General features: G+C 40.6%; 10 protein-coding genes across 15 annotated transcripts in view; 5 read left to right on the forward strand and 5 right to left on the reverse strand.

Annotated features, from left to right (window-relative positions):
- Positions 1-4,488: 4,488 nt before the first annotated feature.
- LOC146571532 (olfactomedin-like) lies at positions 4,489-8,023 on the reverse strand. The gene is made up of 5 exons (XM_085281307.1): positions 7,902-8,023; positions 7,647-7,805; positions 6,929-7,141; positions 6,660-6,792; positions 4,489-5,437 (listed from the first exon to the last, which is right to left on the reverse strand). Exons 1-5 carry the CDS (start codon positions 7,938-7,940, stop codon positions 4,590-4,592), a joined length of 1,392 nt encoding a protein of 463 aa, XP_085137433.1. The 5' UTR covers positions 7,941-8,023; the 3' UTR covers positions 4,489-4,589.
- Positions 8,024-15,007: 6,984 nt separating this feature from the next.
- Positions 15,008-30,463, forward strand: LOC146571533 (olfactomedin-4-like). Its single transcript, XM_085281308.1, has 7 exons — positions 15,008-15,153; positions 15,277-15,399; positions 15,468-15,686; positions 19,682-19,835; positions 28,927-29,154; positions 29,576-29,744; positions 29,824-30,463. Exons 1-7 carry the CDS (start codon positions 15,100-15,102, stop codon positions 30,257-30,259), a joined length of 1,383 nt encoding a protein of 460 aa, XP_085137434.1. The 5' UTR covers positions 15,008-15,099; the 3' UTR covers positions 30,260-30,463.
- Positions 30,464-33,176: 2,713 nt separating this feature from the next.
- Positions 33,177-38,097, reverse strand: LOC146571534 (olfactomedin-like). Its single transcript, XM_085281309.1, has 5 exons — positions 37,925-38,097; positions 37,652-37,810; positions 36,845-37,057; positions 36,576-36,708; positions 33,177-35,192 (listed from the first exon to the last, which is right to left on the reverse strand). The coding sequence occupies exons 1-5, from the start codon at positions 37,961-37,963 to the stop codon at positions 34,330-34,332; spliced, it is 1,407 nt and encodes a 468-aa protein (XP_085137435.1). The 5' UTR covers positions 37,964-38,097; the 3' UTR covers positions 33,177-34,329.
- Positions 38,098-45,616: 7,519 nt separating this feature from the next.
- On the forward strand, positions 45,617-48,340 carry LOC146571535 (olfactomedin-4-like). The gene is made up of 7 exons (XM_085281310.1): positions 45,617-45,743; positions 45,867-45,989; positions 46,058-46,276; positions 46,373-46,526; positions 46,644-46,871; positions 47,419-47,587; positions 47,667-48,340. The coding sequence occupies exons 1-7, from the start codon at positions 45,690-45,692 to the stop codon at positions 48,100-48,102; spliced, it is 1,383 nt and encodes a 460-aa protein (XP_085137436.1). The 5' UTR covers positions 45,617-45,689; the 3' UTR covers positions 48,103-48,340.
- A 6,160-nt stretch (positions 48,341-54,500) lies between these two features.
- LOC146571536 (olfactomedin-like) lies at positions 54,501-58,735 on the reverse strand. Its single transcript, XM_085281311.1, has 5 exons — positions 58,627-58,735; positions 58,358-58,516; positions 57,491-57,703; positions 57,222-57,354; positions 54,501-56,578 (listed from the first exon to the last, which is right to left on the reverse strand). The coding sequence occupies exons 1-5, from the start codon at positions 58,663-58,665 to the stop codon at positions 55,731-55,733; spliced, it is 1,392 nt and encodes a 463-aa protein (XP_085137437.1). The 5' UTR covers positions 58,666-58,735; the 3' UTR covers positions 54,501-55,730.
- A 3,284-nt stretch (positions 58,736-62,019) lies between these two features.
- LOC146571537 (olfactomedin-4-like) lies at positions 62,020-65,331 on the forward strand. Its single transcript, XM_085281313.1, has 7 exons — positions 62,020-62,335; positions 62,421-62,537; positions 62,602-62,820; positions 63,064-63,217; positions 63,311-63,538; positions 64,141-64,309; positions 64,435-65,331. The coding sequence occupies exons 1-7, from the start codon at positions 62,237-62,239 to the stop codon at positions 64,868-64,870; spliced, it is 1,422 nt and encodes a 473-aa protein (XP_085137439.1). The 5' UTR covers positions 62,020-62,236; the 3' UTR covers positions 64,871-65,331.
- A 2,732-nt stretch (positions 65,332-68,063) lies between these two features.
- LOC146571538 (olfactomedin-4-like) lies at positions 68,064-72,354 on the forward strand. Its single transcript, XM_085281314.1, has 8 exons — positions 68,064-68,189; positions 68,309-68,431; positions 68,500-68,610; positions 68,738-68,875; positions 69,124-69,277; positions 69,883-70,110; positions 70,667-70,835; positions 70,915-72,354. Exons 1-8 carry the CDS (start codon positions 68,136-68,138, stop codon positions 71,348-71,350), a joined length of 1,413 nt encoding a protein of 470 aa, XP_085137440.1. The 5' UTR covers positions 68,064-68,135; the 3' UTR covers positions 71,351-72,354.
- Positions 72,355-75,279: 2,925 nt separating this feature from the next.
- LOC146571539 (olfactomedin) lies at positions 75,280-80,467 on the reverse strand. Its single transcript, XM_085280786.1, has 5 exons — positions 80,331-80,467; positions 80,061-80,219; positions 77,449-77,661; positions 77,084-77,216; positions 75,280-76,312 (listed from the first exon to the last, which is right to left on the reverse strand). The coding sequence occupies exons 1-5, from the start codon at positions 80,364-80,366 to the stop codon at positions 75,465-75,467; spliced, it is 1,389 nt and encodes a 462-aa protein (XP_085136912.1). The 5' UTR covers positions 80,367-80,467; the 3' UTR covers positions 75,280-75,464.
- Positions 80,468-98,433: 17,966 nt separating this feature from the next.
- On the forward strand, positions 98,434-105,034 carry LOC146571540 (olfactomedin-4-like). The gene is made up of 7 exons (XM_085280787.1): positions 98,434-98,564; positions 98,657-98,779; positions 98,872-99,090; positions 99,720-99,873; positions 101,962-102,189; positions 103,983-104,151; positions 104,409-105,034. The coding sequence occupies exons 1-7, from the start codon at positions 98,511-98,513 to the stop codon at positions 104,860-104,862; spliced, it is 1,401 nt and encodes a 466-aa protein (XP_085136913.1). The 5' UTR covers positions 98,434-98,510; the 3' UTR covers positions 104,863-105,034.
- Positions 105,035-109,654: 4,620 nt separating this feature from the next.
- The window catches only part of ndrg4 (NDRG family member 4), a 65,626-nt gene continuing 32,918 nt past the window's right edge, over positions 109,655-142,362 (reverse strand). For 2 of the 6 annotated variants that reach the window (XM_085280790.1, XM_085280788.1), the window contains 17 exons: positions 139,992-140,082; positions 137,502-137,660; positions 132,091-132,129; positions 122,660-122,765; positions 119,948-120,068; positions 119,246-119,308; positions 118,771-118,831; positions 118,593-118,679; positions 118,431-118,487; positions 117,763-117,866; positions 117,573-117,629; positions 117,148-117,199; positions 113,220-113,267; positions 112,559-112,594; positions 112,360-112,411; positions 112,137-112,175; positions 109,655-110,810 (listed from right to left, as the gene is read on the reverse strand). In XM_085280790.1, the coding sequence (XP_085136916.1) occupies positions 110,656-110,810; positions 112,137-112,175; positions 112,360-112,411; positions 112,559-112,594; positions 113,220-113,267; positions 117,148-117,199; positions 117,573-117,629; positions 117,763-117,866; positions 118,431-118,487; positions 118,593-118,679; positions 118,771-118,831; positions 119,246-119,308; positions 119,948-120,068; positions 122,660-122,765; positions 132,091-132,129; positions 137,502-137,660; positions 139,992-140,069 (1,314 nt within the window). In that variant the 5' untranslated portion in view covers positions 140,070-140,082 and the 3' untranslated portion in view covers positions 109,655-110,655. Of the gene's footprint in view, positions 110,811-112,136; positions 112,176-112,359; positions 112,412-112,558; positions 112,595-113,219; positions 113,268-117,147; positions 117,200-117,572; positions 117,630-117,762; positions 117,867-118,430; positions 118,488-118,592; positions 118,680-118,770; positions 118,832-119,245; positions 119,309-119,947; positions 120,069-122,659; positions 122,766-125,212; positions 125,421-132,090; positions 132,130-137,501; positions 137,661-139,991; positions 140,083-142,362 lie in introns of those variants that run through there. The other 4 variants (XM_085280792.1, XM_085280791.1, XM_085280789.1 and 1 more) reach the window with 3 other exon arrangements.

A 142,362-nucleotide genomic window follows, 5' to 3' on the forward strand; every position in this document is an offset into this window, starting at 1 on the left:
ATTGTTCCAGAAGTGTTGTGGTTTGTCCAGATGCAACTTTGCAAAACTAAGCCATGTTCCTTTTAGAGAGAAGTTTTTTTGATTGTTGTTTTATATTCTGGCAATCCTTCCAGACAAGCCACACTTGTTCAGTCATTTTCTAATTATGAACTTTAGCATTTAACATGTTAACTGAGGTCTGAGAGTCCGAGGATTGGCAACACGTCTGACCCTGGGATGAATTTTCAGGAACAAGCAAACTGCACAATGTCTGCTTTTATATGTCTGCTGACGATCACTAAATCAGATGCATTGGATTAACAGTACCTTAGTGGCTCTTACCTTCATATTTCCTATGTAAGTAGTAAACACGTTCTCAGTTTTTAATACAACTTTTTAATGCAGTTTGTAACACAGATGTTTCTAATTAATCTCCATTATGTGCTTATGTGACCTATGCATGATCACAAAAGGGCTCTCTAGGGTTTGCAAATTTATCAGCAATTTGCAAGTAAAAACAATCACTTGTGAAACGTGATACTGGCACCACAGTGCCTTTGTGGCCAGTGTTTGTTTGAAACAGAAACTGTTGAGTCGTGTCTACACACTTTTGAAAAGCTTTGTTGTGGCAGACTCAAGTAACAAAAGGTTAACATATTTCAAACCCAGTACCTCAAAGTTCTCCCAGACTCTGCCAGCAAACAGGACACAGCTCATGTTCACTAACCCAGTCTGTCTGCAAAGGAAGTCCAAAGGAAACCAAAAGGTGAAAAAGCAGCCATGCGTGGGCTGTATTTTGTACCAGCCTGTGATTTAAGCTGAAAACATTGCCTGGTGGTGCTGTAAGGAAGATCATCCGGTAGCTCAGGATCAGCCAAGGCAAGGCAAGGCAAGGCAAGGCAAGTTTATTTGTATAGCACAATTCAACAACAAGGTGATTCAAAGTGCTTTACAGAGACATTAGAAACAAGAACAAATAAAAAGCATGATTTAAAATTGATTAAAACAAGCAAATAAACTAACTAACTAATTAACAAACAAACAAACAAAACAGTATATAAAATCAAAACAGATAAAATCAGAACAGTAGATAAAATCAGTAGTTAAATGTAAGTTTTGAAATTTAAGCTTAAAGTGTGGATTTGGTGCTTTATTCAAATGCAGCTGAGAACAGGTGAGTCTTCAACCTGGATTTAAATAAACTGAGTGTTTCAGCTGATCTGAGGCTTTCTGGGAGTTTGTTCCAGATATAAGGAGCATAAAAGCTGAATGCAGCTTCTCCGTGTCTGGTTCTGACTCTGGGAACTGATAAAAGACCTGATCCAGATGACCTGAGGGATCTGGAAGGTTCATACTGGGTCAGGAGGTCATTGATGTATTTTGGTCCTAAACCATTCAGAGCTTTATAGGCCAGCATCAGAACTTTAAAGTCTATCCTCTGACGGACAGGCAGCCAGTGTAAAGACCTCAGAGCTGGACTGATGTGGTCCACTTTTTTGGTCTTAGTGAGGACTCGAGCAGCAGAGTTCTGAATGAGCTGTAGTTGTCTGACTGATTTTTTAGGTAGACCTGTAAAGATGCTGTTACAGTAATCAAGCCTACTAAAGATGAATGCATGGACTAGTTTTTCCAGGTCCTGTTGAGACATCAGATCTTTTATCCTTGATATATTCTTGAGGTGATAGTAAGCTGACTTTGTTATTGTCTTAATGTGTTTTTCTAAGTTTAGGTCTGCATCCATCACTACACCCAAATTTCTCGCCTGGTTTGTGGTTTTTAGATGTATAGATTGAAGTTCTCTGGTGACCTGTAATCGTTTTTCTTTGGCGCCAAAGACTATTACCTCAGTTTTGTTTTTGTTTAGCTGGAGAAAATTGTGGCACAACCAGTCATTGATTTCCTCAATGCATTTACCAAGAGCCTGTACAGGGCCTCGGTCTCCTGGTGACATTGTGATATATATTTGTGTGTCATCTGCATAGCTGTGATAGTTTATTTTGTTGTTGTTTATAATCTGTGCCAGTGGGAGCATGTAGATGTTAAACAGAAGGGGTCCCAAGATGGAACCTTGGGGAACTCCACATGTGATACTTGTCTGCTCAGATGTGAAGTTACCTATTGATACAAAGTATTTCCTGTTTTCTAAGTATGTTTTGAACCAGTTTAGTACAGTTCCTGAAAGACCTGTCCAGTTCTCCAGTCGTTTGAGTAATATGTTGTGGTCAACTGTATCAAATGCTGCACTGAGATCCAGTAAAACTAGGACTGACATTTTTCCACTGTCTGTATTCAGACATATGTCATTAAACACTTTGGTCAGAGCAGTTTCAGTGCTGTGGTTCTGTCTAAAACCTGACTGGAAGGCATCGTAGCAATTATTCTGTTTTAAGAAGTAACTGAGTGTTGTCAGTGCCAATGTCAGTGTTTGCTGGTAATCATCTGTACTTGATACCGGTAGCAAGTTATAATGGCTGTGCACATCAGATGGACTCTTTAATGCAACATTACATATTTATGAGTAATAATGCGATGATGACTTAAGGTGAAACTGACAGGCAATCATCGTGCCTTGTGGACACAATGAGAACTTCCTGGCATATAGATGAGCATGCTCTGTAAGTGATCAATTAAGCCTCAGCCCAAAACAATTAGTGACAATGTAATGAAACCAGGATTCAAGAACTTCAGCTTCACTTCCTGCTTCCACAAGATCTTCACCTTATTTGCTGGAATCGATTGAGTCAGTGTTTGCCTTTCTACAGGAAAAGCTGTGGTATGAATAGCCAAGCTGAAGGTAGTGACATTGGTGTATTCATGCAATCTGCAATGCTCATGCGACTGTTTCTCCAATTGGATTCTGCAGCTCTAAAGCCATGCCTGTTGCTCTGTGTTCAGAGGATTATAAGCGCCAATGTAAATGGTAACACGCTCATGTTTAGCATGGTAATTCGCAAAACTGAATCAAAAAGCTGTGAAAAAGGAGCAATGATTCATGACAGTTTGCTGTCTTTCAAATAAGAGACTGAGAGTAAAACTTTTAGCTTTATTTTAAGGTTGGTTTGGCTAAAGGTGTCTTAAAATATGCCTGTAAATTCTTATTAATACAATATCTGAAAGATGCTGTGTTATAGCTTTCGAATCTCTCTACTTCAGTTATCATTTTATAACAAGATCATTAAAGTAATATAACAAGAGAGGATTGTTTTTTACTGATTCACAAGTAACACTTACACTTTGCCTTAACAATAAAGTTAGTTTTAATGAAAACGTGGTCACCTGATTCTGGCAACAAATGGAAAACAAAATAATTTCATTTATATTTAAAACAACAACAAAAACAACCGCAACGGCAAAAAACACAGGCGTTAAAAAGCATAAAAATATACCAGCTTTAATGCCCACAGAAACTCAGAGGGCATCAAATAGCAAATTAAACAGTTGTGCCTGGACGCTTGGCTCCTGCATTCATTTGTAATTTTGAAAAATTATGCTTCACCACCTCAATTTCATTTTGATATTAATTATTATTAAGCACACTACTAGAACAAGGTAGTGTGAAATTGCTGTGCACTCCTACGCAAAATTGTAATTTTTATCTGATGCAGCGATTTTCCACAGATATACAAAAAAGGGAAAATTGTTGAAAGGGTTGGAGGCCTCCACTGTGATATATAGATATTAGCATTATGTGTGCAATTAGATCGTTTTTAGTCATTTATTATTTCCCATATGTGTGTGACAGTGTTAGTAGACCAACAATGAAAGGGTGGATTTCAGAAAGAAACACAAACTTAATCTGTAAAGGTTACCAAAATGTTCAGGATCCAGCATGTCATTACAGAACATGTAGATTCTGCCCAGCCTATTTTAACTGCACAGAAACATGAGCTCGGTCCCACCGCATACATGGTAAAAAGCAGACCGCAGAGTTTCGTCTTGAGCCAGCAGGCTGCTGTTTGGCTTCTGTCATTATGGGAGCAGAGCTTTGGGTGTGTCTAAGAGGCAGCCAGCCAGAAACTGGAAACCGTGGCTCAGCAGTGGAAACATCTGTCCTCATCCACTCCAGAGTGGGATCACACTGCCACCTACTGTAGACACCTGGTACAACTGCAATTTGTTCCCTTACTATGAGCCAATTTTTTTAAAATGATACATTTTCTTAGTTTAAGCTGTTGATTTGTTTTCTATGTTGTATTGGCAATCAAACCTGGGTTTATTTACATTTTACATAGTAACAGCACTCTAAGGGAATTTTTAAGATTTGGAAATGTTAACATGTCTTTTTGTCACCTGCTAAACATTAATACATTAACTAGCTGGTCACAGTCAACAAGAAAAACGTGCGTGTCTGTCTCTGTGTGTGTGTCTATGTGTGTGTGTTTTTTTGTGTGTTTTAAAAAAATACTAGTAAAGAGAGCAAAAAAGGGCATAAAGAGTTTTCATCTCATTGTTACTTAACTCTTTATTATGGTTGTTCTTTTGTACATCATACATGATTTATCTTCAGCATTTGCAAGACCGAATAAAATTGCTGCTGCACAAAACAGCCATTGCCTTTTTTGTTTTGTTTTGCTTGGTCATGTGACAATAACTGGCTACAAAGCTTCAGATCAGAAGTAAACCTGGTAGGCCAGCAAGTATCCATCGTTGTACATGTAGATCTGCTTGTTGGTGGGATTGTAGCTCAGACTAGCCACTGCTTTAGCTACCTTCTCCAGTGGTATTGCTAGTGAGTTGTCTTCTTTGCCTGTGGCTGTGTCGAAGGCATAGAACACCTCCTCCCGGTACTCATTAACGTAACGAGTCGCGTACATCACACCGCACACCATGAAGGCGTTACTTACTGCCTTCTTGAACAGCCTCGTTTCCCACGTCTGTGTCACGTTGAGACTCTTCACCTCGCTGTCCCAAACTAAGCGGCTGATCACGAGGTTACCATGGTTACCTAGAGTGGCATAGAGAGCCCACAGTCCTGTTTCATCTGCCTCTACATCAATATCACTATTGAGCCGGCAATCGTAGTAACAATAGGGGAACTTGTTGTTGAAACCCACACCGGTGCCTGGAAGAGTCACCCGTTTGACCTCGTTGGTCTCCAGGTCGTACCGGCAAACGTCTGCAGAGCGGTAGCAGTTATAGTACAGAGCCTTACCGTACAGCACAGCACTGGGACCCTCAATGGCATTGGGATGGCTGTACGATGAGGCAAATGTAAAGTCCCTGTGGTTTGTTGAGGCCATGAGGTCTTCATAGGTTTGGTAAAGGCGCACAGTGTTGCCCCAGATGTAGCTGCTGAGCAGAGGTTGAACCCAGTAACTGTTCTTCTGCCCATCGCTCTCTTTCTGGGCTTGTTTTCCCCACGAACCAGAGACACAGCTCTTACCAAAAGGGCTGACTTTAGCTGTGATAGGGTCACTGATGTTGGTGATCAGACCTTTGAGACAGTGCCTGTCCTGACCTGGAAAGACAGAAAGATCAGAAGATTTCTGAAGCATATTATAAGATACAGTCAGTCATTTATCAACATCAGCTGTTAATCATCCCCTGAGGGTGTGTGTTTGCTTTGAAAAGGGGAAGGAGCTCAAATCTGATTTCAGTCACGATCAGTGAAAATAAGCTTTTATTTCTAGAGTGGCATGGCTCTGTATTGGGTTCTCTCCACCCCTCCATGCGTAGTTAGAGCCAAAAATCCAAATCTGAATTCTGTGAGGATCGGTGAAAACATATTATTTATTCCACATGTTGAAAACCCAAGGCAGGTTCAGCAGAACAACATCAAGGCTCAGCACAGAACAGAACAGGAATAACTCATGACAGATATGACAATGATTAAACTCCTAGGACCTGGTGTCCACATATGTGGACATCACATTTTGGCTTGTCTAGACCACAATACAAAATTTTACACACATACAGTAGGTGTAAACATGTTTGAAGTAGCAGTTTGGGAGAGAAATGTTTTGTTTTTCATTCAGTGCTCAGAAATCTTTTACTTTTTTTGCTTTGTTACAGAAATTTTGCTAAAAGGGGCACAATTTTTGTTTCTCATTTTGTTTTTGTACTGAGGAAAAATACTGCTGTGTTCAGACACCAAATAAAGAGTTCGGGTCTTAGGAGGTTAAATCAGATAAGGTGGAGTTGCCATGGACGTATGTGGCAAAGGGTCTTGTAGATGCTATTCATGTTAAGGTACTTTGAAAAGTACCCCATTTATTTAACAACTGGGAGCATAAAAGGACATCAGTTGACTTATCAACTTAAGTTGGCTGGTACTGCCGTCATGGGAATGCAACTCAATTTGACTGAAAAACATTATGCTTCTTTTGGAATGTGGATATAACCTGACCATCAGCTCTTAATTGTTTTCTTTTCTGCCACAGAATTTTCTAAACTCCGTTTTTCTAACTGATGAATGCACACATAAATCTTAAAAACAAAAATTGTGTTTCTCATTAGTTTCAGTTTGTTAGAGCCAAAATACAAATACACTCCTGCCATCTCATTTAAGAATCACTGTCACAAGGGATCATTGATTGCAACATATTAACTGATAACTGATTTATTCCCTTGTCTCTCTATGTGTCACACACACACACACACACACACACACACACACACACACACACACACACACACACACACACACACACACACACACACACACACACACACACACATACCTCTGAAGTCTTTGGGGATTGACTTGCAGGTCTCCAACTTATTCTTTAGGTAGCGCAGTTTCTCCTTCACAGTCTTCATGTTAACCGTGTCTATTGTTTGCATCTTGTTTACATGTTTATGTAGTTTCTCAGCCTTTCAAAGACAGATATAATATTATTCTATTGATAATTCTGTTACATCACAACAGTTCACTTGTGACCTGACATAGTATAACATCAACTTATTTCTTTCTGTTGTATTTCGCTGCCATTTGCTATTTTAGCTCTACCTCTTTGGAGAGTTTCTGTGTCTCGGAGTTGTTAAGCTGGCTGTGGACCACATCGATGTCCACCTGTAACTGGCTGAGCACCTGGCCCAGCTGGTGCAGGGACAGTTCTGTATACAGGCCCTGGGAGTGCAGGTAGTTGTAGGGCTCCAGCCGGACTGTAAATTTGGTAAACTGATCCTGGATCAGAGGAAGACGTTGGCTGGAGAACGTCAGCTGCAAGAAATGCAGACAAAAAAAATCTTTGTTCAAAGACATGGCTTTTTTTTCCATAGGAACAATGTAAAAATAAACCCAAATTTTAAAAAGTTATTGTTTCGAGGGGAAAGAAAAAGTGGTTGGAGAAATGATATAAAAAATAAAGTAACTTTGATAAACTGTTCATCTTTAAATATTGAAACATTGATTGATTGATTCATCATCATCATCATTTATTTATTTAAAAACACACCTGGTAGACCAAAGTGCTGTACAATACTAATATGCACATAGTAATAAAACTAGACATAGCAATAAAATAAAAATAAAAAAAACAAATTGATTAATTGATTATACCCATACTCAGTATTCATTATGGTAATAATAATTAATGAATTATTAAATAATGTTTTATTGATTATTGATTGATTGCTTTTTAATTGTATTACAGTTTTTTTTATAATACAATGTTAGTTCCTGAGAGCTTACTTCAGTACAATAAAGCATATAGATGAGTTCTTACCTCTTCTTGTAGGTTATTCAGAGATTCTTCACAGGTGTGAACTTCCTCCAACACGTACTTAAACTTCTGAGCAGGGAACAGCCACATGGTGGAGTTTAGCTGGCACACACATGCATTTGCCTTCTTGTAGCCCGACACTTGCTGACTCTGGCTGTCAGCCTGATTTTGCAAATAGGAGCATAAATTCTTAAGACTTATATACATGGTAAACAAACACTAACAGAACAATACTACATATAATACTGTGTGACTTACTGTGGATGACAGCAGGAGCAATAGAAGCAGCTGCAGCATTTTTAGAGAAACTGAGATGGACCAACACTGACACACAGTCTTCTTCTGTTTTCTTTAGAAAAACTCACTCACAACAAACACAGAATTTGCCGGTTTGCTTCCTGTCACTGATGAGTTGCTCCACAGCCTTAAAACCACTTGGACAAATGACACAACTAAGAACATCAAACTGGTGGTTTGTAAGACCCCGCCCACTTTCTTTATGCATTGTTAGTTTATTGGCTCTCATTTTCACTTTTTTGTTCTAGAGGAGTATTGCATTTTTTTAAAATGTTGTTGTTTATTTCTCATTTATTTATCTATTTTTAACTATGTAAAGCAAGTCTAATGAACTGCTCACTGATTTTAAAGCTAAATTCACATGAAAAAAAAAACTATATCCAATAGCAATTGAGTTTTTATCATATGTTAGTATGAAAATCAGATTCCTGAAAAAGATGCTTGCAGAAGAAAATGATTCAAACAATTTACCTTGTAGTGTTGACGTTTGTAGTCATTAGCTGTTTTATGGTCAACATTTTTTTATGATTAATAAATAAAGTTAAGCTTTAAAAAATGGGCATCTGCAGAGAGGTATTACTTTGTATTGGTAGATGTTAAAGCTTATGTTTGTAAATAAAGTGATATATATATATGTATATATATATATATGTATACATACACATACACACACACATCTCACAATACAGAGCTTAGAATGCACAGTAAGGATGTAGTATTATTGCATTATCCAGCTCTGAAACATCACCAGCAGATTGTAGATGGCTGTAGCTTGTAATTACAACAGGTTTAGACTGCTATCGATAAACAAAATATAATAAAGAAACATCTAAGACATGTATTTATCAACATAATTTTAAAAAAAACTTTTGAAATAGACGGTACCAATTATTTTGAGTCACCTTTTTCACTAACTATGTATTTATACACCTCTCTGTATTTAATTATTAGTTATTATTGATATCTGGCTCTCCACAGCGTTTCTTCGTCCTGTCTTCCTCCCCTAACCCAAGCCGGTCACGGCAGAGGCCTCCCCTCCCCACCATGAGAATGGTTCTGCTGGAGGTTTCTTCCTGTTAAAAGGGAGTTTTTGTTCCCATCGTTGCCAAAGCTGGACTGTGTGCACTAGGCAGGAATGGAGGACCCAATGTGCAGACACCAGGAGGTAAAAAGTGCACTCAAAACAGTTTTATTGCTCAACACGAACGTAACTAAACTGAAAAGAAAGGGAGCTCATGACACAGACCAAGGAAAACATAAGGCTTCAATACACAGAGGGATAACGAAGGAATGACACACAAGAGGAGAGCACAGCTGGGAGTCATCAGACATAACGAGACCGAGGGGGAGCAAACCTGAAAACATTAACATGGGACACAGACTGTCAACGTAAAACAGGAAATATAACGCAGTAACGTGGACATGACACTGAGACAGACATGACAAAAGCATAACACTGAACACAGGGAAGGCATATAAACAAAACCTAAGACTGGAAATAAGGAGACACTAAAGAACTTGGGGAGCAAGAAATAAACAGAATATAACAGAATATAGATGAACAAAATCAAAACCACTGGATCACCAGACCCAGGTACCCTAACAAAAGCACTTTGCTCGTGGGGGTCCTATGATTGTAGGGTTTTCTCTATTATCTTTTCAATGTTGTAGGATCTTTACCTTACAATATTTAGTGCAAAAGTGATTTATAAATGAATGTGCTGTATAAATAAAATTGAATTGAAGTGAATGTAGTCTTGGTTAATATCACACATTATCCAATATTACCATTAGTATGTACTGTAAACTTAACATTTTTTAAAGTCATGAAGCTGTTTTTGAAGTGGTAGCAGAAAATGATTGGACTGCTTTTGTTGGAGAACAAAGAATCAACAGTTTTGTTTTAGTAACTGAAATTTGGCCTATGGTTAGTTTGTGATTTTTTTCATTTAATTTATTTTTCAACTGTCTAATTATTTGTTTGTCACTCAGGTGACAAACAAATAATTATTTGGAAACATCTAAAAACTTTTTACATTTTTTCCTATAAGGTCTTTTTTTGCTTATCAGAGCCAGGGTTTGGGTTGATGACGACTCAGGCCTCACAAGGTTAACTGCTTACTAATTCATGTTCAGTAGGAGGCTGGAGTTAAGCTAAGAGATGAGGTACTACTAGAGAAATAGACCCACATGCATATTTTTGGACTGTGGGAGGATGCTGGGTGTCCAGACAAAACCCACTCAGCATTTGCAGCATGTAAACCCAACAGAGAAAGACCCCAGCTGGGTGGCAGATTTCATATATACAATCATGTAATATATGTGTATTTAAACCAGAAAAAAATGCCTGTCAGTCTAGTTGAAGAAATTTTAGATGTAACTGTACAGAGCGATAGCAATATCGGAAAGAAGGAACACAGTTCCTCTTCTGTTTTCCCTCCTGTTGGGTTTCGTAGTTGTTGATTTCTAGTTGTTTTTCTCGGCTTCTCTGTATTTCTTAATTTTTGCCAATAATTAAGAAAGAGAATATGATAAAGGATATCCAATTTAGTACAGTTAATCAATCAATAAAAAAGTACAAATAAATTAAATAGCTTGAACCTTTTGGGGAACATATCAGTTTGTGTGGACAAGTAGATGTGAAGACTGCATTATTTTAACAAATCTTTACACATTATGAAAGTCACAAAGCTTACCATGCACAAAAATGTGGTAGTAGCTAACACACTGCACAGGTAGAAAACCCCAGAAATTAAAATCTATTTCAAATGGTTCAGTTGTACCACGTGGCTATTTTACACTCTCAGTGCAGAATGTTCACTTTCTGTTCCCAAAACCTGCATCGATTACTCTTAGAGTGATGAAAAACAATCAAATAAACATGTTTTTTTTCTTCTGGTGAAGATGTGGGTATTACTTTTTCTTTTTATTGCACAAGAAAACAAGAGCATGATGGGAAAGTGCAAACGGTGTCCAGGAAAGAAACAAAACTCTATTAACTAAGTTCCTTGTTCCTTTTCAAGCATCTGCACAAAGTTGTTTGTGTTGGCTGACCCGATCCAAGCTGTCGGAGCCTGATCTTCGACATGTAACCAAAGACATTCAGTATTGTAGTCTTGTAGTTCGATCTTGTAGTGGGATTTCTACCTGGACCAGGAATTTTTCTTCAACAAAAGAATTCCCGTAGCAAGTGGTTTAAAATGTCTTTCGGCTGGTTTACAGCTCTTTTTTTGTCTTATTGTCTTCATATACAAACACAAACACTAAAAGATAGGTCTTATCTATGTTCTCATTAGAACAAGAACTGTGTGAGTGTGTGGGACTGTCTGAGACAAAGATAAAGTCTGCACTGGACTATACATCTACATGTGATATGGTCAAAGAGCATGGTGTGTACCAAAATGTGATAACAAAAGCCAGATTTAAATATAAAATTCAAATGGTGCAATTGGTCACACTGTGGCTGTTTTGTGGCAATTCGTTGCATTCAGTGTACAAGAGTCACTTTTTGTTCCTGAAGGAATTTCATGATTTTTTTTAAATGAAAAAAGTAGATGTATTAGTCACTGTTCCCAGCTTTTGGATTGGTTTTGCATCTTCCGGTCACCACACACAGACCGTGGGTTTCACAGCCTAAAAAGCAACATTATGACATTATATCACATAGCATAAACTTTACAACATGTAGGATGTAATATCTTATATAAAGTGTATTCTTTTGTTGTCATCCAAATAGGCGGCACCATATGCAGCGTGTGGACACAGCACCTGGTCCATGAGGCGCTGGAAAGTATCAGGGGCTCAGAACAAGCCAAACGAAAGTGTGACAATTATTTTATAGTCAATTATTTTGAACAATTTGCCTCTTATGCTCAGGTAACCCCTAGGGCCGTCAATGCGCCATCACGCCAGGCCGCATATCAAAATGGTGCTCACCAGAGAAGTGGTTTCTGTCATGATCCAAGTGAGTGGTGGGTGTATCTTTGGGGCTTCCAGTGTTTTTTCCTGGGTCACCCTGGGTCTCCCAGCGGACATGTCCCAGTCACTCGCACCTCCAACATGCCTGCACTGGCGCTCGTGCGGGTCTCGGCTAGTAAGGCACAATGTCTGCAGTCGCTGAGACCTGTGGAGAAATGCAAATGGAAATGGGTTAATGTCTGCTCATGCCCTGGAGTCTCCCTCTCGTAGCTGGAACGGGCCAGCCCCCGAGCCTTGGCAAGCTGGCTGGAAGGTGCACTGGACCCACACTTGGGTCTGTGGGAAGCCACGCGATGATCTGCTCCAACCAACAACAGAAGAGAATTGTCTTCTGCAAACATAATAGGGAGTACATTTTTACAGACATTTTTTAAAGTCATTAATTTAAATTAAAAATAAGAGAGGGTCCAAAATGGAACCTTGGGGAACCCCACATACAAGTTTAAGTCTATTGGAATTCTGGTTATTAATAGAGACATATTGTTCTCTTTTAAAAAGGTAACTATGAAACCATTCAAGAACAATATTCCAATGTTATTAAATTTTATTAAGAGAATTTAAAAATTAACTGTGTCAAACGCCTTTGGCACATCTAGGAATATACCCAGAAAATATTTTTCGTCATCTAAATCTGTTGTAATTTTAACTACTGTAGACCTGTAGAAGAGCCATAGGCATTTTTTTCTCTGAATCCATACTGGTGATTATACAATATATTACTATCAGACAGATGTTTTGAAATTCTTGTGTGAACTAATTTTTCAAGTACTTTGAAGAGAACAGGTAACACGGAAATAGGCCGATAGTTACTAAAGAAACTAGTATATTCCAAGTTTGAATAAAGGAATTACTTTAACTACTTTTAAATCCCTTGGTACAATACCTATTTTTAAGAACAAAGAAAGAACGTGTGTAAAGGGTTCAACAATAAGAGGATCTACTTTCTTAATAAGACTAGCTCTTATCTCGATGTGGCCTGGAGCAACGTCTTTCATTTTAGTATTATTTGCAAAATCTTTTTAGGAGTTGGACGGTCAAACACACCTAAACAAGAATAGGTGTCATTGTCATGTGTCTGCAACCCAGTGTTTTGTGTTTCTAGTTTAAGTTTCATTCTGGGAATTGTGGTTTTCTGTCTTGTATTTCCTGTTTTACTTTGGAGAGTCCCACGTTCAGCTGTGTCTCCCTCCTGTGTGCCATTTCCTTCTTACCTTGTGTGTCTATTTAGTGCGTTGTTTCCTCTGTTCTTCGTCGGAGTGTCTGTGTATCATGCCTGTCTGTCATCCCCAGTGTTTCATGTGCCACATTCCCGGTTGTAAGGTTCTGTTTTCTATGTTCCCCATGTTGTTATACTTAGCTTTACCCAGTTTAGGTTTAGTTTGCTTCCTTCAGTTTTCCTCTGCTTTTGTTTCTGTAGTGTTTCATCAGGCAAAGTAAAGGCTTGTTTTCCGTTTGAGACACTCTCTCCTGCATCATTGTCTGCGCTTGGGTCCACACCTCTCATCTCCAAACCTTTACAATAATTGTGCTAAACTTTTTTGTAAATGGCATTGCGTGATATTACAATGTTTTTAGCTAATGAAGGGTCAACATTACCAAAAAAGTATCAAGCAAAATACTGAAATTCTTAATGCCATTGGATAGTTCAGATGGAATACTTCCAGAGTGTTCTTTATTTAGCATTTCATTAATGACATTCCATGTGTTTTGAACATTTTTACATGATTCCCCTGACTTTTCAGAACAAAAATTTTCTTGGCTAGTTTTAATTTTTTAGTAAACTGATTTTTATATTTTTTATAATATGAAATACTAAAGGAAGACATTTTAGAGTAAGGTGAATAGTAACATCCTTATTATCAACAAAATCAACGTTGTTATGAATAGAAATAGAAACACCTTCCACATTTTGTTTTCTCTACATAGATGTACATTATATTGAAGTAATGACAAAAACTGTGCAATGTCATCTTTAAGCCAAGTTTCATTCAGTTAAACTTTGCATAAAGTTGTTCACTTTCTGTTCCTAAAATCTGCACCTTCCATTACTCCTAGAGTGATGCAAAACAATCAAACAAACAAAAATGTTTTTTTCTTCTTGCACACCTGCCCTACCATCAGCTGATTTCAGTTTGTATGCTGAGAGGAATAAAATAGCACCGCTTTATTGCACAAGAAAACAAGAGCATGATAGGAAAGTACAAACTGTGTCCAGGAAAGAAACAAAACTCTACTATATTGCTAACACAACTTTGTTTCTTTTTCAGATCTGCACAAAGCTATTTGTGTTAGCTGACCCCAGCAAAGCTGCCAGAGCCTTACCTTCAACATGTAACCATAGACATTCAGCATTGTAGTCTTGTAGTCTAATCTTCCAGCCTAATTTCTAAATGGACCAGTTTTGACAGGAGAATGGCGCTGGCAGGTGGTTAAAAATGTCTTTGGGCTTGTTTCCAGCTCTTCTTAGAGCTCTTGTGTTATTGGCTTTATGTTCAAACACATGCACTAAAAGATATATCTTATCCGTGTCCTCATTAGGACAGTGACCGTGTCAGTGTCTGGGACTGTCTGAGACGAGAAGAAAGTCTGCACAAGACTGTACATTTATATGTGATACAGTTAAAAGAGCTTAGTGTGCACCAAAATGTGGTAGTGGCTAACATACTGTATGAATAACAAAACCCAGAATTAACTATAAAATTCAAATAGTTCATTTAGTGTATGACCATGACTTTCTTTTCCTGATAGAATTTCATGAAAAAATAACAAAAAAAAAAAAAAATGAATAAAATACATCCATTAGTCACTGTTCACAGCTTTTGGATTGGTTTGCATCTTCCTCTCATCACACATAGACCATAGGTTTAACAGTGACTCAGAGTTTGAATCCTTTAGCTGTTATTTGGTACTTTATTAAATGTGAGATATTTATTTTGTATAGCTGAAGATGCTTTTACTGTCATTTCCCATGCTTAAGTGCAAATTCTCTGTGTTGCTGTAATCCAAATCAGAAAATAGAGAAAACAAAGCGATGGATAAAAATGCAAACACACCCACATCCACTTCCTCATATCCACAGGATAGTGGGAGTGTTTGCAAGTTAGAAGGTGCTGCTGCAGTCCCAGTGCCACAATCAAACACTTTAGAGAGGGTTTTGTTCAGCTCTGCTCTCTGATTCACCATGAAGCTGTACATGATCATTCCACTGTGTGCTGTGCTCACATTCACCCAACAGGTAAGAAATACTGAAGACTTCATTTCAATGAAAAAATATCTATTTTCTATTAAGTAAAAAATGTAAAATACCACTAAATGTGATGTTCTGCTTATTTCACTTGCCAGTTAATCTATCTTTCAGGTGTCTCCACTAGAAACATGTGCATGTGAGCTGAATAACTCAGAGAAGGCATTCCCTCATGAAAAACTCAGGATAGTTGAAACCAATGTATCAGACTGCAACAGCAACATCACCCCAGAGAAGGTAACTAGTCTTTTAAAGCTCTCATACTGTTTGTCTCCATTCCTGGTTAATCACTGCTGCCTCTGCAGACTGTGGAGCTGGAGAGTCTGCTGCTGGGGTTGGAGCATCGCCTCTCCCAGCTGAACAAAGATGTGCTGATCCTGGAGAAGGAGGATGACAGAGAGCTGTATGGAGTTCTCAGCTTGTATGTTATAGAGAATGAAATGACTGAGATCAAGCAGCTGATTGACAAGCTCAACAGCACCACCCAGAAACACCAGATCCTCACTGCTAACGCCACTAAACAGGTAGATTCACAACCACATGCTGCAAAATGCTGACATCATTCTAAAGATTACTACATCACTGTATCTTTGTCCCAGCTGAGTGTTTTCATGAGAAAAGTGAAAAACACTCATATTATACGTTTTCACAATTTATTATTAGACGGTTGCAATTTCAAATTTGGCTTACATGGCACCATGGACCTGTGGCTCAAAGAGAAAAGCAGTAAACACTTTTATTGAATCTGGTAAAAAAAAATGCAGTAAAAACAATGTGGTAGTGCAGCTGCCTTCTCTTCTAAAACTCCACATCTGTCCACCATGAGTGAGGCTTGCATGGGTGGTTGCTCAAGAATTGTGCCTTGATATGGTGGAGGTGAGCTTGTCGGCAAAGGTGGACCAGAGTGGAGCCATCTAGAGCTGCTTTTCTGGCCTCAGTTACCTTGAGAATGAGGAATGTTCTTTGTTTGAGAGTGTTTGGGGAGGTATAAAATAGTTCAGGGCGGTGTCCTTCCTAAAAAACGTTTTCTGCAGTGTTTTTCTTTTTCTTTTGATAAATCTCACTTCAAAAGACGAGCTCAGCTGGTGGTTGCAATTTTATTTAAGATTTTACACAACACAATGTCTGTGAAGGTTCTCAGTCATCCAGGTCATCGTAGTCTAAGGAGCTTAGCTTCCCTTTAATCATCGTTTGACACATTGTTGTTATTGTCACCAGAAGATTCCAAGATTCTGCAGACCCCCCCTCCTTCCACCAGATGGAGCCAGATAGCACTTGAGCTCAGTCCTGCCACTAGTTGGCACTAATTTTTTTTACCTGTAATATCCTCTTTGCACAAACGGTGTCGCACTCTAATGAATAGACCATTTCTTACTACTTTGTCTTCACTTTTCCTCTGCGCTGTTCACTTCCAGTTTACCGGAGGTGTGCAATTCTCAGACAAAGACTTAAGGAGGAAAATCAGAAAGAAAGTGCAAGAACAACAATGAACAAAGACATACATTTAACCCAGGTTATTGTTTTTATGGGTAGTACAATATCTCAAACAGCTTTAAACACATGGGCTATCAAAGAATTATTCAAGATTTAAGAAGTTTATTGTCATATACACTGCAAAACACAAATGCTTACGCTGAGCAATGAAATTGTTATTTTGCAAGTTCCCTACAAACAACTAAATAAAAAAATAACTGAAATAAGTTAGAATAAACCCCAACTGACTCTAAGCATGGCAAGGGTACTCCGCAGATGAATTGCGCCATTTTAGAGACACGCTGGAGAGCCTTCCTTTCCTGAATGGTGTTATTTCCATTCCCGGAGTTTGTCAGAATACTCTCCACTGTGCGTCTGTAAAAGTTGCTGAGCAGTTTGGAGGGTAATCCAAATTTTTTCAGCTTTCTTAGATAAAAGAGTTGTTGTTGAACCTTCTTGATGATCTGCTGTGTGTTATGGGTCCAGGTGAGATCCTCACTGATGTGGGTACAAAGAGATTTGAATGTCTTCACCGTCTCTGAAAGAAATCTCCGTCCCGGGTTTCTCCGTGGATCGGGTTTCCTCCAAGGCGTGAGCACCGATAAGCAGAGTTTTGACCTTTCCTTATAAGATTCCTAATTATTCAAAGTAACACTCAGGTATGCCGTTCAGCAGGTTAGTTACGACGTCGGGAGCAGTTAGGAGAACAAAATGATACAGAGACTGTTCAGGTTGCTCTCCCACAATCAACTCAAAGGTTTATTCAGTATACAACAGTTTATATAGAGGAAAAAAAGGTTCGTGTGTCAGCAGGTTCTCAGTTCAAACCGGTACAGACCAAATAAGGAAACGTCTTCCTGCCTTCTGAGCAAAGAAGTATCCTTTGTGTAGTTTATCAGTTCAGCTACAATTTATGATCATTCCAGCAAAATACACTCCTAGACATAGAATACAGAGTTCTTTCATTAGTGAATTCTGAAACAAACCACCTGGCCTTTAACAAGCTCTTTTCTAAAGGATAAGGAAGGGAGGATGGGAGTAAGGAAGTGGTCTCGTCTCTGTGGTATTTTCGACCTTGGGGTACCAGCCTGTGAGTCTTACACATTAATTCTTGGGTCACAGAGAAAGAGAAAAACAACTAGTAAATGGGCCTTATTGAGTAACAGTTTTCCTGTATAATATCACTATAAAACAATATCCTGTAAATGCTACCATGGTATCAAAATATCACAACAGTTCCCTCCTTTTATCATGAAATGATAACATAGTATAAAGACAGAATGTAATAACATAATATAAAGACAAATCATAAATGTGAAACAAATCATAAATGTAACTAGTCCTTCGAGTAAGCTTAATATCAAAAAAAATTTTAAAAGAAGAAAAGAGAAAGAAGAAAACTTCATTCTCTTCTTGGACAATCGAGTAATTCACAACCTAATGCTCAATACATACATCAGGATCATCATTGATGACATCTGGCACATAATCTGGGTCAATTTGTGCCAATTGCAAATACATTGAAGTAGCTGTACTACTAGCTATACGGGTTATCATTGAGCGTACACAGGGTATCACACAACAGTCTCCACCTGAGTCCCGTTGATGTATAGTGAGGCGTGCTGGTCTCTCCTCATCCTCGGGTCAACAATCATCTCCTTAGTCATCATGATGATCATCTCCCATCAACAAAATTAATGATGGAGGTGTTGTACTGGGAAGAGACACAGTTCTGGGTGAAAAGGGTGTCCAGGAGTGGATTGACCACATAGCCTTGGGGGATCCCTGTGCTCACTATCTTTACACCATTGAGTATCTTAGTGAGGAAGTCCAGGACCCAGCGACAGAGGGAGGGTGTCAGTCCAAGAGTGGAGAGCTTTCCCAACGGTCTGTTTGGAATGATGGTGTTGAATGCAAAACTCTAGTCTGTAAACAGCATTTGAATGTAGGTGTCCTTATTTTGGAGGTCTGAAAGGGCTGTTTGGATGGTTGCATTAACGGCGTCTTCGGTAGAAAGGTTCTTACCATATGCAGAGGATTGCAGAGGATCTAGTGTGTCCGGGATGGTATCTTTGATATGGGACTATCCTCTCAAAACACTTCATTACAGGTTCAGACAGGTTATGTTGTTTTTCTTGGGGAGGTGGTTGACTTGAAGCATGTGGGCACAGCTGACTGGATGAGGGATAAATTAAAAATGTCTGTAAACACCTCACCGAAGAGCAGACCCTCAAAGCATGGCTTAGGATGTTGTCACGACCGGCTGCTTTTCGGGGGTTAGTCCTCCTCAGAACCTTGCATACTTCAGTCAAAGTCACAGTGAGTGAAGAGCTGCCTCTACTGGTAGAATCCCTCTGTGTTGGTTGGTGTTTAGGGTATTGAAACAAGCGTAGAACTCATTCAGCTCATCTGGTAGTGCATTGTGTTGTGTGGGGAGAACACCCTGTATCACATCAAGAACTCCACCGATTACACCGACAAGGCCCAGAAATTTACCCTGGATCCAGATGAAACCATGGTGTTCTTTGATGTAGTCTCTCGCTTCACATGCATACCCACCACGGAGGCAGTGGAGACTGTAGCCTCAGTAACCGCAATTGTGACTACCTTTCAATTAGGGCCACCAGTCCAGGTAGACCATCGCCCTCACACATTCCTCAGAAAAGAAGGCTTCACTCTGTTTATGTCTTAGTATCTGAGTGTAGCAGTCTAAATCCCAAATTACTCTGCAATGCATATCGGTTTGCGATGAAGGATACAACATAAATGCATGATACAAATTATGAGGTAATTGTGTAATATAAGATAATGGGTGTACATGAGCCTTAAAGATAAAACATTAATTCTACACCCCACAAATCTATATCTGATACATTTAAAAATTTTGGGATTAAATGCAAGCTAAACAGACATTCATTTGTTGTTGCATTTAGTAATTGTTTAAATAAATTGTACAAAAAAATTGTAAAATAGATATAGAAATAGATTTTTAACTGATGCCTGTTGCTCTTTTCATGATTTTGTAAACAATCCAAAATTGTCTCAGCTGGAGAACTTGAAAACAGAGATGCAAGAGCTGGAGAAGTTCGACACCATGCAGGTGATAAAGGGACAACAAGCCATTGCTGCTCTGAAGGTTGATCTACGCAAGTGCAGCGAAAAACTGAACACTACTGTCGCACCCACTGAGCCTCCACAGGGTGAGTCAATCAAGCAGTTTTTAAAAAAAAAAAAAGATTGTTTATTTGTTTCTCTTTTCCTGGTGGGGGTGGGAACCAATTATTGGGGGTTGGAGCAATTAATAATCTTTTCTTGTAAATTCATATTGCCTAGTAGCATGAAATCATTTGTGTCCATACCAACTTGACTGATCTTTACATTAAGCCAAGGTAAGCTTAACTAAGCTAATGTAAGATAAGATAAATATGGAGAAGATCACTGAAGAAAATAACTTCTAAAGATGTCTGTGAAGGTTCTCAGTCATCCAGGTCATCGTAGTCTAAGGAGCTTGGAAAGAAAAGCGTCTGGACTTCTTTGAGTTGCTTGAACACCCACTCCTCAGTCTGAATCTACACAACTCAGAGAAGAACACACACCTGAGGACAGTCAGGAAAAATGGGAGAAGAACTTTTCAGACCGGAATCTCACTGAACCTGAAAACAAAGTATTAGCCAAAGGACTCAATTTTGCCATTGTTCCGCAACAGTTGCCCATAGTGGACCTCATCACAGCCACAGAAACTGCCATACGGATTAACAAATCATCACAGACAGAAGCAGAGCAAATCAGAATGAAAGTCTCCGCCACCCTCTCCAGTGCCAAAGTCCCTCCGTCTAACCTCACATTACAAGAAAAGAAGGCCGTCACTTTCCTGAGCAAAGACCACAACATCACTATATCAGTGACAACAATACCTACGAAGCCTTAAAGCGAGACCCCACAAGCAGCTACAAAAAGAAAGTTTTCAAGACCTTGAAAGGGACAAAATCACTGACCGCGTTACATATCACCGCCTTTACCCGCCTTTTCTGGTTTTCCTGACCCCATGGATCCATCATCTTCGTCGAATAGGCCGCTGTTTGTGCTGGCCTCATCCAGCTCTGAGTCTAGGTGATGTCTGATGAAGTGGAGACCCGTGGAAAGATGTAACGTTTGCAAAAGAATTAGGTCGGGGCTTATTGTGCTGCCAAGCTGCAGATGTTTGTTTGGAGCTAGCCTCCAAAAGCTGGCCATACACTGTGCAATTCTTGGCCCATTTTGAACCGATTTTTCAGTCGCGCAACCGTTTTGGGGATCGGCCCGTGTTTTGCCTTTATCGTGTGTGCATCGTGTAGTATACATGGGGTAACGATAAGCAGTTAACACCTCACAACCAGCTCCCAATCATCAATCGTACGGTCGCATGATAATCAAACCTGTTTGAAATCCTGTCGCCCCTCAACACAGTCTGTCACACTGCGCACGCACAAACACAGAAATGAAAGAGAAAAGGTGGAGCAGCACGGCAGTGCAGCATGTGATCTGGACACAAGAGATGGAGGCACAACTTGTAGGATGAGGCAAGCTCATCCGAGTACCTAAGCGTAGAGCTGCCACCCAGGCAAAAGAAAAATAGAGCTATATCACGTTATAACGTGAAAAGTATATTGTTAGAACAATAAACGTTTCACGTTATAGCGTGATATAGCTCTATTGAACAATATAATATCACATTCATATTATATCTGTCACGGCGAGTGAGATGAGCCGTGTGGAAAATAAAGGAGGATCCAAACGCAGGCACTTGTATGGGTGTGAGGGTGGTTTATTAAACACAAAAAGGAAATGGACAAACGGCGAACGGAGCAATGACTAAACTAAACTGGAGACAACTAAACTACTGAATACAAACCGGAACTCAAACATGAAGCAAGGTGGACGACGGTACAAGATGGTGACGGCAGGGAAACACACAGATGACGCAGGGTGGAAACACAGACGGACCAGCAACAACGACGACTGAAGACATGACTTAAATACACAGAGAATCACAGAGGAATTACACACAGGTGGTGGACACAGCTGGGAATAATCAACAAGACGAGACAAAGGTAAAACTGAACACACTCACATGAGACGCAGACCTTCACAATAAAACAGGAAACAAAACACACTTTACTAAGACACAGACTAGACAGAGACAGACTTGAAATGACATACGAAACTAAACCCACATCTTAAACCCAGATAAACAGAACATGGAACTCTAATAATAGACATAAACATTACCATAACATGACAAGAAAACAAGAACACAATCCCTGATGCAAACTTAAATCAAAACACAATAAACTCAAAATACTGGGTCCAACGGACCCAGAACCGTGACAGTACCCCCCCTCTAAGGGCTGGCTCCCGACAGCCCTAAACAAAACAAAAAAAGCAGGAAGCACCAAGCCAGGGCGGGCGGAGGGGGTCCAGGAAGGAGGGTCCGAAACAAAAAACAAGGAGCACAGAGTCCAGAACCAAAACACGACTGTTCACTAGTCCATAACACAGTCAGGAGGCCAACTGTGCACACGGCAACGGCGGCGACGGGCAAACAGTTCAGGAGGCCGACCGTGCACACGGCAACGGTGGCGACGGGCAAACAGTTCCGGAGGCCGACCACGTGGAAGGCAGTGGCGGCCACCGAGCAGGTCCGGAGGACGGCCGCGATGCCAGCGGCGGCAACGAACACCTTCCGGAGGCCGTCCCCGAAGGCCATGACGCCATCTTAGAGGCCCGGAAAACGGCCGGCAGAGGCGAGGCGGAACGGGTCGAGCCGGCACCGACGGCGGCGTGGCAACCACAGGACCAGACGAGGCAAGACCAGACGAGGACGAAGCAGTGGCTGGACCAGACGAGGACGAAGCAGTGGCTGGACCAGACGAGGACGAAGCAGTGGCTGGACCAGACGAGGACGAAGCGGAGGCTGGACCAGGCGATGCTGAAGACACGGAGGCTGGACCAGGCGATGCTGAAGACACGGAGGCTGGACCAGGCGATGCTGAAGACACGGAGGCTGGACCAGGCGATGCTGAAGACACGGAGGCTGGACCAGGCGATGCTGAAGACACGGAGGCTGGACCAGGCGATGCTGAAGACACGGAGGCTGGACCAGGCGATGCTGAAGACACGGAGGCTGGACCAGGCGATGCTGAAGACTCTGATGACGCTGGACCAGGCGAGGATGAAGACCCTGATGAAGCTGGACCTGACGAGACAGAGGCTGAAGCGGAGGCTGGACCAGACGAGGCTGAAGCGGAGGCTGGACCAGGCGGCGGCGTGGGCAGAGCTGAGGCCGGACCAGACGTGGATGACGGCAGCAGGACGGCTGCGGAACCTGACGTCAGCGGGACGGTAGGCGGTGAAGTGGATGTTGATGATGATGTGAATGCTGTAGGCAGTAGCGTGGATGCTGCAGGCGGTGATGTGGATGGTGATGATGTAGGAGTCACAGGGGGTGATTCAGCAGATTGTAGCTGAGCAAACCTCCCCGGACCGCCAGCAGACGTGAGGGCATGCTGGCTGGGTCCTCCAGGACCCTCAGCTGGCGAGGCGTGGTGCTGGACGGGCTCCTCGGGCCCGCCAGCAGACGTGGCTTGAGGCTGGACGGGCTCCCCTGGCCCGCCAGCAGACGTGGCTTGAGGCTGGACGGGCTCCCCTGGCCCGCCAGCAGACGTGGCTTGAGGCTGGACGGGCTCCCCTGGCCCGCCAGCAGACGTGGCTTGAGGCTGGACGGGCTCCCCTGGCCCGCCAGCAGACGTGGCTTGAGGCTGGACGGGCTCCTCGGGCCCTCCAGCAGACGTGGCTTGAGGCTGGCTGGGTTCTCCTAAACCCCCAGCAGACGACACTTGAGGCTGGCTGGGTTCTCCTAAACCCCCAGCAGACGACACTTGAGGCTGGCCGGGCTCCTCAGGCCCTCCAGCCGACGAGGCAGGACGCTGGCTGGGTTCACCTGAACCCCCAGCTAACATGACTTGAGACTGGACGGGCTCCTCAGGCCCTCCAGTGAAAGCAGTCTCTGAAGCAGCAGGTACGGAGACCTCTGCCAGTGTGGACACTGGCTGGGACTGAGCAGCATCGTGGCTAGACTCAGGCAGCAACAGTGGGATACAGTCCTCAGAGGGCTGAAAGTGTTCCCCAATACACTCAGCAGAGGACTGAGGCGGACGGGTGAACTCACTTGAGCTCTCAGGGGGTGCTGAGAGCCAAGACTGTTCAGGTGAGATCTCCGGTGAGGCTGCTGGTGCTGGCGTCTTGACCTCTAGGGGTCCAGAGTTGGCTGGTGACTGACACCCAGCCTCTGGGGAGGCCCTAGAGGGAGCAACTGTCTCTGACATGGCCAGCTTAAGAGAACCAGCAGATATTGTGGTGAAGTGTGTTCCCTGCTTAGAACGAGACAGTGAGGATGGAGGCTGAATGAACGAGTGGGTAGGCTGCTGAACTGGTGGCAACTGAGCTACAGGTGGCTGAACTGAGGGCAGCTGGGCTGCTGGCTGAACTGAGGGCAGCTGGGCTGCTGGCTGAACTGAGGGCAGCTGGGCTGCTGGCTGAACTGAGGGCAGCTGGGCTGCTGGCTGAACTGAGGGCAGCTGGGCTGCTGGCTGAACTGAGGGCAGCTGGGCTGCTGGCTGAACTGATAACTGTACTGCAGACCCAACGTTAAACTGTGGTGAAAGTGTGGATGGGAGAACATTATCAGGAAAAACACAGAGCGTGGGCATAGGAGAAACAGTCTTTGAAGCAGTGGCCATGGGTGAGACAGAAAAATCATTGTCATCCTCAGTAGATACGCAAAAAATAGTCCCAGAAACAACAGTCACAGAAGCAACAGAGTCAACAAAAGTGTCCCTTTCACTCACCACAGCCGGCTGCTCTGACATTCTGAACTCCGGCTGTGGGGTGCCGCGCCGGCGGCGCAAACGTCGCTTCCTCCGTGGAGACGGCTCCGATGGGCCGGGTAACTCCTCATCCGGCGGTACGGACGGCACGTCCTCCGTTGAAGCGAGTGGGCAAGCAATAGCGGCGGGGGGTTGGAGGTGTAGTTCGTGGAGGATGAAGTTTTGCACGAGCGGGTGCAGTGAGTCCAATAGCCAGGGATAATCAGAAATAAGCTGTTGCAGCCTGACTTCCAGAACGTAGAGAAACGCTTCTCCCTCATGCTCGAGCCACAGGTTGATTAGTTTTGACACTGCGTCCGTTATGAGCTTTCGAAGCTCTGTGGGTGGGGTGAATGCCGCTGGATCCATATCTGGCTGGTCCGTACTGTCACGGCGAGTGAGATGAGCCGTGTGGAAAATAAAGGAGGATCCAAACGCAGGCACTTGTATGGGTGTGAGGGTGGTTTATTAAACACAAAAAGGAAATGGACAAACGGCGAACGGAGCAATGACTAAACTAAACTGGAGACAACTAAACTACTGAATACAAACCGGAACTCAAACATGAAGCAAGGTGGACGACGGTACAAGATGGTGACGGCAGGGAAACACACAGATGACGCAGGGTGGAAACACAGACGGACCAGCAACAACGACGACTGAAGACATGACTTAAATACACAGAGAATCACAGAGGAATTACACACAGGTGGTGGACACAGCTGGGAATAATCAACAAGACGAGACAAAGGTAAAACTGAACACACTCACATGAGACGCAGACCTTCACAATAAAACAGGAAACAAAACACACTTTACTAAGACACAGACTAGACAGAGACAGACTTGAAATGACATACGAAACTAAACCCACATCTTAAACCCAGATAAACAGAACATGGAACTCTAATAATAGACATAAACATTACCATAACATGACAAGAAAACAAGAACACAATCCCTGATGCAAACTTAAATCAAAACACAATAAACTCAAAATACTGGGTCCAACGGACCCAGAACCGTGACAATATCTGAACAATATAATATCACATAATATCACATTGGTTGTGAGGTTGTTAGAACAATATACTTTTCACGTTATAACGTGATATAGCTCTATTTTTCTTTTGCCTGGGTGGCAGCTCTACGCTTACGTATCTGAGGCTTTTCAATGTAGCCTCACAAAATTATCACGACTACAACAACCATGAAAAGAGTTGGATGGACATTGCTGCTCAATCACAGCTGCCTTGTCAATGTTTTTCATTAGTAATTTAGCAAAGTTGATGGTGTGTGTGTGTGTGTCTGTGTGAGTAAAAGACAGAGAGAGGGAGAGCGAGTGACAGGTTTTGTATGATAAGCTTCATGTTATGGACGCACAGTTTGAGCACTCAGGTCGCATCAGAGTATCAGGCCCTGCATCGTGACCTATGAACTTCTAACCCCTGAGATTCAATTGTACAGTTTGAGCAGGAGCTGAATAACGTGACTGAAAAAAATCGCACAGTGTTTGCCCAGCTTAATGTAGACCGTTTAAACTAAACAAGCTGCTGTTTCACATATTAAACCCTGTCAGCCGCAGTATTGCCTTCTGTTTTAACAGTTAAAGCAGTAGAGACGAGCTGTTTGCATGCGCATTGAACTCTAGCATCATTAACCAGGCTAGCTGTTAGCTTATAGGTCATGTTAGCTAACCAGCGAGCAGTTAACAGGACAGCCGAAGCTGCACAAAACACCCACAAACTTATCTCACTACAACATAGCGCCGAAAATATGACAGCTGCTGTAACATAAGACTGACGTCCAGCTAACCAGAGCTAAAAAGATATTTAGAGAAAACTTACCGTTTCCTCAGGTTACACGAGTTGAGTTGTTTCACGCTGAAAAGTTGGTTTGTTTTGGCTCTCACTGAAGACACCGACACTGAAGACATAGCTGTTCCTTTGTTCTGCTTTTAAGCAAAACATTCTTTGTATATGAGGCCAAGGGTGTTCTCTTCAGCTCTAGCGTAGACTCTGCCATGTTTTCATGTTTCTTCTTTCCGTGTGTCCGCTACTTTGAAACGCTTGGGCCGCTCTGCCCGCCACAGTTTCAAACTGGTCATGTGACTGCATGGCCACATCTCATTGGTAAAAACTCCACTGGCAGCATGTTATCTAATGTGTTAAACAAATTTTTATTTTTGTTTTAAAGTAACGACTCGAATTGTGCAAATGTACCGTTAATGTACCGAGTAAAAGTACCGTTTCTTCTTCACAAATGTACTCAAGTAAAAGTAAAAAGTACCGTGCAAAAAAGGTACTTTAAAAGTACATTTTTTTCAAAAACGTACTCAAGTAAATGTAACGGAGTAAATGTAACTCGTTACTACCCACCTCTGGAGAGTACCCAGCCTCTGGTACAGATATGTAGACGACACCTGCGTCAAAATCAAAAGACAAGTGGAATCCTTCACTGCGCACATTAACGCCGTGGATAAAAACATCAAGTTCACCAGGGAAGACACAAAGGATAACTGTTTGCCTTTCCTGGACTGCGCTGTGCACATTGAAGAGAATGGCAACCTCAACATTGAAGTTTACCGGAAGCTCACACACACGGACCAGTACTTCCTCTTTGACTCCCATCACCCTCTGCAACACAAACTTGGGGTAATCAGGACCCTACACCATCGGGCAGAACATGTTCCCTCTAAGCCTGAAGAGAAAAAGAAGGAACACACACATGTAAAGGAAGCACTTAAAACATGCGGTTATCCTAATTGGGCGTTTATAAAGTCAGCAAAGAGGCACAGGAAAGAAGATCAGACACCAGGGAGGGAGGATAAGAAAGACAGACGCAACAACATTGTCATCCCCTATGTAGCCGGTGTATCAGAGAAACTCAGGAGAGTTTTCTCCAAGCATGACATCCCGGTGTACTTCAGACCCAGCAACACACACAGACAGAAACTGGTTCACCCGAAAGACAAAACTCCTAAACAAAAACTTAACAATGTGGTGTTTGCTGTACAGTGCAGCGAGGAATACCCAGAGCTCTACATCGGAGAGACCAAACAGCCACTTCACAAGCTCATGGCACAACATAGAAGAGCCACCTCCACGGGACAAGACGCAGCAGTTCATCTGCATCTTAAGTACAAAGGTCACTCTTTTGAGGATGCCAATGTTCACATTTTGGACAGAGAGGACAGATGGTCTGAAAGAGGAGTGAAAGAAGCCATTTACGTCCACTGTGAACGACCATCTTTGAACAGAGGCGGTGGTTTACGACACCAACTCTCTGCCATCTATAATCCAGTTTTGAGATCCCTTCCCAGACGCCTTAACGCCCACTCACATCCTGGGCCATCTGACCTCAGGAAATCACATGATCAGGTGGGGCCAGGTTTCACAATGAGCTCACCCGAAACCCTGGCTGATTGTGACCCACACCTGCTTTCACACCTTGGCTCATGTGATTAAGTAGAGGATCATCAGGGGGTCCTTTGCCCCTCTGTGGGGGGAAACTCCCACTGGGTTTAAATCTGGGACTCTCCACCATTTAACCCTTAGAACTGAAGAAGCTTCTCGGATGAGAGGTGAAACGTCTTCAAGCAACTCAAAGAAGTCCAGACGCTTTTCTTTCCAAGCTCCTTAAACTTCTAAAGATGACAAAAATTAAGGACTCAGTTGAATTGAAAATACAAAATAGGTGAAGTTCTTAATAAGACCAAATCTTGATCTGTCATTGAGTCAGAAAAGCTGAAACAAATGTGAGAAAAAGTGCTCAGCTGCATGTGGTGAGGATCCATTAATTATCCATTGCCTTTCACTAGAGTAATCAATCATCTCGATCGCCTGTGTCAGCTGATGAAAGAATCCAATCAGTGCATTGAAATTGGATTCAAATAGCAACAAGGAATCACTTGCACTGATAAACATGGCTATCAATAAGCTTTAAAATTAGGTAAATACAACCTCAAATAAAAATATGTGAAGTAAAAGGCTAGGTCCCAACCTCAACCGAACTTAGATGCTTGGCTGGGTCCTTCAGAGAGCTTTGCAACATTGCAAAGAAGAAGTCGACAAGATGAAAGAAACACATAATGTCATACAGAAAATCATTAATTCAAGTTATTTGTTCAAAAGGTAGTTACACAAGCTATCATGAATTGAACCGAATTCATTTAATAAATAATATAATAATAACAATTATTACTTTAAAGTAGTTGCAGTAAAAGAAAGCTCAATCGTTATATGATGAATAAACCCCAGCATGCATTGATAAAAGAATTTCTAGTTTGTCATACAAATAAATTTAAAAGGCCTGTTATAATATGCATTTCCTCCATAAAAGTAGCCTCACGGAGAACAGCTAACACACACTATACATTTCCCCTCAGGTACCTGTGCACGCAGCCGGCTTGTTAATGTTACTGAGCCAAAGGTCTACACAAAAGGAGAATATCCTGGCTCGTATGCTTACGGAGCCTGGGGTCGTGATCCCAGACCAGAGAAAGGCAAAGAGAGCTGGTATTGGCTGGTGATGTTGACATTGAGTAACGTACATGCCAACTATGTTCGTCTTTACAGCAGTCTGAGTTCTCTCATCATTGGAGTGAGCGTCCCAGGTAAGGAACTGCTCGCTTCTCTTTGTTTATTCCCCTACGAAATGTAAAAAACCCTTACTGTTTATACTGGGATCACACTGAAGTTGGTAAATTAGTAGTTTATTGAATCATTTGAATTTCCAAGAAAGAAAGAAATTAACCTGGAGGTTTGTTGTACGTTGGGTTACTGAATGTGTATGGAAAGGACCGTTTAAAGTTTGCTAGGTAACTACAATACCTAACTGTACCTAAAATTGAATTATGCAGACCACAATAAAAGTGACTTTACTCTTTAATATTATAAGAGAACACTGACATTTTCCTTACTTAAAGTGGAATAAAGTAAAGTGCACGATTTTTTTTAATTACTGGCACATTTCTGTGAAGCAAATTATAGTTTTAAACTATTAACATACGTTTATTCCTCCTTTTTCTTCTTCAGGTAACGTCCAGATCCACTCCTCAAACCCAACTACCAACACTATCCAGGGTCCAAATAATGTTCTGTATGGAGGGGCTTTGTACTACAACTGTTACAACCAAGATTATGTTTGTCGATTTAATCTCACCACTAAAAGTGTCACAACCTTACAACTACCAAAAGGCACCAGGTTTGTTACTCAACTTTGAAAATGTTAGTTTAAAGAATAACTATGACAGAAACTTTCACTGCTATCCTCTGTTAACCAGGTACAACTCAAAAGGTAACTTCTGCCATCTTGAGGAATGCTACCCATACACTGACCTGGACCTGGCAACAGATGAGTCTGGTGTCTGGGTGGTCTACACCACCACTCAGGACTTTGGCAACTTGGTTCTCTCCAAGCTAGAGGAGGGTGAAACACCAACACTTAGGCGTACCTGGCGCACTTCAGTCTACAAGCGGGCAGTGACCAACACCTTCATGGCGTGTGGCGTTCTCTATGCGACACGTTACATTAACAGGGAGGTCGAGGAGATCTTTTACTCATTCAACACCGTGACGGGACAGGAGAAGTTCAACATTGGCATCTTCATGAACAAAATGTCTACCAACATTCAAAGCCTAAATTACAGCCCTGTGGACCAGATGCTGCATGCTTACTGTGACTCCAACATGGTTTCCTACAAGGTGTTGTTTGGGTAAATTGATGTTGTTTCATTTCTGCAAAATTGATTGATCTCTATAAAAGTCTGAATTCAAAACAATTTTTTCTCAAGATGTTTCATGTTTAATGCATCACATTTCATAAACAATGTATTTCTCCATTAATCTAATTCTACCAGTGTAAATAAATAGTTCATTGTTGCCTTGTACTCTCTTTATTCAATAAAATCAATATTTCCAGTGTAGTGGTTTTAATGTTCAGAGTCAGTCTAACTATGTTATTATATCTTTTTTTATGTAAACATACAAATGTCATATTCTCATAAAAGTTACACGATTGTTGTTCTGACATTTGTGGAGAAATCCTTGCAGTGACATTAGCGTAGCAGTTATCTAAATAAGTAAATTAAATTCAAACTGATTATCAACTCGTTAGTTGTTGTACCAGTGTATTACTCTAAGTACTGGCTCTTTCCATGCGTGACATAAAAATCCTCTTTTTTCTGAATGCAGAAAACTAATCTATGATTAATTTTACAGACAATTTTTTTTTAAATGGCCACATGAATAAAAACATTCCTACTTTCTAATGGTATCTACCATTTACATTGTTTATGGAGATATTTGTGAAATATTCTCCAGCATTTACACTGACTAACCTTAACATTGTGTAACATTTAAAAATTATCCTTCAAGTATCTGATATTACACATTTTATAGTTCATAATTCAAGCGCAGACCACCAAGGTGCAATGGCCTACACTCAACTGATATGCTGTTGTGTTTATATTGTAAAGTAAAAACCCTATAATAATATAAAAAAAACCCAGAGAAACCCCAACAATCATATCGCTCCCATGAGCAGGTGATTTGGCGACAGTGGAAAGGAAAAACTCCTTTTTAACAGGAAGGAACTTCCAGCAGAACCAGGACAGGAGAAGGATGTCCATGTGCAGCAATGGAAGCAGATATGGAAGGTAAAATCCAAAGTGGTCCCAATGGTATAGGGCAATGTATTTTGATTTCCACCAGTGATTCGATTCAATTTTGACTAGGGATGGGTATCGTTTAGGTTTTATCTGATACCGGTGCCAAATCGGTACTTTTGAAACGGTGCCGGTGCTCAAACGGTGCTCAAACCGGTGCTTAAAGAATGGAGAACACAAAATTGGTCCAAAAACCTCTCATATTCAGCTGGTTTTTTGTAAAAAGATAACAATGTTAGCCTTTTCTGCAGCTATGGGGCATATATGGTATCACTCTTGGCTGGAAGCAGTGCTTAATCAATGGAAAAAACACAAACTTTGTCCAAAAACCTCTCATGTTTAACTGTTTTCCAATTCTTCTTTGGTCATTTTAGCCTTTTTGGCCAGGGTGAAGAGAGTATCTGGCATCAAACAAGAAGACAGCCGCATGTAGCTATGATGATGTTTGCTAGTTCACCTTACATGCATTAATGTAATAACGTGGTTAGCCTACTCAACGTAAATTACACACAAACAACATTAAGCTACTCACGCAGAGTAGAACGGCTGCTGCTGCCATCAAATACGGCGCATTTCTCGGCTTTTAAAAAAAAAACGCTATGCGTCGCCAGGTGTTTCATCGGATTCGAGGTGTTACTTCCTTTGACAGTATCACAGTATCAGCTTAAAGCACTTGTTGCAGGCTGCTGAGTTTGCATATTTTGCTGTGAAGTACAGCCAGACTTTTGACCGCTTCGCCTTGGGCATTTTTAATCTGTAGCTCTGCATAAAAGAACGTACGTACCTGGACCCGCCTACTATCCTCGGAAACGTAAAATGATTGGCTAGAAGTGTATCACAGCTCAGGAAAAAAAAGCACCGAAATAAAGCACCGAAATGTGCGCTGCTTTTCGGTCTGGTTACTACCGTTTATGTCAGAACCGGTGGCACCGGACACCGGTACCCATCCCTAATTTTGACACAGTCAATATTCACGGAAATATTATAATTCTGATCATTTATCTACAGGAAAGGGCAGAGCAGGCTGTACCTACTGGGGAGACTCAGGTCTTTTGGAGTGAAGGGCCCACTCCTGAAGACCTATGACTCTGTGGTGGCCTCAGCCATCTTTTACTGTGAGGTCTGCCGAGGCGGCAGCATCTCTGCTGGGGACAGGAAGACACTGAACAGGCTGATCCGGAGAGCCAGCTCTGTTCTAGGATGCCCTCTGGACCCAGTGGCGGTGGTGAGTGACAGGAGAATGGTGGCTAAGCTGTCGTCCCTGTCGGACAACATTTCCCACCCCATTCAAGAGACTCTGACAGCATTGAGCAGCTCCTTCAGTGGCAGGCTGCGGCACCCAGGCTGGGATGGAGAGATTTCGCAGGACTTTCCTCCCAACTTAATGTCAGACTCTACAACATGGTCTCTGAAGATGGCCACACACATGCAGACAGACACACACACATCCCATACACAACTGTAACTGTCTCCCTGATGTGCAGTATTACCAAGTGCAATTCTTTCCTACCATAACAGAGCATTTTATTCTATTTTGTACAGTATTTTATTCTAATTCATCTTATCATATTCCATTGTGTTTATCTTAATTTTTACTGCTCTTAAATTTGTACTTTCTGCCGTGACCCAAATATTTCCCATTTGTGGGACTAATAAAGGTTTATCTTATCTTATCTTATCTTATCTTATCTTATCTTATCAGTACAAATCCATTATTTTATATCTATGTATATCTATATATAAAAATAAATCTAACACTTGTGAGACCTTAGAGGTCACATCTTGTAACTGGAAGGTTGCCGGTCCGATCCCCAGCTCTATCTGTCCTGGTCGTTGTGTCCTTGGGCAAGACGCTTCACCTACCGCCTACTGGTGTTGGCCAGAGGGGCCTGAGTGTCTAGAAAAGTGCTATATAAATGCAATCCATTATTGTACCTAAGAATAAAACACAAACAAATATGAAGGAGATTTTTCTGGCTGGCTTTTTATAGCAGATAAACACCTTAAAAATATTTTGCAGTACATCAAAAACTGAAGAAAACCATGAATCAGCATATAAACATTACCTAATGCTGAAGTGAAGCAGAGCAAAGTTAAGGAGGTTTTATTAGCGACTACAGCTAAGCGTTTTATAATTTGGCATAATTATTAAAGTTTAATTTTTTTTGGTATTGAACAGCAGAAATTGGCCCTTCTTTTCGGAAGTCTGTTTTGGAGAAAAAAGTAGCGGGCAGCAGCACTTTACACAACGGTAGACTGGTGCGTAATAAGCAAGTGAATAATGCAAAAAACAGAAATTTTAGTACATTCAGAGAGAGAAAGCTGTGCATGAAGTGTGATTTTCTCATGGTGGAAGCAAAACAGCAAGAGGAAGATAGAATTCGTGACAATCCTTTTCAAACGTGAAGCGTAGTCTTGATCTTCTTTTGCTGCTGGTTCAGTGAATTTTGGTTGGAGAGTGATGAAACCTGCAGCTTCAGAATCTGTGAGATGTTGCCTTTCAGCACCCAGTGGCATGTCCCCGTTGGGTGAATGGGGGGGGGGGTGCATGCTTTGCATTTACATCTTTTTGCAAAATCCGTTTACATCATTAGCTGTTTGATGATTGAAACAGTTTTGTGAGCTTTAACCTCAGACTCTGCCGTTTCTAGCAAAATACATTTACATTTAAAAATCGATTTTGGGTATCAATATCACATTATTCAAACTAAAATCAATTTCTATGATAAAATCAATTTTTTAAACCTACCCCTACAGTGTTAGCAGTAATGTTAGAAGCTGTAAACCCAAAATAGTTAAAATCTTGATGTTTTTGGTACTGAAGACTTTATTATGGTTCTAACCGGTGTTTGCATTCAGTTTAACCAAATGACATTATTAGTATAAGAACAGTTTTTACAGCATACATGACATATCTGTGGTATTTGTAGCTAACATCACTGTTGCATAAAATAGTCCTTAAACTGCACTTTTTAAATCATTGCTTTTTTTTCTTGCAGCATGCATGCAGCATACATGATATATCTTCAGCATTTGCAACATCTGCTAAGATTGCTGTTGCACAGAAAAAGCCATTGCCTTTTTTTTTGGAGGGGGGGGGCTTGGTCATGTGACAATAACTAGCTACAAAGCTTCAGATCTGAAGTGGGCCTGGTAGGCCAGCAAGTATCCATCGTTGTACATGTAGATCTGCTTGTTGGTGGGATTGTAGCTCAGACTAGCCACTGCTTTAGCTACCTTCTCCAGTGGTATTGCTAGTGAGTTGTCTTCTTTGCCTGTGGCTGTGTCGAAGGCGTAGAACACCTCCTCCCGGTACTCATTAACGTAACGAGTTGCGTACATCACACCGCACACCATGAAGGCGTTGCTCGTTGCCTTCTTGAACAACCTCGTTTCCCACGTCTGTGTCACGTTGAGACTCTTCACCTCGCTGTCCCAAACTAACCGGCTGATCACAAGGTTACCATGGTTACCTATAGTGGCATAGAGAGCCCACAGTCCTGTTTCATCTGCCTCTACATCAACATCACTATTGAGCCGGCAATCGTAATAACAATAGGGGAACTTGTTGTTGAAACCCACACCAGTGCCTGGAAGAGTCACCCGTTTGACCTCGTTGGCCTCAAGGTCGTACCGGCAAATGTCTGCAGAGCGGTAGCAGTGATAATACAGAGCCTCGCCATACAGGACGGCGTTCGGACCTTCATTTGTGCTGGGATGACTGTAAGATGAAGCAAAGGTAAATTCTCTGTGGTTTGTTGAGGCCATGAAGTCTTCGTAGGTTTGGTAAAGGCGCACAGTGTTGCCCCAGATGTGGCTGCTGAGCAGAGGTTGAACCCAGTAACTGTTCTTCTGCCCCTCGCTCTCGTTCTGGGCTTGTTTTCCCCACGAACCAGAGATATAGCTCTTACCATGAGGACTGACTTTGGTCGTGATAGGGTCACTGATGTTGGTGATCAGACCTCTGACGCAGTGCTTGTCCTGAACTGGAAAGATAGAAAGATCAGAAGGTTTTTGAAGCAGATGATGATATAGATACAGTCAATTGTTGTCATTTATCATCATTACTTATCATCCCCTTAAGGTGTATCCTTGCTTTAAAAAGGGGAAGCTTTTTATTTCTAGACTGGGATGGCTCTGCACTGGGTCTGACAGAGGGCTGGGTCGGTGACCCAGCATTTTGAGTTATTTTGTATTTTTTCTTATTTATGAAATAATATAAAGTTCTCGGGTTATTATTAGTTGGTATTAGTTGAAGTTGAGTCTAGTATATTAGACTCGTTATCGTCCATGTCTCCTTGCTTATAAGCCTTTTTCTGTTTAAAATGTGTAATCTCCTTGTCTGTGTAGGTTCCCCTTGTGTCTTTGTCCTCTTTCACTTTCTGGGAATTCTGTTACTATAGACAATGTAGAGACTGGATTTTCAGCTCTAATGCCAGCTAGAACTGTTTGTTGTGAGACAGGTTGCTGTGAGACCAAACTAGACTCCTGTGGGTCTAAAATATGGGCCGGGTCGGATCCAGAGGCAGAGTCGAAGGACTCAGTGTGCTCTGGGTCCCCAGAAGTACTTGTTTCTACTCCCACTTGGGGGCTCAGCAGAGGTTGCCCAGGTCCGCTGTGCCAGCTGGAGGGTCAGACAGGGCTAGTCATGTTTGAGCTGGGGGTACATGAGAGCCCAGCCTCCAACTTTATGCTCCAGCTGGGGGTTCAGGAGACCCTAGCCAGCAGCCTCTTGTGCCAGCTGTATGCTCAGCCGAGCATATATGGTCCAGCCACGATTCAGCCAGAGGTTGACGTCTCATCTAGTCTCATCTCAAAGTAGCCTGGTCTCGCCTGTCAATGCCCTGCGCGGCCTGCCAGTCCACAACCACCTTCCAAGCCCCAACCAGCGCATCAGGTGCCTGCCAAGCCAGCCCGTCCATGGAAATCAACCAAGCCACCAAAGGGCCCTCACTCACGTTCACCCTAAGCCATAGCCTAAACTGGGGGTATGGAACTCCAGGCCTCAAGTGCCGGTGTCCTGCAGGTTTTAGATGTGTCCTTGATCCAACACAGCTGAGTCAAATGGCTAAATTACCTCCTCAACATGTCTTGAAATCCTCCAGAGGCCTGGTAATTAACTAATCATTTGATTCAGGTGTGTGGACCCAGAGTGTGAACTGTAACCCTGATACTAAAATCACATTTTGCACCTCAAAAATGCCAAACAGGCATTCTGTTCCCATAAGTGACTGTTGGTCCTCACAAATATAGTAGCATGCCAATTTTCTGTCATCACAAAGATATCTAAACATGTGCACGCACACACACACACACACACACACACACACACACACACACACACACACACACACACACACCTCACATACCTCTGAAGTCTTTGGGGATTGACTTGCAGGTCTCCACATTATTCTTTAGGTAGCGCAGTTTCTCCTTCACAGTCTTCATGTTAAGCGTGTCTATTGTTTGCATCTTGTTTACATGTTTATGTAGTCTATCAGCCTATCAGAAATGGATATAATATTATTCTATTGATAATTCTGTTACATCACAACAGGTCACATGTGACCTGACATAGTATAACATTAAATCTTTTCTTTCTGTTGTTTTTTGCTGCCATTTGCTATTTTAGCTCTACCTCTTTGGAGAGTTTCTGTGTCTCGGAGTTGTTAAGCTGGCTGTGGACCACATCGATGTCCACCTGTAACTGGCTGAGCTCCTGGCCCAGCTGGCGCAGGGACAGTTCTGTATACAGGCCCTGGGAGTGCAGGTAGTTGTAGGGCTCCAGCCGAGCCGTAAAGTTGGTAAACTGATCCTGGATCAGAGGGAGACGTTGGCTAGAGAACGTCAGCTGCAAGAAATGCAGACAAAAAAAAATCCTCTGTTCAAAGACATGGCTTTTTTTCCTATACGAGCTATGTAAAAAATACATCCAAATTTTAAAAAGTTAATATTTTAAGGGGAAAGAAAAAGTGGTTACCCTATATTATAAAATACTGTACATATTTTCTATTATAGATAGATATCCATCTGTTGAAAGATAAGAGATCATGGACCTCAGCTGTGTAGTCTCATATTATTAAGAATAACAACAATAATTTTAAACATTTGAATCCCCAACTGATAAGATATATGTAAGAAAGGCCAGTGAAGCCAAGCTTTTAATTTTATTTTCAAAGACAAGTCTTTTGCAAGCAGCATATAAAATAATATATGAATGTTATGAAAAAACTTTGATACAGTGTTTATCTTTAAATAATGAAATATCAATTGATTGATTATACCCATACTTAGTATTCATTATGATAATAATAATTAATGAATTATTAAATAATGTTTTCTTGATTATTGATTCATTTTTACTTGTATTTTAGTTGTTTAATAGTACAACGTTAGTTCCTGAGAGCTTACTTCAGTACAATAAAGCATATAGATGAGTTCTTACCTCTTCTTGTAGGTTATTCAGAGATTCTTCACAGGTGTGAACTTCCTCCAACACGTACTTAAACTTCTGAGCAGGAAACACCCACATGGTGGAGTTTAGCTGGCACACACATGCATTTGCCTTCTTGTAGCCCGACACTCGCTGACTCTGGCTGTCAGCCTGATTTTGCAAATAGGAGCACACATTCTTAAAGTCTATTTACATGGTAAACAAACAACAAAAAATACTACATATAATACTTTTTAAAATTTATCGACTAGAAGTGTGACTTACTGTGGATGACAGCAGCAGCAATAGAAGCAGCTGCAGCATTTTTAGAGAAACTGAGACTGGACCAACACTGACACACAGTCTTCTTCTGTTTTCTTTAGAAAAACTCACTCACAACAAACACAGAATTTGCCGGTTTGCTTCCTGCCACTGATAAGTTGCTCCACAGCCTTAAAACCACTTGGACAAATGACACAACTAAGAACATCAAACTGGCGTTTTGTACGACCCCTCCCGCTTTCTTCATGCATTGTTAGTTTACTGGCTCTCATTTCCCCTTTTCAGTCTTCCTTAGACGATTATTTCGTTTTTTTCATTCAACTGTTGATTTTTCATTCATTTATTTATTTTTAACTATATAATAAAAGTGGAATGAACTGCCCACTGATTTTAAAGCTAAATTCATGTTTAAAACAACAAATCCAGTAGAAATTAAGTTTTCATCATATGTTAGTATGAAAATCTAATTTTGAAACGCTGCTTAAAAAAGACACTCAAAAATAATATATACCTTTGCAGGTTGTAGTCGTTAGCTTTTTTTTTATAGTGAACATTTTTATGATTAATGAAAAAAGTTAAACTTTAAAAAGTGGGCATTTACAGTGATGTATTACTATGATATAATGCCATGCTTGTTCAGAAATCCAGCTGTTAATTCCATTGCATTAACAGCTGATGTAGTCTACAGTATAGAGTAAAGCTCAGGGAAGCACAGGCTTCTCTGTGTAATGAGGCTACAACCTGTATTGAGTCAACATCTCTGTGCTGAAGAGGATACTAATGGGATTAAAGAATCCCATTAATAAATTAAACTGGAACTGAAGCCTGGAATTGCCAAAATTGCAAACAACCATGAGCTGCTAATCTTAATTCTCAATTATTTTTGCTTACTTTTTATTTATTTTACATTAAAAAAAAAAAACAAACCCTGACAAACTATGATTTCTGCTACATCTGCTTTCACCTTGCTTACTACTGCAGTTTAACCTATCAAGGTCAGTGACAATCCGATCAGTATATTTTTATTTATTTATTTATTTATTTATTTATTATTATTATTATTATTATTATTATTATTATTAATATGTTTTATTCTTTAATCTCATTATATATTCACAACCAGGGAGAGGGTATACAATACAATATTATAACACTTTCAGTTTCTTCAAAAAGAAAAAAAAGGTCACTATTCTCTGAAAATATAGTATATGACTTAGTAATCATATTGGTTTTTGGGCTCATCAACAATGATGGAAGACCTCATAGGGTTAATAACAATCTTTTTAAAATATTACAAAATATACTATCATTTAATTAATTTGATGAAAGACTGCGGTGTTAAGACATGCAATCAATTAAGAGCACCTGATATTTCTAAGGTAAGCTTTTTCAGTCCTCACACTACAGTTAACTTTTTAACATCCACTGCCATTGGCCCACTTATTTTTACAGGTATAGTTTTGGAATTTTGCTGATTTCGAATGCCCAAATGGGAACACTTATGTCATAGTCGCTGCGTATATGACACCTCACATAAAAAATAGGAACTTCGACTTTCTAAAAATGTGCTTCATGTTGGTAAAACTATATATTTGCCTAAAATGTATATTTGGAAACTTGGCAGATTTAGGGAAGTTAAAAGAGCTTAGAATGCAAAATGAATCATCGGTGGTGAGACATGGTGTGCATAACAAAACCACAGAATAAAAAAAGAATTAAAAAAATAAAATATCAGTCTGACTCAAAGTGGACACTTTCTGTTCCTGAAATTTCACCATTCCAGGCTCTGCAACCACAACATCCTTGTAAAGCTTCAAAATAGTGCACGTATTAGTCATTTATATGGGTTACTATTGGAATATCCATCTCTGAAACATGACCAGCAGATTGTAGCAGACTATAGCTTGTTATCACAATAGGTTAAGACTGTTAGTGCTGGACAAAAATTAATAAAGACACATGTAAGACATGTATTTATCAACATAATTAAAAATAATAATAATTTTGGTATAGACCAGGGGTATCAAACTCATTTTAGTTCAGGGGCCTGTAAAAAAAAAAAACAATTCTTTGATCTTCAGGCTGAAGGAAGAACAACGGTGTTTAATGCTCAGTCAATAATCACTGTAATCAATACAATTCTCTTTGTTCCATACAAACACTTTGAGCAATACAAATGTCCAGGAGATATACACGGGAGGGGGTCCGACAGATCTCGAAGTGTCTGACCATTTCACACATTCTTATAGCTTCCCATCCACCCCCAAAGTCATAAAACCTAAACATTCATATTCTTTCTCTCCCTCTCAGTGAGCTTCAGTTACGACCTTGGTTTCCTGTGCAGTATAGTTTTGTTCTCCCTAATGACAGAAATAAGGCCACGATTCTACACAGACAGCATTTCTTATAAATCAGCAGTATAATGCATCATAAAACACTATAATGATTCCGCAATCTTTAATCAGAGGTATAATGTGACATAAAACAGCTTAATGATTTTACAACATAGACATCAACAACCTTTGTCTCTCAAAACTAGATGCCTGCTAACCCCCTCTCTATCTCCTGCCTCCCAATCTCGTGACCTTGCAGCCCACTTCTTTGCACAATATGTTCTCCTTGCTCTGGCTTACCAACTCCTTATCCTACTAACGGCAACTTAATGTCGCCTCTGCCCTTCAAATCCGGGTCACACTGCAAGTCTATTATTTCAAGGTGGATGCTGACAGGCAGATCAGAGGGATTCAAGGTGGACGGCGAGCAAAACACTTTGAAGTCTTACTCCAGTTCACCAAAAATCTGAAATCATAGCTCAAATTCTCGTAACAATTCTGCTATTTTATCTTTGAACCGCTTCATGTGTGCCTCACGTTGGATCGCGCACACATTTTGGCTGATTGATGGGATGTGGGGTGTTCCCCATAAGAGGTGCTAGGATGGTAGCCGATGTATCAAAAAAACTCAGGAGAGTCTTCTCCAAGCATGACATCCCAGTGTACTTCAGACACAGCAACACACACAGACAAAAACTGGTCCATCCCAAAGAAAAGACTCCTAAACACAAAATTAACAATGTGTATTCTGTACAGTGTAGTGAGGAATGCCCAGACCTCTACATTGGAGAGACCAAACAGCCACTTCATAAACGTATTGCACAACATAGAAGAGCCACCTCCATGGTACATGACTCGGCAGTCAATCTGCATCTAAAGGACAAAGGTCACTCTTTCGAGTATGCCAATGTTCACATTTTGGACAGAGAGGACAGATGGTTTTAAAGAGGAGTAAAAGAAGCCATTTATGTCCACTGTGAGCGACCATCTTTGAGCAGAGGCGGTGGTTTACGACACCAACTCTCTGCCATCTATAATCCAGTTTTGAGATCCCCTCCCAGATGCCTTAACACCCACTCACATCCTGGGCCATCTGACCTCAGGAAATCACATGATAGGGTGGGGCCAGGTTTCACAATGAGCTCACCTGAAACCTTGGCTGATTGTGACCTACACCCATTTTCACACCTTGGGTCATGGATTACGTAGAGGATCATTAGGGGGTCCTTTGTCCCTCTCGGTGGGTTACTCCCACTAGGTTTAAATCTGGGACTCTCCACCATTTGACCCTTAGAATTGAAGAAGCTTCTTGGACGAGAGGTGAAACGTCTTCAAGCAACTTAAAGAAGTACAGACGCTTTTCTTTCCATTCTTCTTATTCTTACAATATTTAGTGTCTTGAGGCAGTTATTGTGATTTGATGCTGTATAAACTGAATTGAACTGAATGTAGCCTTGGTTAAAATCACACATTATTGGAGTGGTTTTGTTTAGGAAACTCGGTCTGGAACCAAGAACAAAAAGTCTTGTTTAAGTAAAAAAAAAATTGCAAATTTTTAGTTTGTGTTTTTGCTTATTCTTGTTTTTTTCAATTGTCGTTTAGCAATCAGGTGACAAAGAAATAATTACAGTGATTCCTTGTTTACTGTGGGAGTTACGTTCTAAAAATAACCCGCGATAGGTGAAATCCACAAAGTAGCCAACTTTATTTTTTACAATTATTATTCACTATCAGGGACCACTTCCTTGGTAACGATGGGTGATGAGGGATGAGGAAGTATGAATAGTGCTGCAGTTTGGGGAAGGCCTTGAAGGGGACTGGCGACGGCTTTCGGGCCAGGCAGAACCCCATGTACCAACGAGAAATAAAGGGAGGAAAGGAAGAGAGGAGAGGACAAGAGTCCCTCTTCGCTGTTGCTGGCCCACCTGCAACTGATTACCTGACCAGCCGTTGGTAATCATTCCTCCCGGCTAGAAAGGTGTATTTAACCTGGACTCAAAGGAGCTTGCAAAGAAAAGCGTCTGGACTTCTTTAAGTTGCTTGAAGACGTTTCACCTCTCATCCGAGAAGCTTCTTCAGTTCTAAGGTCAAATGGTGGAGAGTCCCAGATATAAACCTAGTGGGAGTGACCCCCCACAGAGGGACAAAAGGACCCCCTGATGATCCTCTAATCGCCTGAGCCAAGGTGTGAAACTGGGCGTGGGTCCCAATCAGCCAGAGTTTCGGGTGTGTTCATTGTGAAACCTGGCCCCACCTTATCATGCGAATTCCTGAGGTCAGATGGCCCAGGATGTGAGTGGGCATTAAGGCGTCTGGGAAGGGATCTCAAAACTGGATTATAGATGGCAGAGAGTTGGTGTCGTAAACCCCCGCCTCTGTTCAAAGATGGTCACTCACAGTGGACATAGATGGCTTCTTTCACTCCTCTTTCAAACCATCTGTCCTCTCTGTCCAAAATGTGAACATTGGCATCCTCGAAAGAGTGTCCTTTATCCTTAAGATGCAGATGGACTGCTGAGTCTTGTCCTGTGGAGGTGGCTCTTCTGTGTTGTGCCATGCGCTTGTGAAGTGGCTGTTTGGTCTCTCCAATGTAGAGGTCTGAGCATTTCTCGCTGCACTGTACAGCATACACCACATTGTTAAGTATGTGTTTTGGCGTTTTGTCTTTCGGGTGAACCAGTTTCTGTCTGAGTGTGTTGCTGGGTCTGAAATACACTGGGATGTCATGCTTGGAGAAAACTCTCCAGTACCCTCCATGGAGAAGGAGGCTAGGGGGCAAGATCAAAGTAGCACGGAGTGAGGTTAGCCAACTAATGGAGTTGCAGAAAGGTGCGACAAAGAAGGTGCATAAGAAATACAGCAAGCTGTCCATACCTGAGGCCTTGGAAACTGCCAAGCAAAGACTCATAGCCTTGGCCAGCCGCTTGAGGAGGTACACAGAGAGATAGAACGCAGGAAAATAAACCAGCTGTTCTCCACAGAACCAGCAAAGGTGTACTCTCAGTGGCAAGGGAACAATAATAATAAGAGAACAGCACCACCAAGGCTGGAGATGGAGCAATACTGGAAGAGCATATGGGAGAAGGACGCAACCCATAACGGCAATGCTCAGTGGCTAGTGGATCTGAGGGCAGACCACAGCGACCTCCCTGAACAGGGTCCAGTAACCATCACAGTGGCAGATATCCAAGAAAGGGTCTCCAGTATGAAGAGTTGGACAGCACCAGGGCCCGACATGGTCCACGCCTACTGGCTAAAGAAGCCGACTGCACTCCACGAGCGTCTGGCAGCACAAATGAACCAGCTGCTAGTTAACGAGAGACACCCGGAATGGCTAACCGAAGGTCGGACGGTCCTGATCCCCTATTCTATTCTATGCTATTCTATTCTATTCTATTCTATTCTATGCTATTCTATTCTAATTAAATAGCTTGAACTTTTTGGGAAAACATATCAGTTATTTTTTCCAACTATAGGACAAGTAGCTCTGAAGACTGTATTATTTTAACATAGTGAAGTTAAAAAAAGCTTACTGTGCACAAAAATGTGGTAGCAGCTAACACATTGCACAAGTACAAAACCTCAGAATTAAAAATCTGTTCCAAGTGGTTCAATTAGACATAATATGTTTTTTTCCCCTGTGGCTTATTTTACGCGCACAGTGCAGAATTTTTACTTTCTGTTCCCAAAACCTGCATCTTCCATTACTCCTATAGTGATAAAAAACAATTTAAAAAACATGCTTTTTTCTTCTTGCACACCTGCCCTGCTATCAGCTGATTTCAGTTTGTATGCAGAGAGGAATAACATAGCGGCGAAATCTGCAGCTTTAACCTCCCGAAATCTTTCATGGCATGCATTTTTAATTTCTCTTTGCTATTTGGGCTGATTTGGACCTGATCAATGAAAAAGCAAAGAATTACCAATTATTTATTTTTACCTGATTTTTCTTTCTACGAAAAATTTGATCCACATGCGGACATTCGTTTTAAATTTTGATAGAACAGTGGCAGTACAAGTCCTCATAGGTGGATATCAGGCCATTGTAGAGCAAAATTTAGTATTTTGGTCTAGACAACCCAAAATGTGATGTCCACAAAGGAGTAAAGATGCGGACATTACTTTTTCTTTCTATTGCACAAGTGAACAAGAGCATGATAGTAAAGTGCAAACTGTGTGAAAAGAAACAACTTTATTGTATGGCTCTTGTCAAGCATCTGCACAGACAAAATGCTAATACAAAGCTGTTTGTGTTGGCTGACCCCAGCAAAGCTGCCAGAGCCTGATCTTCATCATGTAACATGGTAGACATATCAGTATTGTAGTCTTGTAGCCCAATTTCTACCTGGACCTGTTTCTAATAAAACTCTAAGAATTGCTGTGGCAGGTGGTTTGAAATGTCTTTGGACTGGTTTCCATCTCTTCTTCGTGTTAATGGCTTTATGTTCAAACACAAGCACTAAAAGAGAGATCTTATGTGTCCTAAATAGGACTGGGATTGTCCCCGATGTGGGCCTGTCTGGGACGAGAAGAAAGTCTGCACTAGACTGTACATTTACATGTGATACGGTTAAAAGAGCTTACTGTGCACCAAAATGCGGTAGTGGCTAACACACTGCATGAATAACAGAGCCCAAAATTAAATATTAAATTTCAAATAGTGCAATTGGACACATTGTGGCTGCTTTGTGGCTATTTTTTGCATTTCATGCAAAAGGGTCACTTTCTGTTCCTGAATCAATTTCATGAAAAAAAAATTAAAATAGATGTATTAGTCACTGTTCTCAGCTTCACAACATAGACCATGGGTTTAACAGTGATTCAGAGGCAACATTATGACATTGTATTATTTAGCATAAACTTTACCACATGTAGGATATAATATCACATACACAGTGTATTTTTGTGTGGTAGTTTCCAAATTTTTACTTTCACAGCCTTTGATAATCCACATTATTGATTAAATTGATATATGATAAAATGTGCATGCCCTCCAACTGCTAGTGCTGATGAGTTGAAATAATTAAAAAAAAAAAGAGAGAAAACATTTCTTTTAAAAAGAGTTTGTAGTTTAAAAAATTGTAAAAACAGTGACAGAAGTCTGTGTTCCAGATTTTTTTTTAACAGAGTTTTAGGTTTCAGTACTTTAATTCTTATTTGGTACTTTATTAAATGTGAGATATTTATTTTGTACAGCCGAAGATGCTTTTACTGTCATTTCCCATGATTGGGTGCAAATTCTCTGTGTTGCTGTAATCCAAATCAGAAAATAGAGAAAACGAAGTGATACATAATCTACAAACACACCCACATCCAATTCCTCACATCCACAGGATAATGGGCGTGTTCGCAAATTAGAGGGTGCTGCTGCAGTCCCAGTGCCACAATCAAACACTTTAGAGAGAGTTTTCTTCAGCTCTGCTCTCTGATTCACCATGAAGCTGTACGTGATTATTCCACTGTGTGCTCTGCTCACATTCACCCAGCAGGTAAGAAATACTGAAGACTTCATTTCAATGGGTAAATATCCATTTTGAATAAAGCGACAAATACCAAATACCACTAAATGTGATGTTCTGCTTATTTCACTTGAAAATACATTTAAATTTCAGGCTCCTCCACGAGAAAAGTGTGCATGCGAGCTGAATAACTCAGAGAAGGCATTCCCTCATGAAAAACTCAGGATAGTTGAAACCAACGTATCAGACTGCAACAGCAACATCACCCCGCAGAAGGTAACTAGTCTTTTAAAGCTCTCATGCTGTGTGTCTCCATTCCTGCTTAATCACTGCTGCCTCTGCAGACTGTGGAGCTGGAGAGTCTGCTGCTGGGGTTGGAGCGTCGTCTTTCCCAGCTGAACAAAGACGTGCTGATCCTTGAGAAGGAGGATGACGGAGAGCTGTATGGAGTTCTCAGCTTGTATGTTATAGAGAATGAAATGACTGAGATCAAGCAGCTGATTGACAAGCTCAACAGCACCACCCAGCAACACCAGATCCTCACTGCTAACGCCACTAAACAGGTAGATTCACAACCACATGCTGCAAAACACTGACATCACTGTATCTTTGTCCCTCACTCTGTTTACGATCTTGTAAACAATCAAAATTTGTCTCAGCTGGGGAACTTTAAAGCAGAGATGCAAGAGCTGGAGAAGTTCGACACCATGCAGGTGATAAAGGGACAACAAGTCAACTCTGCTCTGAAGGCAGATCTATTCAAGTGCAACAAAAAAATGAACACTACCGTCACACCCACCGAGCCCCCACAGGGTGAGTTTGTTCTTTTTTTTTATGTGTTTGTTTGTTTATTTCTCTTCTGGTGGCAGTGGGAGTCTGTTCTTAGGGGATTGGAGCAGTTAATAATCCTTTTTATTTTTATCCCATCAGGTACCTGTCAACGCAGCCGGCTTCTGAATGTCACTGGACCAAGGGTCTACACAGCAGGAGAATATCCTGGCTCGTACGCTTACGGAGCCTGGGGTCGTGATCCCAGACCAGAGGAAGGCAAAGAGAGCTGGTACTGGCTGGTGATGATGACTTCGAGTAACAGATACTCCAACTATGTTCGTTTTTACAGCAGTCTGAGTTCTCTCATCATTGGAGTGAGCGTCCCAGGTAAGGAACTCCTCTCTTCTTGTTGTTTTTTTCCCTCCCACATAATGCAAAAAAACCCTTACTGTTTTTACTGGGATCACTCTGAAGTTGGTAATAAAGTAGCTTATTAAATTGTTTGAATTTTCAAAGATGAAATAATTAACCCTAGAGGTTTGCTGTACTTTGGGTTACTGAAGGTGTTTGGAAAGGACCATGTACAGTGAGTTTGTTAGGTAACTACCTAACTGTACCTAAAATCGAGTTATGCAACCCTTTATAAAAGTGGCTTTAACATTTGGTAGCAAGTTATACTGATACCAAGTATCAGTATTACGTGTTTTCAACAAGCAGCCCTTGTTCCAGTGCTGGTCCTGTACAGGTGCATAGACAGTTCTGCATTGGTTCCCAGCCCATGTTATCCTGGAGTGTTTTTACTAAATAATACTCACCTGCCATAGTTCTTAAGAACAATTTTTTGCAGTTTGTCTTAATTACTGATACATTTTTGTGAAGCAAATTATAGTTTTAAACTATTAACATATGTTTATTCCTTCTTTTTCATCTTCAGGTAACGTCCAGATCCACTCCTCAAACCCAACTACCAACACTATCCAGGGTCCAAATAATGTTCTGTATGGAGGGGCTTTGTACTACAACTGTTACAACCAAGATTATGTTTGTCGATTTAATCTCACCACTAAAAGTGTCACAACCTTACAACTACCAAAAGGCACCAGGTTTGTCTTGGACCTCATTACTGGATGAAATGCTGAATAACTATGACAGAAACTTTCACTGCTATCCTCTGTTAACCAGGTACAACTCAAAAGGTAACTTCTGCCATCTTGAGGAATGCTACCCATACACTGACCTGGACCTGGCAACAGATGAGTCTGGTGTCTGGGTGGTCTACACCACCACTCAGGACTTTGGCAACTTGGTTCTCTCCAAGCTAGAGGAGGGTGAAACACCAGTGCTTGGAAAGACCTGGCGCACTTCAGTCTACAAACAGTCAGTGACCAACACCTTCATAGCGTGTGGCGTTCTCTATGCGACACGTTACATTAACAGGGAGGTCGAGGAGATCTTTTACTCATTCAACACCGTGACGGGACAGGAGAGGTTTAACATTGGCATCTTCATGAACAAAATGTCTCCCAACATTCAAAGCCTAAATTACAGCCCTGTGGACCAGATGCTGCATGCTTACTGTGACTCCAACATGGTTTCCTACAAGGTGTTGTTTGGGTAAATTGATGTTGTTGTTTCATTTCTGCAAAATTGATTGATTTCTATAAAAGTCTGAAATTCAAATAGGTGCTCGAGTAAAACATGGTATAGCCAACACCGTTTTTCCTCAAGATGTTTCATGTTTAATGCATCACATTTCATAAACAATGTATTTCTCCATTAAGCTAATTCAACCAGTGCAAATAAAAGGTTCATCTTTGCCTTGTACTCTCTTTATTTAATAAAATCAATAATTTCCAGTGTAGTGGTTTTAATGTTCAGAGTCAGTCTAACTATGTTATTATATCTTTTTTTATGTAAACATACAAATGTCATATTCTCATAAAAGTCACAAGATTGTTGTTTTGAGATTTGTGGAGAAATCCTTGCAGTGACATTAGAGTAGCAGTTATCTAAATAAGTAAATTAAATTCAAACAGATTGTCAACTTGTTAGTACAACGTATTTACTGAAAGAAATCTCCGTCTGTGGATCGGGTTTCCTCCGAGGCGTGAGCACCTATCAGCAGAGATTGTCCATAACCTATAGAACTCAAAGAAATATTCTCAAGTAACAGTCAAATATGCCATTCAGCGTGTTAGTTACGACGTCGGGAGCAACTGGGAGAACAAAACGACACAGAAACTGTACGGGTTGCTTTCCCAAAATCAACTCAAAGGTTTATTCATCTTACAACAGTATATATAGAGGAAAAAGGTTCGTGTGTCAACAGATTCTCAGTTCAAACCGGTACAGACCAAATAAGGGAACGTCTTCCTGCCTTGTGAGCAAAGAAGTATCCTTTGTGTAGTTTATCAGTTCAGCTACAATTTATGATTATCCCAGCAAAATACACTCCTAGACATAGAATACAGAGTTCTTTCATTAGTGAATTCTGAAACGAACCACCTGGCCTTTAACAAGCTCCTTTCTAAGAGATAAGGAAGGGAGGATGGGAGTAAGGAAGTGATCTCTGTGGTGTTTTCAACCTTGAGGTACCATCCTGTGATTCTTACACATTAATTCTTAGGTTACAGAGAAAGAGAAAAACAACTAGTAAATGGGCCTTATTGAGTAACAGTTTTCCTGTATAATATCACTATAAAACAATATCCTGTAAATGCTACCATGGTATCAAAATATCACAACAGTTCCCTCCTTTTATCATGAAATGATAACATAGTATAAAGACAGAATGTAATAACATAATCTAAAGACAAATCATAAATGTGAAATAACCTAAATATATAAGAAAAAACACAGTTCTTCAGTCGTCTCCTGGCCTGGTCCCAGGTTCGAGAGACATAGAATAAGCGCTGTATGATGACAATGGGCATTTCATTTTCTCCATTATCAGGATGGAATGAGTCTAGCTTTATCAGATTAGACATCATGTGGTACTCTCGGCTTTCTGTTCCTGCTGGATGTTCGAGTACCTTGTTGTGGCTCTTTCAGGCGTTGTGTGTTAATCAGTGATTGCGTGTGTGTAGGTGTATTAGATCCGGGCGCTGGCTCGCCGGAGACGTCGTCTGCTTGATCCGACGCCTGAGATGGTCTGGTTGGGCTGGTCTTAACCCTGCTGGCATGAATCCACTGAGGTTGTCCGTCTGTGAGGATGCTGGTTCTCGTCACTGCCAGTACAGTCTGGGGGCTGGAAAACGCGGCCTCCCCGAGTGTCCTTGGTTTTAGCAACTTCACCAACACCGCGTCTCCTGGCCTCCACTGATGAGTTGGAGCTGTGGAGGGGAGAGGCTGAGAGAGACAAACTTTCTGATAGTTATTATTCAGTGTTTCTACCAGATTGTGAACATAGTCGGACAATGCAGTGTCTATGTCCCCTTCCAATAGCGGTGCCCCTCTGGAAGCTGACCATGGTGTTGGAAACGGTCTTCCCATGATTATTTCAAATGGAGATAATTTGGTTGCTGCGGATGGAGTCATTCTAATTTTACAGAGGACTTGAGAAAGTAATTTGACCCAGGTCATTCCTGTTTCTATCATTGCTTTAGTCAGGCGATTTTTTATGGTCCTATTCATTCTTTCTACAACTCCTGAACTCTGAGGGTGGTATGGCACATGATATTTCCAGTCTATTCCTAGAGTTTTAGCACACTTTTGAATTACTTCTGATGTGAATGAAGGTCCTCTATCACTGTTAATTTGGTGAGGTATCCCGAATCTGGGTATTATTTCATTGCTCAACTTTTGACAGACTACTTCTGCAGTTTCTTTTGATGTTGGATAAGCTTCTACCCATTTACTAAATTGATCCACTATTACCAGTAAGTACTTGATGCTTCCTTGTGCTGGCATGTGTGTAAAATCAATTTGTAATGTATGAAATGGAAAATCTGGTTGTGGTAAATGCTGATGTTTTGCTTTTGGTCTCCCTACATTAGTTCGTGCACATGTTAGGCAGGTTGCTAATATGCTTTTTACTGCATGCAATGTTTTTTTCAATTACAAATCTTGATTTTATTGCATCTATTACCCCACTTTGTCCGACATGACTCACACCGTGAAAATGTCGGATAAGGACTGGCAGCAGGGAAGATGGGAGGGCAATCAAACCCTCAAGATTTTTGTATAAGCCATCTCTGTCATCTAAGGTACAGTCATTATTCTCCCAATAGGTGTAATCAGATGCAGAGGCCTGCTCTTGTATGAATTTTAAATCAACATTTGTGTCTAAATAGTCTGGGAGTGTAACAAGTGGCAGCTGTAGGGGCACAGATAATACTTCCTGCGGAGGTGGGAGCTGCGATGCAGCTGCAGCCTTGGCTGTCACGTCTGCTAGGGCATTATCTGTTGCTTCGTCTGTGTCAGCTGTACTGTGTCCTCTCGTTTTCACAACTGCAATGGCCGATGGTAGTTGTATAGCCTGCAAAAGTCTTTGCACAAGATCAGAATTAGCGATCGGTTTTCCGTCAGCCGATCTAAATCCTCTTTGTCTCCACAATGTGCCAAAGTCGTGTACGACGCCAAACGCATAGCGGCTGTCTGTGTAAATTGTCACACGCTTATCCACATGTAGCTCACAGGCGCGTATTAAAGCCATGAGCTCTACTTTTTGTGCTGAGTGAAATGGTAATGAGTGAGCCTCTAGTATGATGTCAGGCAATGTCACCACTGAATAGCCACAAAGAAATGAGTTGTCATTCGGCCTTGAACAGGACCCGTCCACATAAACCGTGGCTGAGTCTGGGATAGGTGTTTGCTCTAGATCTGGACGTGGTGCTGTGGATTCCTGTATGCGTGTCATGCAGTCATGAACGTCAAGCCTGTCTGAGCCATCCTGGTAGTGGCATCTGTACACGTGTTTGACACAGTGTGTGACGTGGAGTACCGGACAAAAAGATGTTGATTTCATTCTCTGCTGAGGCGTCCAGCTGACACAGAGGCTGTTCCTTCTCCATGATGTCGGTGCATAGGGCCGAAAAAACATAAGCTGTTATCAGTGTCAGCAAACATTTCACCCTTTGTGTTAAATGAAATACACAAATTCATTTTTGCTCTGGGTGTCTGCGGCTGCTGGAAAACGGAGCCAAATTTGCACCTCTAGCTTGTCTACCTTGTGGATTAAAATTCACTGGCCTTCAGTTTTACAAGCTTTAAGAAAGCATCTTTACTCAGTTCGTAGAGATTATCAGTAGCTGTCACTTTTAGCAACTGAGAGCATTCAGGGTGGATATTGTTCAAAAAGGTAGTAATGAAAATCTGATCATTTCCATCCTCTGGCATGCATGCCTCATTAGCCCAACAGTGCATAAAGCGTTTTATGAATACTAGGATAGATTCATCAGGCTTCTGTTTACACATTGTTACTGCATTTAAGTCAATTTTGTCTCTGGACATTGTTAACAGGAATCTCTTTAGATTCCTGAAGAAACCGGTGATTTTGTCATCATCTACCCACAAGAACTCTGCAGTTGTGGATGCTTTATCATGCTTTGGATCTAATTCACCTATCTCTCCTATGAGTTGTGACTCGGTTACTCCAGGAATGCATTGACACAATATGTACCTGTAATCCGGACCACCCAAGTGGTGATACCTGGTACTTCTCTGTAATGCAAAGACAAAGGCTGTAGGATTTTTAAGAGGATCAGGAAGCTCTTTAATAGTTACCACTAATTCTGAGATTTTAGGGGGCTGAATACAACACTGATCTCCTATTATCATAAAGGGGTAAGTGTCATTGACGTCACTAGATTTTAATTCTGATTGTTTGCGAGTGTTGGTGTAAGGACCTTTGTCATTCTGGCTTTGTTTTTCCTTTTTTCCTTTTAGATAAGTCTTTATTAAAGTTCTGGTAATAGGTATTTCTTTAGCTACCTCTAAACCTCTAGCCACGATATCGTGGCGTTTCATGTGGGTGTCAATTATGGACACTGCCTGATGCAAAAGTTTTTCTTCACAGTCGTCTAAATTGCTTTTCATAAGTTCCTCACATTCTTCTTTCAAAAGTTTTTCTCTTTTCCTATGTTCTGCTAATTCTTCCTCGCGGCGTATATATTGATTTTCCTGGTCCTGTTCAAGGAGATGGCTAAGATTCGTTGCATCTGATTCAGGTTTTTTGTCACTTTCTTTTAAGCTGGTTAGATCAGAATGTTGACGTTGTGTGCGTGCAGCTGCTACAGCGACTATTAATTTGGTCTCATCTTCGTAAGGGGGTGGGGCCGTAGGCAGAACGGCTGGACATGCAAGACTAGCTTTTCCTGTGGTAGATTTATTTTCTATGCTAGAGCCTGCACTAGTTTTATTTGATGTTAAAGCATCTATACCTGGTTCCGGTCCCTTTTTCCATAGTGGTAATATTCGATGTATCACGTCACGACATTCTATCATATATTTTCTACAGGATTTTTTAAGCAGACTACTTTTCTTATCGCAAATGATATTCAACATTTCTACTGACCTGTTTTCTGGCGATAATCGTTCGGGATAGGGCTCCGGAAATAAATTAGAATGCATTGAACTTACAGTTCTTAAGTTGTAGACAAAGTCAGTCACATAAGCACTTCCACATGTTCTGGATATGTAATCATGAAAGTCTTCACCGATTCACGGACGTGGATTACACGTGACCGGAAGTGGGAGTCGTACTGAGCCGTTATTTGTGACTTTATATTTTATTTTATTTTGTTTTGCAGTTAATTTCGATTTTTTTTTCGGACCTGTCTGAGGTCTTTGAATTATTCTGACCCATGTTCAGTGATTTCCAGAGGGGTTTACACGCTTGAAGGATTTATGTTAGTATTTTTGCTGAGGCAAAGTTGAGGTTACTTTCGATTTTATTGCTAGCAATTTTCGTTTTCAAAACAACAGGCAACCTCCTGTATCTCTCTGCTTTTAATTTACTTTAATCGGGGCTAAGGAAGTCGTCAGTGTACCCCATTTATCTGGGCCACTAAGGAAAACTTCGTCAGTATATCCCGTTTCTCTATGAATCACTGAGAAAGGTATAATACAGTCTTATAAATAAAAAAAAGACACTTATTTACCTTCGTCAGCAAATCCCACTTCTGACACCAAATTGAAAGAAATCTCCGTCTGTGGATCGGGTTTCCTCTGAGGCGTGAGCACCTATCAGCAGAGATTGTCCATAACCTATAGAACTCAAAGAAATATTCTCAAGTAACAGTCAAATATGCCATTCAGCGTGTTAGTTACGACGTCGGGAGCAACTGGGAGAACAAAACGACACAGAAACTGTACGGTTTATTCGTACAAAGGTTTATTCATCTTACAACAGTATATATAGAGGAAAAAGGTTCGTGTGTCAACAGATTCTCAGTTCAAACCGGTACAGACCAAATAAGGGAACGTCTTCCTGCCTTGTGAGCAAAGAAGTATCCTTTGTGTAGTTTATCAGTTCAGCTACAATTTATGATTATCCCAGCAAAATACACTCCTAGACATAGAATACAGAGTTCTTTCATTAGTGAATTCTGAAACGAACCACCTGGCCTTTAACAAGCTCCTTTCTAAGAGATAAGGAAGGGAGGATGGGAGTAAGGAAGTGATCTCTGTGGTGTTTTCAACCTTGAGGTACCATCCTGTGATTCTTACACATTAATTCTTAGGTTACAGAGAAAGAGAAAAACAACTAGTAAATGGGCCTTATTGAGTAACAGTTTTCCTGTATAATATCACTATAAAACAATATCCTGTAAATGCTACCATGGTATCAAAATATCACAACATTTACTAGCTTTTTTTTAATATGCAGTGTTGGGCAAGTTACTTTAAGTAATTAATTATAGTTACTTCTTCAAAAAGTAACTGAGTTAGTAACTGAGTTACAAGATTCTAAAAGTAATTAATTACTTGAAAAGTAACTATTGCCTTACTGGGCCTGGACCCCAGAGGGTTAAACATTTTTTTAACCCTCTGGGGTCCAGGGTATAATTGGACATTTTTAACTACTTTTGATGTTTCCTCTACATTTCACCTTTAAAAACTATTTTTGTTTGGTATCATTGTTTTCAGCACGACCTCACATGTCTGAATTTATAGTTATGTTTTCATTTTGACATACTGTATTAACAAAAAACATAAAATGTGAGTAGAAAAAGTTTTTTTAATTTAATTTAATTTTTTGCAGTGCATTTACAATGACTGAAATTTACAATGGATAACATTTTCGTTTCTCCTTCAAGTATCAGATAAAATGTTACACATTTATGGTTCATAATACAAGTGCACAAATCAATGCCTGAGAACCTTAATCAAATGAACAATTTTTGTAAAGAAAAGAGAGTCAAAATGTGTCAATAATAATCTGACTGACTGATAAAGTTTCTCAAAAAGATTATACACGTGTCTCTACAATTTACTGAATCATAGAGTACACTGCACTTAATTTTTCACATTGATTATATATTTTGTTAAATAAGTGACATGATGAAATATGTCATGTTTTCATCTGAGTTTGTATTTAAATAATTTTCTTTTAAGGTTCCAATGATTTTTGTTAATATTTGCTAATATGCAAAACCCTAAATTTGAAATAGTGTTTACTTTCTCATTTACATTACATAGTTTCTGCAACACCAAAACCCTAAATTTGAATTCAGTTCAGTTTTATTTATATAGCACTAAGTCACAACAACACTTCCCTCAAGGCATTTTATATTGTAAAAACCCTATAATAATATAAAAAAACAGAGAAAACCCAACAATCATATCACTCCAATGAGCAAGTGATTTGACGACAGTGGTAAGGAAAAACTCCTTTTTAACAGGAAGGAACCTCCAGCAGAACCAGGACAGGAGAGGGACGTCCATGTGCAGCAATGGAAGCAGATATGGAAGATAAAGTCCAAAGCAGCCCCCATGGTAGAGGAAGCATCAAGAGTTGTAGCCCCATAACAGCTAAAATATTAACGTGTACCCTCAAGCTAGGCCTAGATAGATAGATAGATGGATAGATGGATAGATAGATACATGGATAGATAGATAGATAGATAGATAGATAGATAGATAGATAGATAGATAGATAGATAGATAGATAGATAGATAGATAGATTTTTTAAATTTTTTACAGCATACATGACATATTTGTGATATTTGTATTGCTTGCATAAAATAGTCCTCAAACTGAACTTTAAATCATTGCTTTTTTCTAACTGTTTAACAAGCTTTAGATCAGAAGTAAACCTGGTAGGCCAGCAAGTATCCATCGTTGTACATGTAGATCTGCTTGTTGGTGGGATTGTAGCTTAGACTAGCCACTGCTTTAGCTACCTTCTCCAGTGGTATTGCTAGTGAGTTGTCTTCTTTGCCTGTGGCTGTGTCGAAGGCGTAGAACACCTCCTCCCGGTACTCATTAACGTAACGAGTCGCATACATAACACCGCACACCATGAAGGCGTTACTTACTGCCTTCTTGAACAACCTCGTTTCCCACGTCTGTGTCACGTTGAGACTCTTCACCTCGCTGTCCCAAACTAAGCGGCTGATCACGAGGTTACCATGGTTACCTATAGTGGCATAGAGAGCCCACAGTCCTGTTTCATCTGCCTCTACATCAACATCACTATTGAGCCGGCAATCGTAGTAACAATAGGGGAACTTGTTGTTGAAACCCACACCGGTGCCTGGAAGAGTCACCCGTTTGACCTCGTTGGTCTCCAGGTCATACCGGCAAATGTCTGCAGAGCGGTAGCAGTGATAATACAGAGCCTCGCCATACAGGACGGCGTTCGGACCTTCATTTGTGCTGGGATGACTGTAAGATGAAGCAAAGGTAAATTCTCTGTGGTTTGTTGAGGCCATGAAGTCTTCATAGGTTTGGTAAAGGCGCACAGTGTTGCCCCAGATGTGGCTGCTGAGCAGAGGTTGAACCCAGTAACTGTTCTTCTGCCCCTCGCTCTCTTTCTGGGCTTGTTTTCCCCACGAACCAGAGATATAGCTCTTACCATGAGGACTGACTTTAGCTGTGATAGGGTCACTGATGTTGGTGATCAGACCTCTGAGGCAGTGCCTGTCATGACCTGGAAAGGCAGAAAGATCAGGAGGTTTCTGAAGGAGATAATAAGATACAGTCAATCATTGTCACCTATCGGGATCATTTATTTATGATCCCGTGAGAGTGTCTGTTTGGCTCAAATATTATTTTCAGACAGGATCAGGGAAAATAAGCTAGTTCTTGTAGTTCTTGAGTGACACGACTTTGTACTGGGTCTTCTTCACCATTCCTTGTGCATAGGTAGAATCAAAATACAAAGAAAGTCCAATACCCCAATCACTGAGAAATACAGTGTTCAGGAATAATTGATTATTACAAATTAATTGATAATTGGCTCTCACTGACAATCCCACACACCCACAATTTTTTCATATCATAGTGAGGACATCTAATTGACATAATGCTTTCCCCAGCCACCTAGTCTAAACCTAACCATCAAAAATAATGCCTAACCCTAACCCTGTTGTAACCCTGACACTAAAATCACATTTTGAGCCTCAAACTCGTGTGAACGGGCATTTCGTCCGCATAAGTATAGCAGCATGTTAATTTTCTGTCCTCACAAAGATATCTAAACATGTACACCACACACACACACACACACACACACACACACACACACACACACACACACACACACACACACACACACACACACACACACATACCTCTGAAGTCTTTGGGGATTGACTTGCAGGTCTCCACATTATTCTTTAGGTAGCGCAGTTTCTCCTTCACAGTCTTCATGTTAAGCGTGTCTATTGTTTGCATCTTGTTTACATGTTTATGTAGTCTATCAGCCTATCAGAAATGGATATAATATTATTCCATTGATAATTCTGTTACATCACAACAGGTCACATGTGACCTGACATAATATAACATTAAATCTTTTCTTTCTGTTGTATTTTGCTGCCATTTGCTATTTTAGCTCTACCTCTTTGGAGAGTTTCTGTGTCTCGGAGTTGTTAAGCTGGCTGTGGACCACATTGATGTCCACCTGTAACTGGCTGAGCTCCTGGCCCAGCTGGCGCAGGGACAGTTCTGTATACAGGCCCCTGAAATGCAGGTAGTTGTAGGGTTCCAGCCGAGCCGTAAAGTTGGAAAACTGATCCTGGATCAGTGGAAGACGTTGGCTGGAGAACGTCAGCTGCAAGAAATGCAGACAAAAAAATCCTGTGATATTCTGATCCCAGACTGAAGTTGAAATATTATCTGGCAGACAATAACATAAAATTAATGGTAACAGGAAATCAATTCTGTGGGTATTTCAGTGTTTTTGCTTTTTAAACTTTTTTAAAGTATTTAATATCAAACATTGAAATGGTTATGAAAAGTGATTATTTTACATTATATTATTTTACAAATTTTACTGTGCATACTTTCTCATATCATATCAAATTTCAGTATAAGAGTATAATAAACGAGGAGGTACTTATAGAATAGAGATTCCAAAAGGCCAATGTGGAATATAACTGAAAAATAAAACACCGTGGACCCCGGCTGTGTATTTAAATCCCAACTGACAATGTAAGTTTAACAAGAACAAAAACAAGCCATAGGTTTTCTAGTTTTCAATATGAATCCTACAAATCTTTTTGTTGTTCAAAAATAAATCTGTTGAAGGTGGCAGAGGAATGATATGAAAATATAAACTTCAGTAACACATACATTTAAAAATTACATACCAATATATAGTATATGTGATAATAAAAAAATTATAAATAATGAAGCAATAATATTGCAATTGGTACTTATGCTTAAGTAGCAGAGGTGAGTAAAATAATGCTACATGAGTTCTTACCTCTTCTTGTAGGTTATTCAGAGATCCTTCACAGGTGTGAACTTCCTCCAACACGTACTTAAACTTCTGAGCAGGGAACAGCCACATGGTGGAGTTTAGCTGGCACACACATGCATTTGCCTTCTTGTAGCCCGACACTCGCTGACTCCGGCTGTCAGCCTGATTGTGGGTACAGCAGGTTAAATCCTGAGGAACTGTTCACGGGCTACTCAAATAACTTTTTCTCCTAAAATACTATATTAAATCATTAGCTTTGAAGTGTAACTTACCGTGGATGACAGCAGTAGCAATAGAAGTATCTGCAGCATGTTTAGCTGGAAAAACTGAGACTGGACCAACAAAGATGCACACACACAAACACACACAGTGCTCCTCTGTTTTCTCTAATAAACTCACTGACAACAAACACACAGCCTGCTGGCCTGTTTCCTGTCACTGATGGGTTGCGTCACAGACTTAAAAGCAATTGGATGACACAACTAAAAGCATCAAGCTGGACTTCTGTAGGACCCCTCCCACTTCCTTCATGTATTGTTAATTTATCAGCTCTCATTTCCAAATGTTTTCATTCCTTCCTAACAGGATTATTTCCTACTTTATTAATTTTTTAAATTTTTTTAATTATTATAGATTACTACTGGCAGATGTTATACATTTACTTTAACGTTAAAATGTTAAAACCTGTAACCAATGGAAACGGCCCTTTTAGCATATTGTAACAAATTAATCTGATTTTTACAAGGGTGAACTTAGATAAAAGTGATACACTCTTAGAAACTAAATAACAAGAGACACTTTTTAAATTCTATCACCTTTTTTATGTTAAACTATTTTTATCAGTTCTGAATAAAAAAGTAAAAAATTAAGCCCTTCTAATCTCTGTTACGTACCCTAAAAGGTAGGCATTTACATTGACATATTAATATGTAATGAAAAGTAGCAACTTCTAAACATGTACTTGCTTAGCAACGAAACCTTATACGTTATCATAAATTATCATTGGAAACTTGGAGACTGTTAAAAGAGCACAATAAATGATTTACTGTAAGATGTTGCATGCATAACACAAACCACAGAATTAAAAAAAAATCTAATTATTATTGCAGTCTGACTCAAAGTGGACACTTTCAGTTCCTGAAACTTTACCATTACAGGATCTACAACTAAGATTCAGCATGTATGTCTCAAAATAGATGCACGTATTAGTCACTGTCTGCCTTTATGTGCACTGTTAAAAAAAACATCTTAAAAAATTGGTAATATTCCAGCAGCTGGGGCGCCAAAATACTACCGTAAAATAACAGAAAATAACTTTCTCATAAAAATACAGTTATTTTCAGTAATGAAAATAGAGTTTGTTGCGCCAATTTTACTTGGGATTCTGCCTTTTCCAAGTGCTTTTAGACATTAAATTAGGAACATTTTGACGTGATCAAACAATGAAATCACCTATAAACAAGGTCAATGAATGTGGCAATAAGAATCATAATACGTAAATATACAGAAATATACAGTTAGCAGTTTGCTTAAATAATAATGATTGCATGCCCTGGGACAGACTGACAGAGGAGAGGCTGCCATATCAGCCCTTCTGGCCATTACCAGTAGGTGAAGAGTCTTGACCACGGACACAATACCGAGAGTGTCCGAGCCGGTGCTCGAATCGGCAACCTTTTGATCACAAGGCGAACTGCCAACTCTTGAGCCACGATTGCCCTAAATAGCAATGATAATAATACTTATGTGATGTAACACAAGGTTATAGGAATCATGTTATATACTTTTCCATAGCATTACATTTGAATTCAACAATTCAATCTTTCAAATAACGGACAGATATTTGTGAAATCATTAACTCAAAAGTGGATTATAGATGGCAGACAGTTGGTGTCGTAAACCCCCGCCTCTGTTCAAAGATGGTCGCTCACAGTGGACATAGATGGCTTCTTTCACTCCTCTTTCAAAACATCTGTCCTCTCTGTCCAAAATGTGAACATTGGCATCACATTACAGTGATTTAACGTTAATTTACATTTGAAATGTGAAATCACAGTCTATTTACGTAACTTTAATGATATTCTACAAGAACAGAACAAAACTGTAAAATGCACAGTAAAATACTTTTATATTAGGATTTTCCTACAGTACACCCATACCCGCGACCTTGTGGTTGTTAGTTCACATTCATTGGCCGATACCTAGCGTCATGTTATTATGTGTCCCAACATCCAATGGCATGTCACATTGTTTTCATGGCCACACCCTCACCCCAGGTGCAGAGGCCTATTTCTGTTCAGAAATGTTGTGAATACTTTGAGATTTATATTAATTGCAATTCCTACCTCTACATTTATTTTTTAAAATATATAATTAGCACAGCATGGTCGTGCAATGTTTTATATGTTTTTTTTTGTTTTTATTCCTATTAATTATATTTTCACTTGTTACCTCTGAATTATTGAAATTACTCCTTTAATTATTGATTATTCTCATTCCTTTTTGATCATTTTATATATTTTTCCATAGTATTACATTTGAATTTAACAGATCATTCTCTCACATAACAGACAAATATTTGGGAAATTATGATACATTTCTGAATGTATTTTTACAATCGAAATATGCATATTTACAAAAAATATATTTAAAAAACAAGTAAATTGTGTTTTACTATATTTTCAGTACACTGTTACATTCTTGTCTGAAAAGATCTTAAAGGTTTATTTTGTCACACAGAAAGTAGTAATAAGAGTAATATTAAAACTAAGGAGCTGCCACGATTGTTGGAAACTGGAATTGGCTGGGCCGCGCTATGAGTTCTGGGATAGGTTGGGCCACGAAGGATACACCCGAAATGAGGGACACATCTGTCGGCTGCATATGTAGTATCCTTCGAATTGGGACAGCCTTCGTCCCCTGGCTGTGCCTTAATCGGTCTACAAATGCAGCAGGATGCAGCCTAGGAATTGAGACACGGCGATAGCGTCGGTATGTTACGTTTTGGGAAGAGAATGTGTTGCTTTAAAATCTTTCAGTCTTTCTCCAGTTGACTCATTTCTGTTTGCTGGTTTTTGTCAATAATTATAAAAGACAACATATGAGAATGGAGACCTCAAACGTTTACCAGATATGTTTATCGATATTTCATATATAAAAAAGGAAAAACATGATACATTTTTTCAAAACTATACAAATTGTTTTCCTCACATCCTAAATGTTATTGGGTGGTGAGTTAATCAACCCATAAAAATACATTACAATTCAAATCAGTTAAATTAAACTGAACTGTACAGGATATCACCAATTCCAGTTGTGTAGCACGAGTAACGATAACAACTGCACAATTTGAACACTTAACAGGCACAAAAACATAGCATGGATAGCAACCTCTAGAGTTAAAAATTAATTGTGAATGGTATAATTGGACATGACATGATTTTTCTTTCCGTGGTATTTTTTGCACTCATGTAGAATTTTCACTTCCTGTTCCTGAAACCTGTTACTACATCTTCCATTGAGAGAAGCTGCATATGAAATGTCCTTAAAATCCTCAAAAAAAGGTGCATGAATCAGTTGTTTGGATTATCTTTGTATATTCCACGTATTCCAAGTTTTATTATCAGATGCACAGGAATGTGCTTATTCAGTTAAGGTGTAATAGTTTTCTGCATTTTTTTATTGTTGCTTTTATTTCACTGTGTTGCAGTATCTGTAGTAACAGTGTGTTTTTCTTTTTTCCTCTTTGTGGCTATTGTTTCTTGTTTAAGTTGTTCTCTTTCTCTCTTTGTGTCGTGCTTTCTCTCGCTTTCGTTCTGTGTCTGTGATTGTCAACATTTTTTATTTCTTCTCTAGACGTTCGCACGATTCCTCACAAGTTTGATGTTGCTGCTTCAGTCAGACACAAAATTTTCTCTCTGGTCCAACATGAGGCTGTATGTGATCATTCCACTGTGTGCTCTGCTCACCGTCACCAAGCAGGTAAGAAACACTGAAGCCTCAGGTCACATAGAAATCTTTTTAAAACTTTAGTACAATTCATAATACACCACCCTTACATTTTCAGGAGCATACAGAGTGTACATGCGAGCTGAATAACTCAGAGAGAATATTCCCCCATGAAAAACTCAGAAAAGTTGAAAGCAGTACATCAGACTGCAAAAGCAACATCATCCCACAGAAGGTAAGTTACCCTGCGACTCATAGTGTCATACTGTTTGTTTGTTTAACCACTGCTGTCTCTGCAGTCTGTGGAGCTGAAGAGTCTACTGCAGGGGTTGGAGCAACGTCTTACCCAGCTGAGCAAAGATGTGCTGATCCTGGAAAAAGAGGATGACAGAGGGCTGTATGGCATTCTCAGCCTGTATCTTATAGAGAATGAAATGAATGAGATCAAGCAGCTGATTGACAAGCTCAACAGCACCACCCAGGAACACCAGATCCTCACTGCTAGCGCCACTCGCCAGGTACATTCACAACCACATGCTGCAAAACGCTGACATCACCCTGAAGTGTACATCTACTATTGTGTTTTCACTATTCGATATTATAGATGGTGTTAACAGAACAGTGACATTTAATTCTGTTAAACATATTCTGTATATTCATTGTTTTGAGTGCCCTTTTGTTGATTTGTGGAGTATCAAGCCATGTTAAGAAATACATTTTTCTCTGTTTGGCTCCACATTTGAATGTCTTCTTTCTCTCAGCTGGAGATCATGAAAACAGAAATGAAAGCGCTGGAGAAGTTCGACACCATGCAGGTGATAAAGGGACGACAAACCATCGAGGTTCTGAGGACAGACCTGGACAGTTGCAAAAAGGAAGTGAAGGCACTCACCCAGCTTCCACAGCTTCCACAGGGTGAGTTATGCCTCACTTGCGATTGTTAAGAGGTTGAAACCTCTATAGGACTAGTATGGCTCACAGTTAATACACACTTTAATTTTCCTTCAGGTACTTGTCCTCGCAGCCGGCTTGTTAGTGTTACCGGGCCAGTGTTCTACACAGAAGGAGAGTATCCTGGCTTGTATTCTTATGGAGCCTGGGGCTGTGATCCCAAACCAGAGAAAGGGAAAGAAAACTGGTATTGGTTGGTGATGATGACTTCCAACAACAGATACTCCAACTACATTCGTTTTTACTCCAGCCTGAACTCTCTCATTAGGGGGGTGAGTGCCCCAGGTAAGGAACTGCTGTGTAGTGTCAAACGTGCCAGTTGTCCCTTTGAAGTGGCCGATGACAGGATCGAATTCCTTTGAGATTTTTTAAAGACAATGAAGACCTGTTTTCCTTTAACTTGTGTTACTGAAAATAAATGAGAATGACAGTGACTGCAGAGCTTCACAAATGTTGAAGTCCGGTGATACAGATCATTAGAAAGTTAACATGCACTGAAATTTTACAACAACAACAACAAAAAAAAACTGACTAAAGTAGCATCGGGTGCAGATTCTAGCAAATATTACGTTTAAATAAACTGTGAATATTCTTTGAAATAAATTGTAAAATGTTTGCAAGAAAGAAATAACTTCACCTGCACTGGAAGACTTCCTAGGAGATATTCTAGTAAATAGTTCTCATAAGAGAATAATATAAGTCATTACCTGATAAAGTTCTATTAAAGAATGTTATGTATTGATGCTTTACTAACTGTGCATATTTTAATGTGTCATACTGTGTAGATCTAAACTGCTTATTCGTTCTCTAAAAACACACCCAATGATACTTAAATTTGAGTTTCCCCATCACACTGCTTCTTCTCCTTTCACTTCTTTTTCTGCCAGGAAATGTCTATATCCACACCTCTAACCCAACTACCAACACCATCCAGGGTCCAAATAATGTTCTGTATGGAGGGGCTTTGTATTACAACTGTTACAACCGAGATGCTGTTTGTCGTTTCAACCTCACCACCAAACACGTTACTACCTTAGAACTACACCAAGGCACTAGGTTTTTTTCCACAACTTTTTATTTGAGCTCATGAATATGAGACATAACTATGATGGAAACATTCATTTATGAATAAGAGTTGCTTTTTAAGTGTAAAACATTCACTGTTGTCCTCTGTTAACCAGATATAACTCAAAGGCTAACTTCTGCCACCTTGAGGAGTGTTACCCATACACTGATCTGGATCTTGCAACAGATGAATCTGGTGTCTGGGTGGTCTTCACCACCTCCCTGGACTTTGGCAACATGATCCTGTCCAAGGTGGAGGAGGGTGAACCACCTGCACTTGGTAAGACCTGGCAAACGTCAGTGTACAAGCAGGCGGTGACCAACACCTTCATGGCCTGCGGTGTTCTCTACGCCACACGTTACGTCAACCAAGAGCTCGAGGAGATCTTTTACTCATTCAATACCGTGACGGGGAAGGAGCGGTTCAACCTAGGCATCTTCATCAGCAAGATTTCTCCCAACATTCAAGCCCTGAACTACAGCCCTGTGGACCAGACACTACATGTCTACTCTGACTCCAACATGGTTTACTATAAAGTGATTTTTGAGTAAATTCATAAAAGATTCGATTCAAATAACTGCTCCAGTAAAATAAATATTTATGAAGGTCAGAAAAAAGGGCTGAAAAACCTTCATATATGGGGTAACTTTTAAGGTTAATTTTCATAGTAATGGTCAGTGTTTAATAATTTGCTAATTTTATTAGTTAGTTTGCTAATTTTTTTGTTTTTGTCTTTTACTGGCTTAAGAGATTTTTTAATGACATCTTTAACTGACTTTATATAAAAGTAAAAAAAAAAATTCTAATGAGAGTCAATATTTTTGTGTTTGAGGTGACAAATACTTTTGTGTTTTTGCCCCCTAACATTCTAATGAATTACATTAAACCATTTGCTGAAATGCAATATTGCCAAATTTATCTAAGCTGTATTTGATTTAAACCAGGGGTCTCGTAACCCCAGGCTTTGAGGGCTGGTGTCCTGCAGGTTGTAGATCTCACCGTGGGTCAACACACCTGAAATAGTTCATTACCAGGCCTCTGGAAAACTTCAAGACATGCTGAGGAGGTAATTTAGCCATTTAAATCAGCTTTGTTGGATCAAGGACACATCTAAAATCTGAGTTGTGAAGTCCGAGACCCCTGCTTTAAACTACTTATTTTGTTACAGCTGTTACAAAATGAATAACTGATCCTTTACCCTCTAAAGTCTAAATCATGTTTGGCGCTGACCACAACAATGGCCCCAAGGCCTAAGAAAAGAGCACTTCTTTGGAAAACATGTTATGAGCTGTGCAGTAGATGTTAGTTTAAATGACCATTTGTGTTGTCCTCTAATTGCCAAGACCTAAGTGAACTACTTTTGAACCAGAACACAAATTAAATCTTCTAATGCACATCTGCACAGCAAATTAATCAAATTTAACATTTCCAATTCAAAATGAAAATATGAACAAAGCATATTGATTATTAAGTCTAAGCATAACTAAGTTTAAGCCCATTCTTTTCTTTTAGTGCTTATATTCCACTAAAGTATATCAGTGACCAACTCAGACTTCATTTGAAAATCTAAAAGAAACCTTTTAATTTCTAAAAATGTGTTTGCAATACTTTAAAACATAATCAAACTCTGTGCTAAAGGTATTACCGGAAACTTGGTGTATGTAAAGCAGTTAAAGAGCTTAGAACACAATAAATTCAACCATTGCTAAGACATTGCATGCATAACACAAACCACAATATAAAAATAAAAAATTATTATTGCAGTCTGAGTGCAAAGTGGGCACTTTCTGTTCCTAAAACTTCACTGTTACAGGATCTACAACAAAAATTCTGCATGTAAATGCAGAATTTACATGCAGAAGGGTACATATTAGTCACCGTCTGCGTTTATGCAGGGTCTTATTGCATCATCCAGCCACAGCACTGAGTTATGAATGCTTATTGACTAGCAGACTGTAATAGTGTTAACAGAGTGTTATTACAACAGGTTTAGACTGCTGCCTGTACACAAAACTTTATCTCTGGTGATTATTCAATAAATAAAGGTTTAAGAGATGTCTGTATCAAAACAGACAATTATCTTTGTGTTGTCAGATAGACTGTACTTGGTTCTTGACATCCACTGCCTAACATTACTGTTGCTATGTTTGCTTAACCTTGTGTTTATCTGATGTCTTTAATATGGTGGCAAAAAATAGATGGACTGCTTCCAGTTGGAGACCTCAGTCTTGTATAAGTGACAATTTCAAATGGCCGTGAAATACCCATCTTGGAATCTGGATTCATGTTCTTTGTCCACTCTTGTTTGATTCATTTCATTGTGGTTTTCCACCTGTTGTCTTTGTGGTCTCTAGTTTTTGTCAGAGAAGTCGGGAGCTGTGTCTAGCACCTGAGAGCTGTCTTTATCATACTCCACAGAACAAAACTGTGGTATGAACACATTTTTAATTTCTTTAGTAAATTCATGACAGCTTCCTTTGATACATTTTTTAGGGAAGGTCCAAATCACATATGTTACATCATAAATTGTCTACAGCATATTGTGAAAAAGTCCTGGTGTTAAACTGACCTGCCTGCAGTTCGTAATATTATTCAACACGTTCTCATCTCAACACGTAACATACCACAATTTGTCATAGTCGTCGGCATGAGAGCAGGTTGAATCTATAAATGTGTTTTATGTGTGACATGAAGATCAAATCTGTTCACTTTCAGATCCTGAATCACTTTGGAAAACACTATGTGTATGGTTAAGGTTAGGGTTAGGGCTGGAATGGATGGCTGGAGCCTGTGCTTCAAGTGTGTCTTACCACTGTGTCTTAAGTGGCTTTCTGTTCAGAGCGTTTCATAAGGACAAAAGGGTACCTTTTACGTTACTATGAGACGCTTAGGGGAGTGACAAATGTTATGTGTTGGGAAAATTAAATAGATAAAAATAATAAAATAATTTACATTTCTTGAATTTCTTGGACAAATATGTATTGCTAATCCAAGTCTGGTATTGTATGAGGCATAAATAAATTATGCATTATTTTAGCACAGACTGCTCACGTGATACGGTTAAAAGAGCTTAGCGTGCACCAAAATGAGGTAGTGGCTAACACACTGCACGAATAATAAAGACCAGAACGAAATATAAAATTCAAATGGTGCAATTGGACACATTGTGATTTTAGTCTCTGGCTATTTTACGACTTGTCTCATTTTCAAGTCACCGCAGGTTTAGCTGTGACTCATATACATTATAAAACAAAAAATGTTCCCAGCATAAACTTTACTGTATGTAGCAAATACAGTAAAATTATAGTAAGTAAATATATTGTATAAAGTTTATTTTGTATTATGTTTTTTGTTGTGTGTTCTAATAGTGTTTAAGAGTGCATTTGAGCAAACTGTTGCAAAGACTCAGATTGCACTGACAGTTTTAAATCTGCAAAGAAACTTGCTGATGCAGTGGGTTTGCTAAAATATGTGCATGTCAGTAAACACAGAAAAATCATATCTTGAAGAATGCAGTGTTGTGTTTCGTAAGTCATTACTGCCATTGGCTCTGAGAATCCATATTGATTAAATTCGTAGATGATTAAATGTCCTGTGCTGAACAGCAGTGAAAAGGGGAAAACAACTTCAAAAAGTTTTTGTAATTAACAAAAAATGTCATGAAAAACAGTGACAAATGTCACTGAGATGCATGATGCATGAAATACAAACACACCCACATCCACTTCCTCACATACGGAGGTTAGCGGGAATGTTCACAAGCTGCTGCAGCAGTTTACAGATGGTTTTGTTCAGCTCTGCTCTCTGTGATTCACCATGAAGCTGTACGTGATCATTTCACTGTGGGCTCTGCTCACATTCACACATCAGGTAAGAAATACTGAAGACTTCCTTTAAATGATAAAATATCCATTTTGAATGAAGTGACAAATACCAAATACCACTAAATGCTGCTGCTTATTTCACTTAAAAATACATTTAAATTTCAGGCTCCTCCACGAGAAAAGTGTGCATGCGAGCTGAATAACTCAGAGAAGGCATTCCCTCATGAAAAACTCAGGATAGTTGAAACCAACGTATCAGACTGCAACAGCAACATCACCCCACGGAAGGTAACTAGTCTTTTAAAGCTCTCATGCTGTGTGTCTCCATTCCTGCTTAATCACTGCTGCCTCTGCAGACTGTGGAGCTGGAGAGTCTACTGCTGGGGTTGGAGCGTCGTCTTTCCCAGCTGAACAAAGATGTGCTGATCCTGGAGGAGGAGGAGGAGGATGACGGAGAGTTCAGTTCAGTTCAGTTCATTTTTATTTCAAACATTTCAAACATGTGCCTTCACAATCATTACAAAATATCATTCCATTATTTGTTTGAAAAGGAGTAGGCTGAAGTATTTACTTATTTGTCCCTACCCCCTCAAGTTGGATGACGGAGAGCTGTATGGAGTTCTCAGCTTGTATGTTATAGAGAATGAAATGACTGAGATCAAGCAGCTGATTGACAAGCTCAACAGCACCACCCAGCAACACCAGATCCTCACTGCTAACGCCACTGAACAGGTAGATTCACAACCACATGCTGCAAAACACTGACATCACTCTAAAGAGCATATTTACTATTGTTTTTACACTGTCTTGTAAAATCATCATCACTGTTATGTTAGGTTATGTTATGTTATGTTATGTTATGGAAACAAAAAGTCTTGAAATTAGGTCAAAAGAGCATTTTGAAAAGTATTTGATATTGATAAGTGTGTTGTATTCATTTTTCTATTTCGCTTGATCTTTTAACATCTGCTGTCTCCAAGCTGGATAACCTGAAAGCAGAGATGCAAGAGCTGGAGAGGTTTGACACCATGCAGGTGATAAAGGGACAGCAAGTCAACTCTGCTCTGAAGGCAGATCTATTCAAGTGCAACAAAAAAATTAACACTACCGTCACGCCAACCGAGCCCCCACAGGGTGAGTCTAACAACCAGGTGGGGTTGGGGGTTGGATGGCTGCTACTGAGGCCCTGAAGGGGTTAATAAACCGTTTTACAGAAGACCAAACATGAACTAAACTGAGCTCAATACAATGAAACTAAAAACCATCAAACAAAGACGAGTTATGAAGGCATTACCAAACTATTTGAAGGCCATTATTGTATAATGTGAAGTATTATTGGCATTTGGTCAACATTTGCCTTATTTACCAAAAACGTATTAAGTACTTTCCAGGATCCTTACTTGTCAGAATCTATTATACATGTAAATGTGTTAATAATGTCTGTTTAAACCTTTTCCAGTGATTATCTTGATGTTGGCTTGAAAATAAATATCTCCCTCTACTGTTACTGCAGCTTATTGCAACTTCTGCATGTGTGTACATTTCACATTTTGGAGAGGCAAAGCATGAAATGAACCGGCGTGTCTACTCCACGCTTCGTTGTGATATCGGGTTGCCTCGGTATACAAAGTATTCTAGAGACAAGTAGGAGGCCATTTGTCTGACAGCTGGTTGTACTATGCACTGCATCCATAAAAGTAGCAGCAGAAAGAACAACTGTTACACACTTCTCCCCTCAGGTACCTGTCCACGCAGCCGGCTTCTTAATGTCACTGGACCAAGGGTCTACACAGCAGGAGAATATCCTGGCTCGTACGCTTACGGAGCCTGGGGTCGTGATCCCAGACCAGAGGAAGGCAAAGAAAGCTGGTACTGGCTGGTCATGTTGACTTCCAGTAATATATATGCCCACTATGTTCGTCTTTACAGCAGTCTGAGTTCTCTCATCATTGGAGTGAGCGTCCCAGGTAAGGAACTGTTCTCTTCTTGTGGTTAATTGTCAGAGGTACAATTTATGTAACAAAGCATTTTGGGTTTTATTGCAATCACTTTGAAGTGGTTTGTTGATTTTATGTAAAAAAATCATTCACCCTGCAGGTTTACCAGATTTTGTGGTAAAACTTGAAGGAAAGCATAGAGAATATAAAGTTTATTCGGCATATCCACAATACCTAACTATTTGAGGCATTCAGCTCAACAGTTGTGCAGATCTTTACAAAGATTAATGTGCACTTTAATTTGTAAATGAAGACTGAGAGAGACTGATAAGCATTTGGTGGACTAGCAACTACTGTACTTGTTGGCGCAGGATAGTATCTTTCTTTTTCACCAATGAGTGCTGGTCCTGCACACGTGCATAGTCAGCTCTGCCTTGGTTCCTTCTGAGACCTACATTTAGAAAGTCCTTATGAACAATTTTTTGCAGTTCTTTTTTATTAATGACACATTTTTTTACATACTAGAAATTGTTAAACTATTTTCTCACATTTATTCTTCCATATCGTTTGTCTTCTTCTTTTTCAGGTAACGTCCAGATCCACTCCTCAAACCCAACTACCAACACCATCCAGGGTCCAAATAATGTTCTGTATGGAGGGGCTTTGTACTACAACTGTTACAACCAAGATTATGTTTGTCGATTCAATCTCACCACTAAAAGTGTCACAACCTTACAACTACCAAAAGGCACCAGGTTTGTCTTGGACCTCATTACTGGATGAAATGCTGAATAACTATGACAGAAACTTTCACTGCTATCCTCTGTTAACCAGGTACAACTCAAAAGGTAACTTCTGCCATCTTGAGGAATGCTACCCATACACTGACCTGGACCTGGCAACAGATGAGTCTGGTGTCTGGGTGGTCTACACCACCACTCAGGACTTTGGCAATTTGGTTCTCTCCAAGCTAGAGGAGGGTGAAACACCGGTGCTTGGAAAGACCTGGCGCACTTCAATCTACAAGCGGGCAGTGACCAACACCTTCATGGCGTGTGGCGTTCTCTATGCAACACGTTACATTAACAAGGAGGTTGAGGAGATCTTTTACTCATTCAACACCGTGACGGGACAGGAGAAGTTCAACATTGGCATCTTCATGAACAAGATGTCTACCAACATTCAAAGCCTAAATTACAGCCCTGTGGACCAGATGCTGCATGCTTACTGTGACTCCAACATGGTTTCCTACAAGGTGTTGTTTGGGTAAATTGTTATGTTGATGCTTAAAGCCAATTTTCACATAAATGAAATAAACATTAAAACCTCCCTACTTCCTCCTTGTGATATTTGCCATTTAGGTAAATGGCCTGTATTTGTATAGCGCTTTACTTAGTCCCTAAGGACCCCAAAGCGCTTTACACTACACACAGTCATCCACCCATTCACACACACATTCACACACAGGTGATGGCAAGCTACTTGGTAGCCACAGCTGCCCTGGGACGCACTGACAGAGGCGAGGCTGCAGGACACTGGCGCCACCGGGCCCTCTGACCACCACCAGTAGGCAACAGGTGAAATGTCTTGCCCTAGGACACAATGACCGAGACTGTGAGAGCCGGGGCTCGAACCGGCAACCTTCCAATTACAAGACAAACTGCCAACTCTTGAGCCATGATCACATTTAGGTGGCTGATTCTACAGGAGATATCTGCGAAGCTTTCTCCGATGCATTTACAGTTAAATTTAATTTGTGCAACATTTTAAATTCTCCTTCAAGCATCATAGAAAATCTTCCACATTTTAAAGCTCACAATTTAAGTGCAGACCACTGAAAGTGGAAGAGCTCTTGCAAAGAAGTTGCAGTCTTTGCATCAACCGTAAACTCCTCTGTACACCAAAGTATTCTGGAGTTAATAGTGAATCCAATTGCCTGACAGCTGGTGCCCAAATGGGGTCATTCAATGGGAAAATGATGCCACACAGCAGCAAATCTACAACTGAATTATTAAAAAAGCAAAGAAAAAATCAGGGTGTTGCAATGGCACAGTCAGTCCAGCTCTCAACCCAGCTGAGATCCCGTGAGAGCTGTGCATCATAAAAACCTCCATAGCTTAATGAACCAAAGCAATGTTGTAAAGGAGACAAAATTCCTCCATAATGATTTCAGAGACCAGTAAAGTCATACAGAAAGATTACTGCAAGTTATTGCAAGATGGTTCTACAGATTATAAAATTATGGGCTTTATATCTTTTTACACACTGCTTCTACATCTGGCTTAGTTTTTCTTAAATAAATTATATGTCATGTGTTGTTGTTCATCTGATGTTGTATTTAAATTATTTCCCGGTAAGGAGCAGATGGTTTTGTTATTATTATTTTCTGACATACGAAACCCTGGAATTGCAATAGGGTTTATGTAGCTACCGCAAGGATTGACGTAAGCACCATGTAGAGTTATTAAACAGGGTTTATTCTGGTCTTGACAACCCGTGAGAACTGCTCACGTTCGAAACAATTAAAAAAAACATCACATCAGAATGCATTCTTGTGCTTTGTTTCAATCAATCAAAAGTCATTAATCACAGAAACAAACATTTCAAATACACAAACCTCGTGAGTTGGCATCCAGGAGGGGGTAACTAGCCTTTTATGGCCTTAATATATTCTTTTCTATCTTTTTTCTCACTTATTTCTTGTCTTTATCTAACTCTGAACATTACTTTATTCATATGTGGAGCTAACCGAGAGCTGCAGCGTCCAGACACTAGCTGTGTCCCAAAAGGTCGGCTGCATCCTTCAGAGGACCCGGCCTTCGCAGTCTACGTGGGCCAGGTCCTTCGAAGACCGAGAAGGCCGGAAGTGCGAGACTGTGAAATGAAACAGACGTCTCCGAAAACGTCGGCACACTTTTGCAAATATGCGATGTCTTGATAAACTAAGCAGATATTTGTAATTTACACAGCTACTTTCTCACCTGAACATATGCTAAAAGTTTATTTTGTGACCCAGAAAGATTAATAAGACTACTTTTAAAACTCAGTAGCGGCCGCCATTGTTGGCAACAGAAATTTGGCTGGGCCGCGCTATGATTTCTGGGATATGGTGGGCCACGAAGGACACACCCAACCCATCCTTCAAATTTGGGGAAATGAAGGACGCATTTGTCGGCCGCATTTGAAGGAGTCGACGAATTGGGACAGCCTTCGACGCCTGGCTGTGACGTAATCGGCCTTCAAATGCGGCCTCCGAAGGATGCAGCCAACGTTTTGGGACACAGCTACTATGTGCGCTAGCAAAAAGGTCACTGGGTGGAGACCCAAACTGCAAAGAACTGTACCCTCCATAGTTCACCACCAGATGGTACAAAAGAGCAAAATCTGGACATAAAGCTCAACAAACCATCATATGCAAAAGACCGTTACAATTTACTCTCTCTTTCCCATGACTACATTCGGAGTTGCTGCAGCACCATAACCCTTTCCTATGACTAATATAAAAAGGAGAAACAATAAGTGAGGCACAAAAGTAGCAACTATGACCTGTGAATACTAGATGACTACTATATGAATGTTCTGTTGAAGTGTGGCTTGAACTTATGAAATGGACACATGAAGTTTTTTTGGTAAGTACATTTTCTTATCCTCTAAGGTCTGTGTCATCACTAGTGACACTAGCACTCACCCACCCTCACAAAACAAAACAAAAAAACGATTAAGTATTATAAAACTGGGATGACGAGGTCAATAAGACGATGTTAAGAAACAAAAGGATGATGCTAAGGGTGCCAGGGGGTCAAGGAGTCACATGGGAGGGTGTGAGTTTGTTATGTGAGTGTGTTCATGGAATCCCAGCATAATGTCACCATCTACAGGTGGCTTCTTAGGAACAATGACACTTCTGCAAATGTCACCTGACAATCGTGTTTCCACAGCAGAAATAGTATAGCAGTAAGAGCACAGAGGCCTTATGTGCATTTCTTAAAAATGAAAGGAAGACGCTATAAGGGGAAAGGAAAACAGCATCCAGTGCACCAGCGAAGGGTCTGAGAGTCGGTCCTAATGGTATGGCATGAAAATAGTGCCTAGCCTATAGTGGTCTTGAAAACTCTCTATAAATATGCCTACCGGACCATAGTTGACCCACCACCAAACCGGTCATGCTGAACAATGTTACAGGCAGCATAACATTCTCCACGGCTTCTCCAGACCTTTTCACATTTGTTATATGTGCTCAGGGTGAACATGCAGGGCCCCTATGGTGGACCATGGTGCAGGGCAGTGATCACAGGGCCTACCAGAGGATGTCAGCCTGTTCTAAATGTTCTAAAAATTGTGCTTATTTCAGAGGAATGACCAAATTTCTTATTCAAATATTATGATCTTATAAATGAAGGAGCCCTATCATCTTTACCTAAAGCTCCATATTATCATTATCATTATCAAGTCTATCTTTTCACGAGTCTCAGGTCTAAATAAGGTTGCTTTTTTTTGTTTGTTTTATACTGCACCTTGATTCAGATCATTTATGCCAATTTTCTACTGACTGTCTACACAACTTAAGGTTTTGAAGAGCACATACATGAGACATCTGCCCGTTTGCCATCTCCAATCATACATAGTGGTAGTTGAAAAGAAGCAGAAAACAACAGTTGAGGTGTATATAGCAATCCCACAGGACAACAACATGAGAGAAAAAAAGGAGCATGGGAAAAATGAGAATTACGAGAGGCTGAAGGAACAACAGGAACAGATGTGAAAGGTAAAGTCCAAAATGGTCCCATTGGTAGTAGGAACATTATGAGCTGTAACTCTTAAACTAGAAGAATGGCTCTACAGCACTGTAGGTCTCTGTCCAGAGTGCACTCCTAGGAACAACTAAGATAATGTGCAGAACCCTCAAAATCCCAGGAATCTGTTCGAGGACCGAAGCTTGAGGAACACAGACACAGAGAATAATAACAGAGAGTGAACAAAGCATTATGCAGACGAACAAGACTTTGATCTGTTTATCACCCTTTAAGTTGTTGCTGGAACCAAGCTTTTTTTGAAGTTTGTTGTTAATGATCAAAGAAGAAAGCAAAACTCACTATTCAAACGATGCAAGCTGTCAAGTAAAATCAATATATATGTGATTGTGTCACAAATAACAACAAAAACATTTTTTTGTGTGAAATAAGGCCAGCAAAAGATCAATCTAAGTTTATTGTTACCAAAGACTTTATTATGATCTCAGCTGATGTTTCCATTCAGTGTTACTAAAGTACATTATGTTAGAAGAACAATCTTAATAGTCTATATGATATAACTTTAGCATTTGCATCATAAATCATTGCTTTTTTGTTGCTGTATCATATTTCATTAACTGTTTGATCAGAAGATCAGAAGTGGGCCTGGTAGGCCAGCAAGTATCCATCGTTGTACATGTAGATCTGCTTGTTGGTGGGATTGTAGCTCAGACTAGCCACTCCTGTAGCTACCTTCTCCAGTCGTTTTGCTAGTGAGTTGTCTTCTTTGCCTGTGGCTGTGTCGAAGGCGTAGAACACCTCCTCCTGGTACTCATTAACATAACGAGTCGCGTACATAACACCGCACACCATGAAGGCGTTGCTCACTGCCTTCTTGAACAGCCTTGTTTCCCACGTCTGTGTCACGTTGAGAGTCTTGGTCTCACCATCCCAAACTAACCGGCTGATCACAAGGTTTCCATGGTTACCCAGAGTGGCATAGAGAGCCCACAGTCCTGTTTCATCTGCCTCTACATCAATATCACTATTGAGGCGGCAATCGTAGTAACAATAGGGGAACTTGTTGTTGAAACCCACACCAGTGCCTGGAAGAGTCACCCGTTTGACCTCGTTGGTCTCCAGGTCGTACCGGCAAACGTCTGCAGAGCGGTAGCAGTTATAGTACAGAGCCTTACCGTACAGCACAGCACTGGGACCCTCAATGGCGTTGGGGTGGCTGTACGATGAGGCAAATGTAAAGTCTTTGTGGTTTGTTGAGGCCATGAAATCTTCATAATTTTGGTAAACACGTAGAGTGGTGCCCCAGATGTGGCTAGTTGCCAGAGGCTGAACCCAGTAGCTGTATTTCTGGTCCTCGTTCTCCATCTGGGCTTGTTTGCCCCATGAACCAGAGATGTAGCTCTTACCAAAAGGACTGAGCTTGGTTGTTACAGGGTCACTGATGCTGGTGATCAAGCCCTTAAGGCAGTTTCTGTCCTGGCCTGGAAACAGAGAAATCAGAAGGAATGCCAAGTGATGACATCAGAAATTTAAAAAAAGAAACATCCTCTATATAGACTGAATTATTTACTGGAAAACCAAATGCTTGGATGTCAATACATTTTTAGTATGTGTAAAACAGATAAAGAGGTGAATCACTCTATTAGGATTTTTTATTTCCACACAGTGTCAGATTGTTATCAAAAGGCTGGGTACATGCTTTGGAAACTTTTTTCTTCTCCCTCTACACAAGCATTGCAATATATTTGCAAAAAACACTGGAAAAACTGTCAGACTGAAAAACATATTTTTAATATCATCAGTTTTAAACCTGCATTCTCTTTAATGACCAGCAGGGGGTGTCTTCTGGTTGCAAAATGACTTGTAGGAACTCTGTGGTTGACAAGCTGGTGATGAGTGTGTGGTTTCATTCAACATTTAAACACAATATACAAAACAGTTAAGTTTGTATTCAATATGATTCAAAATTGGTGACTGAGCCCATAAACAGTAAAGTGTTAACAGAGGTTAAATAAGTTAAATAAAGTAGAACACCTTTTGGAGCCACAGCCTCACGATCTGGTGGCCTTCAGATAGAATCCAGGTTTTTCTGATATTTATATATACTGCTGTATTTGAGCAGTCACAGTGCTTTCTTATTACAAACCTCATTCAGCCATTCACACACATTCAACAAGTGATTTTTTTCTGTCCTTTATTAGAGACGATAGCTAACCACAGTATGCTTACAGTTGGTGTACGCACTCACATACCTCTGAAGTCTTTGGGGATTGATTTGCAGGACTCCACATTATTCTTTAGGTAGCGCAGTTTCTCCTTTACAGCCTTCATGTTAACTAAGTCAGCTGTTTCTAACCTGTCCACATGTGTCCGCAGTTTAACCACCTGCCACACGGTCAGAAGGTTAATTCATGGGAACACCCATTACATTTCATTTTTAAACAGACTTACTTATTTTCATTTTATCATGACTAATCGAATGTAATACATTTTTTCTCATTCTTCATATTTTTTCTTGTTCTAGCTTGTGACTGATATATTGTAGCATATTTCTTGTATTACAGATTTGTTTTTGTTTTTTTAATGCATTGTGTTGCCACTTGCAGTTTCACAATACCTCTTTGGAGAGCTTCTTTGTCTGTGCATTGTTCAGCTGGCTGTGGACAACACCAACATCTGTCTCTAGCTGGCTGAGCTGCTGGCCCAGAAGGCGCAGAGACAGAGCAGAGTACAGGCCCTGGTTGTGCAGGTACTTGTAAGGCCCCAGCCTGGCTGTCAAGGAGGTAACCTGAGCCTGGATCTGAGGGAGACGCTGGCTGGATATCTTCAGCTGCAAGGAACAAAGAAGCATAAAAAAAACTTCTGTGTCACATCTTGATAACTGAATGACCAGAAAGACCGTGTGAGAGGCTTAACTCAAGCAATTTTGTGCGATCTCATAACTAGTGAAATAAAAATACAATTTGTTTTCACAACCTGCCTGGAAGCTTTGGTTGACTTGTTTATTGAGATTACAGATGTGTACCTTGAAAAGTGTTTAAGAAGTGCTGTTTGTGTTTTATCTGTTCTGAACATGTGAAAAATATCTTCCTGAATAAATTATATTTAATTAGCTAAATTAGCTAGGGTAAAAAAAAAAATAGCATATTGTACAACTAAAAAAAAAAAAAACTGTGAAGCACAACAATGATAAAACCATTTTCACAGTAATAGTTACTTCATGCAGCAAATTTCAGGGTTAAAACTGAGGCCAGTGCTTAAGTGCCTAACTACAGTTCCTCTAATAAGATAAGATAAGATAAGATAAGATAAGATAAGATAAGATAGAACTTTATTAATCCCTCGGGTGGGTTCCTCTGGGAAATTCGACTTCCAAAAAGCACAGCAACGACCGAAGTTACAGTTACAGAATTGTTATATATATATATATACACACACACACACACACACACACACACACACACACATATATAAATACAGAGACAAATATAAATAAAATATACGAAGGGGATAAATAGAATAAATAGGAATAAAAAATAAAAATACAAGTGAATTGCACATTTCAAGTATTGAGTCTATTGCACTGTTGACTATTTACAAAAAGTATTGCACAAGGTATTGTACAGTGAGGTGAAGAGGCACTACAGCTTAGTTGTTCCCCCCTCCTTTGTCCTCCTGTTTCCCCTCCCTCTCCCCTCCAGAGAGGAGTTAAACAGTTTGATGGCGTGTGGGACAAAGGAGTTTTTAAGTCTGTTAGTTCTTGTCTCGGGGAGAAGCAACCTGTCACTGAACAGACTCTTCTGGTTGTTAATGGCCGTGTGCAGAGGATGCCCAGCATTGTTCATAATGTCCAGCAGTTTCTTTAGTGACCACTTGAGGCTGACCATTAGAAAAAGATTGAACTAGCACGACTTGTTTGAAAGGGATGCCAGGAGAAAGCCTCTTCTCTCTAAAAATAACATGGCAGTGTGGCTTAGATTTACAAAGTTAAATCCAAATAATCTACAAGATTTCTGGAACATTTTCCATTTGACAGACCACAGTCCACAGCACCACAGTTAGAGAAAAACAAACACAGCATTGCGGTGTCAACCATGAACTTCTCTGTATAGCAGAGTAGTCTAAAGTCAGATGTGAGGACATTTGTCCAGCAGCTAAAGCTTGGCCCAAACTGGGGCATACAATGATCCTAAGCACAGCAGGAAACTATGCCTGGTTTGCTGCTTCGAGTTGCTGAAAGAGAAAAGAATCAATGTCTTGTAATCCACCAAAGTCCTGTCTTCAGCCTGATTGAAATGTTGTGGTGGGACCTCAAGAGATCTGTGCAGAAATAAATGTCTGAACTGAAGTAACGTTGTAGACAGAGTGGGACAAAATTCCTCCGCAATGAAGCTGATAAAGTCAAGGCATGTGCTTAGTTTTTGCGTTTTGACTTTGTTTTTGTTAAATAAATAATAAAATGATGTAATGTGACATGTTGCAGTTCATTTGATTTTTGTCTTAAAATAATTGGTTGAGGACCAGATTTCTTTTTTATTATGACAGAGGTTGTACTTTTTTTTTTGAGACATGAGTCTCAGCAGTACACTCATACATTTTCTTGCTAATACAACTTACTAGCATAAGCTATTAACATTCACAACTGTCATCCAAACAGAGTCACTTGTGGTTCCAAAAAGTTAACATACCTGTGGCCAAAACGCTAACACTCAGGCTTCTTCCAAAGCCTGTCGAAGGCATCACGCTACTCACTTCCAACTTTTATGTACATTATTCCCTTAACTCCCCGCAATTCCTTGTCAATCAATCCTCCATGCACCACAGATACCGCAAAATGACACCTCTACACACACATACATGTATATATATACTTAGACATTCTATGCTATCCAGAAATACTCCCCTGCTCCTTCACACTCTCTTTCCACACTTTGATGCATTTACCTCCTCCTCTGTCCTGCCTTCCAGTGTCATATGTTTTTTATTACACTTTATTATTTTAATAAATAATAGAGGAAAGAATAAAGACAAAATATATATTATAAAGAATGCATCACTGACGTATATGGAAACTCTTGACATTGAACAGAATGGGGTCATTTTATTTATATTTTTGTTAGTCAGGGTGGAATAGATTGACATTTTCAGTCTGACATTCAAGAAATGTACCGACAACAATAATCTGAAATGGAAGTAGAAATGATGACACTAAAATAAACGAATTCCTACCTGTTCCGCCAGGCTGTTCATAGATCCTTCACAGGTATGAACCTGCTGTAACACAGTCTCATACTTCACAACAGGGAAAGACCACACGGTGGAGTTTACCTCACACACACATGAGTCGTCCTTCTTCAGGCCGAGCACCCGCTGAGCCTGGCCATCACTCTGCAGTCACACACAGTAACACTGATGTAATATACAATAGATATTCATAAAATAGTATACATTCCAACTTTATGTTCTGTTTTCAAGTGTAGGATGTCAGGTACAACTCACTGTGACCGTGAACAGCAGCAGAATCAGCAGCACCATGTTTACAGTTGGAGGAATGAAGCCAGAACTGATACCAGCAACTTTCTGCTTCTCTTTTCGCTAAAACACCAGATCTGAATGGACACACCTACCAAGTTTGGTTTTCGTCACTACTTCAGAGCCTTCAAAACATCTGCACAGATGTGAAACTCTAAAGAGGCCAAACTCTAGAATTTCACAACAGCTATCGTCAACTCAGGAGTTTTACACTTCCTCACTTCTTTTATGCAATATCTTTTTTTTTTATTTTGCAATATCCTCTGCTTATACCTCTGTTTACAAACTCATTTATGAAACTTCTCACGCAGTTCTCAATAACGCCAGAAAAAACTCAACACCTGGGCAAACAAACCCAAACATGTTTTATACTTTAGATTAGGTTGTTATTTGAACCTTCTGAGGTCTACTTGATGATTGGTGGTGACCCCTAACCCTAAGCATATGTTTTCCAGCAGCGACAGAGTGAAAATGCAAATATTTTTTGTTGCATGTAGGAAAAAATAAAAAAAAAATTGTCAAGATTTGGGAGAACAATTTTGATAAAGAACAAAATTCATGTCTTCTGACTACATAGATTTTGGTCATCAGTAATGATGACGTCAGGGGTGACAGCGTGGCAGGTGAGCTTGTCAAAGCTAGGAGGTAGAATTTCTTGTTTTCTTAGTGTATCGTGTTAAATTAGTGTTGATATGTAGCAAACTGTGATCTATATTACAGCAAGAGCTCTTCGACCAAACTAAAAGAAAATCCAGCATTACTTTAAGACATGAACATCATAAATTAGGCTCATCTCATCTGGGACCCAACTGTTGACTCTATCCATCATTAAATTTCCAGTTAAAGATGTGCAAAATACTCCAAATACTGTAAGCATGGGAAACTAACTGTAACACTAAGTGTAGGGGTACCACAGTTAGAGAAGTTAAGCATCTATTTGTATTTAACAATGAACACTTTTGAGTGAAACTGGATGGCTGGACAAAGCAGTTAAGGTCAGTTCAAAGCAAAGACCAGAGCAGAGCAGATGGTGACGGTCCTGGAGCAAATGGTACATTCTCTAACGTCCAGGATGACGTGAAGATGGAAACCAGGTAGCAACAATGACCACCTGAAAGCCAGAATAACAGAGGAGCAGTAGATTTTAAAAAATGGGGAACAGACACTGATTGGAGTGGGGAAGTTGTGGTAATGAACAAAGTAGTAGGAAAAGTCCATACATCCATGAATGCAGATGTGAGAGCAAAGATTTCCAAGGCATCATGCCATCAAATGTCAAATGTTGCCAGCACAATAAAAAGGCAAGTCTAGTTTTGGGTCTGTGACCCAGTGTTTTGTGTTGTTTATTATTAATAGTCTTTGCTTTTGTTATATTTAGAATTGCTAGTCTTTGGTTTCAGTGTTATTTAGAGGTCTTAGTCTTTTGGTTACTGTCTCTGTCTCAATGTCTAGTCTACGTCTTTGTGATTGTCTCGTGCTTCCTGTTTTACTTTGATAGTCCCTGTCTTATAGCTGTATATTCAGCTTTGTCTCTTCCCTGTCTTGTAATGTCTGAATAGCCCCAGTTGTTTTTCCTTCATGTTTCCCATTCCCTCGTCATCCCTCTGTAGATAGCCCTGTGTCTTTTTCTGCTTGTTGCTGGTTCGTCTACGTGTTCTCATGCATTTCTCCCGTGTATCACCTGCTGAGTTCTTCATGTTCCCCGGTCCCGTGTCTCTCATCGTTGGTCTGCACGTTTCCCCATTTTAAGGTTTTTATGTTTCATTTCTAGGTTTCTAGTTCGAGGCTTTTTGTAGGTGCTTTCAGTTTAGGTTTTTGTGTTAGTCTAGTCGCTGCCAGCTGCCGTTTGTATTTCGCTTGGCCACTGTAAATAAAGCTCACTCTCAGTAAAGTCAGTGCCTGCACTTTGGGCCTTCTCGCATCTCTCCACACGTCTAACACCGTGGCCGTGACAAGTTTCCTTTGCAAGAGTTACCTCTCTGAGAAATTATAATTTAAAGCACCCATATCATGTCACTGGAGCCCATATGACTGTTTCTCTGACTGTGCAATCAGCAGTCATAGCTGTCTGAAGAAGACTGTGAATGTGGTCTTCATGGTGAAAAATCCATGACTCTGCAATGTTGTGTTTGCCCAAACAGCAGAGCAGTGGAGTACTGCAACAGATCATCAACCATTACAATCAGTGACCTAAACACAGCTGAGATGGTTTGGGATGAGCTAGAGCAGCGGTTCCCAAACTGTTTTTGCTAGGCCCCCCTTTTGTTTTACAAGACAAATCGTCACGGTGTGATTATTTTACATTTAGTTGTTTTTTTCCTGTGTAATAATATTCAGCATTGCTATCAATACATTTTTCAAAAATACCTCTCTGGGCAAAATGGGTTCAAAATATAAACGACTGTGGGATACTGTTTGTCCGTGATTTAAACCGAGGGAACAAATCGTGACAGGACTCGTGACTCTCGTCAGTAATTAAGATTTAAGCCCAGGGAAAGGTGAGCTCTGGGCCAGAGTGCCATTAGTGTGCTTACAGCTAGTGAGCTGAGTGTTTGCGGTGTTTGCAGCTAGTAAGCTGTGTTTTTGTGGTTTACAACTAGTGAGCTGCGTGTCTGTGTTTGCAGCTAGAGAGCTACACTCTTTTTGACTTACTTTGTACTTTATTGACTAACACTTGAGTTTTGTTTGTTTCTTTAAACGGTGATAGTGGCTTGTCCGTCTCTTTTAGTTAGTATTAATAGAAACTTCAATAAAACTCTTTGATTTAACCATTTTGCCTCTGTCTCCTTTTCCTGACCCGGACACCTTTTGTTACTCCCCCCCCCCCCCCCATCGCCTGGACCCCTTTAGGGGAACGTAACAAGTGGGGGCTCATCCGGGATTGTTGAAAAGGGAGTTTCGAGTTTGAATTGGTTTTTGATCATCTTGCTTTTTTTCACCTTTAGAGATTCAACTTCCCCAACTACCAAGTTAAGTTAGGTGAGTGTCCAGCTGAGCTTATTAAGTTCTTCCTTCTGGCACTCTTTTGTTGTTTTGCCTTTCTTATTTTCAGAGTAATCCTGGGTGGGGATAAGTTCCCTGTTGGGGGTAGGCAATTCAGGGCTCCGGTCGCTGAAGCTTTGCCTTTCAAGTTGCCTCGAGCCCAGCACGCTCCAGAAGATAGGTAGGTATAGTTTGGTGTGCTTAGGAACTGGGTAAGTTGTATTTGTTAACGTGTGTGCAGAAAGAGGTAAATTGGTCAGTTAAAGTAAGTTATGTAGTTCTCCATTAATTGGTTAATTGTTCGGTAGTTTCTGAGTGAGTTGGCAGAGAGGTGTGGTGGTGTCCTAATTAGGGTGTGTTTGCTAAGCCTTCTCCGCCCCCTAAATGGATGATACAGCTATTAGTGCACAGGTGTTTAGAAGCTCGTTTGTAAGTAATAACATCCACCTGGTTCCCGTTTTCTGTGAATCCAGTGTTGAGAGCTTCTTCAGGGAAGCTCACGAGACCTCTCGTTGAGAATCAGGGAGGAGAGCGGGATGGATGGCAGCGGCGTCTGCTGGCAAAACTGGTTGGCGCGATGCCGAAAATTCAAACCTGGTTGGCAGTCCACCCGTGCCCATTAGTGTGAAAATGGATGATCTGAAAAGCAAAATCAAAGGAGGGAATGTGATTTCTGTGGTCAGATTGAAAGCAACAAAAGATGGACTTGAGGTGGATATGTTAGTATGCCTGGGTCGTTGACCCAGGGTTTTTGAGTTTATTATATTATTTATAATTTCTAGTCTTTGGGTTTTTGTTAGAGTCAGGTCTTATGGTTTGTCTCTGTGTAATCCTTAGTTGCTGTCTCCCCTGTCCGGTATATCCCCGTGTCCAGTCAGTGTCTGTGTCTGCCCTGGTCCCACGTCTCTGTTCCCTCTGTTGTAGTGCCTGCATGTGAGTCTGTGTCTTTGTTCAGTCTGTGCTATGTGTTTTCTGTTTTACTTTGAAGGTCTCTGTCTTATCTCAGTGTGTGCAGTTTACGCTTCCTTGTCTCGTCAGTTCTGATTTGCCCCAGCTGTGTTTCCCTCCTGTTGTCCATTCCCTGATTGCTCCCTCTATGTATTTAAGCCCTGTGTTTCAGTTTGTCATTGTCGCGATCCACCTTTATCTTGCTGTGTGTTTTGTCTGCGTAGGTGTATTTTGTATTCTTAGTTTTTGTTACCTTTTTGAGTTCAGCATTAAAGCCGTTTTGAGTTACTTTCTGTGTCCGGAGTCTGCACTTTGGGTTCTTCTCCTGCCTGCACACAGCCGTCACATAACAGGATAGTGAAAGTATCCTGGTACACTTTGAAGAAGGAAACCTGCCAAGGAAAGTGTTTTTGGGTTTCATTAGTTATCCAGTTCGAGCCTATGTTCCCAGAACTCTGAGGTGCTTTAACTGTCAAAGGTTTGGACACCTAGCGAAAAACTGTAAGGAAAAGAGGAGATGTGCTCGGTGTGGTGGAGATCACGAATATGGGAAATGTGGAGATGGAGTTCAACCCAAGTGTTGTAGTTTTGGTGGGAGTCACAGTGTTGCGTATGCTGGATGTGAGAGAATGAAACAAGAAACTCGTATTCAAAAAGTGAGGGTGGAGAAGAAGATCTCCTATGCTGAAGCAGTGAGTGAGTGAAAAGGTCAACGTCAACCCAGGACGGGGTGCATCTCGGGATCAAGAAGTTACTCGGATCAACACGAATGGTGTGGTTATTGATAAGATGGCGTTGGTTACATTCATTGCAGGAGTGCTAAACACCACAGCTGATGTGAGATCTAAGCAGGAGAAAATTCAGCTCATTGTTAAGGCGGCAATTAACCATTGGGGGTTAGTAGGACTGACATGGGAAGAAGTGAGGGACAACCTCAATTTTCAGTCAAGTCAGGAAACATGATGTTCCTTTCTGTACGCATGGTACTTATTCTTCAATGGAATGCAAGGAGTCTGTTGGTCAATGGCCAAGAGTTGAAGCATTTCATCAAACTACTTGGTGTCAAACCGGATGTCATTTGTGTACAGGAATCTTGGCTTAAGTCTAATTTGGATTTTGTGTTGTATGGATACAAAATAATAAGAAATGACAGGGACCGTGGTGGAGGGGGAGGGTGTGCAACGTTTGTCAAACAAGACATTCCATATAGACTCCTGGGTAAAGGCGATGATTTGGAGTATATTGCTATTGAGGTTTCGGACAGGAATGAACCAAATGTTATTGTGAATTTCTACAGTCCTTGCGCCAGACGGGAGCTGCCGCGTCTCCGTTCAATTGAAGGCAGTGACTGTCGTAGAGTTATTTGGTGTGGGGATTTTAATGCCCATGGCAGAGTGTGGGGAGGCACGCACACAGATAAAAATGGTAAGGTAATTGAGGAATTGATGGATACATGCAATTTGGTGTGCCTGAATGATGGTAGGGGGACCAGATGTAATGTTGTTAATGGAACAGAGTCCGTTTTGGATTAAACTCTAGTCTCAACTGTCCTTGCAGGCATAAGTCAGTGGACCATCAGAACAGACACTACTATAGGTAGTGACCATTATCCTGTTTTCTGTGATGTTGGAGGGAAGATACGAGTATCTCTAGGAGAGGTGCATAGGAAGTGGAGTTTTCATAGGGCGGACTGGACAAAATTCCAAAAATTATGTGAGGAAACGATTGACAAGGTTGATGAGTCTGGTAGCGTTGATCAAATGAATAATCAGTTTGCTGAAGTACTTGTGGTAGCCGACCAAAGCCTCAATCCCGACCAGTAAAGGCAATGTCAGTAGGACTTTGGTGCCGTGGTGGACAGAGGGATGTCGAATTGCTGTAAAGGAAAGAAACAAGGCGTTTAAATTTCTCCAAAGAACCCTTACTGTACAAGCTCTGATTGCATACAGAAAAGCAGTGGCAGTGGTCAGGAGGACAGTGAGACAAGCAAAGCGGAGCAGTTCAAATCAAATCAAATCAAATCACTTTTTTATTGTCACATCACATGTGCAGGCACACTGGCACAGCACATGCGAGTGAAATTCTTGTGTGCGAGCCCCACAAGCAACAGAGATGTGCAAACACAACAACACAAACGAGCAAAATACAAGAATGGCCAACCTGAAACTAATAAATATATGTACAATATATAATAGTGTATGCATTTCTGGATGTGTATACTAAATATTTTCCTACGTGTGTGTGTGTGTGTGTGTGTATACACATTTTTACAAATTAAATAGTAAAAAAATAAAATAAAATAATAATAATAAAATATATAAAATATACAGAGTTGAATATGTGCAAAACAAGTGGCATTTATATACAGTGTGGAGTGCATAATGTTGAAGTTCCAGTAGTGAAGCTGAGGTGTCTATGACGTGTTCAGCAGTCTGATGGCCTGATGGAAAAAGCTGTCTCTCAGTCTGCTGGTACGGGACCGGATGCTGCAGAACCTCCTTCCTGATGGAAGCAGTCTGAACAGTTTATGGCTGGGGTGACTGGAGTCCTTGATGATCCTCCCCGCTTTCCTCAGGCACCGCTTCCTGTAGATGTCTTGGAGGGAGGGAAGCTCACCTCCAATTATCCGTTCAGAGCACCGCACTACTCGCTGGAGAGCTTTGCAGTTGTAGGCGGTGCTGTTGCCATACCAGGTGGTTAGAGGTTAGAGGTTGTTCTGTTCTAAAATAGGAAGAACCACTCCAGTGGGGGAGGTCTGGGGCATGGTCAGAAGAATGGGAGGTGACCGGCGGGAATGGGATTACCCAGTTCTATCTTCAGGCCAACTGAACTTTGTAACAGCTCAGGAAAAAGTGGAGGTTATGGTGAAAACTTTTGCTAAGATTCATAGTTCTGATAACATATCAGTGTTGGGAAAACACAGAATGTGCCGCACTAAAACACAGTATTCGGAGGCTCTAGTACGAAAGGCGCATATAGGTAGTAGTTTGGATGTGGTGTTTTCTTGGGAAGAAATGGTGAGAGCACTTCAAAAAACAAAGCCCACAGCCCCGGGAAAGGATCAAATTTGTTATTTAATGTTGAAGAACCTTGGTACGAAAGCGCTTAATAAACTGCTGTGTTTGGTTAACACAGTTTAGATTAAGGGTGAGCTCCCAAGTACTTGGAAGGAGGCTGTTATTGTGCCAATACAAAAACCCGGGAAGGATCCATCTAAACCAGTTAGCTACAGACCAATTGCTCTTACATCAAATGTGTGCAAGTTAATGGAACGTATGATAATGGCAAGACTGTCTTTTGAGCTGGAAAGAAAAGGGGCTTTAGCCGATTACCAAAGTGGTTTCAGGACAGCTCGGAACACAACTGATGCTATTATTAGACTTGAGAATGTTGTTAGGAAAGCGCAGGCCACTAAAGAGTCTGTTTTGGCAGTGTTTTTTGACATAGAAAAGGCATATGATATGTTGTGGAGGGATGGGCTTTTAATCAAGTTGCATAAGTTGGGTATTGGTGGCAGGACATTCAATTGGGTCCAAGACTTTTTATCTGGTAGGAAGATCCAAGTGCGAATTGGGTCTACAATTTCTAGTCAGTGCATAGTTGAGAATGGAACGCCACAGGGCAGTGCGATTAGTCCCCTGCTTTTTGTTATAATGATCAATGATGTTTTTTCTGATGTTCCTGAGGGAATTGGGAGGTCTTTGTTCGCTGATGATGGTGTGTTATGGAAAAAAGGAAGAAATATTGAGCACCTAGTGGGCAAGGTTCAGGAGGCTGTAAATATGGTGGTTGAGTGGGGATTTGACTGGGGATTCAGGTTTTCGGTGGAAAAAACAAAAATGATGTTCTTCACCAAAAGAAAAGTGAGTGAGACTTTGACATTGAAACTGTATGAAAAGGTAATTGGGAAAGTGAGCTCTTTTAAGTACTTAGGTGTTGTGTTTGATTCGAGACTGACATGGAGGGAGCATATTGACCGGATTGAAACCAAATGCAAAAAAGTTATTAATGTTATGAGGTGTGTAGCTGGGAGGGGTTGGGGAGCGAGCTCTTCTGCTTTGAAAAGACTTTACCAGGCATTAATTAGGTCGGTCTTTGATTATGGGTGTGTGGCATATGGTTCAGCAGCTCCTTCTGTGTTGAGACGTTTGGATGTTCTGCAATCGGAAGCCCTTAGAGTGTGCTGTGGAGTTTTTAAAATGTTTCCAGTCAGTCCCCTACAGGTGGAGATGGGAGAAATGCCCCTAGATCTTAGGAGGAAGCAAGTGTCTGTGAATTACTGGGTTCATCTTGGTGGTCATAGTGACGCACATCCCACAAAGGAGGTACTTCTGGAATGCTGGGAGTATGGAAGAAGTCAGAAGGATCATTTTGGAAAGGTGGGGAATCAGTGGGCTAAGGAATGTCAGGTGTATGAACTTAAAATATGTCCTGCAGTGGTGTTCTCTGTGGTTCCCCCATGGTTATTGGAGACCCCTCCTGTGGACTGGTACTTGCTGGATCTGAAGAGAAAATTGAAAGGCAGAGTCAATCTTGTTTCAGCATTTCATTTTCACAGCTTGACTGAATACCCTGAATGTGTTCATGTGTTCACGAATGGTGCCAAAAGTCCAGTTACTGGAAGTACAGGGTTTGGAATAGCAGTCCCGTCAAAAAATATTGGAATAAACGGACGCACTTCGGATGGACTGGCAGTGTAAACGGTTGAAATGGTAGCAATTTTGGTAGCATTGAAATGGGTAGAGTGTTCAAAAATCAGGCAGGTGGTAGTGTGTTCTGACTCGGCAGCTGTTCTTTCAAGTCTACAATCATTTTGTTCGAAGACAAGGCAGGGCATGCTGTATGCTATTCTGGAGACTATAAGCAGGATAAGGTGTTGTGGTGGCAATATTCACTTTCTTTGGGTGCCAGCTCATGTAGGGATCAGTGGAAATGAAAAGGTGGATAGGTTGGCAAAAAGAGCGTTGACTAAAAATAGGACTGAGATGGCAATTACGAGCAGTGGATCTGAAGCAAAAGGTATTGTTTGGAGGCAGGTTGTTCAGGAGTGGCAGAAGCGGTGGGATTCAGGGAGTAAGGGCAGACAATTGTATCATCTTAAGAAGGAGGTGGCAGAGAGTAGGTTGTATAGGGGTAATAGGAGAGATGAGGTGGTCATTACCAGGCTTAGACTCGGACATTGTGCATTAAATAAAACACTAGAGATGATAGGAGAACATGAGACGGGGCTTTGTGGAGTGTGCCAGGAGGAGGTGGAGACAGTAGAGCATGTAATACTGCGGTGCAAGGGTTATGATGTGGAGAGGACAGTTCTGCAGAATAGGTTGACGGAGCGGGGAATTGGGGAATTTAATCTGAAGAGTGTGTTGGAGGGTAGTAGGGCACAGGTGAGGGAACTGGTGGGGTTTCTGAAGGATATAGGTGTTTATGAAAGAGTGTAGGTTTTTTTTTTGTTTTTTTTGTTTTTTGTTTTTATCCAAATTGTAAACTCACTGTCTGACCCATACTCCGGAACAGTAGGAGGCGGTAATGCTCCTTTATGTTGGTTGCCAACCGCCGTTAAACACAAAGAAGAAGAAGAAGAAGAAGAAGAAGAAGAGCTTCTTCAGTGTGTTTGAAAGCATAGCAACTGCATCACAGTGGCCTGAAGACGTGTGGGGGGTGGTGTTGCTGTGTAAATTCACAGGTAGGGCTCAGGAAGCTTGTTCTGGTCTGTCTAGGGAGACTGCCTAGTTTATGAAAAGATTAAAAGTGCCGTCCTCCTAGCCTATGAACTTGTACCTGAGGCCTATAGGCAGCATTTTCGAGGTTTGGAGTTGGCACAGGGTCAGTCCTACCTTGACTTCGCTTGGGAGAAGGCAAAGCTTTTTGATAGGTGGTGCTCTGCAAGCCAGGTTAACAATTTGGGGTCGTTACGTGAGCGCATGCTTGTGGAGGATTTTAAAAACTCTGTTCCTGAGTGTATTGCTCTTTATTTAAGTGAACAAAGGGTTTCCACATTACAGCAGGCTGCCACACTGGCAGATGAGTTCACCCTAAGTCATAAAATAAATGCTATTGAATGTGATACCCCTCTATGCCATAGTACATCTTGGAGAGGTAAGAGTGGGCCAGCTAACAAGGGTGAAAAAGTTGGTGGTTTCAAGACCCAAAAGGAAGCTTTGTTTCTTCTGCCACAAACCTGGACACCTTGTTGCTAACTGTTTGAAGCTGAAACTCAAACAGAAAGCACACTCAAAGCAAAAAGTGACTGCTTTGATAAAAGTCAGTCGTGGTTCTCAAACTGACAAGGTTGCCAGGCCTACTAAAAGGCTAAACCTGGAGCACAATTGCTCAGTAGCACCCTGTAATCAGTGTAAGAGGTCAACTAGCCCTGAGGTGCTGCTGGTTGACAGTGTCCCAGTTCCTCAAGATTACCTGAAGGTGGACAGATCATGTATAACACCACCACTCAGACGTGCACCCCTTGCTAACAAACATGTCTGTGTTTCAGTAAAACCTGCTAGCTGCCTGCTGGGTTCTCCACATGTGATGGTTCGAAGCCCTGGCTATCACATGGGACACTGTTTCGAGGGTCTGGGGCCACTCTCAGTCAATGTTGTGAACCCACTGAGATGGGGTTGGCAGCTTCCGCAGGAAATGCCTAACCGTTGCTATGGGGTTTGGTAGGTGGAAAGCCTACTGTTTTGGTGTTGAAACAGTTATGGATTTGATTAATTGTTTTGTTTATCATAATCATTTGACAAACCACAGGTTTGTATTTATGGGAAGGGGTGTTACGGCCTTGTTACTTGCAAAGCAATTCATAGAAATATGTAAATGTGACAAATATACAAAAACTATAAACTCATCACTGCAAAATCTCCAGTGTTAAATTAACAATTTCGACACTGTTTTATTAACACTTTTGACAGCGTTATATTTCTACCAGTAACCTAGTCAGTGTTAAAGATTAACAATGACTAACATTAGCAGTGTTGTTTGTCTAACACTGAAATATTACTAGCATCTTTAGTTATTTTCCAGTGATAGAAAATCAGCACTGCTCAGTGACTAGCTTACTGTTGGAAATATAACACTGTCAAAAGTGTTAATTTAACACTCAAAAGAGCAGACACATATAGACACTTTCTAGTGTCAATTTAACACTGGAGATTTTGCAGTGCATGAAGGGGGAAAATACTCAGAATAGTTCTTCCACTGCATTGCCTAAATCAGGTTTGCCTGTTCATTAATAACGTTTATATAATTGACAATAAAATGAAACTAGAGTTCTGTATAATTGACATGTATTCTCACGTTATCTGGATTATTTGGAAATTTAAGCTACCGAAATTAAATGTTGTCAGCACTCTTAATGGGTGTGATATTTCCTGAGTTCAGTGCCAAGTGGTCACTTTCTTTTCCTAACTTTTGTAACATGTTAAATACAGAAGCTGTTTGCACATCTCAGGAAATCTGAAAGGTTCAAATACATGTTAATCACACTTCCCTCACAGGATTTCCCAACAACATGCCACAGAACTGCATTTTGAACGACCTCTGTCCTTTTGAGTGTATAAGTTGTGTTGCTATTAACCCTCTGAGGTCTGACCTTAACCAACAACAAGTGTTTGTGAACTAAAAATAAGGAATGTGGGATACTGTTTGTCCGTGATTTGAACAGCCCAGCGTGTGCTCCCGACGAAGGGAAAACCAATCCTGCAGGGAGACCTACCTCGGCACTTGTGCAGGTGAAACCAAAGGGCAGATATGCTTCACCATATTTTCTAGTGTTTGGCTTAGAATGAAGTTGGCTTGGAAACATATTCAGCGATGCTTCATCTCCTGCTTTGCGTTTGTGGAGGCGCCCCATGCTACCAGTGTCCAAGCGTTGTTTTTTTTGTTTTTTTCCCTTTACATACCGCGCCCTCCCTGCAATGGCTCTGCACCCCCCCCTAGGGGGTGGCCCCCACACTTTGGGAAGGTCTGAGCTAGAGTACAAAGTCAAGGGAAAACAGCTGTCAAGCAAGCTCCAGGTGAAACCATGAAGATATTTAAAGTATGCAATGCTGTTAACATCGGTCCAGTCAACAGTGACCCGTTTAGGCTTAGGTTCACATTTACCTCTTTACAGGGAATTGTTAACCATCTCGCACCACTGAAAGGGAAATCTTTTAACAGGACTGCAACCTATTTTAACCACATTTTTGTTTGGCATCCGAATCAGAATACTTTATTAATCCCGAAAGAAATTAGGGTTACAGCTGGCAGCACGCTAATGGCGCATGCGCACTTACAAAGGAACCTTCTGACCAAACTTTACACAAACAACACATTGGGGAGACATGTCAGAAAGGTAGGCTGATAGGAAAAAAAACAACGACAATACATAACATGAGGTAAGAGGAGGAGAAAAAAACTCCACTCAGACTAAGCTCCTAGTGGGAGAACAGTTTGATAACAGAAAAAACACCTCAGCACAAAAAGCACATGACTATCAATACACCATAGAAACACAAGACAAGCAACAGGGGCGGGTAAAGGGTAAGAGAGAGCCGGTGGAGACAGCGCATCCGGTCCTGCAGCGTGTCTGCGCTGGTCCAGTCGACCCGCCATCTTCCCCGGTAGGGCACAAGCATCGAAGGCGTTTGGAAAGGGAGGGGGGATCAGTGTGTGCATATCAGTGTATGTGTGTGTCCAGAGTTCAACTGAGACAGTGTCCTTCGCCCTGCCAGGCTAAGTAAACAGTCTTCCAGCCAACCCAGGTGGCCTTGCTCCATGCAAGGCCCATTCCATATGGGGGGAACAGTCTAAACACAGTCGTTATCAGGGTGTTTTGTTCAGCTCCAGCCTTGAGGCTGCAGCTGGTGCCGAAGGGGTCTGCGCATGAAGTGATGATGGTTTTTACTTCAGAGCGAACAACTCATATGAATTTCAAAGCTGTTCTAACAGTCCAACACTGGTCTCTCAATCTCCTGTTGGAGAGCCGTGAGCTTTCTATGATGTTATCCAAACTTACGTTCCGTGATGTTGTCATTCTTTTTGCTCAAAGAGCAGGTTCTGAGAACTCACGACCGCAGTGCACTTCCCCAAGATGTGATTGAATTAGCGCTCAAAGGTGTTATTGGAGCTAGCCCCTCCAGATATAATCCAGTTTTTCACTCAGAGGTCTTGTTCTTAGTATTCACGGCAGCCGTGTGTTCTCCAAGATCTTCTCCGTGCTGCACACAATGAGCCCATTTTGAGAAACTCACGCCTCGTCCCATCATTTCAATCCCAGCGGGCAGCCTTGTGGGGGTTTGAACAGTCGGTTCCGTTTCCTTAATTCTTCGATAAGTCAGGGCCAAGCCAGCTCCGATCAGCAAGAACCCTGTTATCATGGTTCCAAATAGGTAGATATCTTCAGCAGTCAGGCTCACCCAAGCCCAGACTTCTCGTTGAGAAGGGGTGTCAATTGCATTTAGGGACCAGTTGATCAAATCCATAATTCCTCTTTTAGGTTTTAGAGAACAGACTGTGAGAGTGTTCCAGGGAAAAGTAAGTAAAAACACAAGACAAGACAAGGACATAAGCAGCTAAGCAGGAAAGATAAGGGCAGGAGAGGAGAAAAGTGCGACCGCCTTCGCTGAGAGCCAAAAGAGAAAAAGAGAAAAAAATGGCATGTGGCTAAAGTGCAACCTAACCCTAACCAGTGTTGGGTAAGTTACTTTAAATTAGCAACTTAGTTACATTACTAGTTACTTCTATCAAAAGTAACTCCGTTACTTCAAGTTACTCGTTACTTTCAAAGTAACTAGTTACTAGGGAAAGTAACTTTGGTTTTACTCAGAATTCTCTTGTTAATGTGTTGCTTCCATAACTTTGCAGTCTTCTAGCTTGCTTAATTGCCACAAGTGCACTGTGCCACCTACCAATAGAAAGGAAAAGATAATGTGCATATTTCCACGAGAGAAACCCCACGCCTGGACCGTTGTTGACCGCCACCATGATTCTAGCCTACGTCACAGCGTCATGTGCGCCTTTTACATCCAACACAAAAACTGCAGTCGTGGTGCTTTCGATTGTACTCAGAACTCGGAAATTCTGCCATCCGAATAGGAAGATGTAGGTAACACCAGACTGCAGATGAGCTGCATACAGGGCTGGACTGGGACAAAAAATCGGCCCGGGCATTTTGACTAGAGACTGGCCCACCATTATAGGAAAAATCATAAAGCCTTTGAATGAAAACAAACGCTGTTCTGACAGTGATGTTCACTGTTCTGATGGTATATATGCATCAATCTATCAATCGTTTGTAAGATTCAGATAATTATTTTTTAAAAGCGAGACATTTTAAATGAGAATAAGAAAGAAAAGTATTTCTTTGTGCCCCCCTTTCCCTGTTAATGCCCTACCTGCCCCCCTGGCAACACTTTGCTAGATCCGCACCTGCACAGTTACCAGCTGTCAGCTACATAAAAAAGGATCCTGGTGTTATTTGTCTCTCAGAAACAGTTCATAACTTCCCTTCAACTCATTCATGTCACCTAAAAGGTAAACCTGTTTCTCCATCACAGCTCTGATGCTTCAGTAAGGACATCTCCTGGTTTCATCTTCATGTTTCCCTCTCACCAGATAACCAAACCGACATCATGACCAGCAGCTTTACAGCTGTGGCCCAGCAAACATCAGCTGATACTAGAAATTAATATTAAATAAATTCTAACAACAGCTGATCAAGCTTAAACGTGCTGCTGTTGTTTAGCGCGACATCCGCTGGTTTCTTCTTTCTGGGGCAAAGTGGGTGATAAACAAACGAGAGAGAAAAGCTGATCAGCTGATCATTGATCAGTTTCATGATTGAAGTAGAAACAGGAGAGGGAGGGGGGAGAATGAGAGAAGAGGAGGCAGCTGTGCAGCAAAGACACAGAATAACTCCAGCTTTGTGTCTTTTTTATTGTAGCTGAAGTTCGGGACAAACTGTTCCTTTTCAGCTCAATAAGAAACGTATAATATTTTCTCTGAATACCAGACGATTCCGTTTTTTTACAGGATGGTTGGCAACTCTACTAACCAACCTTATGAACAAAATAAATTTCAACATCAGTAACATCATAGCACCCACCCAGCTATATAGAAACTCCGTCATGCTAGCTAATATGCAGTACGAAAAAGTCAGCATAACGAAAATAAACTCCACCTAAACTTGGTTTATATCTGACCCAGATAGACTGCAGGGCCCTATTTCAGGAAGCCGGTTTAGTGCAAACTCTGAGTAAGTATACCCTGAGTTAAAGAAAACTCTGGGTTTTCGGTTTCACAAAGCGAGTTTAGATTAATTCTGAGTGAGTTACTATGACGACACACTCCGTGAAGCTAAAATGCCCCCTAGCAGGTTTACTTCAACTAACCCTGACCTTCTCCGCCTCTTTGTCAGAAACCTGACTGTAGGAAGTGTCAGACATGGCGTGCTCCTTCCTTGAAGAGCCAGTAGATGTTGAAGCCCAAATTCGCATGTTATCGGCATATGCTGCCATCAGAATTTCGGCCTCAAGCGCTGTAAAATACATTGACCGCGCCTTCTTTCCCTCCGTCTCCATGGTGACTCGCTTAATCTGTGCTCCACTAATCAGGGCTTTATGTATCCTCGTGTGCGCGCTTAACTTGGGGTTAAAGCAACTCCGCGTTGACTGAACTAATTGTTATCAGCCTTTGTGAAACCGAATATTCCGAGTTGGACAGTTCGGGGTTACTCAACCCTGTGTATCATTTTTCACTCTGAGTTTTCTAAACCGGCTTCCTGAAATAGGGCCCAGGTCATAACTTCTTACCTGAAGTTCAGCTCACCTGACACTCGGACCGGCGGCTGCCTCGGGTCTCTACTCCTCCTCCGTCCCCTTTCCCTCCTCCACCTGCTGGCCTCCACCACTTGCTAATGCTACTAAATCTGTGGAAGCTCCGTGATAGGCACCTCAAAAAGTAACGAATAATGACCCTAAATCCCAGTAACGATTAACGCGTTCCTGATTTTGGCATAACTAGTTACCGTGCTCGTTACCACAATAATAACGTAGTTACTGTAACGCGTTACTTAATAACGCGTTAGTCCCAACACTGACCCTAACCCTAAGTGGTTTGCTTGTGACCAAGTGGCTGTTAGTATGTAACAAGATGGCTATCACAGATTTGCTATAAAAAACATCTTGATGATCCTCGAAGCATTTGGGAAAATATTTTGTGGACTCATGAAACATAAGCTTCACTTTTTGGAAGGCTTTGGAGTCACATCAGAGCTGGTATCAAACTTGCAAAGCAATTCATAGAAATATGTAAATGTGACAAATATCCAAAAACTATGAACTCATCACTGCAAAATCTCCAGTGTTAAATTAACAATTTCGACACTGTTTTATTAACACTTTTGACAGCGTTATATTTCTGCAGTAACCTAGTCAGTGTTAAAGATTAACAATGACTAACATTAGCAGTGTTGTTTGTCTAACACTGAAATATTACTAGCATCTTTAGTTATTTCCCAGTGATAGAAAGTCAGCACTGCTCAGTGACTAGCTTACTGTTAGAAATATAACACTGTCAAAAGTGTTAATTTAACACTCAAAAGAGCGGACACATATAGACACTTTCTAGTGTCAATTTAACACTGGAGATTTTGCAGTGCACGAAGGGGGAAAATACTCAGAATAGTTCTTCCACTGCATTGCCTAAATCAGGTTTGCCTGTTAATTAATAACGTTTATATGATTGACAATAAAATGACACTAGAGTTCTGTGTAATTGACATGTATTCTCAGGTCATCTGGATTATTTGGAAATTTAAGCTACCGAAATTAAATGTTGTCAGCACTCTTAATGGGTGTGATATTTCCTAAGTTCAGTGGTTCAATACAGAAGCTGTTTGCACATCTCAGGAAATCTGAAAGGTTCAAATACATGTTAATCACACTTCCCTCACAGGATTTCCCAACAACATGCCACAGAACTGCATTTTGAAGGACCTCTGTCCTTTTGAGTGTATAAGTTGTGTTGCTATTAACCCCCTGAGGTCTGACCTTAACCCACCCTAACCCTGTATTTTGGAGAAGAGCAAAGCAGACGTTTTTTTTTTTCCTTTTTGGGGGGGTAAAATTTGTTTTCCATGTGTTGCAGTTAGAATGGTTATTTTCTGTGTTGCCCAATTGCAAGTCTTGGAGAAAAATTTAATAAAAACAAAAATGATATATTCTGATTGCAGAGGTTCAGAGTTCAGAGGGTTATGGTTGGGGTCATCACCGACAATGGCTTAGACCTCAGATGGTTTAGTCTGCCTAAAGCTAATGTGTTTAAAAGGCAAAGTACTACATAACTCCAATCCCGTGCTACGTGATATTTTTGGCTTTTGAGAATTTTTCAGGTGTTAAAAAAAAAAATCGACATTGTAATTTTTACACATTTTTACACATAAACCATAAACCAGAACAAATATTTTTTGTTTTTTTCTGTAGTGTGTTTAGCTTGCAATAAAAAGTGCCTTGATGCAACTGTTGTTGTGATCTGGTGCTGTATAAATTAAACTGTATTGAAGTGAAGAGCCCCAGGAGGAAAACGTGTCACAGAGCATGATAATATTTTAGGGATGTCATAAAAGTGTTACTCTGACAAAGTAGCTCTACCAGGATCTCCAACTCAGTATCTGGAGGATGTGCAGGAGGTCCAACCTCTCTATGTGAAATGCATAACTGGAAATGTGTGCAAGGTCCGTAAGACCAAGTACAAAAGATAAGAGTTCATTTTGAAATCAACATCTTCTAGTTTCTGAAAATATGCTTGTTCAGCATGTAGCTCAAATGCAACCCAACCCTAGCAGTATTCCTAAGCCACTGGCTGATTCCTGGTGGATGCTGAAGTTAAAGGATCTGATGCTAACATTTTGGTGTTTTGGGAATATGAGTAATAACTGTTTGGTGGATGACAGACCTTTTCCAAAAAGTCTTTTTTGTGCTTCTCCAAACAAAGTGTTTGTTCTCCTCATCAGTAATGGAGCAGCAGGACCCCCATCTGTCACTCGTTCAATTTTTCCTCATCAGGTAGAAAATTTCATGTGTTGCTGCAATCCCAACCACAAGAGGGGAAGTGAAACTCAACACACGCTCACAGTAGAGCTTAATGGGAGTGTACACAAGTTAGCTGCTGCAGTCACACACATGCCAAAATCACACTAAGACACTTTCATGCAGTTCTGCCGAGCGATCCAACATGAAGCTGTATGTGATTGTTCCACTGTGTGTGCTGTTTACCATCACCCAGCAGGTAAGAAAACACAGAAGACATTGTGATATTTTAATTAAATTAACTGCTTTTTATTAACTGATTTTTGCTTTGTTTAACATTTTAAATTTCAGATATCTTTGTCTGAGAATTGTGTCTGTGAATTTGCACAATCTGAGAAAAGTTTCCCTCATGACAAACTGGAAAGAGTTCAAGGTGCTGCCTTAGACTGCAACAGCAACCTTATGCCACAGAAGGTATGTGTGTGTATGTGTGTGTGTGTGTGTGTGTGTGTGTATGTATGTGTGCATTCATGCTAAGTACTTTATAGCCACTGCTCTGCCTGCAGATTATAAAGCTGGAGAGTTTGCTCCTTGGTTTGGATCGCCGTCTGCCTGTACTGGAGAAGGATGTATCGATGCTGGAGAAAGAAGATGATGGAGAGCTCTACGGTGTTCTCAGCCTCTACGTCATAGAGAACGAAATGACTGAGATCAATGAGCTGATTGATAAGCTCAACAGCACCAGTCTGGAACAGGAGCGTGTTACTGCTGCGACAACTCAACAGGTAAATTCACAAACAGATGAGGCATTATATTAAGAACTTGCTTTTCAAGTCTCGATCGCGTTTTAACGTAGAATGCTTTTTTCACTTGATCTCTGAAGTCTTGGTACTTGGCAGACAAAGCAAATGGTCACTCTGACTTACACACATCTAAAATAATTTACATTCCCATTAGAACCTTTTCAAAATGAGTTACTGAAATTGATGTTTTTGAAGCTACTGAATTCTATAAATTCTGCAATGACAGAAATACATCATAACAACACTATAGTCTGCTTAGTCACAGTACTGCTATGACTTGGCCTTCTCACTGTATGTGCCGAGCCTGGCAGCCTTCCCAAAAAGTAGTCTGCTTCTCTAATTCACAGACTGCTCAGTGGTTGCTCTTGTTTTCCTCAAAGACTGCTCCTAATTAAAGGCTCAACACAAAGCATTGTTTCTACCTGTAGAATAAATGCTTTGTCTAATTTTTATCCATGGCAAGGTCTTCAGTCAGGCATAAACCCAGCCTTACTTAATGCACCATTTTCATGTGTCAGCTTGTATTTTGAGTAAATGCTCATTCAAAACTCTTACCATATTTTACGTGCAAATAAAATGAGATTTTGATCAGATATCTGTGCTGATGTCAGCTTCAGGACCTGAGAGAAGAGATGCAGGAGCTAGAGACATTTGACACAATGCAAGTGGTGAAAAGACAACAAGCCAACCAACGCCTGAAGAGGGACCTGCAACAATGCAAGAACGGGCTTCATCCCACCCACCAACCCACTGAGCCTCCACATGGTAATCCCCAAAAGCTTCCTTTATGCAGCTCAAAGCGATCTGACTATAGCATAGCATTTGCATATCTCCACACCTGCACAGATACCCAACATTAATTTGGCAGATATCAAAAAGTGTGCTATTTAAGCTGCTTTAGCATGTCCACATTTCTGCAAGCCACTTTAAATTCAATTCAATTTTAGTTTTAGTTATATAGCGCCAAATCACAACAACAGTTGCATCAAGGTGCTTTATATTGTAAGGTAGACCCTACAATAATACATACAAAGAAAAACCCAACAATCAAATGACCCCCTATGAGCAGCACTTTGGCGACAGTGGGAAGGAAAAACTCCCTTTTAACAGGAAGAAACCTCCAACAGAACCAGGTTCAGGGAGGGGCGGGGCCATCTGCTGCAACCAGTTGGGGTGAGATAAGGAAACAGGATAAAGACATGCTGTGGAAGAGAGACAGAAATTAATAATAAGTATGATTTAATGCAGAGAGGTCTATTAACACATAACGACTGAGCAAGGTGACTGAAGAAGAAATACTCAATGCATCATGGGAATCCCCCAATAGTGTACACCTATTGCAGCATAACTAAGGGAGGATTCAGGGTCACCTGGTCCAGCCCTAACTATATGCTTTAGCAAAAAGGAAAGTTTCAAGCCTAATCTTAAAAGTAGAGATAATGTCTGTCTCCCGAATCCAAACTGGAAGCTGGTTCCAGTTCAGTTCAGTTCAGTTCAGTTCAGTTCATTTTTATTTCAAACATTTCAAACATGTGCCTTCACAATCATTACAAAATATCATTCCATTATTTGTTTGAAAAGGAGTAGGCTGAAGTATTTACTTATTTGTCCCTACCCCCTCAAGTTTTACCTCTCATTCATTTAATTTTTTTTTCTTAAATTAAACAAACAACATATGAAACATATAAACATATGAAGTAAAACAAAACATCATGGAAGCTGGTTCCACAGAAGAGGGGCCTGAAAACTGAAGGCTCTGCCTCCCATTCTACTTTTACTCTAGGAACAACAAGTAAGCCTGCAGAGTGAGAGCGAAGTGCTCTAATAGGGTGATATGGTACTACAAGGTCATTAAAATATGATGGGGCCTGATTTTTTAAGACCTTGTATGTGAGGAGCAGGATTTTGAAATCTGGATTTAACAAGGAGCCAATGAAGGGAAGCCAAAACAGGAGAAATCTGCTCTCTCTTTCTAGTCCCTGTCAGGACTCTTGCTGCAGCATTTTGGATTAACTGAAGGTTTTTCAGGGAGGTTTAAGGACATCCTGATAATAATGAATTACAGTCGTCCAGCCTGGAAGTAATAAATGCATGAACTAGTTTTTCAGCATCACTCTGAGACAGGATATTTCTAATTTTAGAGATGTTGTGCAAATGGAAGAACGCAGTCTTACATATTTGTTTAATATGGGCATCAAAGGACATGTCCTGGTCAAAAATGACTCCAAGGTTCCTCACAGCGTTACTGGAGGCCAAGGTTATGCCATCCAGAGTAAGAATCTGGTTAGATATCATATTTCTAAGATTTTCAGGGCCGAGTACAATAACCTCAGTTTTATCTGAATTAAGAAGCAGAAAGTTAGCGGCCATCCAGGTCTTTATGTCTTTAAGATATTCCTGCAGTTTAACTAATTGGTGTGTGTTTTATGGCTTTATGGGTAGATAGAGTTGGGTGTCATCAGCTTAGCAGTGAAAATGTATGCGGTGTCTTCTGATGATACTGCCTAAAGGCAGCGTGTATAATGTAAACAGAATTGGTCCTAGCACTGAACCCTGTGAAACTCCAAAATTAACCTTAGTGTGCGAAGAGGACTCTCCATTTGTAAGCAACAACTTTGCAACCAACTTCCAGCACAGAGCTTTGTTCTGTACTGGAGTTTTGCTGCTGCTCTCCACTTTCCATGAAAGGCCCGGAGCAGAGCAATGCAACCAAACATTAACTCTTGCAGATATAAATAGTAGTCTTACCTTGACTATAATCCTGCTGAATGAACTACTAATGCCATATATGGGAAGAAATCGGCCATGCAAATTAACACTCTCGCTTTGTTTCCTTTAACATTTTATCCTCAGGTAATTGTCCCTATGGTCAGTTTCTGAATATAAGTGAACCGAGGGTCTACACAGCAGGAGAGTATCCTGGTTCATACAAGTATGGTGCCTGGGGTCGGGATCCCAAACCAGAAGCCGGGAAGGAGAGTTGGTATTGGCGGGTAATATTGACTTCCAGCAACAGATATGCCCACTACGTCCGTTTCTATTCCACCTTGAGCTCCCTCATCATTGGGGTGAGCGTCCCTGGTAAGAACCTGTCCTTTTGTAATATTTTTTGTGGCATACTGGGGAACATTTAAGTGTAAACTATTTACAGTACGGAAGGCAAGGTGTAGACTGACTTTCCTCCAATAAAAAAACGTAAGCTAGAACTAAACACTTCTGCTAGTCACACTACAGAGTCAGTTCCCAAAATTGTGGAAATGTAAGTTGTTTCACAAAAGGCACAAAAGCAGAACTGGCTCTATAACAGCATCACGTTTAGGGATGAGTATCAAAAACCAGTTCTTGTTGAGAACAGCTGAGGTTGTTGAGGTTCCCACTGTTTCAAAATTCCTTGGAATTGTCGATATCGATTCCAGTCGCCCCGAATGACGTCACCACATTGCGGAGCGTCATTTACCTGGCAGGAAACATGGTGGCTCAAACACTCAAAAGTGTGGTTATACTTTACAAGAACTGATGACAACACGGCAACTTGCAAAGTAGATATTTCATTTAAGGGAGGAAACACTACAAATATGCAAAAACATTTGCTCACAAAACACGCGATGACCTTAAATGAATGTCGTGTTTTTAATTCCGCTCCGGACTCGTGAATCTCAACCCAGCAGCAGCGGTAACGTTTGCACGTCCTCTCCCGTTAATGCGGCAGGTAAATAATCAACTACCAGTGCATATTATGTTAGCGCGATCTGCCTTATTACAAAACCTGCCATTACTGTGCATTTAGGTGACCGTGATGAGAGAGACAGAGTCTGGCTCAGATGCTGGCAGTTCTCACTGCAGTCTACCGGTAGCGTCTCCTTTCAGGCCAGGATAGACGAATGTCACCGAGCAGTGACTGAGTTTGTGGTAAAAGGCTTGCACCCATTTGCCACAGCAGATGCCCCCGATTTTCGCTAAGTGAATGTGTTTAATTGTAGGCAGGGACATTACTGGATATTCTTGTGTAATTGCTACAGAATAATTTATGTTATACTTTGTTATTGCTACAGGAGAATATTTATTTTATTATTTTACATTTACATTTTTTTTCCTGGGGCCCCTGTGACACCCCATTGAAGAGCCGTAGGTTGGATCTCTTAAGATCTCACTGTTGGGTTTGTAAGGCCATGTTACTTCTAAATTTCTATCTTGTTCAAAGAGAAGATATAAAGCAAAGTTCTAAGCTAATCGACCTTAGTGTTCTCCTTTTAAAAAAAGAATCGATAAGAGAATCAATAAAGAATCGAATCGTTAAACAGAATCGAAAATGGAATCGGAATCATGAAAATCTTATCAATACCCATCCCTAATCACCTTGCTCTGTCTATACTGCCAGTCTAAAAGTAAGTTGTAGATAGTGACTCCAGTAAACTCCTCCAGTCTCTCAGTAGTTTTTTTTTTTTTTTTTTTTTTTTTTTTAAAAACACAGCATGAATCATGCGAAATCTTCTGATACTTTCAAAATCCGGCTCTCTTCCTGACAATCTCAGCACCAAAGGTTCACCCTGAAGGTGTAACTAATTTTAAAGAAAATTCAGTCAATCCTTAAACTTTTTAAAAAGCTAGGCACTGCTGGTTTTAGCAACATTGGGTCAGACGGGAATACACTTCAAATTTGTTGAAGGCTAATTTCAGCAGAGGATTGACACACAAGAGAATGTTTGTGATCCTGAAAATAATTTAAACAATAATCAAAGACCAATGAAAAGATGTACCCACCAAAAAAGCACAATTATTTTTTTGTGGATAATATAAAAACAGTATTATAAAATGTAATAGGTTTTGTTTTTTAATCAGGCTTGTCAGTTATTATCTTTTTCTTCCTTTTTCAGGCAACGTCCAGATCAGTCCCTCAAATCCAACTACCAACACCATCCAAGGTCCAAATAATGTTCTGTATGGAGGCGCTTTGTACTACAACTGTTACAACAAGGATGCCGTTTGTCGTTTCAACCTCACTTCCAAAATTGTTACCACCTTACATCTACCCAAAGGAACCAGGTTGATTCACTTAACTCTGTTTTTAAAAATGGTTATTTTGTAATAAAGATAATAAATACAGTTTTTATTTTTATAACAAGAATAGCAAATACTCTTTTTACTCATATTTTACTCAGTATAAATATTAGTTTTGCAAACACTCTCATGGGAAATATATTCTTTTAAAAAGGAGAAACCATAAAGTACAGGTCTTTAAGAGATAAGCAAACATGACATTTTTTGGTGTAAAACATTCATTTCTGTCCTCTGTTAATCAGGTACAATGCAAAGGGTAACTTCTGCAACCTTGAAGAATGCTACCAATGCACTGACCTGGACCTGGCAACAGATGAGTCTGGCATCTGGGTGGTCTACACCACCACCCAGGACTTTGGCAACTTGGTTCTGTCCAAGGTGGAAGAGGGTGAACCACCAAAGCTCGGACAAACCTGGCACACTTCAGTCTACAAGCAGGCAGTGACCAACACCTTCATGGCCTGCGGCGTCCTCTACGCCACACGTTACGTCAACCAAGAGGTCGAGGAGATCTTTTACTCCTTCAACCCCGTGACGGGACAGGAGAGGTTCAACGTTGGCATCTTCATGAAGAAGTTGGCTCCTAACATTCAAGCCCTGAACTACAGCCCTGTGGACCAGATGCTTCATGCCTACTGTGACTCCTACATGGTCTCTTACAAGGTGCAGTTTGAGTTACTGGATAATCAGTCCTGAAGCTAAATACTGACTCCAGTAATAGTTACTAAAGAATAAAAACAAGCATTGAATTTCTGAAAAATGACACATACTATACACAATATGCATTATCAATTTACATACTAAACCAATTTACTGTTGTCTCTTTCTTTTTACTGTTTTCCTTCAATCAATTAAAAGCATACACTTCTGGTGTGGTTTTATTCAGTGTTATATTCAGGCTATGTTTCAAAAGTCAACATGGAGCTACTGGTATAAATTTAGATCAAGTAATTGTATAGGAAGTGTAGAATTTAACTGACATCAGCTTTACAAAAAGGGTAAAGAGCAACTCAGACGTAAAGAGAGATGTGGACAGCTTTGGAAAGCTTGAGCAAATCCACGTCATTGGTATATTATACGACTCCATCAGGAAGTCAGTTCAACTGGCAAACACATCTCACTTCTGAAAATTAGAAATATTTAAAGACCACAAGGTATGGTATTTCCACAATATTATAAAAAGATGCAATATCCTTCAGCAGACAAGGCCTCAGTGCTGGGTATTGCCTTCTGTACCAGAAATGACTTCTGATATTTTGCCTAATAGTTCCCTCATCTCCAACATCAGTTGGCTGAAACATGTTGACCCTTCTTCTCTCCACCTTCAAAATGTTTGATTTACAAGTTTACAAACTACAAGTTTCTGTTAGATTTGTATTCTTGATTGTCATTTATGCTTAGAAATATCTACTCATATATGCTTAGAGTGTTATAATCAATGTCATGTTGGTAGAGGTTTGATCCTTAATAGTCTGCAAAGGCTTTGTGTACATTCCAGAGTGTTCTGGCATTCACACCTACATCCTGGGAGAGGTCAAACCTTCTCTTATTGTTTTATGGTAGGATAAACGTAGCTATATCAGTTTTAGGCTAAGTGCCTTTTGTTTAGATGGACCACTAGACTCCTGGCACCAGCTTTGGGGAGTCTTCACAGGGTCACATCTTGACCCCCCCCCCCCCCCCCCCCCCCCCACACACACACACACACACACACACACACGCATGCTTACACAACGCACAGGCAAGGTACTCTTTGTGTGTATGTAGACGTCATATGTTAATGAACCTATGTATATTCATGTGAGCTCAATAAAAGGAGTGCTATGGGGAACCTGGCTGAGAGTCTGACGGAGGTCAAGTGGGTGGAACGACACTTGGCTCCAGGCAGGTCTCCCTCATGCATGAGTAACACAAAGAACTTTGCCTACTTGGTGTTCAATGCCTTTGCTGTGTAGTTAAATTGTCTCGTTCCAGCGGTGGGCCTGTGCTAGACAGAGCCAACAGTTTCCAAATGTATGTTCACATTATTTTCAAGCGTTTTAATGAGATGATCTACTTTGAATATTTTATTACTTGCCTACATTGTATGTATCTGGTATATGTTCCCATTACTCAGGTGTACAGTACATAGACTGCTAGCCAAAGCTAGCTTGCGTACAGAGAGCAAGCTTGTATAAGAACAGGCCTCAAACCACACTTTACCCTGTGGCCTCTGGCATCATAAACGCAATATTGCGCACTGGTTATGAAGAGAACCTTGAACCTTGAGCTGCTCTATATTAACCACATTTTTGGTGTCTAAGGGTGTCTCTCTATTAGGCTTCCCATGCACCCAAAACGTGACAGAAAACACCTGAGTCGTCAAATTCTGACGTAAAGTCTTTATTTCTCACTTGTTACTTGATCAGTACATTGACAGAGACAGTTTACTTTGTATATGTATTTATATAATATATTTAAACTTTACAGTACACATCTGGATGACAACGAAGTCGGTAAGAGTCTTACTGTTGTGAATAGAAACAAGCTCAGAGGGAAGATTCCCACAATATGAAACGATCCAAATGAGAAAAAAGAACTTATTGCTTAATACAAATTGGTCATAATGGCAGTAAGAAGAGAAATAGTGTTAGCACATGGACCAATAAAATACCATGAAGAGGTTACACCCTATTATTGTCTTTAAAAAAAATCTCCAAGAGAAGAGGAAAAGAAATACATTTTCTCACAATACGGTAATGTTAGAGTGCTCGGTTGGGGTAACCCGCTCTATAAATAAGAAGTATCTACAAGTGCAAGGAGGACCAAGGTCTATACAAACTGATCCAGCGCTAGCTTACAGGACCTGTGGACTTTCACAATTCAACTTCACTATTTAAAGACCTCGAAGAGGAAGGAGCAGATAGGAGATGGGTTTTCATGTACATGGTTAAATGTCAAAGATAAAAGAAATGGAAAACATAGTGAGGATGAGGTGTGGGTTGACAATACTGTACAGCACTTCAAAAAGGGACAAGATACATTCAGGAGCCCCCCCAGGCAGTTTGAGTCATGTAGGAGGATGGCAGAAAATAGCTTAGTGAACAGAAGAAACAGTGAAAATGATCACAAAATCTGCTACATGCAACCTTGAGTTTTTGTGAAGTTGGCCGATGAGGTTCTATAAGAACGTCTTTGATCTGATCCCTGTTTTCTGCGTTTTGAGACCATTACTGAATATTTCAAGCAATTCAACAATCTCTCCAGCTTAAACGAATTCACATTCTTTTCCTTTAACATTCATTCAGCCATGTTTCAGGTCAGAATCTCTCTCTGTGTTTTGGTAATGATCTTTTCCCTTCCTCTTTACACAAATATAGCATTTTCTCATTTTCATTCCCAGCCTGTTGCTTTTTAGGGCCCCCTGGTGCTCACAACTATGACTAAAACACTACCGACATCTTAAAAAGTGACTTCAGCTGATAGCCCTTTAGGGTGCAGCTGGGTTTGCCTGTGAGAGCCGGGGCACCTTGTGATTTTTTTTTTGTTTTATTTTTTGTTTTATTTTTTTAGAGGGAGGGGTTTTGTTTTTTGTTTTTTTAAGTGGCTGGGGGTTACCCTACATTCCGAGCTTGGAGCCCAAATGGCGCCAAAAAAGCCCCGCCCCTTACAGGCTGCCTCAGGGAAGTGCACACCTCAGCAATTGGTAGCTACGCCCCTTCTGACAGGGGACCAAAGGGTTTTCCTGTAAAACTGAAAGCAGACGAAGGTGACTATGGTACATGAATACTGTACATTAATGAGCTAAAATCCAAGGGAGCCCATCCCTGATCACTATTAAGGTGATCCAGGATTACAGCAGATTGCAGCACACAGTTGCACTAGTCTAAAACTACACATATATACTCACTATGTTGCACTACACCAGTGAGATCATGGCTTCACGGCACATCAAAACACCCACTAACCACATAGCAATGGATTCCATCTTGCATGTGAATTTTGTGTATTCCTTTTTTTCCATTACAAAATCCAGCCCACGCAGCTTTCACTTCAGTAGATGTGCGAAAATGTGTGTGTGTGTGTTTGTGTGGGTAGGTAGCTTTGGTATATCCACAAAGAGGGGCTGGATGCTGTAACGGAAGGCAAGTTTCTGTGACGTCGACCCAGAAGCGAGAGGTTGTCGGGCTGGCCTGGTCCTGCCTCAGCTCCCCTCCCTGGTCAAGTTTGGTTTGAGTCAGGCTGTGATTGTCATCTTAAGAGACCACAAAGAGCTGCCTATGGCGAGAACCACATCCATGCACTACAGCTGCAGGCTAATGAAGGTGTTTGCATCCATGGCTCTATTTAACTAGCCACAAGTAAGGTGCTAATGAAGAATGCCCTAATACTAGAAACTAATTACATACTAGAATGCCCTAAGATTACTTTCACATTGACATGCATATACATGTTAATAAATACTTCTTCTATTCTAGTATTATGCAGTGGATTGTCTGAGAAATGTGAGATGACACGCGGCTTAAAGCTGCACTCTGGTGTATTACGCTAATTTAGCTCCAAGCGAAATTTTGGAGCTGATGCATTGTAACATCATGTTCCTGTGCCGGCCCTGCTCATGATGGGAATGTAAAGGGGCTTTCTGTGAATAAACGATTTTTTAAATGCAATTGAAATTGAAATTCTAGCTTTCTGACAAGTTCCTCGTTAACACAAACAGGTTAATCTGCACTTCAAGCTCACATAGCTACATTAATATTCCTCACTTTGCAAACTATATATAAGTATTTTGCTCGTATGGGTGCATTTTCCACCGTCTTTATTAAGCATTTACATGCTTTGCAGTGTAAGATATTAATAGTTTCAGGCTCACTTGATTTCACAGAAGGTGTTTTTCAAGTGCTTCATAACAACTTTGCTGCTACATTGGCTACGTTGGATTTGATGTTTTTAAATAATTTTTGGCTCATTTGATACCAAACAGCTCCAGATTGTCTTCTCACGCAAAATCAAGATGACTCAAAGACGTTAATGTAAATATTATTGTGGCAAAAAGAAGAAGGTAAAGCAGATAAACTGATAAAGCTCCCTGGTGGTGTAGTGGCTTGGTTTTGGTGCGCTTGTGACTGGCGGCCCGCGTGTAATTTCCTGTTTTGAGGTAATGAGCCTCAGAATATGTCTCAGATACTACACATGCAGAAGCACAGACAGCCTGAAAAATAGCTTATTATTTCAAAGTTTGAGCTGTTATAAACCTGGACTATTAATATTTTAATGTAAATGCATCAATGGAGATAAGTTGAAGCATATACTGACAATATCACACTGTTTCAATCTAGTTATAGTTCACCCATTTGAAATAAGGTCTTACCAAGTGCAGCTTTATAGCAACGTTGTGAGCTCTAACTATGCTTACAAATCCTCTCTAGCGCTACAGGTGTACTCGGCTATGACATGCTGTGTTCTGCCGTCTGCCTAATTCTGGACACCCCCCCCCCCCCCCACCCACCCGCATGATTCTCAAACTTCACAGAGAGAGATGCTCACAATCTGTCACATAAAAACAGAAAACACCCCATAAAAGTACTGCTCTCACAACACGTTCTCATCCCAAACAGTAACATTTTACGCTAGGTGACAAATCGTCAACATATTACGTTTTCGGGCACCCAACACGTTCCTACATGACGACATCGGAAAACTGAGGACCTATGACAACCGTTTGGACTCAATCTACACATGTTTACTCTTCTCCTTCAAATCGCTTGGGAAAACACTATTTAACACTGGTTAAGCTTAGGAACAAGGTTATGGTTAGGGTTAGGGAGAAGGTTAGGTTTAGGGCTGGAATACAGGGCTGGAACGTCTATTACCGCGGGACCGTCATTCCACTGGATTTCTGCCATAACCCGGCGCGTACCATAAGAACGCGGAAGGTCACCTTTCGCGTTCCTCAGGAACGCCGCGGGACGTGACAAAACGTCGGGATGTTACGCCTCGGGAGTGAGAACGGTCTGGCTCTCATTGCTATGTCCTGCACTTTTACCAGCTCGTATCAGATTTCATCACTAGCTCTTTACAGCATATTTCTGTATGGACTGTTGACAGAATTACTGTTTTGTGTGTTTGGGGGGTGGGAGGTTAGAAAGGGTGCACGCAAAGAATGAGGCCACACTCAGCAAACACAAGAATGACACTTCAAGAGTAAATGCTAAATCATTGAGTGGTGGGAGAAAGGAAATTGAGGTGGATATTTAAATGTGTTTAGGGTGTTAAAGTAGCGTTACATATGGAATTTTACAGTGGAGGAGGGAAGAAAATGGCAGACACAGGGATAAGGAGGACGTAGATGAAGACAAAGAGAGCTGTCTTCAAATATTACTATCCCTGTCCATCAAGCCTGACTACCTCTCTCACACCTTCAATTTCACCTCTTGTTTGCACAGCCCGCCTCACTGTTTCTCTCTCCATCCCTCTACTGCCTCCCTCCCTCTTTCTTCCTGTGGTTTCTCAGCAGGACACCTCCATGGTATGGGTGACTGCGCCGACTCCCTCAGTGCTGTCCGAGTGGGTGCAGGCTCGTGAGCGGGATCCCTCCACGGAGCCGCCGCTGGTCAGGGAAGCCGTCCTGGAGCGAGCTAGGCGGGTCATACTGGCTGAGGGCACTGGGAGAAATTTCAACATGTCAAATTTCTTACATTTTTGAAAAAATAAATAAAAAAGTGCAATCAGTAGATGTTGGGGGGATGTAGGGAGCACATGCTAATGTGGATAACTGAAGAATATGTTTCTTCATAGCAGGTGAGAAACGGCAGCTGACTGGCTCATACAACAGTCATGAATTGTTAGGCTTGTTAATTAAAGCTGTTAATGTGTCTACCTGGAGACACATTAACAGCACCATGTACTCAGTCTGTGATATAATAAGCTCAGTTGTTCTCATGGGAACAGACTATGATTAGTGTGGAACTGGGTTTGTTTGGTCATTATTAAATGACTGCACTGAAGAAAGATAACAAGATGAGCAAAGACATTTTTGGATTTCCTTAGAGTAATCAGGATTAAGTTAACCTGTATTCACACTTCACTGACTTATTATGGCTCCTTCAGGAAGGTGAAACAACCCAGAAAAGCATCCCTGACAGTTTTAACACCACACACGTTAGCCTACAGTTTTTCACTTACACAGTCAGTAGACAAAGACCAACATCAGGAGCCTGTTTTCAGCCAATTTGCACATTAAAGTTTAATATTTCTTCTTTGACCTCCATTATTACCTGGGTATTTTGTTTTGCTTCCCACTGAAAATAAAACTAAAATTTGCTGATAGGAAAAATGAGCAAAAATCCATAATTTGTAATAAATTGGAATGCAAAGGTAACCCTGGGATATTTGAATATCAAAGCTGAGTTTTAAATAAGGTCAGAAAATCATGGCTATTTGCAGAAAAACACTCAAAGCTCTGGACTTAAAATTCTCCTATCAGGTAAGCTATGCTTTTTAAAATCTTCTAAACAAAGTTCAGTTCATTTCATTCCATCTTTCTGTGATACAAGGGAAAAATAAATTTTTAACCAGTGTAACTAAAAACAACTTGGTTTTGTCAACAGTTTATTTACGTTTTTTAAAGACATGGTGAATTATTGTTAACTTGGTCTGAAAGTCTTTGCTCAAAGCTAGCTGAACGCCATGCAAAGAGCAGGACTGGAGATGCAATGGTAAAGGAATGGGGGGAGTGGAAGTAAGGGCAGTATATTTTTCCATTGGAGGAAAAATTATATTTGATAAAACAAAGATGGGGGGTTAATGTCCTTAGGATAAAAGAAACTCCAAAAATGAGAGCAAAAGTAAAAAAAAAAATAACCATAATAATAATAATTAGCCCAAAATATTATATTCACAACCAAATGAAATTCAAAAGAAATTCTAAAATACCACAGTCATTGAATAGGGCAATAACAGGTCAGAGGTGAACGGGGAGGAGGAAGTACCTGGCCCTCCACTCAACCTCCGATCCTTCACATTAGCGACTGAAAGAACGGGGCAAGGAAGACAGAGGGCAAGATTAATATTGGTCATAACCCTCTGCATAAAATACATCATAGCACACTCACTCGACACTACAAAAATACACCTGAAAGTAAATTTTAAAAATAAAACAAAAAACACTGAATCCCACTCTGTCTCACTAACTATGGCGGTTTGGAGACTTACTGTAGCCCATCCCCTGCAGGAAATACTTGAAGGCTTCTGTCAGTTTGCCGGGCTGAAAAAAAAACACATCAGAGTTTTTATTCCACTCAATTCTGAGGAAACAGTGTCTTAAATGTGGATGGTGAGTTTGTGCTCTGTGGTGTTTTTATTTGTTTGTGTAGCAGCATCTTCATGATGCAAAGTGGTTTGTTTGTGTTACCTGTGTGAGCTGGGGCAGTCCACCAGAGTCAGCCATCTGCCACGGGAGGAGACAGCAGCCATCAGCCAACTAGCATATGATCAATCAACCATCTCTGTCTGTGTGACAGATCTATCTATCTATCTATCTATCTATCTATCTATCTATCTATCTATCTATCTATCTATCTATCTATCTATCTATCTATCTATCTATCTATCTATCTATCTATCTATCTGTTTGGTGTCTTTGGTGGTCTATCATCAAGGTAAACAATGTCTATGTTATTATTTTTCTTGTATTTTCTTCTTTATGAAACATTCTGTCAGAATATATCGACCCAAGTATTTCTAAAGCTTGGGTTCAGTATTTCTTGTTTGTGAATATGTTCATAAATGTGTTCAGATTTATTATTCATCTTCTACACACTGAATTACTTCCAATGTAGAGTAATTAAGAAATAGCTATTTAGGATGTTTACCAAAATTAAACATATTTCTTTGAACAACACAACACTAAAGTAAAAAGAGTCAAAATAGCTTTTTAGAAAATTACTGAAAACTGAAACAAGTTGTTTTATTGCTGATGATCACACGTCTACTTTTCCTTTGTGTGTCTGACTTTAAAATGTTGCTTCAGTGAATCTACAGCAGTAGTAGGTGAAACGAGAGCAAACGCTTACCTTCAGGAAGGTGGTGTTGGTCGGGTCCAGTTTGGAGTTACACTCGACCTTAAAGACAAAACAGCAGGTTGAGCTGACTAAGCCAGATAACAAGAACAATCACATCTTTTTGCATGCTTTCTGATGACTTCATCAGGCAACATAACATAAATGTCCACACATTTACAGATAACATTCAAGTACAATCACGTTTATTTAGATACAGGGAAATTCAGAGTGTTTTACTAAAAACGTAATAACACACAAAAATATATTGTTGAAAGGCGTTCCTTTACTCTCAGGCAAAATAAGTGAGCTACTGTTTTTATAGTAGTGGTTTGCATGGCCTCACTGGTTACGTCAAAAATTGTTGCAGAATACAGAGCCGGGGGGGCAAAAGTCACACTAGCAAGATTGGTGACACCATGATCAGTATGTTTCCCAAACTATGTAATTTTCTGCACACATACCAAATACAGTAACACTTAAAAGAGATTAACAAGACAACACAAGATAACACTGGCTTCTTAGAGTTAACTCTTTCCCCCATAAAGTTGACATTGGATGACCTCCACTGTACCTTTATGATGAGTTTTGAAACCTCAGTATAAATCAATAAAAACATGGTTTGATGACCATTAGAACAGATTCTGGATTTTTCCTGTACAGGTAAGCTGTATAGGCAGAGCTCACCCTCTTCTGACTGAGCAAATGTGACGGATTGTCATGGTCCTGGGTCGGTGACTTTTTGTACTTTTACTTTTGATAGTTTTATGTATTATGACTGTTGTGTTTTAGTTTCCCAGGGTTTAGTTTGTGCTCCCTCTGTTTGGTGTCATCCCTGCCTGTGTATTACCTCTAGTGTAGTCAGGTCTCTGTGTTTAGCCCAAGTCTCTGAGTCTGTGTCTTTGCATGTGTGTGTGTGTTTTTCCTGTTTTACTTTGAAGGTCCGTGTGTGATCTCAGTATGTTCAGTTTACGTTTCCCCTGTCCCATCATGTCTGATTACTCCCAGCTGTGCCCGCCTTCTGTGTCTCATTCCCTCGTTATCCTTCTCTGTATTTAAACCTGTCTGCCTCTGTTAGTTGCTGGTTTGTCTGCGTGTCTTCCTCTGTTGTCGCTGGTTGTCTCTCCATGTCTCCTGCATCTCCATGTGTCTCTAGGTTTCAGGTTTGTTTTCTATGCTTAGTTTTCCCAGTTTAGGTTTTACTCAGTTCTGTTTTTGCCACCCTCGCCTTTGTTTGAGCACGCTCCTTTAATAAAGCTTCCTCACCTCAGTTGTGCTGCATCTTGGGTCCTTTAATAATTCCATACGGCTCGCCTCGTGAACCGTGACACAGATATTATCAAACTTACCCCTAATCCAAAGGGAAAAGAGTTAAACTTCTCATCTCTTACAAGGGTACATGTCATGTACCATTTAACCAGTTATGCCTAATATACTGCATATGCTGCGGAGACTTCCATACGGGTTTTACTGTGTCACTTTTAGCTTGGATTATATTTTTTAATTCCTCAGATCTGTTTGGCTATATTGCTTGGTTTTCTTTTTGGGGCTCTGCTGTTGTTCATGTCCATGTGATTGGCCATATTATGCCAAACCTTACATATGAACACACTCAAAGGTTGATTGGGGAAATGTGAGCTGACAGTGAGTTCATAACTAACATCCACCGTTGGCCTATCTTAATGAAGATATTCTAATTCTATTGATTTTAGACTTCAGTGCAAGAATCAAGTCTAAGATCTAAAAATGCAAATTGCAGTGAGCAAGCAACAGCTATAAAGCCAAATGAAACTGCTTGCTATAATTAAAAAAGACACGACACACCTTAAACTACTAACCCATATAGAGTGCTGGCGTGCTTTCAACACACACTGAAACACTTGCTATAGATGGAAAACTTTCAACTCCAAGATAAACAGTGTCAGGACTTTATCAGAGATGGTGAATGTATAGTCCATATATGGAGACGACCCAGATACTGCAGTATGCTGCAGAGATGACTCACTCCAGCAGGATAAGATTCATCCGCAGTGTGTGCACACACAGATGTGCACAGAAACACAAACGATGCCTAACTGCTCACATGTGGACATGCAAAAGCACATTCAGGGCATCACACAGAAACCAACGAGAACATGCTTTTGCTCTCTGCTGCATTTAATCTTTAATCCTTTACACAGATTCCAAAAATACATTTTTGGTAATCTTGACAAAATAAACACGTATAACTGTGAGATGAATGCACATCTGCACTTTTTTGAATAAAATAAGAATTTTTCTTAAAAAAAATTTTAGACAAGCTTCATCTGCTGATACAAAACTGCATATCAATTACAAATTATTTGCACAGCTACAACAAAACAGTTGCAAATTAGTTGCAGGAAATGCAAATGTGACTCTTATAAATATGCATCTCTCCATATTCCACTCACTCTGCATTAACAGAATAGAATGGAATAGAAATAGCCTTTATTGCAAAATTGCCAGGCAGATGGCGCATGCAAATTAGTAAGTAAAGGGAAATATGTATAAGAATATGTACAAAATGTGCCGTATATTTATGCTTAAAAAAAGGAAGAAAGAAAAGCGTAAAGTAAGTGGAGCATACTCAGCAGCCTCAGCTGGTCATATCAGCAGATATGAAATATTAATATGACCTCCATCTGTCACATCCAATAAATTAACCTCTGTTCACATCTCTCACTTCCTCGCTTCCCTTCCCTCCATCCCTGCTTCCATCTCTCCATCCTTCTATCTTTTCAAGAGGTTTTATAACAACAACATCACTCTCCCTGCATCTCGTTCTCCATCTCACAGAGGATGGAGTGATTTGATATCAATTTGAACAGGCGGCAGATTAACTGGTGCAGAAGCACACATATCTGGGCCACTTCAGACAGCCCCAGAGCGAGAACGAGGCCATCTGGCCTCTGGAGAACACGTACACAAATAGACACACACACCTATAGTACACCTATAGTAATGCAGACAGGCAGGGGAGAAGGAGGCTTGTAGAGATGTCTCTGCTGGCTGACCTGTTTCTTTATTCACGAATGAGCACAGAGTGAGAACAAAATACTGAACAGAGTGAGAACAGGTGGAGGAAGAAGGAGGGGAGGGTCTGCTGGTAAGCTAATTTTTATTTACTCTGACAAACTGAGTCAGCTCTGTGGGGAATTTATAGAAGCAACATAAAGACGAAAAGAAACTGATGAAGCACGGCTACTACATGATGAGACAAAAAGGTCACAGACTAATTCCAAGTCCCCTCAAAATAGTCATACAAGCCTAAGTGATCCCACTCTGCACATTTTCTCAAAGATAAGTTCATTAAGTGAGAAATGTTTAAAACCTGCAGAGACTTATCCACTGAATCTTCAGCTTTAATGAGCGTTTAGGGGTTTCAGCTACTTATTCAGCTGTTATTAAAGTGCTTTAATGGTAACAGAGTAGAGGTTCTGGTACTAGTGGTTTAAGGCCATTTGGGGTGTGACCAATATAAAACCTGTGCGGGATCATGTTTGGTACCTAAACAGGGAGAGAGTTTTTGTTAAATACCCTGATGAATGCATTGGTCAAGCATTACAGTTGTTTTTATGGAGCTTTAGTGCATTCATGGTGGCCTTATTGGTGGCATCAGACAGACACAGTTAGTGATTAACACGTGAGCATTTAGCAACTAAAGAACCAGATCTTTCTCTAAGGAGCTGGTGGAGACCAAAAGCGAAGCTAAAAGAGCGTAAACTAGACTAATGTTTGTCACATTGCCAGAAACATTGGTCGGAATAAATGTAAAGTTTTGATGTTTTGCAAGTAGGAAAGAGAAGATTTTGATCAGTGTAGCTATCCAAGAAATGAATATAAAATATGAATCCAACTGAAAGATTTTTTGTTTGTCTTAACTGGCTTTAGACAAACAGAAAGAAAAAGAACAATGACTCACCACTCCTTCCTCTGCAGGCGCATTGTCTCCAACAACCAACATCACAGGACACCTAGAGGCCATCAGTATTCTTTGTGAACATCTTAAAAATTTTAAGCATTGACATGATTTTGCTAATTATCACTTACAGCACACGTAACTCTCTCAGATTAAATATATGTCTGTTGTTCTGCTGTCGGGTCCAGACTACATGTTTGAAGATGCCTTTTACAAGAGAATCTTTTACATTATATTATCTAATCTTTTATAGCTGTTTATAATATCATGTGACTGTATTTACTCAACACAAGAAACTCATTATTCTAACAGCTGGTCAGCTGATTCCAGTGGTGTGTCAGTCTGTCCAAAATTAACAAAAATAAAAGCTTTAACCTCCACTAAACCTTAGATAACACTGTGCTGTGATGGCACATCTGAAGACTTACTTCAGGGTCTTGGCGTTAAGCACTGTCCCACTGCGGTTCATCTCCAAGTCCCTCCGACTGAAAGGGGCAAGACAAGATAGACGAGTTTTAAAAAAAAAAAAACGCTGCGTGTTTATGTTTGTTGTTACGTTTATTATTCATATTACATATATTTATATTACTTAAAAATACACTGAGTTTGAGCTTCCACCTGTTGTACATGTTCCAGAAAAGCTGCAGGTTGAAGTGGTTGATGTTGTTGTTGATCTGCTGCCTGTAGCTCTGCACCAGCTCTGTGTTGCTCACCAGCTCCTCCTGCACAGAAATACAGCTGTGGTCAGTAGTACTCGCAGTTATACAAGAATAAATAATCAGTCGAATTGGATGATGACAAAATTACTTTATTAAAATTGTTTTTTTGTTTTTTTTTGTGCTGCTCTGTGAGGTTTAGCCCCCACTGAACTGGTGCTGAATGCAAACCCTAACCGTACCTGTACCTTTGGTAATCCGAATACTTGATGTTTGTTTTCAGTGTTATGATGAAATTGTTCCCCAAAGTTTTGTCAATCAAGGAACAAAGAAAACCATAATTGCTTCTTAGAATGAGGAACCTGTTATTAAACTTCAAAGAGTTACAGTAAACATATTTTCTTCCTGTTTTCCCGTCATGCTTGAACAATAACTGTAACTGTAATTTTTTTGGACAATTACAATGTTTTTTCCCTGGCACAAACAGTTTTTGAAGAGAGCAAAAATCTCATATTCTAATGGGGTTTGGATTAGGGTTAGGTTTCTATGGTTTTCACCTGCAATGACTTTGACCTCAGAAACTTAAGCACACTGGAAATTAAACAACATTATGTTTAAAGGTGAGTTTACCTGGCTGAAAAGATGTGGCAGCACCGTATCCGGCAGAGCGCTGGTCAGACCTGACAGCTAAGGGAAACAGAGTTATTGCAATGAGAAATATAAAAGGCATACGTAGGCTGATAAATGTGAAAATGGATGGATTAATGGATGGACACAGTATAGGAGAGGTACCTTGGTAGCAGCCCAGTCAATCCATCCCTTGCCATTGGGGTCGATGTTGAGCAGAACCAAACCCTCTACCAGCTCAGGGAAGATCAGCTGAGCGTAAAAGACAATAGAATCTTTTTGCACACCTAAATGGAAATGCTATTGTTGTTTCATAAATAACAATGAATAACTTTTGACTTACAGCAAATTTGGCCAGAATATAAGCTCCAGCTCCAACACCGATTCCAACGATGCTCTTGAATCTAAACAAGATCAACGAGACAAATAAGGATGCAATGGTTTAAATAATTCATATGTGTGGATACCACAAGTATTGCTGCAGTGCCTACATGACAGAAAACTACTGTAGGACACACAGATGGGAAATTTATACGTGCAAAGAACAAGTGTTCTATATCTCAGACATGAAAGGTACTGTAGGCTCAGACTAAAATTATATCCAGCTGGCAACATCTGATATTTTCTAGTCCTATAAATTAATTTTCTACAGTTGTCATTAAATGAACTGAAAATGCATGACACTCGTTTTCATGTGAGGTGATTTTGTGTAGAACACAAATGGGAGCAGAAACATTTTTCTCTGATTTTGAACAATTTAACATGAAAATACAAGAAAAATACAGAATTTTTGTAAATTCAAAGCACAGAGCACCCACCCAAAGTGCTCCACAACAGTGGGCAGCATGCCAGCCAGCTGGTCCATGGTGGGGTACTGGTACCTATGGAGAGAAAGTAATGACTCATTTCACTCGAAACAATTTAAAAATCTATCAGATTCAGAACTCAGATGAGTTATTCCCAACATTTTTCTTTCAAATGTCAACCACCCGTTATGCTGTGTAAATGGGCGCTGTTTAAAGTGAAAGTAATTATATAGAGTTCTATGTGCAGGATCTGGACGGTTCAGTGACGTCTCTGTTCCCCTCAGTTAATGGTTCTAGATAATGGCACTATCTGCACTCATGTTTAAACAGATTATGCACTATCATTGATGACCATTGATGAATGAAATTACCCTTTTTGTCTTTCTGTTTGTTGTGATTCCTATTAAGGAAACTGCTTAATAGGAATCACAAGTTTGAATAATAATAATTTTTGGACTGACCAGCTCATAATAAGACTTTTCAAATGTAAAACCATTACACCCCCATAAATAAATACAATAAAACTAGATAATAAAATTATTCTATAGTATAATCAATAAAGGGAATATCACAATTTAAGAAATTAATTCAATTAATGATTTAAGGCATAAAAACCTATAAAACTTCTCAGTTTGTAAATGACTCCACTAAACACGAGATAATTAATCAGGGAAGAATAAATAATTCTCCATTCATTAGATGTGTTTTTTGTACCCTTGTGGGAACTGTGATGCTCCAGTCTGCTGTCCCGGGGCATCGACGTGGCACACCACAAAATGCTTGGTGATCTCCTGCATGTCTTCATTACTGAAGAAAGTGTTGAAGCACAGCTTGTCTGTAGGAGAGTGAGGAAATAAGCAGAGGTAGCACGGGGTGAGAGGACGGAGGGCTGGGAGCAGAGGAACGTGATCACATTGAATGTGCACCACACTCTGAGAGGATCTTGAAGGTGGCCATCTGTGCAGCTCATCCTCTGCCAGCAAGGAAAGGCAAAGTCTCCTTCTAGCAAATCTGACACACAGCTTTTATTCACCTTTGTTTCTAACTGAACTGATGAATTTCTTTATTTTAATGTGGTTTTTACACTTTACAAAATGGTCTGAAAATGATCTTCAAATGTCACTGATGCTTGGTGATGAGAAAACAGTGAGAATAGCCAAGGGCTGCGTGGAGATGCTGCATATGCAGTAGTGGGACATTCATTGCACAAAAAAGAGAGGATCCATATTCTTTTCTTGGAAGGAATGTCTGATTTATTTCCAGGGTCACGGAGGATTTCCCTCACTGTAGAGCTCTATTTCCTGAACCACCACAGAGAACATTAAATTCTGAAATAGCTTCATGTATAAAAGATGTCAGTTCTCTTATGCCCTCCTCCCACCGGCTCTGCAGTTGGCCTATTTTCTGCTCATGTGTGTCAGACTCAGTGAAGCCATGCAGCAACATTGTTTCCTCCTTGGGCTCTGCCTGAGCAATGCTAATTAAACGGACCAATTAACAAGACAACTAGGCTAGAGATGAAAATCAGGGGAGGGGAGCTGGACGCTCTGACTTTGCCGCAGTGCCGGCTTGCGGGCAATAATATGAATGCTACGTGACCACTGACGTGAGAAGTTTCTCATCACCAACACGCTGAATCACCGCTCAGCTCTTTCACATTATACTCCTACTGACTCCGTGACCTACTTTCTCCCTCTGTACTTTCTTTATCTGCCTCTCGTTCTTCCTCTCCTTTTATTTCCCATGCCCTGCATCCTGTACAATTAGATGCACACTTTGTTTTCTTTCCTAACAATTTCTACTCCGTGACCTGATTTCTTCTTCTTAAATGAGCCCTTCTCTCCCTCGGCCTCTCTCTCTTTTTGCTGCACTCCTAATCTCTTTATCTTTATTTCACTTTCTATTTTTTCCCAGCCCCCTCCTGTTCTCTTGTTCTCTCTTGATCTGTGTTTTTAATAGAGGGAACTGGCAGATTGCTGTGCCATCTGCTGATTGGGAGTCATTTTAATGGAACAATAAGCCCCCCACCAATTTTTCTTTATGCTTTCTATTTTTTACTGTGACTCCTTTCATCCCTCGCTCTTGCTCCATCCTATGTGATTGTGTGCTGCAGTCAACTGATTTAGTGACTAGCTGTGAATACTAATAGCCCTGTGGTTCTGCTGCAGCAGCAGAACATTTTCTATATGCATAATATTTGTGTGTACTTTTTTCTGGAGTGAGTGGATTTACGTGGGTTTTTTTCACCACCTGAGACAGACTGATGCAGAAAAATGTAGTCAGATATTTGCAGTCATACATATATCACCTCCGCTTCCTCTCATACCATCCTAATTCACCCCACCCTCCTTATCCCACCTCCACCCATCAAAGCAGCACCGCAGTGCCGCTGGCGCCGCCTCGCCTCCCTCTGCAGGATGTCCATGTTTTTCTGACCTACATTTCATCGATGCCTCTCAGCATCTCAATTTAAGACAAATGCTTTGGTTTTTTTCATTGTTTTTATTTTTACCCCACCTATGTATATGCCTCATTAAATTAAATTAAGTGCAGCAGTGCCTTTGCTCAATGATGGGAGTGTCATGACAGCATCCAGCTCTTGGTGCATGGAATGAAAATCAAGTCGCGATGATATGTTATCTAATGATGACAACATATTTTCTTGTCAAAGATAATTAATCTTGTCAAGCACCAAATGCACACAGCTTTTTAAGTAATTTAATGGTTTTTATTTGTTTCTGTGAGATGATGAAGTCTTTGCTGTGCTAGTTTTAGAGGAAACCTTTATATTGGTGATTGGAAATGACTGAAGGAGCTTTGAATGAGTCCCTCTTCAAATTAATCCTTAATTATGTTGTACTGGACTCTGGTGCAGTGACTCAGTACATCGTCTGTCAGAAACACAGAGACACTTTCATGTTCATGCCAAGTTTCTTCTGATTGGCTGGTTCTTGTAAACAGCAGGTTTGAACATTAGTTGTGGGCTTCTCCTGTGTTCATGGCGAGAGCTGACATCATGGAGAGCCAAGACTATAAAAAACTGTCAGCATGATTCACAAATATTTGACCATGGTTACGATGACCGTCCACCACTGAAATAGTATACATGCCCCAAACCGCTGACTCTAAGTCATTGATTACAACGTAAAATGTTCATTTCATGTAATCTGGTCAAAAGACATTTTCTTGAATGGGACACATTCAGTTTATATCAAGCTGATTTCTTTAATCATTTTTTTAAAGAAATTAATTAATAAAAATCTAATCCAATACACGTGCTTCTTTTAAATGTGACTCAGGCTGAAAAAGTGTGTGTTTGTGTGTGTATGTGTGTGTGAGCGTGCAAAGTAAAGGTAGAAAGCCAATTATCACCTTTGATAAGTGCAGAAACAGGAGCATCTGTTAAGACACCAACACAATACTCACGGTTCAGTCCCACATCGTGGTAGGTGAGGATAGCGGGCTTGTTTCCCTTGGGCGCCCCTCGGATCACCACATGCAGCATCCCATAAGGGGTCTCAACATCATGTTCCTGTGAAATACACAAAAGCAGACATTTACCTGGTGGTTCGCACATAGTCGCCAAACAACTCCTTCGAGGGTGAACAGATGTCCTCATTAATCTTCCATGACAGAGGCAAGTGCAGCGATAATTAGTGGATAATCCTACAGATGATCTATTGGACGTTAATTTACTCAGAAGGTCGTGTTTTAAATAATTCAACAGTCAGTGGCTTTCAAGGTCTAGAGTCCAGACTCTGATGGACTATTTTAAAAAGCAGGAATATGAAATATGAAAACAATTTCAGTATCAGTGGCTAACTACTGTTTAGAAATTGCAAAAACAACTAAAATAATTCAGCTGCAAATTGTGTGGAGACTTTCAGTAAAAGTCATGACACCCTTTGGACTGACTGACAAACTGTCATCCAGTCTTACACCAGTGGGAGACACCATGTGTGGTTCTTGTGAGTTTGAGGCTCCAACTCTGAAAACAGCTCAACGGTCTCTAAACTGGAAACTGTCACTTCTGATGAGGGTTAAGCTAATCTTCATAACCTTTGTACACCTTTGGTAACACTTTAAAATAAAACCACTGCTAATACAGAAACAGAAACTGATGCTTAAAAAGAGTAAATGCTGATAGTTTTTTCTATATGTTTATTTTATTTTGGCAGAAAACAATGTTTAAAAATAAACTGTCAAACTCTCTGTTTCACATTCAGAATAAGAAACATGACAGATGAATATTAGCGATCCATATCTGTGATTTGGGCTGATCTATGTTAGCTTTATTGTTTGCATTTATATTTTTGTTGGAATGTTGATATGTTTACCTCGAGGGAAAAATAATATGTCATATAAATAAACACCTTGAGCCGATGCTGATGTATATCTGCGCATCCCGACTTACATCGAAATAATGCAGAATCTACTAGAGATGCTCTTTTATTATTGTTGTTATTAATAATAAACAATAATCGTTATTTGTATGCAAAAAGACTCGCACGAATGCTTAGTATAAAATCCTTGGCAATTTAAAAGCTCCAAATATGCAAATATGGAAAAAAAATCATATTTCAGAGAATATGAGTCCTGTGTTTTTTACCGATGTGACATCATCAAATAACTTATGTGTGCAAATGTGTCGAGTTATGACCCACATTTTGTCAGCATCTGCTGACCACAAAAAGCCAAACTCAAAATGGAGGCAGGAAAAATGAGAAACCATCAACTGCGCAACTAATACACACACACACACACACACTCTTCACACAGCAGAGTGATGCTTTGGGATTATTATGCCAGGTTCAGGCGGTAAACTGCACTGAAGCCTTTATTGATGCTGCTCCCACTCTGGTCTATATTTTCCACTCTGAAGCAAACACACGCTGACAGGCTGCCATTACTGTCCTCCCCTCAGCATCCGTTCACACCTTAAACTGTTCAGATGCAGAGAAACAACTGCCTTAAATTCTCTGTCAGCCTGCTGCTGTCAATCTGCAGCATCTCCGACGCCCTGCCTGCTTCTTCTAAAATAACACACAATCATTGTGGAGTTATTTAAATAACTCCCAAATGACTCACAGTGCAGAAATACAGCAGTGCCACGGATGCAGCCAAGTGACAAAATTCCACATAATCCTCTCTTCTAGCAGCAAATAGTCATGCAGCCAACAGCTAGGAGTTAATCCGGCCGGATTATCTCTCTATTATTTCAGCGTTGACATCAGTGTTATCTGCAATCAGCATTCTAATTTGAGGCAGTTACTGCATCAGAGGCTTTGTTTGCAGTCTGTTGTAGTGACATTACACAGACACATGAGCTCCTCAGATAATTGCGATATCTTTAAGAGAGAATCCAAGCTTCCAACAATAACCGTCTGTGCAGCAACATGACAAAAGCGAATTATGTTATTTCGTTTGTATTACAAAACTAGGTGAACAGAAAGAGAAGGCTGCCTAGCCTGACCTGTCTCCCCAATGTGATGTTTGTGTATTGTATGTACGGTCGGCAAGGTCTGTCATCTCGGTTGTGGGCAAAAGACCTGCAACTGACAAATAAAGGCTATCTCATCTCATCATCTCATCCCAAGTATGCACCAACCTTACTCGTCTGCTTCAAGGTTGCATAAATGACACTGCAGAAGGATTAACACTTGCCCCACACGCCCTCGTCTGCAGAGGTATGCGCATCAGAGCATTGGACAGAATCTGTGTTAGTGCGCTTAAGTGTGTCAGTGGGCCAGAGTCAGAGCAGCCCATCAACTGACACTGACGCTGCAGTTTCAGCTGAATACAAAACAGCAGCACACAGCAGTACACAGAAAACACGCTGCTTTTATCTCCTGCAGCAACACCTGCGTTCTATATGATTCAGAATAAACAGAAGCATCACAAAATGAACTGGCAAAGAGCAGGAAAAGCAGTGTTTGTGGTGTTGATGACACTCAGGATTGGTCCTGATCAGTCACTCACCCCGTCCCAACACTCAGGCATGGCTCCCTCTCAAGTCTACGCTCAGCTGATGAAGAAGAAGAGGAGGGTGCAGACAGGCAAGCGAGCAGCCAGACCTCTCCTGTGTTACGGGACTAGGTCCTGGTGAGGGTGGTCTGCAGGACGAAGGGTTGGCTAGTGGATGCTGCAGAGTCTTTGTCTGCTTTGCTGCGCTCCCAGCCACGCTCTTAAACAAGGAGCTGGAGCCGCCCTCCCCACTCCCACTCTCTCTCTCTGACATTCTGCAGGCACCCGAGGCAGGCCGGAGACAATTGGCTCACCGTGCTGCCTCCCCTCCCCTGGATTGGTCCGCTGGCCTGTGAGTCTTCTGTGGCTCTCGCATCAGCACCACTGCTCTACTTTTGATCTTGTTTTGCTTTGCTGTTTTTCTCAGCAACCAGTTACCTTTGAGCCTTTTCCTCTTCATGAATTATAGAAAACGTTTTGTTAAAAGCCTTTACTGTGTGCCAGACTGGACATGGCATTTAATGTGGTGATGAGATTGATTATTATGCAGTTAAAGGATATCATAAAAAGCCAAAAGGAGAAAACTGAGCTTTTGACTCACAGAGATTACTTGTACCTGATTGAGCTGAGTATAGCTGAGTATGTGAGACTTTGTTCATGTTTAATCTGAGCTTCAGACACCAACCTTTGGGGCAAGCAACAAGCAAAACTCAGTGTATGTTTGCATTCCTGGAAGTTAAGTACCAGCGAGGAGCATTTAACTAGACAGAGGTTTACAGCAAAGGAGTCACATGGGCCAAAGAATGAGTGGTGAGTGAGCCACATGAAGCCAAAGAGGTCAGACATTTAGGTACTGACAGGTATTGAACTGGTAAAGACAATGTACACAGAGTACAGCGAGCAATCAGTGGCAACACCTCAGCGTGTGTTGCAGATGATATACATCAGCAGGATAAAGTAGCATAGCACAAAAAAGCAACATGATGGGAATAGATAAGAAAATTAAAGTATCCCAAGAGAGGGCGCCACATACAAAGCTTGCTTAACATCTAAAAGACTGTAAGACGTCCTCACTCAAAGCTGGCAGCAAAAAGTAAGGTGAGCACCTGTGTTTTCCCTCCACCTTCATTTCTCTGGTCAACAACAACATTTTTCTGTGGGGGTCAAGCAAGACTCGCCATCACTATCAGACACCGTGCAGCTACAGTAGGAGAAATATTTATTTAATGCCCTGCTGAATTTGTAAGCTTGCTCACCACTAAGAAATAAAGAGACTCTGATTTTCATGGTCATTGCATTTTGCTATAGAAAATCTGTGGAGGCAGCTGAAGCTTCAAGTTAGCAAGCGGCAGCCAAGGAACGAGACGTGTGCGGACCTGGTGGCTGCTGTGCTCGCCAACAAGGGTTTCTTCACCAAGTACTAAGTCATGTTTTCCTTGGGGATCAAATACTCATTTAATTGTAAACAAATCAGTTTATAGCTTTTATTTGATGTGCTGTTCTGGAGTTTTTGTTGATATTCTATCTCTGTCAATTAAATTGAAACTACAATAAAAAATTATTTGTAAGTGAGCAAATTTACAAATTCAGCAGAGAACAAAATAATTGTTTCCCTCACTTTATGATGGGGCATACAGCTGGGACAGGGTGATGATCTGAGGGCAGAGACATAGGCCTGGGTTGTTTTTAAGCACAATAAATTAAGGTACACTGAGTTTAAACTCAATGCACAACAGTATTGATACTGTAATCGTGTGTTTGTGTATCATAAAACTCAGCTACAATAATACAGCCATCTGCCCAGCATGGTGTGGCAGATTTGGGTCATGGACAAAGACTCTCTGAGGGTGTCCTGTGCTGTCTGGCCCTGGGACACTGTCAGCAGAATATTTGGATCCTGCGAGCTGCAGTTTTAGGTCTCTGTGGATGAAGTGTGGTGTCCTGCTGTGAGAGCTTGCCGGAGCTCAGAGTAGCTTTTGTTATAGATGGAATCGTGCATGCTCAGCAACATTGCTGAAGTACGTGTGGTACGTGTCGAAGTCACATCCACATGAATGTTAGTACCTGATGTTTCCCTGCAGGGTATTGCTCTGTAACAGGATCGTTGGTGTTATCAGTCTTTATCTTTAATGAATAATACTGTGTACAGTTGCTGTATTTCTCCATTTTGAGGGAAGCATGCTAAGGTGGAGAGAGCGAGGGATACGTGCATGTTCTCATGGCTGGGATGGTGTCTGAGTGACTATCGAGCTGGCTGCAGGCCCTCCCCCTCTTCTCTCTGCGCTCTCATTTAGCAGCCCTGCATTTAGTCCTGTCTCTCAGTTCTCCCTCTTTCCTCTCCCTTTCTGCCTTCTTTTCTTTCCCACTCTATCCCCCTTTCCTGTTGAGAGAGAGCGCTCGACATGCTGACTTAGTAACTGTAAACACCACTCTTTGCTTTCCCATCCTTTCTCTTTTACTTTGTCCCCCCTTTCCCTTCCTGCTGGAGATTAACTCTCTCCCTGCTGAGTCTGCATCATGCTGTCTGCGTTAAACATACAGTCTCTGCCATCAAGCTTTCGAGGAGCAGCAATGGGAAAATCAACGCAGAAACGGATTCAAACGCAGGAATGAAATACAATATGTTGCTCATTAAATGTCAAACATTTTTATCTCAGCAGCAATTCGTAGGCCCACGCAGGCACAACTATTGTGATTCCTCACGTCTTTTTTCAGATCATAATTTAAATTTGGTGCTGATCTATAATCATCTGAATGTCTATGAGCATTTCTACCAAAAATTTCACAATAAACTGATGTTTTCACATCATGTGATGAATGTAAATTTTAACCCAGTCAGTTCTTATACGCCTATATTAGGTCTACAGTCAATCAGTCTGCCAGCTTTAGAGGAAAAGAAAAAAAAATTTTTTTAATACAAAACATATAAATCATGATGTTTTTGTACACTTACTTTTAGTACCTCGACCTAACCAAAGAGTGAGTGAACATGAAAAAAGCCTCAAAGGGAACAGAAAGAAAATGTTACCAACTGGGATTAAACCTCAGTCCTCTGGAAGAAAATGTTCCTTTTACCAACAGCTAGAAGAATTTTTATGATGCAATCTTTTATTTGTAAAGAGAACAACAGCTTATTCACACCGTAGCCCGATAGACCAAAATAACGTTTTGAAATTTCCGTCCCTTTAATACGAGCAGCTTTACTGTGTGACTACAGACGCAGTGTCCACTGTTAGTTTGTGTGCAAAAATAAAAATGGCACATTGTGATTTCACAGCAGCCTACGCACTGTAATTGTTTCTTGGACAAAAAGGAGTAGATGCCCGCTGATATTTTGTTTACTATTAAAACCATAATCTGCATTTGTACATAAATGACAGTAATTTAAATCCCAGTGACTCTTCCCTACAATTCTAAAGTCTGCTTTTGGCACATTTCAGGAATCTCTCATCCGGCAAAGCTTTGTTCGATACTCTGATCAAACCAACTGCACATTTTCACAAATTCAGCAGAGATTTTTTTAGCTCATCGTCCATCTCCAAACACCTTACGATCGTAAAATTAGAACTGTTGATGAAGAGATGGTGTTTATTTATGGCTGTAGATTCCTGGGTTACAGCTGATCACTGGTTATATTAAAATACAGTAGCTCAAACAGCTGCAAAACCTATTTCCCCAGCACGGAGATGCTGAATTCTATAAGGCAAAACCACAAATATGTGTCTCTGAGTCTTCTATCAAAAGTTACAGCTAACTCTAAGGATTCAGTAATACTAGCTGTACCTCTTAACATGTTCACTCTGAAACTGGAGAAAAGGAGTTCAAATGTTTGCTGCGTATAAACAGAATGAAGCAACATTATTTTATTTCACTTGGATATTAGATGCTTTAAACTGTTTTGGGCATTTGCAGTGGAGGGATAGTGGATATATTGGACAGTGAAAACAGAGCTGCCAGGCAGGAGGAAAAGAGGAAGATGACAGATAAGATTGATAAATGTAGTGAGAAGCAGAGGGTTGGTGAGACAGTCCTGTCCCCTAAAGGGAGCAGCACAAAGAACAAGAAGAGGCGCAAGAAGTTCTGAACATCTGTATATTTTGTCTTTTGTGAAACCGTGCACAGTTATCGCTTGAGAAAAAAAGATCTCACTGCGACAGCCTGTTTAAATAAAGCTTTTAAGCTCCTTTTACTCAGGGAATAATTAACTAAGCTTATTTAAAACAACATGTGTATTAGCAGTGTTTCTGCAGTCAGAGCTGTGAATGTGAAAGACTTGGGGTTTTGTAATTAGAGTCAGCCCATCAGCTGCCACTATGTGCCTCCATTACATTAATGAGCGCTGTAATTAAACAATATAATGCAGATCGTTTGCATTATGCAAACAAATCACAAAGGGATGCAAAACTACTACAAAAAAACACAAAAAGAAACCCAAAAACAGCACAAAAGCAGCCATAAAATGACTTTAAACAGTTAAAACGTGAACCGACAAGGATCCAAACAGACCACAAAAACACTAAACCACAAAACGAGATGCCAAAGAACTGCAACAAGATTTTCTGCCCCACATCTACTGCGTGTAGTGGGTCGAGGCCTTTCCTGGCTTGCTCTACTTCGGGGCTTTCCTTTTGATCTTAGATGCTGAATTCTGTCACTCATATTTTTGTTGAAGTCAAACTGTTTTATAACAAACTGTAAAGTCCTTTAAAAATCATTTTCATCTTTAGATCACACACATGTTCATACAGTCCAGTATCAATGCTGATGTTTTAAAAATAATGACGTACTTTGTGTCACCACTAGAAAGCTGTGTGAGAGCTCCTTTATCAGTTGAGCAATCACGATGGATCATGGAGGAAGTAGTAAAAACTTTCCCTACCCTACCCATCGTACACAGACTTTCACAGAAATCGCACATCACGTGGAAAAGAATGACTTTTATAAGTGAGGCAGAAACCTTTAAAATGCAGCGTTATCATCTGAAGCATCAGGTGGAAGTGTAAAGCAGACGTGTTCTGTGAAACGTCTGACGCTCAGCACACGTTTGATTAAAATAAACCAGCAGAGGTGAAGTGTGAAGCTCCACTCAAGGCTTATTCACCAGATTATGTAACAGTTCATGAAGGTTTATTCAGGTGTTATTAGCTAATTAGCTGGGTCCAGTTAAAAATCATGGCCCAGCAACTCATAGTCAAGTTGATGACAAAGTCGTTTTTGCTGTGAAAAGCCCTCGTTGTGAGTTTGTTTTATTGATTTATTGTTGGCTCTGTTGTAATTCTAGCTTTTGCTTCCCTCCTGTGTTTTAATGTGTATTCTCTGAGTCTCAATGGGACTACATGTATAAATAAAAGTTTAATTAAACGTTCCGGGAATGATAATACTTCAAATGTGATGCAGGTCATAAAATGTGCAAATTTAGATAACAGCAGTTATTCTATATGTTGCAAATAAAAGACATTTGTTTACTTGATGTTTGTGACACTGTGATGCCTCTTTATGGTCAGCTCTGTGTTCTATGTACCAAGTAGCCAAAATGTAACTTATATATTCAAGGCCACATTTTAAGAGCTAAACTACTCAGCTAAACCAAGTCAGCACCAATGACACAAATATTTAAGAGCAAAGGTTGCACAAGGAAGCAGGCTGAGTTGAAGGAGGATAAGATATTCTTTGCTGATCCCCATATGGAAACTCATTTACTGAATTAGGAGCAATTAGCAGCTATCATAAGGTGTCAGGGGACCAACTCGAACCTGCAAGCCTTGGTCCAGGGAGAATTAATCAGTGCCAGTATAAAGAGAACTCACACAGAAGGGTCCCACTCTGGCCTGCATTCAAACCTAGTGCTAACTACTGAGCTATTGCACTGGCCATAAGGACAGAGAGGGTGTTGAGACTAGTAGTTAAACATATGCCATTTTATGACCAGTAGTCAATGTAGTAAATTAGGTTAACAGATGTAGGCCATATATTATCCTTTAGTTCTGATGGTGTGCTATGTATGTAGTTTAGTCTCTATTATACTCTTGAATAAAAGAAACATAATCATTTGTAGTTCATTAGATAAAGTGTGCATTACTCTGTATCCTTGATCAGCTGTGAATGTCTTACACTGTTTTCTTGAAATGTTTTATTGCTGAATCATGTGAAGTAGACTAGGTGTCTGGGCAGAAGAGATAAAACCACATTCCTTAACCCCCTTCCTACTTCACACAGAAAGACAGGGAGGCAAGGTCAGGAGCCAGGCTCGCTAAGAATTAGAAAACATGTGAAGATGCAGCTTTTATGACAAGGAGGGGGGCTGTTACTAGCTATAAAAGTCTGTGAAAGTTGCTACCATTTTGAGACATGCTGTTGACCCTCTGCAAGCATCTCTCCCGTCCGGACGCTGTAATGCTCTGATTGTTGAATTGTATGGAAATAAATGATTGTTGATTGAGCATTTATACACCGAGTATTGTCCTTCCTTCAGCCCAAAGATTAAAAGAATTGGGAGATTTCAACAAGGGTTAGCTTGAAAAGTTTTACAAGCAGCAGTGTGTTTGAGTGTGGATTTACAGTACTTAGCAGGATTAGGAGAAAAAGATCAGTCCAAGCAAGAAGCACACTACATCGCCAGATGTAGCTTCTAAGTAGTTCCAATACTGCTCAATATACATTTGATTTTTTTCAATATTTAGCAATATATTGGTGCCAGTGTCCAGAAGGCACTTCCATACTTCACTGTCATCTCCCTCTTGAAGGGATCATTTGATTCAGGAAGACATCACTGTTTACCCAAGTAAGCTGACACAAAGTAATAACAAAGAAAGATGAAAAGGCCACAAAACACATGATAAAAAAGGTAACGGAGAGAGAAAGTCGAGCTTCCTCTCTCACACATCTACTCATACCTTCCAGTCACCTGGTGGCATCAGCTGTTCACAGCTATCCTGCAGAGAGAGACAAGCAGACATAACAGACAGAGAGAGAGAGAAAGAATTAAAACTGGAAGAAGAAGTAGTCTGAAGTCACACAAAGAAATATTCCTCACACATGCACTGTTGGAACTGAAGAGCAGCACAGACTGTGCACTGTAGGTCCAAACCACAGACACACAACAACACAGTTTCCCAGAGGCGCACAGCACACAAAATGCACTGTACTGTCTGTGACTTTTACAGTCATTATGGTCATTTCTGTGACTCTAAATATACATGTGTTTTTACACAACAGTCCGAATGGATTCAACAGAGGGCAAGACAACCTGAAGCTGCAAATCAGCACAGTGTTTAACTCCTCTCTGCAGTCACCTGTTTCTGCATTCATCTGGTTATTGCTTAATAACTTCTTGATAGATAGAATTATTATATCATTAAAACTGTATGCGGAAATAACTGAATTAATCTTCAAGAACTGTGTAAAATTACAGAACCGGATAAAACCACAGCTTTGATTTCGTGGTTATCGTGCTTCTTCTTTATGAATGTACCATTTTGGATGCCCAATTTGATATTTTACATACAACGTAAATGTTGCTTATTGAGAAAGAAAGAGGGAAACAATAAACTGAAGAAGCCTGCGTCCACACACACAGGACGGTGCTGCAGAGAGCAGTAAAAATCAGCAGAATCTGAAATGCAGGCTTTCTTTCCAGCACTGACTATTTTTCATTTTGATTCCTGAGCCACAGTATACTTGATGCAATGCAATACTAGATAAACACTGATAAAAAAGTGTTCTTACTTTACATCTAGTTAATAGTTTGCAGTCTATCAAACGTCTGCGTGTGCGGTTAGTGCTGTAATGTGCATTCCCATTCAACAAAGATGATTTATTAAAGCGCATGTGGGAAACTGGGAACAAATCCGCAGTAAGAAAAGAAAAAGTGATGGAGAATGGTGATTTTTAAAAAAAAAAGAAGTAAACAGCCAGATCCCCTTGACAGGAGCCACTTCAGCAGCGTGTGCAGCTGTAACGCTGAGGTAAATGATCGAGGCATAAAAATAACACTTTTGTCGTCTGGCCTCAGCGGTGAAATGAGTCACGTCCTCTGGGCCAGTCTGACACCTTCACTGCCAAAAATAAAAAAAATCAAATCAAATTCAGAGACTGATTGATGACAAGCTGGTTTGAGTCAACGTGACAGCTGTGACAGTCAAAGCGTTCCAGCTCTGCCAGACAAATTATTAATCAGACAGTCGATATTTTTTAATCTTGCACGAGGGGCTCACTTTTTAGGGAACCTGGTCTCGACTGACAGTTGAAAGGATGGGCTCACCTTTTCTAAAGTCTTAAAACAACGCTCACACGTGCACTGAGACACAGTTTGAGATTTCAATCAAGTGACTCTCATCCAGAGTAAAATTTCATTTAAAAAAGTACTTGCTGCTGAAGTTATGGTAACACATGTACAGGTTTAAGTCGACAATACAAAATATTAAGCAGAATATAATATTAATATCCATTAAAAAAATCATCCCAGGATATGATGCTACTTTAAAAAAAAAAACACTTTTGATATTAAAGTGATATTTTTTATATTCCTGATGGTAACAAGTTAAAATGACATTTCAAGCTCAAAAAACGGCGAGTATCATAAAACATACTGTTAATGGTATGTTAATTAACATTATGTTAATGGTAGAAAACTAAAATGCTATTATGATGGTATATGAACTAATAAAATTAAGTAAATATGTCCAAACAGACAATATTTTTTGATATTACAGTGAAACCACTGTTTTAATGGACAACCCAACAACTACTGATCCGGCTCCATAAAAGTAACATAAGAAAATCAATCTTTTTGGTGTTTATTGGGGTCTGGGCCATAGAGGCAGTGACCTAGGCAGAGATTGTGCCACCCTCAGCCCTCAGCATGTGTTAGGTCTGCCCCGGGATCTCCTCCCATTCCCTAAACACCTCACCAAGGAAGCATCCAGGTGGGGTTCTAGTCATGTCTGACCTACCTCCACTGGCAGCGTCCAATCTAGAGACATACATATTAACTGGAAAGCACGCTATATCAGAAAGGGAATAGCTATTTAAATGTACATTTTTAGCCATTTATTAAGGAATTTTTACTTTTTTAAATTTCATAATGATGTCATTAGTATCACACACGTGCACAGTTTTAAATACAGGCAGACACTTGATTTATGTCCCACAGTATCCCACAGTTCATCACGTTTCAGTGCTCAGCTAAACTGATGTTTGTTTTAAGACACAAATAAACACAGTGAGCCCATCGTTTGAGAGCAGATGTATTTATAAAAAGCTTTTTTCTTTTCTGTCATAAATAAATGCATCCTAATGTGTAATAAAATAACACATGATTAGGAGTAACATTTAAAAGGATTTTGTTGCCATTTGTCATGACAACGGTGACTTCACCCATCCTAACCTGTGTTATTTTGGAATGTATCACTTATTCTTGCTCTGCTGCTTTTGGAAAGCTTAAAGCAGAGCAGGAACATCTGGAAATCCGGTAAAAAAAAAAAAAGTGAGTGCATGCACATGAGGTTAGACACCAATCAGAACATCACACAGATGGTCTTCACACTGCTTCGTTATTAAACATGCACAGTTTGAGTCTTAGGTTGTGAGTTTATATGAGGGATTCTGGAAACATTTCTGAAAGAAAATATGACAACATTAAAAATGGAATCTGCACATATGCATAGTCAAAAGAAAAAGTGCTGGAATAAGGGATGATAGAAGTTTAAGTAATTAGCAATGAATACTGAAAAAAAGGAAAGGAGTGGCACTCAGAGTCAGATCAGGGACACACCTAAAAAGAAAGAAAGATGTCACTAAAAACAGCGGGACCTGAAGTTGCCCAGCAGAACAGAATGAGCTAACTGTGTGGTTGTTAGAGAAGGTGAAGGTGTGAGGGTGACACAGAAACGTAAAGGGCAACTTCGGTCCCCGCAGATTTCATGCATTGTTCTCAGATGGAAAATGTTAGTGATGATAGTACGGTGGTCGGACCAGCAGGTGGCACTCTTCTCTTTCTTATTACTCCCATCCCCAGCAGAGTAGGGGATGTGCTGCATCTCAGTTCAGGGAAAAGGAAGATCACAAACACACTGCTCATGGAAACCAATAGGGATGAACTCTTAGAGATGGTGTAAGGCTTCCTTTACTGCAGGTGATCCCCACAGACTGTGTACTCTGTAAGGCTGCATAGTGACGCTGTTGTGGAGATGTTGTGGTTCTTTGCCGGCATCTCTGACTCGCTGTCAGTAGCTGGTTTAGTGAATGTTTGCCTTCATTTTTAGGGGTTTTCTTTTCTTCCCCGCCAGATATTTTTGTTGAAATGCAGGACTACGTATAATTAATCAGGTAGAGAAAGATCTGAGGAATGATGTGATAAAGTCTGATCTTAGAACGGAGAGGGGAAACAATGTTGTCATTGAGGCAACAAGTATAAAGCAGCATAAATAATACTCTACAAGATAGTAGGCCTAGTCACAGGTTTGTGTGTTGCAAGTGGTTTTATAGATTATATATAAGAGTAAGATATGGGGATTTTATTGTGAAAGTATTTGACGTATAAAGGAAAATATGCACTGCAAACCAAACATGTTTCTTCTGCAGCTGTTAACACATTTAAAATATTTAACATTTAAGAATAAAACATTGAAAAATAAAATTGGAAGTCTAAAAAATTACATTTGATCAGAGTTAAAGGCTAATTTGCAAAGCTGTGGTAGTTTCCAGGTCGGTTGTTTTTTTGACACATTTTTTACTTTTTTCTTGTAATATGATTATATTGATATATGATATAATATTTTTATGTGATATAACAAACTACGTATGGTAACAACGCTTCAGTTTTATTGTTTATTCATTTGGTGAAAGAGAAAAAACTGATGCTCGGTCATTGGACCTAGTTTTTGTTTGTTTATAGAGTTTGACTCTGAATCTGACAAGAAGTTTACAATGCGTCACTACAACTGTCATGCTAGCTACTGTCATGCTAATACTGATACTAAATGCTACATTCTTCTATAGTGACAATGACAATTTGCTGATGACACCCAGTTATATCTCTCTTGCAAACCTGATTCCTCCCTCCCACCTTCTTCCCTTACAGAATGTCTATCCGAGTTAAAATCCTGGTTTAGCTCTAATTTTCTAAAGCTCAATGAGGATAAAACTGAGATCCTCCTTATTGGCACCAAATCCAACCTTTTGAAGGCAAACCATTTCTCACTCACCATCGATAACTCCACAGTTCTCCTCAGGTTAAGAGCCTTGGTGTCATCCTAGACAGTTCACTTTCCTATAAATCTCACATCAATAATCTCACCCGTTCTGCCTACTTCCATCTACGTAACATTAATAGATTGCTTCCTTCTCTTTCCACCCAGTCTACGTCCATTCTTGTCCATAGTCTTGTTACCTCCCGTATTGACCACTGCAATTCTCTTTTGCATGGTCTCCCCCAAAAATCCCTCCATAAGCTTCAACTGGTTCAGAACTCTGCTGCTCGCATTATCACCAGAACCCCCTCCTACCAGCACATCACCTGTTCTTCAGGAACTTCACTGGCTCCCTGTGAAATTCCGGATAATTTTCAAACTTCTTCTGCTCACCTTCAAGGCCATTCATAACCTCGCTCCTCCTTACCTTTCTGACCTGTTAACCACCACCTGTTCTGCCCGTTCACTTTGTTCTTCTTCTTCTATCCAGCTTGCTGTACCTTCCTTCCGCCTCACCACCATGGGAAGCAGAGCTTTCAGCTGCTCTGCTCCCAGGCTGTGGAACTCTCTGCCCCCAGAAATAAGAAACATTGGTTCTCTCCCCCAGTTTAAATCCCAACTCAAAACTCATCTGTTCAAATCTGCATATTCACTGTGAATCCACTGTTTGTTCATTTTATCTTGTGCTTTTATTTTATTGTTCTTATTCTGCCATTGTTTTACTAAGTGTTTTATCCTATTGTAAAGTGTCCTTGGGTGACTTGAAAGGCGCTCATAAATAAAATTTATTATTTTTATTATTATTATTATAATTTAACACAATTTATGTTTAAAAAAATATCATAACCATAATTACCGGTGCCAAAAATGGCAAATATCTTTACATAAACCTTTACTTGTGTTGAGATTTTTGAATTTAAAACTAAATATTGTGAACAATTTACTGATCTTATTACTTAAGTGAGATTTTCTACACAGGAACTGTTTTTTACCATAATTGCTCCCGACTTTGTCATCCACCTTAGAATATTAAACATCTACTTTAGTGTCTAGTCTAGTGTGTGTTTGAATCAGTGTACTAGTGATCAGATGTTTCTACTTGTTATGGTAGTTACCGGGAGGACCCCGCTGGTCCGACGGCGGGTCTGGCGGAGCCAGTGCCGTGCGAAGACATGCCAGCGGTGAGTGGAGCGACTGGGGGGAGGGGGGTTGTTAAGAGGCGCGGGGGCGGTGGGGCCCTGGAGCCCCCCTGATGCCTCCTCTCCTTTATCCTGCTGTGTTGTGAAACAAGCATAACAAGGTGGTTACTGGGAAACATCTGGGGAAGACATAGCAGCAACATACAGTCAACATGAAAACATGCTAATCATTCATGGTTTATTTCTAATACACTTAGAAATGAGCTCCAGGGGTGTCAAACATCAAACATAAGGTTCACAGGCCTGATCTAAATTCATATACGCTGCATGTTTTTGTCCCTCGATGGGTAAAAACTGTAAACCTTAAAGTGAATGTGCGGAAAAAATCCCACAACTCTGACTATCTATGTGTTTTGGACATTTTCAGAAGGATCTTTTACTTCTCTACTAAGACCGAGTTTATTAATATTAATTACTTTAAATCAAATTAGAATGAACCGGCATTTATATTGTGACTTACCAACAAAGCACCACTGGGCTGTAAATCAGGCCAGTGAAAAATAATGAGTTTGACACGCCTGCTCGAAGCCTTTAAATGTCCAAGGAAGGAGATTTCTTGCGTAACTTAATTGCTTTGTTTCTGTTCCAGTGTCATCCCAAAAGGTCAGGCTGAAGATCTGTGGCCTTCCTTTTATTGAGGAACAAGTTGTGGGCAGAGACCTGCTGGAGTAGACTGTCCACATGCAACTCAAAACCAGGACCATGCTGGATTCATATCACAAGGGAAGCTTCAGAGCGGAAAAGTGTGTCTCAGCTTTTAGACATACTAGATGTCATGTTAGAATGAATTATTATTACAGGTTATATGATATAATAAGACATAAGTAACATTTTGTGCGATGTCCTTTTAGCCTTAGTACCCCTAAAATCTAAACTAATTCAAATTTCAAGCACTAGTAAGTTAGTGTACAAAAATCTTTTATTTGTTATGAGGCTTTTAGTGTGAAACAACAGCTGTTGTTGTTTTTTCCTTGGCTTGTGGTTATTCATGTCGCAGCAATATTATATTATGCTGAGAAAAAGAAAGCATAATGCTGCCACCACCGCGCTTCACTATAGGGACGTATTAGTTAGAGAACCTTCTAAGTTTTTTCTACCATTTAAATGCACCACTGTTAGTTTATTTCTAGTTTTAAAAGCTCAGACACATGAAAATCTTACAGTTTCTGTTTCGCTGGATTTTAGGACGTCTCCGCTGTCCCCATATGAACTGAATGCAGCATTAGTCCGACATGCCTTACGACGAGTTTACCAGTGTTTGGTTCCAGAAGGTAATCACTCAGTAACCGCTCTTAAAGGTCACTAACATGCTACTGCAAACACCGGAGCAACAGACTTTGAAAGAGCTGGGGGGGATAAAAGTGTGAGTGTGTCTGGGGTGAAGTGCTCTTCGACTGAACGATAACTTGAGTCGTGCAGACACGTAGCTTGATCGATGGCTCCGTTATTTACAAGCAGAGAGTCGTAATGAGCAGGGCTAACAACCTTTAGCTGATCAATGGCAGAATTAGTCGTTCATATTGATGCGTGGCATGTTGTGCTCCTTCAAATAAGCTACTGAGACAAAAAAGACCTACTCTATATACTAGATGTCTTATTTCTGACGCACTGGTAAAGTGAGTCACGCCTAATGTGGTTTTATTTGCCGCCTCTCTGATTCCTCCAGCACAAATAAGAGGCCTGTCTGAAGCACAGGACTTGTCCACATGTATTTATGCTTGTTTTCGTGTTCTTCTGGGTTTGATTGATGTTGTTGCCAGTTTGTTTCTATGATGATCACAACAGCTTTGTCACAATTGCCCAATCAGGGTGCGCAATCAATTTTCTTTCTCTGAACTTGCCCTGCTGTATTGGCTCAAGCATCCTTCATCTCTTTTCTTTCTTCTCCATTAACACAAAGTCACTTCACCAGGAAATTGCTCATATCTGGCCTCTTCAAGTAACTTTTTCATTTGGTATTGTCTATACCATTTTTATCATTACTGCAATGAGAGGCATTCAAGCGCCCCTGACTCAGCCACAACTTGTACCTGTTGCTTATTTAATGGATAAGTGGACTGGAATAAGTGGCTCTTATTTAACCACCTACTGCCTATTCGCTGTTTTTCACTCTATGTCCTGCACCGCTCCCTCTCTCTCTCTTACCCTCCTCTTAAATGAGCTTTCATCTTCTCACAGTGCTGCTATCAAAGAGTCATGGTTGGATGGAGTTCATTAATTTCCTCCTCCACTGGTAAACAAGCTCATTGTCTAATTATAAGTCATCACAGCTAATGAGCACAAACATCTCCGTTATAATATGCCAAGAGTTTCTGAGGACGTCGTCCTGCGCACGCTAATCAGCTACAAGACAGGAAGGTTAATGGCAACAAAGAGAACGCACGGTAAATAAACAGGTCGACTAACCATGTCTGAGTCCACTCCTCTCTGCTCCGGCAGCAGGGGCTTCTCCTCCGTGAACTGCTGCTCCTTCATCCCCGCCATCCTGGACAGCAACCTGCAATCACCATGGCAACACGCAGAAAAAGACACATCTAAGGTTACGCTCGCATTTCATCACACAGAGCACGCTGTGGAGCTGACCTTAAAACAACAGTTAAAATAAAACAATCATTCGCATCTCTGTGAGAAGACGGCAGCGGTGACGTCCTTCACCGGATGATTTCAGAAATCTGGGAGGAATCGGATCGCTGATTAAATGTTTCTGCTGACCTGGAATAAACAGAGCTGCTCACAGATGAGGAGCTGATTGGAAACAGAGACGGAATCATGATGCAAAACAGCTTTGCTACAAACCTGCTGCCATCCTTTGAAAATTTTTACAGCAATGAAAAATGTATTTCTATCACTTTTTGGAAACATAGAGACAAAATTTAAATATACAGTGGGGGAGAGAATCTAGAGCACAGTAATGACCAGAATTTTAAAAAGCCTGGGAGAAATGTCTAAGAGCAAATCCCCCACAGTGAGTCAGTCGATCCACTGGAGGCATTTATGACATTTGTAGATGCATATTTTTGCCTTCTCTTTTTGTGATATTGGTTGTAACAAAAGGGTAAAACATGGCAGTTTTATCCAAAAATAATTCAAGAGCACAATTAAACAAAAAATGACTCCAAGAATGCATTTCATGTTAAACCTGAGCCCTAAATTTAAAGTGATGCTTTTTCTTAAACATCAATGTACACTTCTGTAAATGCTTGTTGGTAGCTTTTGAAGCATGTTTCATAGACTAGCTTCTGGCTTCGAAAGCACAATATACTAGCAACCAAAATGCTAATGTTAAAGCTTCTTGTTCAAAATCCGTGAGTGATGTTGCTATGATTACGCCCACTTTTTATATAAAAAAAAAACATGCTGTATTTAAACGCTACTGTAAACATGTAAATACTAGAAAATGTTGCAGCAGCCAAACACATGCCAACTGGTCTCTAACAAGTTAGTTAGCAGGTATGATAGCGCTCCATGCTCTTGTTCAAATATGGCTAATGCTTGCTCCAAAAACATGGCTGTAGCCAAAATACTAACACTGAGGCTTAAAATGCACACACTATAAAATATGGGCTAAAGCACAGACACTATGTCCATCTTTTACGTAGTGTTTGGTTCTGCACAATTCTAGACTCTGTATGTCAGTCCCCGAGGAGTAAACCAAAGTGGAGAGGAATAAAGAGGAAAAGTATGATCATCACTGTAATGATCATACTTTGCAAAGTAACAAAAACGCATTCACAATTGGAGTGGACATAGATGCTTACTGACCGCGATTCCTCTTTTAAAAGTGGAGCTTGGGAGTACACACGCTGCAAGAAAAACAGGGCTACGTGAAGGTCTGATCAAGCAGGCTTATTGTGCTTTACAACACGGCCACAGCACGTAGTTACACACAAGGAAGCCAACAGACACTGACACATGAACACACCCTGCGAGTGGGCTCAGCCAGCATCAGAAGATTAACAGTGCTAGATGTTGACATCAGTCCACCAACAGTGAAACACAGAGGAGCATGCCCACGCTCAAAGGGCTCAGGGCTAATTTAGCTGATACTGCAGGCCTCAGCACTGGAAGGCTTTGTTGCATTTATTTTACATTAAATAGCACTATCAAGACAAACTGAGGAGATGCAATGCCCTTCACTGGTAACCATCAGCCCAAATCAGCTGCATGCACGGCTGACAGAATTGTGTTACAGTTTGATTTCAAAAAGTACTTCACTCTATACACTTTAAGGACTTTCTCTGCCTCACATTTATGGCCAGTTTCATCACCAATTAGGCTAACATGCACATCTTTGGACTGCAGTAGAAAGCCAGAGCACCCGGAGGAAGCCCACGCAGGCAAAGAGCAAAAAAGGAAAGGCCCCAGCCAGGATTTGATCACTGTAATTACATTGCCACTGTGTTGCTGTCTGTAAATGCTAACCACTTTCAGGCTTTGGTGAAGCATGTATGGATTCTGTAGGTGACCCTACAAAGCTGCAGGTATGGTCACCAGCTAACTGCCTTGTCAAACCAACTCCTAATATTTTCAGTAATAGATGTGCAGCAGGTGTTATTTGACATTTTCCTTTTCAAATTTTCTCAAATTTCAGTTACATGAATCGATTAAATATCAAAGCAATAGATACTGAAAATATAACATAAAACCAAAACTATATGAAATATCCAAAATGTTTAATGAGATTTGGATAAATCCCCTTCAGCACCACCCTGACCGTGACATCATCATCTCTGCGTCTGATCCCTTCTGTCTCATTTTTCGTTCTCTCCAGCCTCTT

Source organism: Mchenga conophoros, linkage group LG7 (assembly GCF_057382185.1).
Source record: "Mchenga conophoros isolate Kocher_MC1m ecotype Shallow Benthic linkage group LG7, M_conophoros_male_GT1.1, whole genome shotgun sequence".
Taxonomy (NCBI): Eukaryota; Metazoa; Chordata; class Actinopteri; order Cichliformes; family Cichlidae; genus Mchenga; species Mchenga conophoros.

Excerpts from the sequence above, each read along its gene's own strand:
- LOC146571532 (XM_085281307.1), bottom strand. The coding sequence starts at position 7,940 with ATGCTGCAGCTGCTTCTATTGCTCCTGCTGTCATCCACA. Across the intron at positions 7,806-7,901 it reads TGCTCCTGCTGTCATCCACA|GCTGACAGCCAGAGTCAGCA; the intron begins GTAAGTCACACA and ends TTGCAAAATCAG. Across the intron at positions 7,142-7,646 it reads TGAATAACCTACAAGAAGAG|CTGACGTTCTCCAGCCAACG; the intron begins GTAAGAACTCAT and ends CATTTCTTGCAG.
- LOC146571533 (XM_085281308.1), top strand. The coding sequence starts at position 15,100 with ATGAAGCTGTACATGATCATTCCACTGTGTGCTGTGCTCACATTCACC. Across the intron at positions 15,154-15,276 it reads TGCTCACATTCACCCAACAG|GTGTCTCCACTAGAAACATG; the intron begins GTAAGAAATACT and ends TCTATCTTTCAG. Across the intron at positions 29,745-29,823 it reads CAACTACCAAAAGGCACCAG|GTACAACTCAAAAGGTAACT; the intron begins GTTTGTTACTCA and ends TCTGTTAACCAG.
- LOC146571534 (XM_085281309.1), bottom strand. The coding sequence starts at position 37,963 with ATGCTGCAGCTGCTTCTATTGCTGCTGCTGTCATCCACA. Across the intron at positions 37,811-37,924 it reads TGCTGCTGCTGTCATCCACA|GCTGACAGCCAGAGTCAGCG; the intron begins GTAAGTCACACT and ends TTGCAAAATCAG. Across the intron at positions 36,709-36,844 it reads CACAGAAACTCTCCAAAGAG|GCTGATAGACTACATAAACA; the intron begins GTAGAGCTAAAA and ends CATTTCTGATAG.
- LOC146571535 (XM_085281310.1), top strand. The coding sequence starts at position 45,690 with ATGAAGCTGTACGTGATTATTCCACTGTGTGCTCTGCTCACATTCACC. Across the intron at positions 46,277-46,372 it reads CTGCTAACGCCACTAAACAG|CTGGGGAACTTTAAAGCAGA; the intron begins GTAGATTCACAA and ends AATTTGTCTCAG. Across the intron at positions 46,527-46,643 it reads ACCCACCGAGCCCCCACAGG|GTACCTGTCAACGCAGCCGG; the intron begins GTGAGTTTGTTC and ends TTATCCCATCAG.
- LOC146571536 (XM_085281311.1), bottom strand. The coding sequence starts at position 58,665 with ATGCTGCAGATACTTCTATTGCTACTGCTGTCATCCACG. Across the intron at positions 58,517-58,626 it reads TGCTACTGCTGTCATCCACG|GCTGACAGCCGGAGTCAGCG; the intron begins GTAAGTTACACT and ends ACCCACAATCAG. Across the intron at positions 56,579-57,221 it reads AATCCCCAAAGACTTCAGAG|GTCATGACAGGCACTGCCTC; the intron begins GTATGTGTGTGT and ends CTGCCTTTCCAG.
- LOC146571537 (XM_085281313.1), top strand. The coding sequence starts at position 62,237 with ATGTTGCTGCTTCAGTCAGACACAAAATTTTCTCTCTGGTCCAACATG. Across the intron at positions 62,336-62,420 it reads TGCTCACCGTCACCAAGCAG|GAGCATACAGAGTGTACATG; the intron begins GTAAGAAACACT and ends TTACATTTTCAG. Across the intron at positions 63,218-63,310 it reads GCTTCCACAGCTTCCACAGG|GTACTTGTCCTCGCAGCCGG; the intron begins GTGAGTTATGCC and ends ATTTTCCTTCAG.
- LOC146571538 (XM_085281314.1), top strand. The coding sequence starts at position 68,136 with ATGAAGCTGTACGTGATCATTTCACTGTGGGCTCTGCTCACATTCACA. Across the intron at positions 68,611-68,737 it reads ATGACGGAGAGTTCAGTTCA|TTGGATGACGGAGAGCTGTA; the intron begins GTTCAGTTCATT and ends TACCCCCTCAAG. Across the intron at positions 70,836-70,914 it reads CAACTACCAAAAGGCACCAG|GTACAACTCAAAAGGTAACT; the intron begins GTTTGTCTTGGA and ends TCTGTTAACCAG.
- LOC146571539 (XM_085280786.1), bottom strand. The coding sequence starts at position 80,366 with ATGGTGCTGCTGATTCTGCTGCTGTTCACGGTCACA. Across the intron at positions 77,662-80,060 it reads TGAACAGCCTGGCGGAACAG|CTGAAGATATCCAGCCAGCG; the intron begins GTAGGAATTCGT and ends TGTTCCTTGCAG. Across the intron at positions 77,217-77,448 it reads CAAAGAAGCTCTCCAAAGAG|GTGGTTAAACTGCGGACACA; the intron begins GTATTGTGAAAC and ends ACCGTGTGGCAG.
- LOC146571540 (XM_085280787.1), top strand. The coding sequence starts at position 98,511 with ATGAAGCTGTATGTGATTGTTCCACTGTGTGTGCTGTTTACCATCACC. Across the intron at positions 102,190-103,982 it reads CATTGGGGTGAGCGTCCCTG|GCAACGTCCAGATCAGTCCC; the intron begins GTAAGAACCTGT and ends TTCCTTTTTCAG. Across the intron at positions 104,152-104,408 it reads CATCTACCCAAAGGAACCAG|GTACAATGCAAAGGGTAACT; the intron begins GTTGATTCACTT and ends TCTGTTAATCAG.